This window comes from Salvelinus fontinalis, chromosome 14, assembly GCF_029448725.1.
Source record: "Salvelinus fontinalis isolate EN_2023a chromosome 14, ASM2944872v1, whole genome shotgun sequence".
Taxonomy (NCBI): Eukaryota; Metazoa; Chordata; class Actinopteri; order Salmoniformes; family Salmonidae; genus Salvelinus; species Salvelinus fontinalis.
The window spans coordinates 32968515-33112693 of NC_074678.1; the positions used below are offsets into that span (position 1 = coordinate 32968515).

The window sequence follows — 144179 nt, forward strand, 5'->3', positions numbered from 1 at the left end:
CTTTATCTTGGCCAGGTCACAGTTGTAATTGAGAACTTGTTCTCAACTGGCCTACCTGTTTTTTTTAAAGGCCTGATTGGTGGAGTGCTGCAGAGATGGTTGTCCTTCTGGAAGGTTCTCCCATCTCCACAGAAGAACTCTAGAACTCTGTCATAGTGACCATCGGCTTCTTGGTCACCTCCCTGACCAAGGCCCTTCTCCCCCGATTGCTCAGTTTGGCCAGGCGGCCAGCTCTGTGCCTGTCTTGGGGGTTCCAAACTTCTTACATTTAATAATGATGGAGACCTTCAATGCTGCAGAAATGTTTTGGTACCCTTTCCCGGATCTGTGCCTCTACACAATCCTGTCTCTGAGCTCTACGGACAATTCCTTCGACCTCATGGCTTTGTTTTTGCTCTGACATACACTCCCAATTGTGGGACCTTATATAGACAGGTATGTGCCTTATCAAACCATGTCCAATCAATTGCATTTACCACAGGTGGACTCCAATCAAATTGTAGAAACATCTCAAGGATGATCATTGGAAACAGGATGCACCTGAGCTCAACTTCGAGTCTCATAGCAAAGGGTCTGAATACTTATGTATTTGGGTGATTCTGCAACTTTGGGCACTTTGGCCATGCAATAGTTTAGACTTTTTTTTATTGAAACACCATTTTACCAGTATTATAATTGTCTTTGATTTGTCTAGACATAATATCTGATCATGGCTGCGATCATACTATTCAGGAATTTATATATTTTTGTCATTTTTCTCAGACAGCCATACACAAATGTCATTTACATCACGTCATTAAACATACATTTTTGTTGAAAATTAAATATCATACAATTAATTTATAACACATTTCTTATACATTTGTACATGAACTTGCATTGAATATTATTTTTATGCCTTTTAAGGTTTTCCTAATATTAATAATTTAACACAACGCCTCTTTATATAAACTTGCCTTTGTGACAGCTGAAAACATTTATTTATCATGAGAAAATAAGATATTTCCACCCAACTTTTCTTTGAGATTATGATAACAACCATATGATTTCCCTATCTAAAACAAATCAATCTGTAACGATCGACTTGTGGTGAATGAGCGGACCAAGGCGCAGCGGGTGATGAATACATAATGATTTATTATAACAAGACGAAACACGATGAACACTTGAATAAACTCAACAACAACAACAAAACGACGTAGACAGACCTGAACATGTGAACTTACATAAACACGAAGAACGCACGAACAGGAACAGACTACATACACGAACGAAAACGAAACAGTCCCTTGTGGTGCGACATACGCAGACACGAAAGACAATCACCCACAAACAAACAATGTGAACAGCCTAGCCTTTATATGGTTCTCAATCAGAGGAAACGTCAAACACCTGTCCCTGATTGAGAACCATATAAGGCTAATACAAATGAACCTAAACATAGAAACACATAACATAGACTACCCACCCAGCTCACGTCCTGACCAACTGAACAAAGTAAAACAAAGGCAAAACAGGTCAGGAACGTGACACAAGCAATGTAAATTATACATAATATAATATTTTACCCCAAAAAATATGGGTGTGGTGGAAACAAAATCTATGTAAAAGAAAAGTTTATTTTATTGCAAACATTTTGAACAACAACCTCTGTTAAACATTTAATTAATTTAAGACAAAGTAAGATTCCAAAAGTAGCCGATGGGCAGAGCTCAAGAAAGTAGGCCAGTGTTTTTGAGAGATGAGCCCAGATGGGTTAATCTGCATAGAAGCAAAGTTTAACTGTACCATTTGTGGTATACCCAACACAGGTGTGGAGGGTCACCTGCTTATGAGAATCACCAAAGTGAACTGCCTGGATTTCACTGGTGTATTTACACAGGTAGTTCTCTCAGGGGCGCAACTTTGGTTTTAGAAGTGGTGATCTCCTCTTTCAGCAGATTCTCTTTTAATTCTCTGTTTGTAGTATTGGTGTCGAATGTTGTACACGTGTTTCCCCAACTTATCTTTCAATCCTTTGGAGAATACTCCAGTAGAATATGCAGTTTTACTGTCAAATGTACAGTGAACTTCTCCATGTTTCCCTCTTTGTTTTTCCTTCTCTCTCTCTTCAGCTTTGTTTTTCCACTCAAACCACCATGTCTGCACACCAGCATCAAAGGTAGATGTTTGAAGCTCTTTTGCTTGGCAAAGGGAGCACTCTGTCTACATACAATCTTTCTTCCGGTTCTCACAGCACAAAGACTCAACTAGGTTCTCATTGATGCTGCAGCTGATCACTTTGTGATGCTGTAGTTTGTCCGACCATGAACTGGAGGTTGGTGTGGGTTTTGCAGAGCCAAGTGTTCCTATCCTGGACTGTTGGATGGAAAACATAAAAGGACGTCTTTTGCAGAATTCACAGTAAGAAATTAAAATTTCTGAATATTCCCTCTTAAACTTCTGGTAAAGGTTCTGAATTGTGCCAATCAAGAAGTGCTTCTGCTTTTTATTCTTGTTCCTCGTTAGTGTGTCTTTTTCCCTGTTGTTGCTCTGCAGTTGTCATCACGTTCATAGAATCTAGTCATTTTCTCTTCTGTGGCTGTGATAATTATGTTTCCTGGAGTATTGAAGACTTAATGGCCTGTTTTCATTTGCCCTCATTGCTTTTGCTGAAAATCCAAATTCTCTGTTTGCGACTTTGACCAGGCCATACTTTCTCAGGATGTTGCATCTGAGCATTTTTGAAGCCACTTGTTTGTCCTTTGCACTGCGCATTTTTTAAATAATTTTGCTTTAACTCTGCAATGATGGCATTTTGAAACAATAAAATCCTTCTCAGGTTCTTCGGAGTTCCGTTCATTTTCTGTTTTGTCTTTGTCTTTGGGGAATCTTATCCCTCCATTTTCTTCATCAGTTGATCATACATTTTTTTGTATTTCTCAATTTTCCGTTAAGCTTTATCAAGTTTGACATTTGTCATGCAAAGATCTCTGTATGCTTTTGAGCGACCTCTTCCAACCTTTTTCCTTCCAGCAAGTATTCGACTTCTCATTCCTGTTGCCGACGATGAGGAAGGGGTATCAGGGTGTGCATCAGGGGCAGGTAAGTTAGGGGCAGGTATGATGGCCTCATGTTCTGGCTGCAGGTCATCTGGTGGCTGAGGTGATGTGTTGCCTGATAGGTAGGTCTCCATTGCAACAGTTTTCTTTAAAGTCTGTTTTCTATTCCGTTGGTTGCATTTCCATTGCCATCTCTTGTTTCTTTGTTCTCGCTTTGTAAGCTCAGAGATAGATTTCACTTCTCCCTTCTCTTTTTTCTTCCAGTATCTCTCCCTGTCTATCAAAAAGAAGGATGACCAAGGCACTCTTCATATAATTAATTAAAATGCCTTTGTTTGTATAGCATGTTCAATGGAAACAAAGTTTTTAAAATCCGACACGTTTCGGCTGCATGGCCTTTGTCAGGGAGTACAAAGAAATTATAATACAATGTCCTCTTTTGAACAGCTTTTTCCAGTTAGCTCTAATTTGAAGAGGGAGTGGTGACAAAATTGATTGGACAACACCTAGTAAGCAATACTATACACATTAGAATGTGAAATACTTTAGATATGTTATCAAAAAATTCAACTCCAAGCAAGAAGCATCAGAACGCCTTGAAAGGTAGTTCTAACCTTAAATATGACTGGGCAAAGTGCCAAGAATAGGAAAGCAATCTATTCCACAGTACACTAGAACACAGCACACGTGGACAACAACAGTCTTAACATAGCTGAGGGCAGCAATAGAGCAAAATGTCCACTAGATGACAGCAAATGGACCTATCACGACCCTACAGGAAAGGTGAGAAATCCATATTTTAATTTAAACCAGGGTACTTAGTGGCCTGTAGTATGTAAATCCATATCTTCATTTAAACCAGGGTATTTAGTGGCCTGTAGTTTGTAAATCCATATCTTCATTTAAACCAGGGTATTTAGTGGCCTGTAGTTTGTAAATCCAAAAACTTTCCCTTTGGTTTAGCTGTTTAAGACGGTCCCCTTTTCTAATAGAGGCCGGAACATGATCAATACCCATAGCTTGTAGGGAGGCAGGGTTGCCATGGTGTAAGAACTTGTGGTGCTTCATTGTTCTTCATTGCCTACCCGTATGGAGTACTTGTGTTCCGCTAAGCGGTCTTGCGGCGACTCTTTGTCCGTCCAATGTAGAACACCTTGAACTGTGGACATTCCAATCTGTAGATGACATGAGTGGTTTTGCAGTTAATGAAATGCTTGACATGATACTCCATTTTAGAAGCTTTGTCAACATTTTTTTTTCTGTGCAATATTTCTGCAATGGTTGCACTGGTTGCATTTAAAAGAGCCCTTGGGTTTGTGGACTAGCCAAGTTTTTTGAGAGTCACCAGGAAGATAGCTGTGGACTAATTTGTCATTTATTGTAGGACATCTCTTAAAACTTATGACTGGTGGCTCTAGGAAGACTTGGCGTGGTAGAGTATCACTTTGGACGATTCCCCAATTATTTGTAATGATTATTTTAATGTTCTTTGCTTCAGTGCCGTATTTTGTAACAAAGTACACTCTCTCTGATGTATCACGAGGCACTCCCCTTCGCAACAAGTTCTCTCTGTCAAGTAATCCAGCCCTTATACCTGCATCTTTCAGGACCTGAGCGCTGTAGCCCCGATTCAAGAAGCGATTCTCCAATTCAGCAGATTTGACACTGTAGTCTGTTTCCTGATCGCAAATTCTGCGGTCTCTTTGGAATTGGCCATATGGAATGTTCTCTTTTAGCCTTTTGAGGTAAAAGCTGTCTTTTTGCAGATGTTCCTGGTATCATATAGGATCATTTTTTATTTTGTTTCTATGTCTGTGAGCTCTGTGCTGTTTTATGTGGCATCTTCTAAGAACAAAGAAAAATACCACTTAAGTTTTCAAATTGTGCACAGCTTGGAGCATTTTCTAGATTAAAGGAATTTAAAGCATGATTAAATAAGACTAAAGTAATTAAAATTAATAATATAATGGATTTTTGTGATTTCCAACAAGTTCTGTCATTTCCTCCACAATTAAGTTTGTGATGGAAATGACTGTGATGGAAATGATGCTTCTACTGTTTTTGGAGAAAAATGACAGACTGCTTAGCATGCTTTGGCTAGTATTACAGCTAGCATATAGTTTACACTAAACACATAAAATATGTATATTTTTTATAATTCTACTCCAAATTAAAGAATTTATAGCCTGTTTGGAAATGACTGACAATAAAATTGGAAAATTGGAAATCTGGGATTTCCCTCTATTAAACAGTAGCCATGTATTTGTGACTGTAACGGGTGACGCTCTCCTCATCCTCGGATGAGGTGAGGAGAGAGGGATCTGAAGACCAAAACGCAGGCTTTGGGAAATAAGCCATCTTTATTAAACAACGATAAAGATGGCAACACGAAACGAAACAAACACTTGCACAACTACAAAATAACAAAACGACGTTGAACGAAACCTGAACATAAACTTACATAACTAAACATAAACTTACGTACAGGAAACGGACGACATCGAAACGAAACGAAACAAACAAACGCTACAGTCCCATGTGGTACGAAAGTACATACAGACATAGGAGACAATCACCCACAAACAAACAGTGAGAATGCCCTACCTAAATATGACTCTTGATTAGAGGAAAACGCAAACCACCTGCCTCTAATCAAGAGCCATACCAGGCAAACCAAAACCAACATAGAAACAGAAAACATAGAATGCCCACCCAACCTCACGTCCTGACCAACTAACACACATAACAACTAACATAAATAGGTCAGGAACGTGACAGTACCCCCCCCAAAAGGTGCGAACTCCGGACGCACCAGCACAAAGTCTAGGGGAGGGTCTGGGTGGGCATCTAACCACGGTGGTGGCTCAGGCTCCGGGCGCGGTTCCCACCCCACCATAATCCATCCTAACTTCCTCCCTCCAAGAATGTCCACCCTCTTTTTTCCCCCACACAATTCTCTTAATAATATATCTAATAAGGATAACACCGGGACAGAGAGATAAATCAAGATAGAGGGATAGATAAGAATATAGAAGTAGATGAAGATAGAGAGGGAGATCAGGATAGAGGGGCAACTCCGGACTGAAAGGCAGCTCCGGACAGAGAGACAGCTCTGGACTGATGGGCAGTTCTGGGTATTTAGCCTTTTCAGGCTGAAGGGCAGCTCATGGCTGACTGACGAATCTCGATGCTCATGGCTGGCTGACGGCTCTCGACGCTCATGGCAGGCTGACGGCTCTCGACGCTCATGGCAGGCTGACGGCTCTCGACGCTCATGACAGGCTGACGGCTCTCGACGCTCATGGCAGGCTGACGGCTCTCGACGCTCATGGCAAGCTGACGGCTCTCGACGCTCATGGCGCTCTGACGGCTCTGGCTGCTCATGGCTCTCTGACGGCTCTGGCTGCTCATGGCTCTCTGACGGCTCTGGCTGCTCATGGCTCTCTGACGGCTCTGGCTGCTCATGGCTCTCTGACGGCTCTGGCTGCTCATGGCTCTCTGACGGCTCTGGCTGCTCATGGCTCGCTGGCGGCTCTGGCTGCTCATGGCTCGCTGGCGGCTCTGGCAGATCCTGTCTGGTTGGCGGCTCTGGCAGATCCTGTCTGGTTGGCGGCTCTGGCAGATCCTGTCTGGTTGGCGGCTCTGGCAGATCCTGTCTGGTTGGCGGCTCTGGCAGATCCTGTCTGGTTGGCGGCTCTGGCAGATCCTGTCTGGTTGGCGGCTCTAGCGGCTCCTGTCTGGCTGACGGCTCTAGCGGCTCCTGTCTGGCTGACGGCTCTGTAGGCTCATGGCAGACGGGCGGCTTTGCAGGCTCATGGCAGACGGGCGGCTTTGCAGGCTCCTGGCAGACGGATGGCTCAGACGGCGCTGGGGAGACGGATGGCTCAGATGGCGCTGGGGAGACGGATGGCTCAGATGGCGCTGGGGAGACGGATGGCTCAGATGGCGCTGGGGAGACGGATGGCTCAGATGGCGCTGGGGAGACGGATGGCTCAGATGGCGCTGGGGAGACGGATGGCTCAGATGGCGCTGGGGAGACGGATGGCTCTGGCCGGATATGGCGCACTGTAGACCTGGTGCGTGGTGCCAGAACTGGAGGCACCGTGCTAATGACAAGCACCTTCCTACTAGTGCGGGGAGCAGGGACAGGGCACACTGTATTCTCAAAGCCTACTCTACCCCTGATGCGTGGTACCGGCACTGGTGACGCCGGGCTGAGGACAAGCACATCAGGATTAGTAGGGGGAGAATATACAGTGTGTACAGGGCTCTGGAGACGCACTGGTAGCTTAGTGCGTGGGGCCGGAACTGGAGGCACCGGGCTAGATACACGCACTACAGGGAGAGTGCGTGGAGGAGGAACAGGGCTCAGGATACGCACTGGTAGCCTAGTGCGTAGTGTATACACTGTAGGTACTAGGCTGGGGCGGGGAGGTGGTGCCGGAAATACCGGACCGTGGAGGCGTACTGGCACTCTTGAGCATTGAGCTTGCCCAACCTTACCTGGTTGAATGCTCCCGGTTGCCCGACCAGTGCGGGGAGGTGGAATAACCCGCACCGGCCTATGTAGGCGAACCGGGGAAACCATGCGTAAGGCAGGTGCCATGTATGCCGGCCCGAGGAGACGCACTGGAGACCAGACGCGTTGAGCCGGCCTCATGACACCTGGCTCAATACCCAATCTAGCCCTCCCAGTGCGGGGAGGTGGAATAACCCGCACTGGGCTATGCACTCGTACAGGAGACACCGTGCGCTCTACTGCGTAACACGGCGCCTGCCCGTACTCCCGCTCTCCACGGTAAGCCTGGGAAGTGGGCGCAGGTCTCCTACCTGCCCTTGGCCCACTATCTCCTAGCCCCCCCCCAAGAAATTTTTGGGAATTACTTACGGGCTTTTTCGGCTTCCGTGCCAGACGCGTTCCCTCATAGCTCCGGTTCCTCTCCCAGATAGCCTCTGCTCTCCTCAATGCCTCCACCTGTTCCCATGGGAGGCGATCCCTCCCAGCCAGGATCTCCTCCCAAGTGTAGCAACCCTTTCCATCCAAAACGTCTTCCCATGTCCATTGCTCCTTTCTCTCCTGTCCCTTACTCCGTTTCGTTTTCCCTTGCCGCTTGGTCTTAGCGTGTTGGTGGGTGATTCTGTAACGGGTGACGCTCTCCTCATCCTCGGATGAGGTGAGGAGAGAGGGATCTGAAGACCAAAACGCAGGCTTTGGGAAATAAGCCATCTTTAATACAAATACGACGTCGACTAAACAAAACAAAACACTTTCAAAACTTACAAAATAACAAAACGACGTTGAACGAAACCTGAACATAAACTTACATAACTAAACATAAACTTACGTACAGGAAACGGACGACATCGAAACGAAACAAACAAACGCTACAGTCCCATGTGGTACGAAAGTACATACAGACATAGGAGACAATCACCCACAAACAAACAGTGAGAATGCCCTACCTAAATATGACTCTTGATTAGAGGAAAACGCAAACCACCTGCCTCTAATCAAGAGCCATACCAGGCAAACCAAAACCAACATAGAAACAGAAAACATAGAATGCCCACCCAACCTCACGTCCTGACCAACTAACACACATAACAACTAACATAAATAGGTCAGGAACGTGACAGTGACAATGTAAAACAAACTAAAACAACTAAGAATAGCCTAATTGACAAATAACTTGCTGTCCATAGATCTCCACTGACACATTAATATTTTAGCCATATATAGAGTTGAAGTCGGAGGTTTCCATACACTTAGGTTGGAGTCATTAAAACTTGTTTTTCAACCACTCCACAAATTTCTTGTTAACAAACTATAGTTTTGGCAAGTCGGTTAGGACATCTACTTTGTGCATGACACAAGTAATTTTTCCAACAATTGTTTACAGACAGATCATTTCCCTTATAATTCATTGTATCACAATTCCAGTGGGTCAAAAGTTTACATACACTAAATTGACTGTGCCTTTAAACAGCTTGGAAAATTCCAGAAAATTATGTCATGGCTTTAGAAGCTTCTGATAGGCTAATTGACATAATTTGAGTCAATTCGAGGTGTACCTGTGGATGTATTTCAAGGCCTACCTTCAAACGCAGTGCCTCTTTGCTTGACATCATCGGAAAATCAAAAGAAATCAGCCAAGACCTCAGAAAAAGAATTGTAGACCCCCACGTGTCAGGTTCATCCTTGGGGGCAATTTCCAAACGCCTGAAGGTACCACGTTCATCTGTACAAACAATAGTACGCATGTATAAACACCATGGGACCACGCAGCCATCATACCGCTCAGGAAGGAGACGCGTTCTGTCTCCTAGAGATGAACGTACTTTGGTGCGAAAAGTGCAAATCAATACCAGAACAACAGCAAAGGACCTTGTGAAGATGCGGGAGGAAACAAAAGTATCTATATCCACAGTAAAACGAGTCCTATATCGACATAACCTGAATGGCCGCTCAGCATGGAAAAAGCTACTGCTCCAAAACCGGCATAGAAAGACAGACTACGGTTTGCAACTGCACATGGGGACAAAGATTGTACTTTTTGGAGAAATGTCCTCTGGTCTGATGAAACACAAATAGAACTGTTTGGCCATAATGACCATCGTTATTTGGAGTTTGGAGGAAAAAGGGGGATGCTTGCAAGCCGAAGAACACCATCCCAACCATGAAGCACGGGGGTGGCAGCATCATGTTGTGGGGGTTCTTTGCTGCAGGAGGTACTGGTGCACTTCACAAAATAGATGGCATCCTGAGGAAGGATAATTATGTGGATATATTGAAGCAACATCTCAAGACATCAGTCAGGAAGTTAAAGCTTGGTCGCAAATGGGTCTTCCAAATGGACAATGACCCCAAGCATACTTCCAAAGTTGTGGGAAAATGGCTTAAGGACAACAAAGTCAAGGTATTGGAGTGGCCATCACAAAGCCCTGACCTCAATCCGAAAGAAAATTTGTGGGCAGAACTGAAAAAGCGTGTGCGAGCAAGGAAGCCTACAAACCTGACTCAGTTACACCAGCTCTGTCAGGAGGAATGGGCCAAAATTCACCCAACCTATTGTGGGAAGCTTGTGGAAGGCTACCCAAGATGTTTGACCCAAGTTAAACAATTTAAAGGCAGTGCTACCAAATACTAATTGAGTGTATGTAAACTTCTGACCCACTGGGAATGTGATGAAGGAAATAAAAGCTGAAATAAGTAATTCTCTCTACTATTATTCTGACATTTCACATTCTTAAAATAAAGTGGTGATCCTAACTGACCTAAGACAGGGATTTTTTTTACCAGGATTAAATGTCAGGAATTGTGAAAAACTGAGTTTAAATGTATTTGGCTAAGGTGTATGTAAACTTCCGACTTCAACTGTATACATGTCTAGTTAGATACCTTGCTTTGAAGTAACCTACCTTATCCATTTCATCCCTGATTTATTGAATGAGGGAATATATATATATTTTTGACTATTTGGTTGTAATGTTGAAAAAGCCTGCACACCCAGGAGCTAACAGTGCAGTTCTATGTGGCGGGCTAAGTGCCTTGATCAAGGGCAAAACGGCAGGAGGTGTTAGGTCTACATGGGATCAGACACAGCAGCTTTCCAGTGCCAATATTGCTTACTTTTTCATGTAGGCTATAGTAATAGTCATGAAAATGTGGTTAAATGTCATGGAGAGTAACAGTGAATAATCAGAGGTCTCTATAGTTTTATGTGAATTTCGGTGAACATAGTCTAATGGACCGACTTCGAAAAAGACAGCTCCTGTACTTCTTCCATCCCAAGTCAAGCACTGCCATGCAGTGATGTAGCTAGTCAAGATGCTCTCAATGGTGCTGCTAGTCAATATGCTCTCAATGGTGCAGCTGTTGAATGACTTTTGGGATAAAGAGACAAAGAGAGATGAGGTAGCACTTTATTCTTCATACAATAAATGTATGAAAGAGTTAAAAAGTTATAGATGAAAATGAGTGAACATGTATTTGTTTGTTTTGAGTGGGAAGTGATAAAATGTCTGAAAGACATTATGGGAGAATGCATGTAGTGGTAGTGGGAGCTGTGACGTTGAGAGGGCTCGTACAAATGGGCATGCAAAGCAGACATACAGATTGTACTAACAGAGTCCCTCGAAGATGTCGGTCTGCAATTTTCACACAGCCTAGATGGATTTTAGGGTTATTGTGTCAACTTGTTGTTCGATCTTGCACCTTTGCCATTGAAGAACTGGAAAAAGTTGCCCCCTTGTGGGGTGATATGGCCATTAACATTATCTGCCTGCAGCAGGATTGCTGAAACACAAATGCCTTTTTCTTTAAGTCAAACAGGAAGAAGGAAGAAGTTTTGCTGATTTGCAGATTTGCTTTCTACAATAATAGGTTTCACACTAGAGTTGTTGTTAAGTGGATGAGGAAGAAGACAGAGTGAATAATCATTTCCATGACAACCAATCAGAAAATATCAATCAGTTCAGAATCCGAGTTTCACAGTTAGGAGTGAAATATGTTCCAATAGAGATGACATCTGACGGCTTGGTTTTGTGGAGATTTAATTAATTCCCAAACGCCAACTCCCAGACTGTGACTATACAAACAGACTGTGTTTAAATCACAGGTTGACAGATCACACCATAGTCTGCCAGAAGATAAAGCTTCATGTGATGACTGGAGGTCTGGATGAAACCTCATGGTTGAAAACCACTGTGTGCTGCATGGGCCATAGTATAGTGGAGCACATTTTGTTTTGTCTCATTGATCCATAACCTTTAATCCATTAACCCATACAGAAAACAGAACGTGCAGAACTGGGACCCAAATGATGTCATCTTTTTTTCCCAACACAACATTCTCCTGTTTGGGAACTAGTTTAATAATTATAGCATACATTAAATAACTAATTACATGATTTACAGCTGCTTGAAGCCCCTTCAGATTAGACACAGGGTCTTGAGAACTCTGCATGGTTACAGTAACAGTTCAGTGAGGATGTTGGGATGGTGGCTGTCTAGATAGTCAGAATGGTGCCGGCGCGCTCAACACCCTGCTGCGGTGGACAACTCAGGTCTTCTGAAAAACACGTTGTCTGAGGGGAAGTGAAAGAGAAATGATGAGTGTTGGCCAACACAGTCAGGGCTGACTAATGGAACTGGATAAAGGAGTAGCTAATACCAATCAGTTATAGTCTCAATCTACAGTATAAGGTGTAGGTCTAAGGTTAGGTTGTTGCAGTCATAATCAGGGTCTGATATGTCACACAAAGGGTCATTACACTACCGGATACACACTCTGATTTACCTGGGGAATATGAGTGAGGGTCAGCTCGTCGTGGTCAGCTGAGAGCTTGATTTGGCCGTCAAGTGGTTGCCATGATGACTCATAGACGTAAATCTGGAGGGCAAAGTCAGGGGGCTCAGGAGAGTGGACCACCATCGGTCTGGCTACAGTACACAGCAGGGCCTGGAACATAGTGAGTGATGATCAACTGTGTTCACAGACAGACAGACAGACAGACAGACAGACAGACAGACAGACAGACAGACAGACAGACAGACACACACACACACACACACACACACACACACACATACACACATACACACATACACACACACACACACTACTCACTGTAAAGTCCGAGTCTGACACTGGTGTGCCTCCTTTTTTGGAGTGGCTCTTCTTGTCCTTGCAGCGTTTGTTCTGGAACCACACCCTGATGACCCGCTTGTTTAGGCCAGTCAGCTGACTCAGCTGGAGCTTGACCGCTGCGTCGGGCCGGGGGGTCTGGGAGTAGCAGGTGCACAAGTCTTTCAGCTGGGTGTCACTGAGGACGGTACGCACTCGCACCCGCACCCCTTTACTCCTACCCCTGTCCAACCACCTTCTCTCCCAAACTCCTCCTCTTCTCCCTGACCCTGACATAGGTGAGAATGATTCAACTTAACTTAAGAAACATTAAACTTACCGATTACAGGGAAAGATGAGACAGACCTTTGAGACAGTTTCATAATTATCATTAACTCTAAAGGAAAAAGATTCTCAATATTTTATTATGCATATAAACTTCACAGACCTTTTCTTTTCTTTAGTGTGTCTGCTTTTTGGATCTGTTGCTCTGGCATCGTGTGCTCTGCCTGGCAGCATGGTCCTCCTGGTCCCAGGGTGAAGCAATCCCCAGGCATGAGTAATGCACCACAGAGCGAGCAGTGCAGACAGTCAGGGTGATAGTTCTGTCTTCCTGCCCTTACAACCAGGTCAGAGGACAGTACTGCCTCCCCGCAGCCTCCACACTTCTCTGCAAATAGTCTAACACACACACACACACAAATCAATAACAAAGACATTCAGATGGTTAAAAATTACAAAACTAAAGATTGGAAGCTGTTCACAAACATACACCATCAACAAACACATTCAAAGAGTTAAAAAATACAAACATAATATACACACTAAGTTGACCTTAAAATGTTCATCTTTATCGTTACAACTTCTCTACTGTCCCACCAAAGCTGCTGACTCACCGTGCATAGTCTGTCCTACACAAGGTCCTCCCGTCCCTCAGGAAGCAGCTGACACTCTCTCCCAGGGGACAGTGGCACTCGTCACAGTACAGACACCCTGTGTGCCACTGCTGGTTTGACCCAACCCGTAGCACCACAGGGTCTCTGATGGACTCTCCACAGCCAGCGCAGGGCCATACCGCCCCCTGTGGACATGACTCCTCATTGCACCCTGGCCCCACTGGAATTACAGGGAATACTGTACTGAAAATGACCTTTCCATGACATCAACATAAACATTGTGAAGTTTTAGTCTTTCTTACAGCATGTTCATGATAAGAGACTTATATTTTTTTTCGTAATCAAGAAGAAGTCAACGAGGGAACATTAAACTTTCAATCTTTACATTTCTCAGCAAACACGTTCTCATCTCACTGGTGTGTTTAGGTTACAGGTTTTATCTAGTAACATTATTTGTATCATAACGAATGAGGAAAATACTGCGTCTGATGTATTCAAAACCAACTATAGCAATCAAAACTTTAACCTCAACCATAAGACAATGATTATAATAAAACATAATTATGTGTACATGATACAATATAAACCTGTCACTTATTATTATTATGTAAATTACAACACGTTTATCAAACTCACATTTGCTTGTATTGATGTGGTGCTCCAAGGTTTCCCCCGGTAACATCAGGGTGTATTCTGACAAGACATCAACTGTCCCCAGTGAGTGGAATTCTGTCTGAGCTGGACTCAGTAGGCTTTCTCCTGACATTGGTCCGTCACAAAGCATGGCTCTGCACAAGTGTCTTGGAGCAACGCTCAACCTTCTCAATTTTATAGAGATGTGCAACGCCCCCACAACCACCACATGTTGGCAAACACACACAGACACACACACACACATACCTACTCTTCAAAGCAATCTATTAAATTAACTCTCAACAAACACTCCTCCTCCCTATTAGTAAAACAATGCAACAGTTCCCTTCCCTTGGGTTATTAAAATCAGACCTAATTTGCGCTGGGCTCTGAGTAGAGGAGGCTGGTGGGCACAGATGGGCTGAGATGGGGGAGGGAAGGATGGGGGCATCCATACCAGAGATAACATTGACACCAGTGCCAGCCTGTGCGCTGATGAAAATTCATGGTCTTTATTTTTTCCCCTATTAATTAACTTTCATTTGATCGTTATGATTTTGCCACCTGGATTTGCACCTTAACTAAAATATATACTTTTCTTTTTCAATATAAGTGTTGATTTTTTTTGCTCTCATTTTTTTTACTCTCATCAGGGGCAGGAGTTTTCCAGGGGTGTTTTCTGGCCATTTGACCTGTCTGGGTAAATCCCTACAGGAACGTATATATCCTGTAAACTTCTGTGTCCTACCAAAACTTGCACCATTCAGTGCTGCAGTAGTTACACTGTCACACAGTCCTTCAGATGGGACTCCGCTCTCAGAGTTAATACAATAGGCCCCCTTTGCTGTTGCACCTCTGCTGTGCTACTGCTGGCATGGTCTCTATTGTTAGGGCAGTGCTTTGTCCTTGGATCCTCCCTCTCGTAATGAATCTGTCCCCATAGGTCAGGACCACTAAACTTGTTGCTGGTGTCTGTGGGCAATTTCCCTCCCAATTTGAGTCAACACATACACACGTAACACACCCCCAACAGTTGTGCATCTGCACCAAAAAACGAAATTGATCCCAACAGCTTGTCTCGCTCTCACTCTCTCTCACACACACACACACACACACACACACACACACACACACACACACACACACACACACACACACACACACACACACACACACACACACACACACACACACACACACACACACACACACACACACACACACACACACACACACACAAAGCAAAGCAAAGCAAAGGAAGCCTCTCCATGTCCCACTCTGTAACGCCTCTTAAAGTTATTTTACCAGGAACAATTAAAACCATCCAGGGCGTGTGTAAGGGAGGAGCTGCCTCTTGATGAATACTCTACATACTGTACTGATCAAGCCCTGGGACACGCCCACTAATTTACACAGCCAGGCTGCCACCAGCGTCATCCCTAACCTGGTCCTCCCCTTCCCCACACTCTGGCTAATGGAAACACGGAGCAGCGGAATGAAGTGGCCAGCTCTTTTAATTTGCCGGCCGTATAAAATAACAGAATTAGGTATGTATATTAATCAAGTCAGAAGACATTTGGCCGTGTCTCTGTTCCTCCTCCTTCATCTCCTCCTGTGTCCTGCTCATTACTAATGAAAGTCATCTACAGGGGCAATGAGACTGAGTGGAAGGGAGGGAAGAGGGACCACATATACTTGTTGTGATTTACTCACGTTTGTATACATGGCAATTTGGCAGAGCTGTGTAATCTGTAGGTGTCCTGTACAGAACAAAGAAATGAATGAGAAACATGCAAATCTCTCACTCCTTCTGATGAATTAACCCTTTCTGTTGTTGGCTGGATTAATTGGACCTTGTGTGTGTGTGTGTGTGTGCGTGCGTGCATGCGTGCGTGTGTGCGTACGTGCGTGCGTGTGTGTGTCCGTCCGTCCTATGGGCAGTATAGTATCAGCAGCCCTATATTGCCCTAAAAAGGCAAAACACAGTAACTACGAATGTGGTGAAAAATGTTTGATCTGTTGTAATGGCCAGGTATATTATCTGATGAATTTGGTATTTCGTTTCCTGACACAAGAACAAGCCAGTTGATCAGAATATATCATGGAGTATCATGGGTCCGGTACCATTCGGTTTATATATGTTACCCCTTGGCACCATCATCAGAAAGCACAGCATTATTTTAACTGTTCACGAAGACCATACACACATTTACATTTCTGTGTCACCGGAGGATTTTAGCTCTACGGATAAATTATAAGATTGTATTAGGGATTTAAATACTTGGATGGCTCACAACTTCCTCCAGCTAAATCAAGACAAGACAGAGGTACTTATTGTTGGAGTCAAAGCACAGAGAAAGAATCTAGCCACACATTTTGATTCACGGGCAATAAAGATAAAACACCAGGTAAAAAACCTAGGTGCTATTTTAGATTTTGAACTCAATTTCAAATCACACATTAGGAATGTAACCAAAATATATTTTTACCACCTGAGGAACATTGCGAAGGTGCAGGCGTTTCTCTCTCAGGCTGATACAGAGAGACTCATCCATGCTTTTATAACAAGCAGGCTTGACTACTGTAATACTCTCGTGTCTGGTCTACCCAAGAAAGCCATTGGTCAACTGCAAAGCATGCAGAATGCTGCAGCACAGGTACTGACCAAGACCGAACAGAGAAACACATTACACTGGTTTTAAGGTCTCTGTACTGGCTGCCTGTGAGTTTTAGAATACATTTTAAGATTTGTTTTTAAATCAATCCACGATTGTGCACCCCAATACGTGGCAGACATGTTTTTAAGTTATGTACCCAGTAGGTCCCTCAGGTCCTCTGGCACTGGCCTTTTAACTATCCCAAAGCCAAGAGGCATGGAGAGACAGCCTTTAGTTACTATGCCACCAGCCTCTGTAATAGCCTGTGTCACGTTCCTGACCTTTTGTTCCTTTTTTCTTTTATTTATTTAGTTGGTCAGGGCGTGAGTTGGGGTGGGTTGTCTTTGTGTGTTTTGTCTATGTCTATGTCTATGTGTAGTGTTTGTGTCAGTACTAGTTGTCTTTATAGCTTCACGGTCGTCAGTTTGTTATTTTGTTAGTTTGTGTATAGTTGTTCATTTTGTGTTTTTTTTCTCTCTTCTAAATAAAAAGATGTATTTTGCACACGCTGCGCCTTGGTCCTCTCTCTCACCCTTAGACGATCGTGACAGAATTACCCACCAGAATCGGATCAAGCGGCGTGTCAAGCGGCAACAGGAGCAACCCACACAGGATTTATGGCAAAGGGATCAGGATCTGGGCTACACTACGTGGGAGGAGATCGACAGGTGGGCGATAGACCCAGGGCGAGTGCCGGAGCCCGCCTGGGATTCTCTGTCACAGTGCGAGGAGGGATACCGGCGAATGGAGGCAGCACGAAACGCGGTAGGAAGCCTGTGAGTCAGCCCAAAAAATGTATTGGGGGGGCCTTAAACGGAGTGTGGCGAAGTCAGGTAGGAGACCTGCGCCTACTCCCTGTACTTACCGTGGAGAGCGAGAGTACGGGCAGACCAGCTCCATGTATCGGCAGGGCTAGATTGAGCGTTGAGCCGGATGTCATGAAGCCGGCCCAACGCATCTGGCCACCAGTGCATCTCCTCGGGCCGGCTTACATGGCACCAGCCTTACGCATGGTGTCCCCGGTTCGCCTACATAGCCCGGTGCGGGTTATTCCACCTCCCCGCACTGGTCAGGCGAAGGGGAGCATACAACCAGGTAAGGTTGGGCAGGCTCAGTGCTCAAGGGAGCCAGTACGCCTGCACGATCCGGTATTTCTGGCGCCACCTCCCCGCCTCAGCCCAGTACCACCAGTGCCTACACCACGCGCCAGGCTTCCAGTGTGTCTCCAGAGCCCTGTTCCTCCTCCACGCACTAGCCCTATGGTGCGTGTCTCCAGCCCTTTACCACCAGTGCCCACACCACGCACCAAGCCTCCTGTGTGTCCCCAGAGTCCTGTGCGTCCTGTTGCTGCTCCCCGCACTAGCCCTGAGATGCGTGTCCCCAGTCCGGTACCACCAGTGCCGCCACCACGCACTAGGCCAAATGTGCGTCTCCAGGGTCCAGTATGCACTGTTCCTTCTCCCCGTACTCGCCCTGATGTGTGTGCCCTCAGCCCGGTACCACCAGTGCCGGTACCACGCACCAGGCCTATAGTACGCCTTGAGAGTCCAGTGTGCCCTGTTGTTGTTCCCCGCACTAGCCTGATGGTGCGTGTCCGTAGCCCGGTACCTCCAGTTCCGGCACCACGCACCAGGCCTACAGTGCGTCTCAGCCGGCCAGAGTCTGCCGTATGCCAAGCGGCGTCTGAACCGTCCGTCTGCCAAGCGCCGCATGAACTGCCCGTCTGTACTGAGCCCTCAAAGCCGCCCGTCTGCCATGAGCCTGCAAAGCCGCCCGTCCGCCAGACAGGAGCCGCCAGAGCCTTCCGCCAGACAGGAGCCGCCAGAGCCTTCCGCCAGACAGGAGCCGCCAGAGCCTTCCGCCAGACAGGAGCCGCCAGAGCCTTCCGCCAGACAGGAGCAGCCAAAGCCTTCCGCCAGACAGGATCAGCCAGAGCCTTCCGTCAGACAGGATCAGCCAGAGCCTTCCGCCAGACAGCATCAGCCAGAGCCTTCCGCCAGACAGGATCAGCCAGAGCCTTCCGCCAGACAGGATCAGCCAGAGCCTTCCGCCAGACAGGATCAGCCAGAGCCTTCCGCCAGACAGGATCAGCCAGAGCCTTCCGCCAGACAGGATCAGCCAGAGCCTTCCGCCAGCCATGAGCAGCCAGATCCGTCAGCCAGCCATGAGCAGCCAGATCCGTCAGCCAGCCATGAGCAGCCAGATCCGTCAGCCAGCCATGAGCAGCCAGATCCGTCAGCCAGCCATGAGCAGCCAGATCCGTCAGCCAGCCATGAGCAGCCAGATCCGTCAGCCAGCCATGAGCTGCCGTCCCTCAGTCCGGAGCTGCCGTCCCTCAGTCCGGAGCTGCCGTCCCTCAGTCCGGAACTGCCGCCCCTCAGTCCGGTGCTACCGCCCCTCAGTCCGGAGCTGCTGCCCCTCAGTCCGGAGCTGCTGCCCCTCAGTCCGGTGCTGCCCCTCAGTCCGGTGCTGCCCCTCAGTCCGGTGCTGCGCCTCAGTCCGGTGCTGCCCCTCAGTCCGGTGCTGCCCCTCAGTCCGGTGCTGCCCCTCAGTCCGGTGCTGCCCCTTAGTCCGGTGCTGCCCCTTAGTCCGGTGCTGCCCCTTAGTCCGGTGCTGCCCCTTAATCCAGTGGGGTTAATTTGGAGGGTGGACATTTGGAGGAGGCTACGAAAGCGGGTAGTGACTATGGTGGGGTGGGGACCACGACCAGCGCCAGAGCCGCCACCGTGGACAGACGCCCACCCAGACCCTCCCCTAGACTTTATGCTGGTGCGCCCGGAGTTCGCACCTTAAGGGGGGGTTATGTTACGTTCCTGACCTTTTGTTCCTTTTTTCTTTTATTTATTTAGTTGGTCAGGGCGTGAGTTGGGGTGGGTTGTCTTTGTGTGTTTTGTCTATGTCTATGTGTAGTGTTTGTGTCAGTACTAGTTGTCTTTATAGCTTCACGGTCGTCAGTTTGTTATTTTGTGTATAGTTGTTCATTTTGTGTTTTTTTTCTCTCTTCTAAATAAAAAGATGGATTTTGCACACGCTGCGCCTTGGTCCTCTCTCTCACCCTTAGACGCTCATGTTTAGCTTTGCTTTTCCTTAGGGTGCTTTTTATTGTTATTCTTTTGTTTTTTTATCCTCTTATGTTTGATGAGTAGTAAATGTTTAATTTTATTGTTTTTTCCTGTGAAGCGCATTGTGTTGTATTCCATATCTGAAATGTGTTGAATAAATAAAGCTTGATTTGTTGAAAAATTTCTGTCTGTCTAGACAGATAAATACTTTGAAGTCCGATTTTGCAATAATAAAAAAAACAGTAGTCACTGCGTTTTGCCTTTGTTAACCATTTTAACCTGTCATGTCAGCACTTGTCACAGTGACAAAGGACAGCATGTGGCACTCCACCATATACACACACACACACACACACACACACACACACACACACACACACACACACACACACACACACACACACACACACACACACACACACACACACACACACACACACACACACACACACACACACACACACACACACACACACGCACACACACACACACACACACAAATACAGATTCATCACAGCCCCACACAGCACACTTACATAGAGGACATCAGGGTACCTTATACCAGAGGCATTCAAAGAATGACAATCTGTGGCTGTCACAGAGTGCAAGACAATTTACTAAGTTATGATTGAAATGATAGAGTTATTACAGTACATGAAGAAAAACCTTGTCTTCTCCTTATCAACTGAATTCCTATCATACCTGCTGGAATTTTGACCACACAAGGAAATTGAAGGAAAACAAAGAGGAGACAAATCGAGAATACATGCTCATGGTCACCTTTATATCTCTTTGAAATCCCTTCCTTTCTCCCCCATTGCTCTTTGTTTCGTTTTGCCCCTTTACAGAGCATGTACAACACACTGGCTACCTCAGCATATTTATCTTCACGTTGCCTCTCTATTTTGGCATGTAGCAAAGGCTTTGCCTGGTAATTTTTGACTTGCTGATTCCCGACTGGCCATAGTAAGTTGACACTTTGTGATAGGCTCTTCCTCCTTCCATGTATTATTGTTTGAAGTAGTCTACTTTCAGCCTTGTTATCCAGTTACTGTTGGTTCATCTTATTTAGTTGACTATGTCATTCTATATACACCACAATGCAGTTCTCACTTTCTCAGTTTGTGTAGTGTCACCATTTAGGACTTATAAAAGGGTCATATTGCTATGTCTTACATTCACATACATGTATTTGTCTTTCTCTATCTCATGGAAGCACTGGGCAAGCCCTCATATTCCCTCTTATACCTTTATCAGTTCTGACCATTTCTTCCCCCTCCCTTCATACAGTATCCATCTCCCATCCAATGAGATCAAGGCAGTGACTATGTAACATTGGGTCACACACACTCTAGGAAACATTAATGTGGGAGTCAAACAAAGTTTTATTTTGTCTATTGTCTTTTTCTGCTATCTAGAGTGGCCATGATGTTCCTTATAGCTTGTCTGCCAAAGTAGGGTACAGCCTACTGGAGCCTACTCACATGGGTAGACCATAATTCTTTACTAAACTAGATGACTGTCAATTCATTATTGGGAAAATATAGCCCATGATAATCAGATTGGCTACATTGGCTATTCAGGGTCATAGGTGAACAAACATGTGATATCAATTTCAAAGGACTACTTTACAAAATTCTGAACTGCGATCATTGTGCTTTGTTCCTTATTTTCAGCAAGAGGGATGTCAAGTTTATGAACGCTTGTAACAATACCAGACGTCTGTGTGAATAGTACACGGGGTATTGTCTCATTTCTTGATTTTTTTCATGTAGTTTACTGTCATCGCGGTTGCTGAAACGTTGCAGCAATAAAATAGGGCTGCTGTTGCTGAGGCTCAGCGGCTGGCTGTACATAGGCTAGACTAGAGCCATAGCGCTACAACATCCGGGCATTCCTCAGCCTGCGCAGAAACGGAATGGCGGAGGTAAGTGAGCAAAAAGGCTTGGGGAGGAACATGAGGACTAATGATTTTGAAACAGCTCCGCATTTGAGAGCCTCTGTCATCCTAGACGGCATATATCGATGTTGGCAATCGTATCAACGGGTTACGCAGTGTTGTGAGTTAGCTAGCCATGGGTTGATAACTAACGAAGTAAAATGGGGGTATTTTGTCCGTCTCGCCTCTCCGCGTTCTTCGCGTTAAAAAGCCATTCCCAATTTGCCAGATCGTGCGCTATAGAAAACAATGGGAGACCGGCTAGATGGTGGTGCTGAAGAAGTGGTCCAGGTGTGCTCCGTTATAGAAAGGCATTTTGACTACAAACTTTGAGAGAAGTCCGACTTATTTCAGATACTCTCTTGGTGTCTTTTCGGGTGAAAACGCAACCTCTAGAACTATTTCCTCTCTCGGGTCATTCGTGTGTCAGAGGAAGGAACGTTCAGCACCAAGTTACAGGAAAGCGCCCTGGCCCTGGTCAACGCGTCCTAAAGTGGAGTGGACCTAGCTTTACAAAGTGGCCATAAACGTCGGGCTACCAGGCTGTCACTAATGTATTGTTTGTGAAAGTGTCCGACCAAGAGTTTTAAGTAGACCACTGCTCTATTTGCTTAAGGTCAAAAGTAACTCTTGAAAGTTGTTGTAGCCCTGAACTAGCTCACCTGATTGACCAAGTCAAAGCCTTGATGATTAGTTGACAAGTTGAATCAGGTGTGCTAGCTCTGGAATAGATCAAATACGTGGTGGAATGGCTGGGGGTCCCCCCAGGAGATGTTTGAGAACCACTGTCATAGGTCAACTCGTCCTATCTTCATGGATTGTCTTTTTGGCCAAACAGTCACATTTTTGTAATACCATTAGTTTCCACTGTTGGATAAACTTTGACCGTTCTTTAATTCATGAGTGGCTGTAAGGCAAGTAGAAAGACTGGTAACACTTTACTTAATATGACAGTTGGGCCTATGCATTATTGGTTCGAGCCCTGAATGCTGATTGGCTGACAACCATGGTATATCAGACCATATACCACATGTATGACCAAGCATGTATTTTTACTGCTCTAATTACGTTGGTAACCAGTTTATAATAGCATTAAGGCACCTCTGGGGTATTTGGTATATGGCCAATATACCACAGCTAAGGGCTGTGTCCAGGCACTCCGTGATGCTTTGTGCATAAGAACAGCCCTTAGCCGCGGTATATTGGCCATATACCCCCAACCCCCCCCCCCCGTGCCTTATTGCTTAATTATAAACTGGGTTGTTAGAGCCCTGAATGCTGATTTGGCTATACCACGGGTATTACAACATTTCTTTTTACTGCTCTAATTACATTGTTAACCAGTTTATAATAGCAAGTCACGTCAGGGGTTTGTGGTATATGGTCAAACTCTGCGTTGTGTTGTGCATAAGAACAGCCCTTAGCCGTGGTATATAGACAATATACCGGGCCTTATTGCTTTATTATAGCTCTATAATGCATTTGAGGACTTGTCGTAAGCAAGTATGACAGGTCTTATGTCTTATTATCATCTCATAATGATCCTGACTAAATAAAAGTAATTTTGAATTGACAATTTGCTACATTAAGACATACCATTATAATCAGACATGAAAAAGACTTATATATGCTTCAACAAGTAAGAAAGCATAATATCTGTGGGCATTATACCTGTACTGCTGCTCCTCAGTCTGTGGGTGTGTCCAGCTGTCCACTGTAGAACAAGTTATCAGCTCTCAATTTCAGTTGAAAAAGTGCAGTTCAGAAGAAGCCAAGGCTCAGCTGATCTATAATGGGATGAACAGGCACCTCTTGATCCTCCACCATGGTAACTGTGTGTGTGTGTGTGTGTGTGTGTGTGTGTGTGTGTGTGTGTGTGTGTGTGTGTGTGTTAGCTGGTTCGATGGGCTCTGGAGATCACAGACGCAGCCTAGTGGAGATCCTGAGGCAGGGCTATGAGGGGCCGGAGGAGGAGTCCAGGGCCCTAGTGGAACTGGAGAAGAGTCTAGCGGCCGCCCAATGAGGATGGCTGCACGCCCCCACACTGTGAGTACGGCTCCTCTGGCTTAAGGGGCTTCATTTATCAACCGTGTATAAAATTCTTACTACTGTAAATTCTGGCGTACGTGTAGATTCTAGGATTTGCATGCACAACAAACTGTCGCATGCAACATATATGCATGTTTTCATTGGTAAATCAGAGACATACTATATTTACAAACCCGCCTGGAAAACAATCTCCATTGACCTTTTATGGTAACAAAAGCACCCTCATTTGCTGTATGATTTGGAGATGTTAGAATTGGGCCATGATAAAAGAAAGCGCAATGGCAGATGTTATTACATTTCTGTAGAGATGTGGGCAAAATGTTTTAATCTTTTGCAGTGATTTTTTTCAAACTAAAAACGCATGCCGCCTATAGTGAGTGCCAAACACTGGCCACGCATTCTGCAAGACTGATTGTCCTTTCAAACACTGGCCACGCATTCTGCAAGACTGATTGTCCTTTCAAACACTGGCCACGCATTCTGCAAGACTGATTGTCCTTTCAAACACTGGCCACGCATTCTGCAAGACTGATTGTCCTTTCAAACACTGGCCACGTATTCTGCAAGACTGATTGTCCTTTCAAACACTGGCCACGCATTCTGCAAGACTGATTGTCCTTTCAAACACTGGCCACGCATTCTGCAAGACTGATTGTCCTTTCAAACACTGGCCACGCATTCTGCAAGACTGATTGTCCTTTCAAACACTGGCCACGCATTCTGCAAGACTGATTGTCCTTTCAAACACTGGCCACGCATTCTGCAAGACTGAATGTCCTTTCAAACACTGGCCACGCATTCTGCAAGACTGATTGTCCTTTCAAACACTGGCCACGCATTCTGCAAGACTGATTGTCCTTTCAAACACTGGCCACGCATTCTGCAAGACTGAATGTCCTTTCAAACACTGGCCACGCATTCTGCAAGACTGATTGTCCTTTCAAACACTGGCCACGCATTCTGCAAGACTGATTGTCCTGTCAAACACTGGCCACGCATTCTGCAAGACTGATTGTCCTTTCAAACACTGGCCACGCATTCTGCAAGACTGATTGTCCTGTCAAAGACTGGCCACGCATTCTGCAAGACTGATTGTCCTTTCAAACACTGGCCACGCATTCTGCAAGACTGATTGTCCTTTCAAACACTGGCCACGCATTCTGCAAGACTGATTGTCCTTTCAAACACTGGCCACGCATTCTGCAAGATTGATTGTCCTCTCAAACAATTAAAAAGTAAATGCTATAGCCCACACTTCTATGCAAAATACGAATTGTTCAATATTTTGTTTGTCAGTAGATGATTTTGTTTCCTTGGTGTAGGCTCAGAGATTAAATGGGCTATGTTGTGCTTCTATCTCACAACAATGCTGTAGCCTACACATACTTTCAAATATTTTAAATAGGCTACCAGTCTATTTACTTTTGAGCATGCTTGGCTATAGTATTGAATGAACGATTGATAAATGGTAGCCTAATATTTGTTGTTTAGCGGGAATAAACCAGTCATGTCAGAAAAGGAGAGACATGTCCTGCAATATGATTATGATTTAGGTTATTTTATTTTTATTATATAGGCCTATATGACCAACCGGCTTGATTCGGTCTTAAGTAGCAACATTTGAAATTGTGTTTTTTTTACATTGGTTAAAAGTAAATACTCAGAGCTAGAGAATTGTATATCATACACTACAGTTGAGGAACAATGGGAAAGTAATTCTGCTTTGAAAGTTGATAAACTTGTAACCCCACTTTTGAGAAAATGGCATTTGAATATTTTGGTACACCTACTGGAGGGCCCTGCTTTGTCTACACCCATTCAGCATTGTTCACACCCTCTTAAGCCTTAGCCCCACCCATCTCTTTAAGGATTCCCATGCGAGGCCATATGCTAAACAGAGTGAGTACGACGGTAGTGTACTAAACAACCAAAGATTTCAAGACTAAAGGCTGGTTTATACTACTTCTATCGACATGTCTGTAAACAGTTGTCGCAGGGACATCATGAACATTCTATTGTCGTCCGACATCAAACTTGTCGTTATGAAAAAGTATAACATGAAAAAGTATAAACACAAAAATGACAGGCTGCATGACATCAGCAGCCCGTTTGTCCAAAATAGCATAACTGGTGTACGTTAACACCAATAAACCCATCCGTTTAAAAATGAATTTAGTAAATGTCAATCTAGCAAACCAGGCAACTAAAAGCAACTTTCTAAACATTGTTTTGGTTTGTTTCTAGTTTGTTAGCTAGCTAGTTAAAGTAAAGTTAGCTGGCTAGAGCCAGTTCAAATAATGACCATACCATATGGCTGACGACGTCTTAAATTTAGACAATTTGTATTCATTATTACAGAAAAATAAACTCACAACAATATCAATATTTACAAGTTAATGGCGAGCTAATTACAGAAAATAGCTTATGGTTACAAAATTAAAGCAGGGCATTCTACCGGAGAATTTTAGAACTTGGACACTCTCTCGTTGGCCTAACGTTATAGCCTAATTTGACTTTGGTGCAGGTCATGTTGTTCTTCACTTTACTGTCTCTGGTAAACACACAGTGTCAAATAAAATCAAAGTTTATTTGTCCCATGCACAGAATACAGAAGGTGTAAACGGTACAGTGAAATGGTCACTTGCATAGTGGAGTCTTTTGTTAAGACATGTAGCTAGCTAGCTAAACAATTATCCATAATCCCAATTCATAACGTTACTACCCTGCATGAATCTGCAGGTAGCTAAAACTAACCAACTAGGTTCAATGTTAGCTAGCTAGCTAACATTAGGCTATAACTAGCAATGCAAATCGCTCTGACTGTGATAACGTGCGTCTCGTGAGAGGTGTAGGAGTCAGGCGCAGGAGAGCAGGGATGAAGCGTGTTTAATCATATAGTCCACCAATACAAAAATGGCACAGATGAAAATCCCAAAACTACACTCACGATACTCAGCAACTCGTGCAAACGCACGGAGGAACAAACACAGTTCCGACACTTTACATAAACGTGCGTAAATCGTGAACACAACAAACATCAAATACAATCGAGCGCAATACACACAAGTCTAATCCCGCACGAACTAAGGCAGGCAACAGGTATCCTATATACACACAGAAATAAATGCAATTGAAACCAGGTGTGAAAAGAATCACAGACAAAACAAACAGAAAAGGAAAAAGGGATCGGTGGCGGCTAATAAACCGGCACCGCCGAGCGCCGCCCGAACAGGGAGAGGAGCTACCTTCGGTAGAAGTTGTGACACTGACATCCAAATAATATTACTACACAGATCATACACGTAACGTTAGCTAGCTAGCTAACAGTGCGCTTTACCTAACAATGAAAACAACTTTCTGACAAATTAGAAATGCAGAATATCTTAAAATGTAGCTAGCTAGACTCTCTTACCTGTATACATGGTTCAACGATTTTCCCTCTCTGTCACGGATGCCATGGTTGCCCTTAGTTTGAAGATGTAATCCGGAGACAGGTGTTTTATACAACAGTGTGTTCTCGTTTCAACTCCCTCTGCATATTTGCAATGAAACGACAGAATTTTCTCCATCTCCTTAGCTATCATACTCTGCTTCCACCGGACATTCCACTGATTTCAAAACTCGGTCCTCCTGAAAATTAGCAACACTTTTGCAGTTCTTCGTGATAAAAAAAAAAAGGAGAATTATAAAGGATTACCTACACATGCTGAGCAGCTCGTGTTATAGACAGACGCATGCTACATGACAGACCAATCCGAACTCATCTCTCGGCATGTCCAGCCCAGCCATTACCTCAGTCAATCATGGCTAGCGGGAAGGTTCCTGTATTTTTCCGTGGCTAAACCAACTAGGTTCAAAAGCCTGACCACACTGCACCCCTCCAGACCAGTAGGGAATAACATTATTCTATGTAATAGATGATCAATTATTCCATAATTCAAAATTATATCGCCCAATCCCACATTGACCCAGAGCGATCACTCTCTCTCTCTCTGGCCCCTTTTCTCTCTGTGTAGGGCAGTGAGATGCCCCTGGAGGAGCTGCTGGCGCTGTATGGCTACGAGGTGTCTGACCCCCTCCTACAGCAGGACAGGGAGCCCAATGAGCTGTCAGCCAGTCTGCCTGACATGACACTGGACAAGGTGAGACCTGGGTATACCTAGACATAGCTGAGACAGATAACTGAAAACACAGCCAGAAAAAGCATCAGATCAAGGGTGCTGAGTCCCTCGAATTCCACAGTCCAGACAGTTTTTGTTTCTTCTTAGTACTTCATTGATTAATTTGTTAGTAATTGGTTATTGGTGCACCTACCTGGTTTTCCAGGCAGAAATCAATCAATAGTTAAAAGGCAAGGTGGAAAACAGGCATAGAGTAAGCTGTAATTGTCGTGGAGCTGTGTACTCCTGCATTCAAAAGCATTGCATGATACATGTTTTGGCATTGACATGATGTCTATTGATTCTTTCATGGATAATTGTTACTTGGTCCGTAAAGAAATTAGTTAAGACTGCCTCTTGATGGCCTGTCTTGTCTATAAACACTCAGAAAACATGACAATTACAGAATCACTTTCATATATCATAAATGCCATTTACTTTACTGTGTGTGATGCTGAGAGAAGGTAGTGGACTGTTCCATTGAGACAGTAATTGACTGTTCCATTCTTCCAGGACCAGATAGCTAAGGATCTGTTCTCAGGAGAAGATGAAGAGGAGTCATCAGCTGATGACCTCACTCCCTCTGTCACCTCCCATGCCTCCGACCTCCTCCGCCGCCACCTAAGAGGTACAACCAATGATGTCTTATACAGTATCATACTATATAATGGGTATGACACACTTCCTCCCTTCTCAGCACAGCTACCACTTTCCATGAACAGACCTCCAACCACCCAGCCCACCACTCAGGAGAATCCCCTTCCTGTCATATCACATCAATATATTTTTTTTAAAAGACTGATTTGTTGTACCGGGAAGGTGTTATTGGGTAGTATTATGAGAATGCTACAAATTGGCAGTGGTGTAAAGTATTCAAGTAAAAATACTTTAAAGTACTACTTAAGGTTTTTGGGGTATCTGTACGTTACTTTACTATTTATATTTTTGACTACTTTTACTTCACTACATTCCTAAAGAAAATAATGTACTTTTTTCCCTGACACCCAAAAGTACTTGTTACATTTTGAATGATTAGCAGGCGAGGAAAATGGTTCAATTCACACATTTATCAAGAGAACATCCCTGGTCATCCCTACTGCCTCTGATCTGGCTGACTCACTAAACACACATGCTTTGTTTGTAAATTATGTTGGTGTGCCCCTAGCTATCAGCAAATTAAAAACACCAGAAAATGGTGCTGCCTGGTTTGCTTAATATAAGGAATTTGAAGTGATTTATACTTTTACTTTTGATACTTAAGTATGTTTAAAACCAAATACTTTTAGACTTTTACTCAAGTAGTATTTCACTGAGTGACTCACTTTTACTTGAATAATTTTCTAATAAGGTGTATTTACTTTTACTCAAGTATGACATTTGTGTACTTTTTCCACCACTGTATAGTGGTGTAACAAATGATCCCATTTTTGTTCTCCAGCCCATTCCCTGGCAAGTGGAGACAAAGGCACCTTAGTCAGCACCTCAGAAGAAGATTCAGACAATGATGACGACACCTCTATTCCCTCCAACGATGGACGCAAGGTGAGACACTGGGGACTACTTAACAGCGCTCAAATCCCCTACAATTACTCTTTAGGTAAATATAAAAACCTGTTGTCTGTGTGACTGAAACTGTGGTTGTTCTTTTACCAGGACATCATGGTGGGCTCAATGTACCAAGCCAAAATCCCTACTCTCAGCCTATACTCAGACCAGGAGAGAGGTAACCCCAAATTTCCCCTTTCAGAATCAGTGCATATTTTGGATTAGTGTGTTGACACTTTTTGATTCGCCTCCGTCTCACAAACATCCTTATACCTGTGTCTCTCCATCTCCTGCTCCCAGTCTATGAGAATGAGGACCAGCTCCTGTGGACCCCAGACATGCTGTCAGGCCAGGCTGTAGAGGAGTTCTTACTGAGTGCCCAGAGATGGGGAGGCCAGGAGGGCACTAAAGACACCCTTATCACTGGGGACATAATCAAAGACAATGATCAGGTACTGTAGCGAGTTGGGGACTAAAGCAGGAACAGAGTGGGACTTAGTGGGGCTAGAGCTATACTGAACAAAAATATGAACGCAACATGCAAGAATTTCTATGATTTTACTGAGTTACAGTTCATAAGGAAGTCAGTCAATTTAAATAAATTCATTAGGCCCTAATCTATGGATTTCACATGACTGGGCAGGGGCGTTGACGCAATCAGAATAATATTTTCCCTGCAAAAAGCCTTTATTACAGACAGAATACTCCTAAGTTTCATCAGCTGTCCGGTTGGCTGGTCTCGAATGATCCCGCAGGTGAAAAAGCCGGATGTGGAGGTTCTGGGCTGGTGTGGTTACATGTGGTTTGCGGTTGTGAGGCAGGTTGGACACACTGACAAATTCTCTAAAACAACATTGAAGGTGGCTTATGGTAGAGAAATTAACATAAAATTATCTGGCAACAGCTCTGGTGGACATACCTGCAGTCAGCATGCCAATTGCACGCTCCCTCAAAACTTTAAACATCTGTGGCTTTGTGTTGTGTGACAAAACTGCTCATTTTAGAGTGTTTTTTTTATTGTCCCCAGGACAAGGTGCACCTGTGTAATGATCATGCTGTTTAATCAGCTTCTTGATAATCCATCCACCTGACAGGTGTGGCATATCTTGGCAAAGGAGAAATGCTCACTTAACAGGGATGTAAACAAATTTGTGCGCAACATTTTGGAGAAATAAGCTTTTTGCTGTATGAAACATTTCTGTGAACTTTTATTTTAGCTCATGAAACATGGGACCAACACTTTACATGTTGCGTTTATATTTTTGTCCAGTATACGTTTGTTGGCTAATTAGCTTTGTTTGAATGTTGAGTTTATATTTTTGTCCAGTATACGTTTGTTGGCCAATTAGCTTTGTTTGAATGTTGAGTGACTTCTACACAGTTCACATTGTGGTCGAGGTCACAGATTTCAGTCACAACTGTTTCCCCTTTTTTTCTCTTTCCCTCAGGTTCTGTATGAGCTGGTGAAATGCAGCTTCAATGCAGAGGAGGCACTGAGAAGACTGCGCTTTAATGTGAAAGTATTCAGCGGTAAGACCTTTCACTACACATTTACTACTGCTGTCTAGTATGTATTGGCATCTTCTTGCGATACCTTACTAGTAACAACAACTCTATGAACTAATATCAATAATAACTCACTAGTGGAAGCGATTGATTAATTCAACTCAATACATTGTTGGGGTGGTGGTGGTTGGTCCTCAAAAACAAAATTGTATTGAGTTGAATTAAGATCCTTCAACTCAATAACCACCCCTGTAAATCAAAAATGTGTTGTTAATGCTCTCCAGCTGTTTAGTCTCTGGATGCTACTAGTATTTTCAATTTCAGAGCATTTTAAAAATATGTCCCAAATTTCTTGTGGGATCATGGAACTTCTTTGGTATCTTTGGAACTTCCTCTGCTTTCCCTTGGAAATGCAATTATTTGATAGACCTAACATGAGCCCATGTTAGCAACAACTTGAAAACACACTCATTCTATATAATGGCCTAGGTCAAATATTTAGGCTAAATCTCGGGGCTCATTTTCACAAAGAGTCTTATTCGTATCAGCAGTCCTACCCTGAAACCCTTTTTGAATATGGGCCATGGTGTAAGGGCTGTCGTTCTCCTCTTCCTCAGATGAGGAGAGGAGAGAAGGATCAGTGGACCAATACGCAGCATTAGGGAAATAAGCCATCTCTTTATTTGTAACGACGATGGCAACACGAAAAACAAAACACTTTCAAAATTACAAAACAAGAAAACGACGTAGACGAAAAACCTGAACATGAACTTACATAACTAACGTAAAACTCACGGACAGGAACAGACTACATCAAAACGAAACGAACAGCCAAACAGTCCCGTATGGTACATACATTCGACGACACAGGAGACAATCACCCACAAACAAACAGTGAGAACACCCTACCTAAATATGACTCTTAATTAGAGGAAAACGCAAAACACCTGCCTCTAAGAGCCATACCAGGCAACCCAAAACCAACATAGAAACAGAAAACATAGACTGCCCACCCAAAACACACGCCCTGACCATAAACACATACAAAAACAACATAAAACAGGTCAGGACCGTTACAGAACCCCCCCCCTCAAGGTGCGAACGCCGGGCGCACCAGCACAAAGTCCAGGGGAGGGTCTGGGTGGGCAGTTGACCACGGTGGTGGCTCAGGCTCTGGACGCTGTCCCCACACCACCATAGTCACTCCCCGCTTCTGTCTTCCCCTCCCAATGACCACCCTAAAACTAACATCCCCTAAATGAACGGCCAGCACCGGGAGAAGGGGCAGCACCGGGACAAGGGGCAGCACCGGGACAAGGGGCAGCACTGGGATAAGGGGCAGCACCGGGACAAGGGGCAGCACCAGGATAAGGACCAGCACCGGGATAAGGGGCAGCACCGGGATAAGGGGCAGCACCGGGACAAGGGGCAGCACCGGGACAAGGGGCAGCACCGGGACAAGGGGCAGCACCGGGACAGGGGGCAGCACCGGGACAAGGGGCAGCACCGGGACAAGGGGCAGCACCGGGACAAGGGGCAGCACCGGGACAAGGGGCAGCACCGGGATAAGGGGCAGGTCCCGGCTGATATACTCAGGCAGATCCTGACTGAACGGCTCTTGACGCTCATGGCTGGCTGACGGCTCTCGACGCTCATGGCTGGCTGACGGCTCTCGACGCTCATGGCTGGCTGACGGCTCTCGACGCTCATGGCAGGCTGACGGCTCTCGACGCTCATGGCAGGCTGACGGCTCTCGACGCTCATGGCAGGCTGACGGCTCTCGACGCTCATGGCAGGCTGACGGCTCTCGACGCTCATGGCAGGCTGACGGCTCTCGACGCTCATGGCAGGCTGACGGCTCTCGACGCTCATGGCAGGCTGACGGCTCTCGCTGCTCATGGCTCGCTGGCGGCTCTGGCAGATCCTGTCTGGTTGGCGGCTCTGGCAGATCCTGTCTGGTTGGCGGCTCTGGCAGATCCTGTCTGGTTGGCGGCTCTGGCAGATCCTGTCTGGTTGGCGGCTCTGGCAGATCCTGTCTGGTTGGCGGCTCTGGCAGATCCTGTCTGGCGGGCGGCTCTAGCGGCTCCTGTCTGGCGTGCGGCTCTAGCGGCTCCTGTCTGGCAGACGGCTCTGTAGGCTCATGGCAGACGGGCGGCTTAGCAGGCTCATGGCAGACGGGCGGCTTTGCAGGCTCATTGCAGACGGATGGCTCAGACGGCGCTGGGGAGACGGATGGCTCAGATGGCGCTGGGGAGACGGATGGCTCAGATGGCGCTGGGGAGACGGATGGCTCAGATGGCGCTGGTGAGACGGATGGCTCTGGCCGGATACGGCGCACTGTAGACCTGGTGCGTGGTGCCGGAACTGGAGGCACCGGGCTAAGGATAAGCACCTTCCTACTAGTGCGGGGAGCAAGGACAGGGCACACTGTACTCTCAAAGCCCACTCTATAACTGATGCGAGGTACCGGCACTGGTGACACCGGGCTGAGGACAAGCACATCAGGATTAGTAGGGGGAGAAGATACAGTGTGTACAGGGCTCTGGAGACGCACAGGAGGCTTAGTGCGTGGTGCCGGAACTGGAGGCACCGGGCTAGATACACGCACTACAGGGAGAGTGCGTGGAGGAGGAACAGGGCTCAGGAGACGCACTGGTAGCCTAGTGCGTAGTGTAGGCACTGTAGGTACTAGGCTGGGGCGGGGAGGTGGCGCCGGAAATACCGGACCGTGGAGGCGTACTGGCACTCTTGAGCATTGAGCCTGCCCAACCTTACCTGGTTGAATGCTCTCGGTCACCCGACCAGTGCGGGGAGGTGGAATAACCCGCACCGGCCTATGTAGGCGAACCGGGGAAACCATGCGTAAGGCAGGTGCCATGTATGCCGGCCCGAGGAGACACACTGGAGACCAGACGCGTTGAGCCGGCCTCATGACACCTGGCTCAATACCCAATCTAGCCCTACCAGTGCGGGGAGGTGGAATAACCCGCACTGGCCTATGCACTCGTACAGGAGACACCGTGCGCTCTACTGCGTAACACGGCGCCTGCCCGTACTCCCGCTCTCCACGGTAAGCCTGGGAAGTGGGCGCAGGTCTCCTACCTGCCCTTGGCCCACTACCTCTTAGCCACCCCCCAGGAAATTTTTGGGTGTTACTTACGGGCTTTTTGGGCTTCCGTGCCAGACGCGTTCCCTCATAACTCCGGTTCCTCTCTCCGGTAGCCTCTGCTCTCCTCAGTGCCTCCAGCTGTTCCCATGGGAGGCGATCCCTACCAGCCAGGATCTCCTCCCATGTGTAGCAACCCTTTCCGTCCAATATATCGTCCCATGTCCATTGCTCCTTCTTTTCCTGTCCCTTACTCCGTTGAGTTTTCCCTTGCCGCTTGGTCCTAGCGTGGTGGGTGATTCTGTAAGGGCTGTCGTTCTCCTCTTCCTCAGATGAGGAGAGGAGAGAAGGATCAGTGGACCAATACGCAGCATTAGGGAAATAAGCCATCTCTTTATTTGTAACGACGATGGCAACACGAAAAACAAAACACTTTCAAAATTACAAAACAAGAAAACGACGTAGACGAAAAACCTGAACATGAACTTACATAACTAACGTAAAACTCACGGACAGGAACAGACTACATCAAAACGAAACGAACAGCCAAACAGTCCCGTATGGTACATACATTCGACGACACAGGAGACAATCACTCACAAACAAACAGTGAGAACACCCTACCTAAATATGACTCTTAATTAGAGGAAAACGCAAAACACCTGCCTCTAATTAAGAGCCATACCAGGCAACCCAAAACCAACATAGAAACAGAAAACATAGACTGCCCACCCAAAACACACGCCCTGACCATAAACACATACAAAAACAACATAAAACAGGTCAGGACCGTTACACATGGTCTGTCATCTTGACTAAGGCTATAAAATGTTTTTGATCCTGCATTTCCGTTGTGCACATCCAAGCTTGGAGTTTAGGTGAAAATGTAGCTAATTGTGCGCGCTCCAGTGTAGGCTGACAAATTATTTCAGTAACAACAACTCTCAACAACTCTCTAAATAAAACCTCGTCTCTGTCTGACCACCTCTATAGGGAGATTGTTTTGCGGTATTATAATATAGATAATGGAAATCATTGCATTCAAACTTTGTGGCGCTTATGGGGAGAATGGATTTACAGTTATCATCTTGACATGGTGAGTTACTGTAATATGGCTGTAATATGAGTTACAAATAATTCAAGTCTCCTTTTAGGGTATATTCCCACCTAACTGCTGTTGTCTTCTGTGTAGAGGAGCTGTGTGCCTGGAGCGAGGAGGAGTGTCGAAACTTTGAACATGGCTATCGAGTTCATGGGAAGAACTTCCACCTCATTCAGGCCAATAAGGTGAGCAGAACAGAAACTTCCATCGTCAGGTTTGGGGAGAACCTGATTTGCTACAAAGCTGAAATTCTCTGTTTTTCAGTCATGACATTGACTGGTATCATACATTACCCCTTAAATGCAAATGTTGACAGCTGCTTCGTCATAACCTGAGGCGTACCTGTACAAACCTGCTTGTCTGCATTGATCAGACAGGAAACTCACTGATTTCCATACTGCAGCAAACAGTAAACTACACTGTGTTTACATGTCAGGTACGCACACGGTCGGTGGGGGAGTGTGTGGAGTATTACTACATGTGGAAGAAGTCGGACCGCCATGAGTACTTTACCCAGCAGACCACCAAGCTGGGTCGCAAGAAGTACAGTCTGCAGTCAGGGAACATGTAAGTAGCACTGCAGATATGAGACGGTCTCTCAATGACCCTTTCTCAGGGATGCAAACTAGTCACCTTTCAGCAGAATTCACCGTTTTGAATCCAAAATAGGTGACCTACGTGATTCGTGTAGATCTGATGAGGAAAGTTTGAGCGATGGGTGTGGGGGGCTTTGGATGACTACTGGCTGTGTGCGAACGGGAGATGCACGTTTGGAGCAGTACTGGCTGTATCCAAGGCTCAGCCAATCGTTCACATAACAACAGAATGCAGGATACGACTGAAGAGAGAACAAATGACCAATGTGCTAGTTACAGCGTCAGCGCGCGCTCTGGAAAGAGGCGTGGAAGGCAGTTTGACTGTTAATCCCCTGAACTATAACGAAGAGGTAGGTGAGAAGCCTGACCACGGAGACGGGGGTGAGAAGGTGATGAAGCGTACTTCATGAGCTGTAACCGAAAACTGTCATTTGGAAAGTTTGAGGTGAGGGAGAAAGTGTGGTGGAACAAGTATTGTTAGCATTGTTAAGTATCTTGCTAGCTGGATCGAATTATCCGTTATAGCTTTCCAGAGAAATGTTGAGCAACATCAGCCAACATCAACTGAACTGATCAAATAATTGAGTTTATGGTGTGAAAATTAGCAGGCTAAAAAAAGTCAGACAGCTAACATCAGATGAGCTAACGTTAGTAACCTAACAAATTCGCTCGCTATAGTATTAACTGGTAACGTTAACGTTATACGAATCATTGCCGTTCCTCAAGTTATAACTCATTAGTTACTTACTGGACCCTGGCAATCTGTGTGAAATGTTAACGTTAACTAACTTGGCTAACGAACTAACTACTATCTGTGAACTAATGTTTTCCCACTACAGTAAGTTATGTGGTTCATTTTCAGAATGAGAGAATTAGGTGAAAATGAGGCGTTGCTTGTTGAACAGTTAAGTGGAGCTGGGCCTGGCTTAAACTGGGTGCCACTATAGAGGTAAACTGGATGCCACACACTTTCCCTCTTTCTCACTTTTTCAATAGAGTGGATAAAAAGGGGTATGCCAGGTGTACTCTCTGCCTGAGAAAAGATCAATTATGCCAACAAAGGGTATCATGCTCTGCTGGCACATTGTAATTGGCAGTAATTGTACAATGTAATAATATGCAGTGTAGCCTAAAGATGATTGCTTTTGTTGTGTTGAACTTGACAGTAACACTTACTCAGTGAACATTATTTTTGCACACATGTAGCCTTGTGCACTTGATCGATGTCTACTATAGTGACCACTAGAATAGAGCAAAAATAGAATGCCTATTTGTTTCATTCTATTTCTACTTAAGATGTTTTTTTCCCAAGTGCAATATGTATGTGTGTGGTCACAAGTGTTCTATTATAAAGGCTGTCATGGCTAACAGCAATAGTGTATTGGTTTTTTCCTCAAGACTTGACTGTCATTTGCAGTAAAGTCTAGGCAACACATCATTGGAATGCTTCCTTTACATTTTTTAGCTGTGTGTTAGGTTCACATTAACCACTTTTTATTTTACACACAGAGACTGATCATGTAGATCATATTCTTTGTTTAATTAGTTAAAACCTGCATTTCCCCCTGGCAGGGATTTTTTGCATGTTTCAGTGCAAAAAAGAAAAAGTGTCACCTTTTTGGGCCCTCACTAGTTTGTATCCCTGCTTTCTAGACTTGACACTCAAGCTGCATTTAAATGTCGGCTAAATTAGGACATGCCCCCATCATGTTGTTGTTGTTGTGATCTGCTCCTTGGCCTGACATTGTTCTCAGAATATATTATTTAAATATGGTGTAGGAAAAGGAAATGTGGACACAGTGTGGACACAGTAGACATATCTTTACCATGATGGGAATGTGACAGGATCATCTTTATCAGAACAGGAAAGCTGCATGTAAACAACAGGTGTAGAGACAAGTAAACAATATAACCTCCCAATTGTCTTTGTTTTCAGACCAGAGATTTGTATTATGTTTAGCTGATATCATGCTGGGAGTTTGAAACTCAAAACGGAAATGAATGTTCTTCTTGGACAAGTTCATGTGCAGTTGGGACTGTTTACACAAGTTTCCTACTGTGTTGTCTTCCAGGGAGGATGGTGAGCAGGATGGAGAGCAGGATGGAGAGGTTGGGGAGATGGAGGGGTGCTCCCAGATTGAGCCCCACTCACCCCCACCAGTCATGGACCTGGACAAGCAAGGTAACTCCTGGTCCCTAGCTGTAGTCCCAGCCCCAGTACGATACCTCAGCTCTGGCCCTGATTCCTGCCCCAGATAATTTTACTGAGACCGACAGACCACAAACACTACAGCTTGTTTGAAGGACTGCGGTCAGAAGAGTTAGCTAGAACCATAAGTGATAGTTGTATGCCCTCTCCTCTGAAGTCGCAGGAATCCACTAGAGGTTGACCGATTATGATTTTTCAACGCCGATACCGATATCGGTTATTGGAGGACCAAAAAAAGCCATTACCGATTAATCGGCCGATTTGTAAATCAAATAATTTGTAATAATGACAACAATACTGAATGAACACTTATTTTAACTTAATATAATACATCAATAAAATCAATTTAGCCTCAAATAAATAATGAAACATGTTCAATTTGGTTTAAATAATGCAAAAACAAAGTATTGGAGGAGAAAGTAAAAGTGCAATATGTGCCATGTAAAAAAGCTAACGTTTAAGTTCCTTGCTCAGAACATGAGAACATATGAAAGCTGGTGGTTCCTTTTAACATGAGGCTTCAATATTCCCAGGTAAGAAGTTTTAGGTTGTAGTTATTGTAGGACTATTTCTCTCTATACCATTTGTATTTCATATACCTTTGACTATTGGATGTTCTTATAGGCACTTTAGTATTGCCAGCGTAACAGTATAGCTTCCGTCCCTCTCCTCGCCCCTACCTGGGATCGAACCAGGAACACATCGACAACAGCCACCCTCGAAGCATCGTTACCCATCGCTCCACAAAAGCCGTGGCCCTTGCAGGGGGAACAACTACTCCAAGTCTCAGAGCGAGTGACGTCACCGATTGAAAAGCTATTAGCGCGCACCCCGCTAACTAGCTAGCCATTTCACATCAGTTACACCAGCCTAATCTCGGGAGTTGATAGGCTTGAAGTCATAAACAGCTCAATGCTTGAAGCATTGCGAAGAGCTGCTGGCAAAACGCACGAAAGTGCTGTTTGAATTCATGCGTACGAGCCTGCTGCTGCCTACCAGTCAGACTGCTCTATCACATATCAAATCATAGACTTAATTATAACATAATAACACACAGAAATACGAGCCTTTGGTCATTAATATGTTGGATCCGGAAACTATCATTTCGAAAACAAAACGTTTATTCTTTCAGTGAAATGCGGAACCATTCCGTATTTTATCTAACGGGTGGTATCCCTAAGTCTAAATATTGCTGTTACATTGTACAACCGTCAATGTTATGTCATAATTATGTACAATTCTGGCAAATTAATTACGGTCTTTGTTAGGAATAAATGGACTTCACACAGTTCGCAACGAGCCAGGCGGCCCAAACTGCTGCATATACCCTGACTGCTTGCACGGAACGCAAGAGAAGTGACACAATTTCCCTAAATATAAGAAATTCATGTTAGCAGGCAATATTAACAAAATATGCAGGTTTAAAATATATACTTGTGTATAGATTTTAAGAAAGGCGTTGATGTTTATGGTTAGGTACATTGGTGCAACGACAGTGCTTTTTTTTGCGAATGAGCTTGTTAAATCATCACCCGTTTGGCGAAGTAGGCTGTGATTCAATGAGAAATTAACAGGCACTGCATTGATTATATGCAACGCAGGACAAGCTAGTTAAACTAGTAATATCATCAACCATGTGTAGTTAACTAGTGATTATGTTAAGATTGATTGTTTTTTACAAGATAAGTTTAATGCTAGCTAGCAACTTACCTTGGCTTCTTGCTGCCCTCGAGTAACAGGTAGTCAGCCTGCCACGCAGGCTCCTCGTGGAGTGCAATGTAAGGCAGGTGGTTAGAGCTTTGGACTAGTAACTGTAAGGTTGCAAAAACGAATCCCCGAGCTGACAAGGTAAAAATCTGTCGTTCTGCCCCTGAACAAAGGCAGTTAACCCACCGTTCCTATGTCGTCATTGAAAATAAGAATGTGTTCTTAACTGACTTGCCTAGTTAAATGAAGGTGTAACGGCTTTCCTCCTCCTCTTCATCCGAAGAGGAGGAGCAGGGATTTAACCAAAATGCAGCGTGGTTATATGACATGATTTTTAATAAACAAAACAGAAAACACGACGAACACTTGAATAATTACAAAACAATAAATGACGTAGACAGACCTGGACGACAAACTTACATGAAACACGAAGAACGCATGAACAGGAAAACTGACTACATAAAACGAACGAACAAACAAAACCGAAAACAGTCCCGTGTGGCGTAACAGACACTGACACAGGAGACAACCACCCACAACAATCAATGTGAAAACACCTACCTTAATATGGCTCTCAATCAGAGGAAATGAAAACCACCTGCCTCTAATTGAGAGCCATATCAGGTCACCCTTAACCAACATAGAAACACAAAACATAGACTGCCCACCCAAACTCACGTCCTGACCAACTAACACATACAAAACTAACAGAAAACAGGTCAGGAATGTGACAGAAGGTGTATAAAAAAAATAAAAAAACGGCCAAATCGGTGTCCAAAAATACCGATATCCGATTGTTATGAAAACTTGAAATCGGCCCTAATTAATCGGCCATTCCGATTAATCGGTCGACCTCTAGAATCCACCCACTTGCTGTACCATTTCAAAGATATGTCATGCCAAATCACCCCATATCCACCTGTCTTTGTCTTATTACTTGTCTTATTATTTATTTTCTTGATTACATTATTTGTCTGTTTGATGGGTTGTGTTTATTAACATATGATTTAAAGCATTTTTATGTATTGTTTTATGTGTCTGTTTTCCCATTGCTTTGTGTGTGTTTGTCTGTGGTGTTTCTACCTGTGTGTTGACATGGCGGTGCAGAGGAGGAGGGCCGACCTCGTCGCAGACGAACGCCCCGCTTTCTCTTAAAGCCCTGAGCTCACTACACACAGGCCACTCTAATCAGGCAGGGCCACCAGGTAAAGATTCTAACCAGACAGGGCCACCAGGTAAAGATCCTAACCAGACAGGGCCACCAGGTAAAGATCCTAACCAGACAGGGCCACCAGGTAAAGATCCTAACCAGACAGGGCCACCAGGTAAATATTCTAACCAGGCAGGGCCACCAGGTAAAGATTCTAACCAGACAGGGCCACCAGGTAAAGACTCTAACCAGACAGGGCCACCAGGTAAATATTCTAACCAGGCAGGGCCACCAGGTAAATATTCTAACCAGGCAGGGCCACCAGGTAAAGATTCTAACCAGACAGGGCCACCAGGTAAAGACTCTAACCAGACAGGGCCACCAGGTAAAGACTCTAAACAGGCAGGGCCACCAGGTAAAGACTCTAACCAGGCAGGGCCACCAGGTAAAGACTCTAAACAGGCAAGGCCACCAGGTAAAGACTCTAACCAGGCAGGGCCACCAGGTAAAGATTCTAACCAGACAGGGCCACCAGGTAAAGACTCTAACCAGACAGGGCCACCAGGTAAAGACTCTAACCAGACAGGGCCACCAGGTAAAGACTCTAAACAGGCAGGGCCACCAGGTAAAGACTCTAACCAGGCAGGGCCACCAGGTAAAGACTCTAACCAGGCAGGGCCACCAGGTAAAGATTCTAACCAGACAGGGCCACCAGGTAAAGACTCTAACCAGACAGGGCCACCAGGTAAAGACTCTAACCAGACAGGGCCACCAGGTAAAGACTCTAAACAGGCAGGGCCACCAGGTAAAGACTCTAACCAGGCAGGGCCACCAGGTAAAGACTCTAAACAGGCAGGGCCACCAGGTAAAGACTCTAACCAGGCAGGGCCACCAGGTAAAGATTCTAACCAGACAGGGCCACCAGGTAAAGACTCTAACCAGACAGGGCCACCAGGTAAAGACTCTAACCAGACAGGGCCACCAGGTAAAGACTCTAAACAGGCAGGGCCACCAGGTAAAGACTCTAACCAGGCAGGGCCACCAGGTAAAGATTCTAACCAGGCAGGGCCACCAGGTAAAGATTCTAACCAGACAGGGCCACCAGGTAAAGACTCTAACCAGACAGGGCCACCAGGTAAAGACTCTAACCAGGTAGGGCCACCAGGTAAAGACTCTAACCAGGCAGGGCCACCAGGTAAAGACTCTAAACAGGCAGGGCCACCAGGTAAAGACTCTAAACAGGCAGGGCCACCAGGTAAAGACTCTAACCAGACAGGGCCACCAGGTAAAGACTCTAAACAGGCAGGGCCACCAGGTAAAGACTCTAAACAGGCAGGGCCACCAGGGAAATACTCTAAACAGGCAGGGCCACCAGGTAAAGACTCTAACCAGGCAGGGCCACCAGGTAAAGACTCTAAACAGGCAAGGCCACCAGGTAAAGACTCTAACCAGGCAGGGCCACCAGGTAAAGATTCTAACCAGACAGGGCCACCAGGTAAAGACTCTAACCAGACAGGGCCACCAGGTAAAGACTCTAACCAGACAGGGCCACCAGGTAAAGACTCTAAACAGGCAGGGCCACCAGGTAAAGACTCTAACCAGGCAGGGCCACCAGGTAAAGATTCTAACCAGACAGGGCCACCAGGTAAAGACTCTAACCAGACAGGGCCACCAGGTAAAGACTCTAACCAGGCAGGGCCACCAGGTAAAGACTCTAACCAGGCAGGGCCACCAGGTAAAGACTCTAAACAGGCAGGGCCACCAGGTAAAGACTCTAACCAGGCAGGGCCACCAGGTAAAGACTCTAACCAGACAGGGCCACCAGGTAAAGACTCTAAACAGGCAGGGCCACCAGGTAAAGACTCTAACCAGGCAGGGCCACCAGGGAAAGACTCTAACCAGGCAGGGCCACCAGGTAAAGACTCTAACTAGACAGGGCCACCAGGTAAAGACTCTAACCAGACAGGGCCACCAGGTAAAGATTCTAACCAGACAGGGCCACCAGGTAAAGATCCTAACCAGACAGGGCCACCAGGTAAAGATCCTAACCAGACAGGGCCACCAGGTAAAGATCCTAACCAGACAGGGCCACCAGGTAAAGATCCTAACCAGACAGGGCCACCAGGTAAAGATCCTAACCAGACAGGGCCACCAGGTAAAGATTCTAACCAGGCAGGGCCACCAGGTAAAGATTCTAACCAGACAGGGCCACCAGGTAAAGATTCTAACCAGACAGGGCCACCAGGTAAATATTCTAACCAGGCAGGGCCACCAGGTAAAGATTCTAACCAGACAGGGCCACCAGGTAAAGACTCTAACCAGACAGGGCCACCAGGTAAAGACTCTAAACAGGCAGGGCCACCAGGTAAAGACTCTAACCAGGCAGGGCCACCAGGTAAAGACTCTAAACAGGCAGGGCCACCAGGTAAAGACTCTAACCAGGCAGGGCCACCAGGGAAATACTCTAACCAGGCAGGGCCACCAGGTAAAGACTCTAACTAGACAGGGCCACCAGGTAAAGACTCTAACCAGACAGGGCCACCAGGTAAAGATTCTAACCAGACAGGGCCACCAGGTAAAGACTCTAACCAGACAGGGCCACCAGGTAAAGACAGACAGAGAGAGGGATAGAGGGGATGGGGTGAGGGAGGTCTGGGGACAAGCTTCACTAACCCTACCTAGCTAATACTAACCCCACTGGAGTGCTTGATATGAGGTCAGGTTTTCATGAGGTCAAGTTTCATGTGGTCAGAACTAGAGGGTCTTTTCCAAAATACTTTTGAGGGCATTATGATTCTCAGGCCAGGAAGTTGAAAGTATGAAATATAAACTACTAAACCATAATCAAATCTCAGGGCTCATGAAAATTATTTTATTGGAGGCTTAGCATTTTAGAAATGTTGTATTGGCTTCCTCTCAATACTTTCTGAATTGTAACCTAAAATGATTGATGAGTATTTTATTAACATTCTTTTTAAAATTATGTTCTAATTATCTTACCATGTTTACCAGCTTTGTTAAATTGTACTTTGTCTGAAACTAAGATTTTGTGTGGAGCTGATTGTAACATTAAGGAGAAAAAAGGAAACCACTGTCCAATGTCAAGGCCAGTGATGACTCGGTCAGTTACCATTGAGGTAGTTCTTGTTCAAGTCCTTCTTTGTAATTCTTCTCTCCTTGTCTAGATGCTGAATTGCGGATGGAGGTTTTGGAGCTGTGTGGTGCTCCTTGTCCCAGCCCAAGTCCACAGAGGGAGCAGCTGTTCAGCCACTTATCTCCACTCCCCTCTCTGAAGGACCTGCAGCAGGAGCCTTCTCTGAACTGTCCTAGCCCGGTCCGCTGTCCCACCTCTCCCCCTGCCCAGCTCCACCCCTCCCCCCGGCCCAGCGGCAGCCCCACATCCTCCCCAGCAGAGCCTCATCTCCTGGGTTCTGGCTTCTACCAGCTGCAGCTGGGGCCCTTCCTTCCAGACGGCCTGTCCATGGGGCCAGAGGGTGGGGCCTCTCAGAGGCTGCAGGTGGACTTCTCCCTGCCCTCCGTCCCCCAGCCCACACCCTTGTCTGCCATTGCCCCATCCTCCTCCGTCACTTCTGACTTTGGGGCCATCAGCAGTTACCTGTGTCCCTCGGCCCTGTGCCCCCCTCCCGTCCAGCACTCCCGCTCTCTCACCCAGTGAGGGGAGAAAGAAGGGTGTCTTTACCCTGGAGAACATTCCAATAATGCCTGGGTCGTTTGTACTTCTGAGTACTGCCAGTTGAAGCTAACTTGGACCAGAGCTCACCCATGTGATGGTGTGAAGCTCCCCAGGAGAGAAACTGTATTTTTGCGCAGGAGATAGGCCTACCTGTATCAGAGTGTTTACTAGGGGACTCCCATTGCTCACAAGCACAATGGCTTACCTACCTGTCTATTCTGGAAGAGCAGGAGTTCTACAGAGACGTTCCCAGTTCTTAGACAATTCTTAGATATAATGTTGGGACTGGAAAAGCTGGTGGGCTCATTGATGGCTCCAAGGCCAAAACAGTTAGCCTGATGTTTGTTGCAGTGGCCTCGTTCAGAGCAGAACTAGAGACTGTGATTTAACCTCCCTCACTGATTTCCCATTGTTTACTGGGAACAGTGAGCAGCAGACAGGCATGACCTGGAATCCTTGATGCTGTATTATAGCAGATGTCCACAAGAGATGTTCTCCCTCTCTATCAGTTCTGATAAGGCTGTTTTTAGAAGCAGGGTTCAGTCTGCACTTGTATGACTTATCACCACTCTGACTGTGGATCTCTTAGGTAGGATCTGCCTCCCTGGTTCACTGTGAGAGATTCCACATCTACAACTGAAACTGAAGGTTTTGTATACAGTACGTTTAAGAGGAAAGATCTGTATAGGAATACCATGAAACTATGCTTTTGAGATTGTCACAATGTTTTTATTTTGTTGTTATTTGTTCCCAGTTGTTCATGTATTCATTGGCAGGTTTGCAATAAGGAACCTGAGTTTGTGATGGGAGTCCTTGTGTTCTCTCTTTCCAGTTTATGTTTGTCTTGTACAGTACCAAACTCCCACAATTGCCTGACAACCACGGTAGGCACATTAGCCTGTGTTTTGCGCATTATTGTACATGCTACTGTAGGTAAGTCACTGAATACACAGGTACTGTAGCCTCTGGCTTCTTCCCTGTATCTCAACTCCAGTTTTTGTGTGATTTAAGGTTTGAATATTGCCCTGAACCACCCATCCGACCTTGTGGATAACAGTCATTGAAAAAGCCCAACGGCATTGAAGGACATCGACCCAAAAGGGGTGTGTTCAGAAGGGTGAAACATTATGAACGTTGCAGATGGAGAATGTGATATACAGAGCTAACACGCTTGCTTATTCCGTACCGTTGCACCCTCCTGAACAGACGCCATTTTTCACAGGTACTGTATTCTGCCACTAGAGGACCTTGGCTGTCGCTTAGTCCGAAGAGAGCCTGCCTGCCTGCTTTGTTCCCCCTGCTCAGGGGGAGAGAATCTGTCCCCTGTGCTCTCTGTCCCGACGGCAGGAAAACTCAATTTATTTATTCCCCATTTTCTATTTTTATAGGTGGGGTTTTCCCTCTACTCCCTGCTCTGACCTGAGCTGTTCTAGATCTATTTGTTTTTGTTCAACCGTTTACAGGAGGTTCTGGACGTTGACTATCGGGACAGGAAGGGGAGTAGAAACACTGCCTTTTGTTTATTCTTTTTTAGCATTTATATCATACTGCTTCTGTTTATATTGGTTTGTAATTATAATTATTATATTTTGTTTAAAAAAAAAGTACAAACAAAATATATTAAACATTTTGACAATTAATGAAAGTCATTGCACGCATACACACACCAGTACTTGAATCTTAGTCTTGTGTGCAAATCTGTTGAAAAATACTTTAGTACTTCAATTAAATTTCCAACAACATTGTATCCACATGAATCTCTTGTGGACAGACTATGTATCTGACCAAATTATGCAAGAGTTTAATTCTGGGCTAACCAAGATTGTACCAAAATGTTTTTACATATCCTGTGATTGGGTGGTGCCAGTATAGTAGCTGAATAACCCACACTGTGGAGATCTGTAGTGATTAAGAAACTTGGTTAACCCGAAACTCACACTGAATAACCCAGTAGCTGAATAACACATACCCAAACAAATCTCCACAGTACTCATGTACTGGCCTTACACTATACCTACAATATAACCAGGCTTCAAATTCAACTGGATATTCTGTACATTTCTGCATTACATTATTTTGAATCAGGGTCTGGTTTATTTGAACTGATGCAACAGAGAGCAAGAAATTACAGGCTTACTTCCTCAAAGGTAAACTCATTCATTATTTTTAATTCCTTGGAAAGTGACTGACAGGTGAACACTAGCAAGAAGCGATAACCATTCATTAGGAAATGTGGGAGGGATATGGCATCCACTAATTCCCATACATTGTTTTTCTAATGTGAGCTGTGATCTGTGATCCACAATTTGATAAACAAGATAGTGAGCTTGGTATGTGTAGCCTATTGGCCCACTGTATGAGAGGCTACTACAGGATATTGTCATAGCTGGGGGTGGGTGGGGGGGCAGCGAACAGGATGAGTTAGTAAGGTTCTTGGGACTGTCACACATCTCTACACACAGCTCTGTGTCGTGTGACTCCGAGTACACCATGCGTGGTAGCGGACCCCTTTCTAATGAGGCGTGTTGAGATTTTGTTTACACAGGCAAGACAAGCTTCTTATAACCCATATCTCACGCCAATGAGAGGGTTCAGATAGGCAGACTCGGGGTGCTGGAGGTATAGGGATTCACCTTAACTCAGGCTGGACGACAGGAGTGGCACTAGTGGCTCTTCTTGTAGGGCTTCATATTTGTACTGCTTCAGTTGAGAATTTGTCTTACTTTTCAGAGTAATGGGTCTACAGGCATTGGAATATGAAACAAGTCTTGCTTCTCTTAAAAAGACTAGCTATTTAAGAGCCCTTGATGGACTAGGTGTTGTGAAATTGGCATGCTGCTACCTCGACAGGGTTTCTTTCTTATCAGAGTGTAGGCTAGACCCTCAATAACCTAAAGTAGGCTAGGTTACAGCAGTCTGTTTCATGGACTCATGGACAGAGCCATGGATACAAGGATTGACCATTAAATACAAATGATAGTTTTAACCATGTTTTGAGGCAATACAAACAAACACGTTTATATTTTGGGCTCTGATGAAGCATCTGGTATATATATTCAAGAATCAATGGGTATATATATTAATGTACTGTAGCAACTGCAGATTTCCCCTTTAAATGAATTCAGGACCTTAATTCAGAGCTTGGTTGTGGAGGAATGCAATTGTTTTGGATTGTTTTATTTTCATTGTGTTTTTTAAAATAATTTTGTAATGTATTGCTTTTTTGTGTTTTATGTTTCCACATGTTGTTTCTTGATTTTGTGTTGTCTTTCAGGATATACAGTGAGGGGGAAAGTATTTGATCCCCTGTTGATTTTGTACGTTTGCACACTGACAAAGAAATGATCGGTCTATAATTTTAATGGTAGGTTTATTTGAACAGTGAGACACAGAATAACAAAAAAGAAAATCAAGTGTTATAAATTGATTTGCATTTTAATGAAGGAAATAACTATTTGACCCCTCTGCAAAACATGACTTAGTACTTGGTGGCAAAACCCTTGTTGGCAATCACAGAGGTCAGACGTTTCTTGTAGTTGGCCACCAGGTTTGCACACATCTCAGGAGGGATTTTGTCCCACTCCTCTTTGCAGATCTTCTCCAAGTCATTACGGTTTCGAGGCTGACGTTTTGCAACTCGAACCTTCAGCTCCCTCCACAGATTTTCTATGGGATTAAGGTCTGGAGACTGGCTTGGCCACTCCAGGACCTTAATGTGCTTCTTCTTGAGCCACTCCTTTGTTGCCTTGGTCGTGTGTTTTGGGTCATTGTCATGCTGGAATACCCATCCACGACCCATTTTCAATACCCTGGCTGAGGGAAGGAGGTTCTCACCCAAGATTTGACGGTACATGGCCCCGTCCATCGTCCCTTTGATGCGGTAAAGTTGTCCTGAACCCTTAGCAGAAAAACACCCCCAAAGCATGTTTCCACCTCCATGTTTGACGGTGGGGATGGTGTTCTTGGGGTCATATGCAGCATTCCTCCTCCTCCAAACACGGCGAGTTGAGTTGATGCCAAAGAGCTCCATTTTGGTCTCATCTGACCACAACACTTTCACCCAGTTGTCCTCTGAATCTTTCAGATGTTCATTGGCAAACTTCAGATGGGCATGTATATGTGCATTCTTGAGCAATGGGACCTTGTGGGCGCTGCAGGATTTCAGTCCTTCAAGGCGTAGTGTGTTACCAATTGTTTTCTTGGTGACTATGGTCACAGCTGCCTTGAGATCATTGACAAGATCCTTCCGCGTAGTTCTGGGCTGATTCCTCACCGTTCTCATGATCATTGCAACTCCACGAGGTGAGATCTTGCATGTAGTCCCAGGCTGAGGGAGATTGACAGTTCTTTTGTTTTTCTTCCATTTGCGAATAATCGCACCAACTGTTGTCAGCTGCTTGGCAATGGTCTTGTAGCCCATTCCAGCCTTGTGTAGGTCTACAATCTTGTCCCTGACATCCTTGGAGAGCTCTTTGGTCTTGGCCATGGTGGAGAGTTTGGAATCTGATTGACTGATTGCTTCTGTGGACAGGTGTCTTTTATACAGGTAACAAACTGAGATTAGGAGCACTCCCTTTAAGAGTGTGCTCCTAATCTCAGCTCGTTACCTGTATAAAAGACACCTGGGAGCCAGAAATCTTTCTGATTGAGAGGGGGTCAAATACTTATTTCCCCTCATTAAAATGCAAATCAATTTATAACATTTTTGACATGCGTTTTTCTGGATTTTGTTGTTGTTATTCTGTCTCTCACTGTTCAAATAAACCTACCATTAAAATTATAGACTGATCATTTCTTTGTAAGTGGGCAAACGTACAAAATCAGCAGGGGATCAAATACTTTTCTCCCTCACTGTAGGTCTCATTTGATGGCGCTGATAGACATGGCCGCTCTGTTTCTGGCTCCTAAGCAACTTTGTTACAAGCATTACGCTACACCCACAATAACATTGTTAATTTTGTGTATGCCGACTAATAAAATTTTATTTGGAAAAGAGATTAGTTAATCTCAACATGACTTCCTGGATATATAAATGATATAGACTAAATAGATAATTACATTAATAAGGAATGCACAGTAACATCTGGGAGTATATCAGAAAGGGCTATAATGTTGGTATTTCTTGAGAGCTCTCTAAAAGGAGAGCTGTGGTTTGTTCAGGCCAATGACAAGCAATAACATATATAGAATGTGCTCTTCCCATTTGTGATTTAATAGTGAAACATTATTTCTACACACCTTTAATCATCTATATCCTCTCTTTTCCGTCTGGTCCATGCAGAGTTCTCCCTCAGCCCTAGCAAGCCTCAGTGTGTCTTCATGGCCTGGGCCAATGTGACCTGCTACTGGACACCTGGACAGGGCACTCCCCCAGACACACACTGCACACTGCAGGTCAATATGTAAGATGCCATCACATACTACAACATCTACTGCACAAGTAACTGCTTGTGATTATATTAGGCCCCTCCCAAGTGGCACAGCGGTCTAAAGCGCTGCATCTCAGTGGTAGAGGTGTCACTACAGATCTTGGTTTGATTCCAGGCTGTATCACAACCGGCCGTGATTGGGAGTCCCATAGGGCGGCGCATAATTGGCCCAGCATTGTCCAGGTTTAGGGTTTGGCTGGGGAAGGCCGTCATTGTATATAATAATTTGTTCTTAACTGACTTCCCTAGTTAAATAAAGGTTAAATAAAAAAATAGACAGCATTAGTTAGAAATAAAGGCCAGTAAATCCTTCAACATGTATTTCCCCAACCAAGAGGGAAACAAAGGCAGACTGACATGTTCCAGCACTGGTGCCACCACAGAATGATTCATTCTAAACTCAGCAAAAAAAGAAGCGTCCCATTTTCAGGACCCTGTCTTTCAAGAATAATTCGTAAGAATCCAAATGACTTCACAGATCTTCATTGAAAAGGGTTTAAACACTGTTTCCCATGCTTGTTCAATGAACCATAAACAATTAATGAACATGCACCTGTGGAACGGTCGTTAAAACACTAACAGTTTACAGACGGTAGGCAATTAAGGTCACAGTTATGAAAACGTAGGACACTAAAGAGGCCTTTCTACTGACTCTGAAAAACACCAAAAGAAAGATGCCCAGGGTCCTTGCTCAACTGTATGAACGTGCCTTAGGCATGCTGCAAGGAGGCATGAGGACTGCAGATGTGGCCAGGGCAATAAATTGCAATGTCCGTATTGTGAGACGCCTAAGACAGTGCTACAGGACGGACAGCTGATCATCCTCGCAGTGGCAGACCACGTGTAACAACACCTGCACAGGATCGGTACATCCGAACATCACACCTGCGGGACAGGTACAGGATGGCAACAACTGCCCAAGTTACACCAGGAACGCATAATCTCTCCATCACTGCTCAGACGGTCCACAATAGGCTGAGAGAGGCTGGACTGAGGGCTCGTAGGCCTGTTGTAAGGCAGGTCCTCACCAGACATCACCGGCAACACCGTCGCCTATGGGCACAAACCCACCGTTGCTGGACCAGACAGGACTGGCAAAAAGTGCTCTTTACTGATGAGTCGCGGTTTTGTCTCACCAGGGGTGATGGTCAGATTCGCGTTTATCGTCGAAGGAATGAGCATGACACAGGCCTGTACTCTGGATGCCTGATCGAGATGGAGGGTCCGTCATGTTCTGGGGCGGTGTGTCACAGCATCATCGGACTGAGCTTGTTGTCATTGCAGGCCATCTCAACGCACAGCGTACCACATGAGGGAGGAGAAGACATTTCTTTTTTTGCTTATTACTATGGGAGCCAGAGGAGGCTGGTGGAAGGAGCTATGAGGACAGGCTCATTAATTGCTGGAATGGAATAAATGGACCGGAGTCAAATGTGGTTTCCATATGTTTGATACCACTCCATTTATTCCATTCCAGCCGTTACAATAGACGCAGGTAATACACAGTGTCAAATACAATAGACTATACACACGTTTAACACAAATCTTACTGTAACGGCTGTCAATGTCGTTCTCCTCCTCAGACGAGGAGGAGCATGGATCGGACCAAGATGCGGAGTAGGAGGTATTCATGATTTTAATGGCAAACCAACAAACACTACAAATTAACAAAACAACAAACGTGACTAACCTGCAACAGTCCTGTGTGGCCCAAACGCTAACACAGGAAACAAACACCCACAAAACACCAGTGAAACCCTGGCTGCCTTAGTATGACTCTCAATCAGAGACAAACGATACACACCTGTCTCTAATTGAGAATCATACCAGGCCGAACACAAAACCCCACATAGAAATAGAAAACATAGACTGCCCACCCAACACTCACGCCCTGACCATAAAGACATATAAAACAAGAGAAAACAGGTCAGGAACGTGACACTTACTTTACATCTTTAGGTCTCTCTCTCCCCTCATTGAAGCTGCCCACCCCAGTTCTCCCAAGCTCCAGTCTGTCAGCGGTGAAAGGCAGACCCAGATGCCTGAAGCTGCAGTGGACTACAAATTCCAGCTTCCCGGTGTCCAAGAACCGTATCTCCTCTGGTGCTCTGGTCTACTAGCTGCTGTACAGCACAAAGGAGCAGGTGTGTGGCCCACTGTGATCTCCAATCTGTCAGTTACTGTAGGACTATATAATGTATACAGTGTGATGTGTATAATATGTACAGTGCCTTAGGAAAATATTAATACACCTTGACATATTCCACATTTTGTTGTGTTAGACTCATTTCAAAAGGGATTAAAAGTGAAAACCTGTTTTTGGAATTGTTTGCAAATGTATTGAAAATTAAATACAGAAATATCTCATTTATGTAAGTATTCACACCCCTGATTCAATACATGTTAGAATCACCTTTGGCCTCGATTACATCTGTGAGTCTTTCTAGGTAAGTCTCTAAGAGCTTTGCACACCTGGATTGTACAATATTTGCACATTATTCTTTTTAAAATTCTTGAAGCTCTGTCAAGTTGGTTGTTGATCATTGCTGTTCAGGCGCCGTTGGGCAGACGGGCAGTTCAGGCGCCGTTGGGCAGACGGGCAGTTCAGGCGCCGCTGGGCAGACGGGCAGTTCAGGCGCCGCTGGGCAGATGGCAGACTCTGGCCGGCTGAGGCGCACTGTAGGCCTGGTGCGTGGTGCCGGAACTGGAGGTACCGGGCTAAAGACACGCACCTTCAGGCTAGTGCGGGGAACAACAGGGCACACTGGACTCTCAAGGCGTACTATAGGCCTGGTGCGTGGTACCGGCACTGGTGGTACCGGGCTGAGGGCACGCACATCAGGGCGAGTACGGGGAGAAGGAACAGTGCGTACAGGGCTCTGGAGACGCACAGGAGGCTTGATGCGTGGTGCCGGAACTGGTGGTAATGGGCTGGAGACACGCACCACAGGGAGAGTGCGTGGAGGAGGAACAGGGCTCTGGAGACGCACTGGAAGCCTGGTGCGTGGTGTAGGCACTGGTGGTACTGGGCTGGAGCGGGGAGGTGGTGCCGGAAATACCGGACCGTGCAGGTGTACTGGCTCCCTTGAGCACTGAGCCTGCCCAACCTTACCTGGTTGTATGCTCCCCGTCGCCCGACCAGTGCGGGGAGGTGGAATAACCCGCACCGGGCTATGTAGGCGAACCGGGGACACCATGCGTAAGGCTGGTGCCATGTAAGCCGGCCCGAGGAGACGCACTGGTGGCCAGATGCGTTGGGCCGGCTTCATGACATCCGGCTCAACGCGTGGAGCTGGAATGTACCGAACCGGGCTATGCACACGTACAGGAGACACCATGCGCTCTCCTGCTCAACACGGTGTCTGCCCGTACTCTCGCTCTCCACGGTAAGTACAGGGAGTATGCGCAGGTCTCCTACCTGACTTCGCCACACTCCCTTTTAGCCCCCCCCCCCCCCCCCCCCCCCCCCGCCAATAAATTTTTGGGTTGTACTCGCGGGCTTCCAGCCTTGCTTCCGTGCTGCCTCCTCTCTGCTTTCGCTGCCTCCAGCTCAGCTTTGGGGCGGCGATATTCTCCTGGTTGAGCCCAAGGTCCCTTACCATCCAATTCGTCCTCCCATGTCCAGAAATCCTGTGTAGGTGGGTCCTGTTGCTGTTTCACACGCCGCTTGGTCCAATTCTGGTGGGTAATTCTGTCTCGATCGTCTATGGGTGAGAGAGAGGACCAAGGCGCAGCGTGTGCAAAATACATTCTCTTTTATTTAGAGAAAGGAAAAACACGAAACGAACACTGAATACAAACTAAACAAAACAACCGTGAAGCTAAATGATGTAAGTGCAATGACAAGCAACAAACGTTCAACATAGACAATTCCCCACAAAACCCCAATGCCTATGACTGCCTTAAATATGGCTCTCAATCAGAGACAATGAACCACAGCTGCCTCTAATTGAGAACCAATCTAGGCAGCCATAGACATAACTAGACAACTAACCTAGACACTGCCCCATACACATACAACACCCCTAGACACTACAAAAACATATACATTCCCCATGTCACACCCTGACCTAACTAAAAAACATAAAGAAAACAAAGAATACTAAGGCCAGGGCGTGACACAATAGGTGTGGCATTGGAAAACCTCCCTGGTCTTTGTGGTTGAATCTGTTCTAAATTCACTGCTCCACTGAGGGGCCTGTGGGGGGTACAGAGGTGAGGTAGTCGTTCAAAAATCATGTTAAACACTATTATTGCACACAGAGTGAATCCATGTAGCTTGTTAAGCAATCTTTACTCCTGTACTTATTTAGGCTTGCCATAACAAAGGAGTTGAATACTTATTGACTGAAGAAGTTTCAGCTTTTAATTTTTTATTCATTTGTAAAGATTTCTAAAAACATAATTCCACTTTGACACGGGGTATTGTGTGTAGGCCAGTGACACAAAATCTAAGTGTAATCCATTTAAAATTCAGGCTGTAAAACAACAAAATGTGGAAAAAGTCAAGGAGTGTGAATACTTTCTAAAGGCACCGTATGTCTACAGCAGGTGTTGGCATTAAGTTTTTGTCCGTTTTTTCCTCCATACAGTGCATTCGGAAAGTATTCAGACCCCTTGACTTTTCCACATTTTGTTACGTTACAGCCTTATTCTAAAATTAATTCAATAGTTTTTTCCCCTCAATCTACATACCATACCCCATAATGAAAAAGCAAAAACTGTTTTTTAGAATATATATATATTTTCTTTTTACGTAAGTTTTCAGACACTTTACTCAGTACTTTGTTAAAGCACCTTATGCAGCGATTACAGCCTCGAGTCTTCTTGGGTTCGGAACTACAAGCTTGGCACAACTGTATTTGGGGGGGAGGGGGTTCTCCCATTATTCTCTGCATATCCTTTCAAGCTCTGCCAGGTTGGATGGGGAGCCTCGATGCACAGCTATTTTCAGGTCTCTCCAGAGATGTTCAAGTCCGGGCTCTGGCTGGGACACTCAAGGACATTGAGACTTGTCCCGAAGCCACTCATATGTTGTTTTGGTTGTGTGCTTAGGGTTGTTGTCCTGTTGGAAGGTAAACCTTCGCCCCAGTCTGAGGTCCTGAGCACTCTGGAGCAGGTTTTCATCAAGGATCTCTCTGTACTTTGCTCCGTTCATCTTTCCCTCAACTCTGATTAGTCTCCCAGTCTCTGACGCTGAAAAACATCCCCACAACTTGATGCTGCCACAACCATGCTTCACCATAGGGATGGTGGCAGGTTTCCTCCAGATTTGACGCTTGGCATTCAGGCCAAAGTGTTCAATCTTGGTTTCATCAAACCAGAGAATCTTGTTTCTCATGGTCTGAGAGTCCTTTAGGTGCCTTTTGGCAAACTCCAAGTAGGCTGTCATGTGCCTTTTACTAAGGAGTGGCTTCTGTCTGGCCACTCTACCCTAAAGCCTTGATTGGTGGAGTGCTGCAGAGATGGTTGTCCATCTGGAAGCTTCTCCCATCTCCACAGAGGAACTCCGGAGCTCTGTCAGAGTGACCATCGGGTTCTTGGTCACCTCCCTGACCAAGGCCCTTCTCCCCAGATTGTTCAGTTTGGCCGGGAGTACCGTTCAGCCTGTAGGTGGGGCAGACATGAGATGAGTGACTTTGCTGTGGAAGGTGAGGTGGCACTATGCTAGAGCTAGTCACTCTGCTCAATCAGGTCCATTTCATTTTAAAGTGTCTACATGCGTATTCTATAAACATTCAGTTTGAGTTGTCTTTGTGTGTCTTGCAGTCCCCGCCAAAGAGTCAGGTGAAATGCTCAGTCCTGTGGTTTAACATGTCCTGCTGTACTGAGGGTTTCCAGAATGCACTGCACACAGGTGACTGCAATGCCCTGAGTGTGTCCAACACTTCCTGTCACCTGACCCTACCCCCACAGGTACAGACTCTGACTATATTTGACCATTGATGTCAATACCTTTGCAACATATTAAGATGGTAGCGTTGTGCAGATCTTGATATGAAGTTGAACAAATGCCCAGAAACTTGCATAGTTTTAGTTGTATTGTGTCCAATGTGTATGCAATGTAAAATGGTACATATGTCTTACTGATGGTATGATCTCCCAGCACCCAAGGCCCTATTTGGTGATGTGATCAGGAAAAACTCTGGGCCCTACCTTTTACAGTATGTGTTGTATGTACAAAGACTTGACAGACAAGTATGTGCTGTTGCATGGAATGGCATTCTAAACATGGGTGGGAGTATTGTTGTTGTCAGAGGGCGTGTGGCCGGAGCTGTGCTACAGCTAGACTGTGAGGCCTGAGTATGTGCTGTTGCATGGAATGGCATTCTAAACATGGGTGGGAGTATTGTTGTTGTCAGAGGGCGTGTGGCCGGAGCTGTGCTACAGCTAGACTGTGAGGCCTGAGTATGGTGCAGTGACTGGGTAGGAGCTGTCAGTACAAGCCTACACCAGGCAAGGAGGTAAAATACACACACACAACACAGACCTAATGTATGTCCTAGGCTTTAGCTCAGCTCATTCATTGATTTGTCAGTAGTTGTCACCATAATGAATACATTTTTATGTGGATGTATTGTATTCCTTTATACTCACCCTCTTACACTGACTCTTCAGCCCGCTCTGCTGGCCCAAAGGCAGTGGTGCAGAACCTGAGCAGAAGTTATCCTGCAGTGGGAGTCTGTTCCTCTGGAGCAGAGGCATGGCTTCAGCTGCAACTACAGCCTCTACGTCCAGATTGAAGAGGATATCCTGAGGTTGTAGTTACACCAGGAGAACGGCTGTGGTACCAGTTGAGTGGTTTGTCTGGACTGTACAGGATCAACATGGAAGGAGTCCTGTTGGTCCAACAGCTGTAGGTGAGGACTAAGACAGGCAGAGATGTTGGAACTATTCTATTGACTTACCTCCATTGGAGTAGACAGCTGTTCATCCATATGTGTGTGTTTATGTGCACTTGTTTATGTGTTTGTGGATGTTAATCCATATGTGTGCCTGTATGTTGTGTGTGTTTGTTCCAATCCAGAGGGCATCGATTCAGTGGACACCATCCTGCTATGTTCCATTCCTGATGTGCTCACTGTCCTGATGCTGCTGACCTGCCTACATTGGAGACAGAGGTGAGAGAGCCATAGAGAAAGCAGCCTAGATGGCCTGCAGTGCAACTCTCCCCTTGTCTTATCAGCCTCCTGCATTCTACCAGACCCACATGTTTCCTTGGCTGATTAGCAGCAGACTGCAGACTGGCCTCCACTTAGTCTGAGAGTCTGATAACAGTGTCTGTTCTCTGCAGGATAAAGCAGAATCTCTGACCTTAAGTCCCTGACCCCGCACATAGTAGCCTGTCAACCTGGAACTCCGAGACTAAATACACCACAGTCTTTTTCACTGAGGGGGTGGGTACTTTTGAATGCCAGATAGCAAAATGGGACTGTGCACTACAAAATGGAAAAACACAGATCCACTACACATATCTGTAGACAAATGCTCTCATTGAAGATCTCTGGAAGTCAAAAGAAACTACACAGAGTAGGACTCATTTGTGAAAGTATTCTTTTCATTGATTACTCTGTATTGCACTTTAATGCTATTGTTAGTATAGCCAATATTACATGTTTAAAGTTATTATTATAATTTCAAATACAGCCCCATTGTCCCCACTCACCCAGTAGGGGGCAGAAACCTATTGATTTTGAATGCACAATGAACAAAAATATAAACGCAACATGTAAAAAGTGTTGGTCCCATGTTTCATGATCTGAAATTCTTTTATTAAAAATTCCATATGCAAAAGCTTATTCCTTACAATTATTTTGCACATCGGTGTTAGTGTGTGTCTCCTTTGCCAAGATAATTAATTCACCTGACAGGTGTTGCATATCAAGAAGGGGGGGGGGGTGGTGAGGAGTATTTCTGTCTGTGTAATAAATCAAATCAAACTTTATTTGTCACATGCGCCGAATACAACAGGTGTAGGTAGACCTTACAGTGAAATGCTTACTTACAAGCCCTTAATCAACAATGCAGTTAAGAAAAATACCCCCCCAAAAATGTCATAAAAGTAACAAATAATTAAAGAGCAGCAGTAAAATAAGGCCCTATTGTGGGGAAAAACTCATTCTCATTGGCTGGGCCTGGCTCCCCAGTGGGTGGGCCTATGCCCACCCATGGCTGCACCCCTGCCCAGTCATATGAAATCCATAGATTAGGTCCTAATGAATTTATTTCAATTTACATTTCCTTATATGAACTGAAACTCAGTAAAATCTTTGAAATTGTTGCATGTCAGTATAAGTGATAGTACCATTTCTTAGGATGTCTGATCCCTGGCTGCAATGTTTTGAATTTGTATTTACTGTTCCTTGCTATTCTATCAGATTTCCTCCATTTGTTTCTGTTATAACACACGGAGGTTTCCATTGTGTCTTACTGTGCTTTCTGGCAAAGTCAAAGTGCAAGGCCACATGAAAAGTACTTCAAAATATATTAATCATATGTTCTATATATAAACTTTTACAAATATATGCTGAAATATCATCTTATCTACTGATGCATGTCTAACTCCTGGTATTTAGCTACTCCTGTGTTATAAGCGAGGCTAGAAGGGTGTCATGCCAGGCTAGAACATAAGTCTACCCCCAGTCTAGTCCTAATGAAGAAACAGAAATCCTTAAGTTATCCCAGCTCATTGGAGTCCTGCTGTTGCTTGGTAATGTTAATTATACAGTCCCAGCAGGATTTGTAAAAGTAATTTTGCTTTTGTAAAACTGTAAGTTTGTCTTGTTTCGCAGAGTATTAATGTTTCCACATACTGAGCCCATTACTCAGTGTGGGTCCACCCCGCTTTGATTAATGCCCACAACTAATGTCACATTTAGACCCAATTCCGTTTTTACTACCCAGCGTCAACCGGCCAACTCCAGTCATGTGTGAATCAGCATCCCTGTGGCTTTTTTGTTGTTGGAGGATAGCATGTTAAATACTGTACAGCCTACTGAATTAAGGATCAGGCACTGTATGGAAATCTATGCACATGTTATTCAAGTAAACAATATTGACCCAGGACAGTGAAACTATGCATGGGGTGTAGAGCTGGGACGATTAAATGAAAATGATCCACCCCTGACCATACCGATCACTTATCGCAGGCATTTTGATGATATCGTTATTTACGTTAAGTAGCCTATATTAGAGAAATGTTAAGTTTGAAATGAAATAAGTTTGTTAATATGGATGATGGCACAATTGATGGATACAACCATCAACCTAGTAGGAGTAGTTTACAGGATCATAAATAAATAAAACTGTGGTGCACATTGTTATAAACTTATCGTCCTATTTATTGTTATTGCATCAATTCAGGCAATTTATCGTAATATCCATATCGCCCAGCTCTAATGGCGTGCCTGCTGAGGTCGATAGATTTTGGTTATGTCGTGATTGAATATAAGATATTGTTATTGCCATGCTTGGAGTGATAAATTATTACTTGCCTTGAATGCCCTCAAGGCAATAACATATAACAACTCTAATTAAGATATAAAACATTATTTATCACACGTGTCAACATGAATGTAGTACCATGGGTTTCCTCCAAATTCCCAGTAAGTTTACACTGATCTATGGAAATGCTCTTAAATATCCCCAAAGTTGTATGGCTCATTTATCAATCAATACACAGTACAGTGAAGTACATCCGCCTCCACACAAATCAGTTGCTGTCCACTGTAGGCTACTCAAACTAACTACTTTACCACCAGCAAGACAGACTTCTGCTCAGCTTTCTTTTAGTATTGCTGTCAGTGTCAATTCTTACATTCAAATTTGGAGCAGATAATGTAGGCCTACTATTCGACGTCAGATTGTGGGAGTAAAAAATGTCAAGGAAGTGGGAAGGAGGGATCTGTGGCGTGGAGGGTTGTAACGTTATTGGTTTGTAGGACGGCTCAACTACTGTAAAACGAAGGTTTATTTTTCAAGCCTGTCATTACAACAAAAATATGAGGGTAAGAATTTAACACTGTCGCCGATTGAGATGACTAGAGTCTAAGTTTGGAAGGCATTTTTCGCACTTCAAAATTGCACACATAGGTGTCAACATCTGTGGGCAGGTAGGAAAGTAGCTTAAAAACCGGAAGAACTCGCAATACAGGTTGGCTGCATACGTTTTACCCAGCGGACTCAATGGCAACACTCGTAAACTAAATTTCCAAACACGTGTCCTATCAACTGGCAGCCTCTATCAATAGAATAAAATGATGGATTTGAGAAAAAAGAAGATGTATGTCTTGGTGGACGTGATGTGCGTGGCAGTAGGTAAGTAGCCTACAGTAGCGACGGTGCATCAATTTCACACTGCGCTTGAACATCGAAACGATTCTATAGTCTACACAAGCCAGACCTATGTATGTGCCTCAATAGCATATTGATTTGAGTTTTGGACTGATGAAGTACCAATTGATGTAAAATAGAAAGGTTATCCACCCAGCTAACAACAAACGTAAACACAACTTTAGAACACTTTCCTTTAAGAGTCTCAAGTTATTACCTAACGTTTTCATAGGAACATACCAGTTATGTGCAAGAAATGTTTCAAAAATACCATTCCATTAATGTCAATTATACAACGGGTGGGTCTAATCCTTATAGGCTACTCTTACCCTACTGTAACGAAAGCTGGTTCAACAGTAATATGTCCGGTGTCTTTCTTATCCTGGCCATTCTTTAGCCAAGTAGCCTATCCATAAAAGGTTTATAAAAATATCTACTCGTGAGGCTTTTGCGTGACATAGGCCTACCTGCAGTGCATATTTGTATTTATTAAGGATCCACATTATCCAAGGCTGTAGCTACTCTTCCTTGGGTCCAGCAACATTAAGGCAGGTATATACAATTTAAAATATTACATGACATTACATTTCATAACACTTTTCACAACACATTAAGTGTGTTCCCTCAGGTCACTCTACTATCACATATCTACAATACAAAATCCATGTGTACGTGTCGAGTGCGTGCTAGTAGTTTAAACAGACACCTTGGTGCATTCAGCATGTCAACACTTCTTACAAAAACAAGTAGTGATGAAGTCAATCTGTCCTCCACTTTGAGTCATGAGAGATTTACATGCATATTATTTATGTTAGCACTCCGTGTACATTTTAAGGGTAAGCTGTGCTGCCTGTTCTGAGCCAATTGTAGTTTCCCAAGGTCTCTGTGGCACCTGACTACACAACTGAATAGTAGTTCAGGTGTGACAACTAGAAGCCTGTAGGACCTGCCTTGTTGATAGTGTTGTTAAAAAGGCAGAGGAGCGCTTTATTATGGACAGACTTCTCCCTATCTTAGCTACTCTTGTATACACATGTTTTGACCATGACAGTTTAGAATCCAGGGTTACTCCCAAGTAGTTTTAGTCACCTCAACTTGCTCAATTTCCACATTATTTCTTACAAGATTTTGTTGAGGTTTAGTGAATGATTTGTCCCAAATACAGCCTGAAGGAGGAGAGATTACTAGAAACGAACTTGGTTGACTGTTTTAACTGGATTAATTGTCGGAGTAGAGGACCTTGTGCATTTCAGGTAAAATAACAACCCAATGTTTATATCCCAGGACAAATTAGCTAGCTAGCTAAATTGCTATAAATGTTTAATGCTTTTTGACCTGTACCCTAATTAATGTAATTGGTTCAGAGTTTGTTTTGATATTTAAACTTGCGTGTCCTGGTTGCGTCTGGTGTGGGTGGACAAAATCAACATGCGCACGCACGTGTGCGTCTGGTCAGTATGTAAGAAATACTGACTTGTGCCTTGTAATTCCGTTACCAAAAACCCACATATCTTTAAGATAATTTAAAATTTCTCTCCCTCATGAGGGAGGATAGTGAAAGTTCACAGAACAGGTAAAGAAGGTACACCTATCAATTAGTGTCAATTTTGTTGAGTTATTAAAACTCAATACACGGGACCTCCCGAGTGGCACAACGGTCTAAGGCACTGCATCGCAGTGGGAGTTGGGAGTTGCAGCGATGAGACAAGATCGAAATTGGAGAGAAAAAGTGGATAAAATACAAAAACTCAATATCGCAACATTGGCAAATCTGGGGTGTTTAGATAATAAGCTATATTAAATCAAATCCAGATAGTTATTTATTTTAGCAGGTGACCAAAATCATAGATTTGATAAGATTGACAGACGTAGTAATACAAATGGCAAATTTAGAGATCCTCCAAAGATGCTAATGCAGCTGCAATACACTGACAAGTATTCCCTTTTTGGTGGGAGGGAAGGGTAAGGAGGAGGTTTATATTGTCACGTTCCTGACCTGTTTTCTGTTGTTTTGTATGTGTTTAGTTGGTCAGGACGTGAGCTGGGTGGGAATTCTATGTTGTGTGTCTAGTTTGTCTGTTTCTATGTCAGCCTAGTGTGGGTTCTCAATCAGAGACAGATGGTAGTCGTTGTCTCTGATTGAGACTCATATATAGGAGACTTGTTTTGTGTTGGGATTTTGTGGGTGTTTGTTTCCTGTCTCTGTGTTTGTTCTGCACCAGATAGGACTGTCTCGGTTTTCACGGTTTGTTATTTTGTTTGTAGTGTTCACTTGTTATTATATTAAACATGTTGAGCACTGGCTACGCTGCATTTTGGTCCTCTTTCGCCCCAGGAAGAAAGCCGTTACATATATGAGTTGCAATCTGGGAGGGCTCTTGGGAAATGTTTTTTTTCTTTTTACATATTCTATGCGGATTATTGATTACTCATCTAAACTCAGCAAAAAAAGAAACGTCCCTTTTTCAGGACCCTGTCTTTCAACGATAATTCGGAAAAATCCAAATAACTTCAGATCTTCATTGAAAAGAGTTTAAACACTGTTTCCCATGCTTGTTCAATGAACCATAAATAATTAATGAACATGCACCTGTGGAACAGTCATTAAGACACTATCAGTTTACAGATGGAAGGCAATTAAGGTCATAGTTATGAAAACTTAGGACACTAAAAAGGCCTTTCTACTGACTCTGAAAAACACCAAAAGAAGGATGACCAGGGTCCCTGCTCATCTGCGTGAATGTGCCTTAGGCATGCTGCAAGGAGGCATGAGGACTGCAAATATGGCCAGGGCAATAAATTGCAATGTCCGTATTGTGAGACAGGGAGACAAGACGGACAGCTGATCGTCCTCGCAGTGGCAGACCACGTGTAACAACACCTGCACAGGATCGGTACATCCGAACATCACACCTGCGGGACAGGTACAGGATGGCAACAACAACTGCCCGAGTTACACCAGGAACACACAATCTCTCCATCAGTGCTCAGACTGTCCACAATAGGCTGAGAGAGGCTGGATTGAGGGCTTGTAGGCCTGTTGTAAGGCAGGTCCTCACCAGACATCACCGGCAACAACGTCGCCTATGGGCACAAACCCACCGTCGCTGGACCAGACAGGACTGGCAAAAAGTGCTCTTCTCTGACGAGTCACGTTTTTTTCTCACCAGGGGTGATGGTCGGATTCGCGTTTATTGTCGAAGGAATGAGCGTTACACCGAGGCCTGTACTCTGGATGCCTGATCGATTTGGAGGTGGAGGGTCCATCATGGTCTGGGGCGGTGTGTCACAGCATCATCGAACTGCGCTTGTTGTCATTGCAGGCAATCTCAACGCTGTGCGTTACAGGGAAGACATCCTCATCCCTCATGTGGTACCCTTCCTGCAGGCTCATCCTGACATGACCCTCCAGCATGACAATGCCACCAGCCATACTGCTCGTTCTGTGCGTGATTTCCTGCAAGACAAGAATGTCAGTGTTCTGCCATGGCCAGTGAAGAGCCCGGATCTCAATCCCATTGAGTACGTCTGAGACCTTTTGGATCGGAGGGTGAGGGCTAGGGCCATTCCCCCCAGAAATGTCCAGGAACTTGCAGGTGCCTTGGTGAAAGAGTGGGGTAACATCTCACAGCAAGAACTGGCAAATCTGGTGCAGTCCATGAGGAGGAGATGCACTGCAGTACTTAATGCAGCTGGTGGCCACACCATATACTGACTGTTACTTTTGATTTATACCCCCCTTTGTTCAGGGACACGTTATTCCATTTCTGTTGGTCACATGTCTGTGGAACTTGTTCAGTTTACGTCTCAGTTGTTGAATCTTGTAATGTTCATACAAATATTTACACATGTTAGGTTTGCTGAAAATAAACGCAGTTGACAGTGAGAAATGTTTCTTTACTTTTAAAGGGGATTGTACTCACTAACTTTGCAACAAAGTATTTTCCAAATGTAATTGTTAAGCTATCTATGCTTTCCTGGAATAAATAAAATAAATAAAAAGCATACTAGTTGTTTTGATATTTTAAATAGGAAAGGAGTAGATATTGCCATGCTCCAGGAAACTCGTATAAGGAAGGATTATATTAGCAAAATCAAAAACAACAACTTCCAAGGTGGCTGCCTTTTCTTCTGCTAATAATTAAACAAAAGGGGTAATTATTGTGTTTCAGCGTAATCTCAAGTTTCATATATTAGACCAAGGCAATGATCAAGATAGAAGGATTGCCTATGTGAAATGCATTTTTTCTGGCAAAGAAAAGCTTTTATTTCTGCATATGCCCCCAATACTCACGATTATTTGTTTTGTTTCTTTATCCAAAATATTTACAGGAATATCTGATTTCCATGTGGTCTTGGATGGTAACTTGAATACTAGACTCAATCTGACAATGGATAAATCTAACAAATCGGGTACCGCACCACCATCCACCATAGCGTTCTGAAAAATGGTATTTGATTTTGCACTAGCAGATATATGTAGAGTGCATAATCCACAGATGAAAGAATATTTCATATACAGTAGAAGAATATATTTTTACTCTGCTAGGCACCGATCATTTAAGGATCGATTACATATTACTTTATCACAGTTAGTGTATCTGTGCTGAACAAAAATATAAACTCAACAATTTCAGCGATTTTACTGAGTTACAGTTCATATAGGGAAATCAGTCAATTGAAATAAATAAATTAGGCCCTAATCTATTACTTTCATATGACTGGGCAGGGGCACAGCATAGGCCCACCCAGTTGGGAGCCATGCCCACCCACTGGGGAGCAAGGCCCAGCCAATCAGAATGAGTTTTTCACCACAAATGTATTTATTTTTTTCCCCACGAGTGAGTTTTACATATCTCTAACATTCACCCCAGCATGAGTTATTTTTTTTATACACGTGATATCAGAATGCAATCACTGTTCCAAAATGTGATTGTTATGAAACAGGACAGTTAACCTGCGTTGCCCTCAAACCAAGGCACGCTGCCTGCTAATTATCTATAGGCTATGTTTTAACTTGTCAGTTTCAAATAATTTTTCTAAAATGTTTTTTATTTTCTAACTAAAGTTTGAATTGAGGTGTGTTCCTCTTCATTAATTCACATTTCACTCTTGCGGACAATTTATGTTTGAGGCTTTTCTGAGCCGGACAAACTTCTCACTTCAACGAGAGCCCCATCACTTCCCAAGTGTTTCCCCAGATCAAATAAGAAGACATTTGCGCATCTCTAGTCAGAACAGGCCTTGCACTAACTTTTTCCCCCAGGCACATTTTCTGGCTGGCGCCCACATTACCTTTTGTTGTTTTCCTTACAAATAATAACTTTGGACATGTGTGCTTTCCTGTCAAAGTAAGTGCATTTTTTTCTGTTAATTGTGTTTATACTGTAACATACCGTATGCATGTATGGAGCATCGTGCATTTACTGTTTTATTCACATGTTTTCAAGTACTGGTGACAACTCATGCATTCCAATTCTTGCATAGATTGTAATGGACACATGATATCTAAAATACTTTTTTCAGGGTTATGCTGATTATGGTGAGCTAATGCTTAGCTATTTGGCAGCTATGTGTGGTGCTATGTTTGTTGACGTCATACAATGCATTCTGGTTGTCACGTAACTGTCAGACAAAAACTTTTATTAAAAAAACAAGGTGAAGGGATAGTTCACTCGACATCGTGCAGCCTAACAATGTATTAAGAATCAAAACATATAGCCCAACGTTTATCACAACTAAACGTACATTTAATAACACTAAATTAAGCATATAGGAATACCTATTTCTTTAACTGCTCAACACAGAATAGCCGCATGTGCGCACTCCCTCAAATTGATTGGAGAAAATATCCTTTTTATTTTATTCAGCTTTATTCAATTGTGTTCTTTATACTATAAAATAATGGTACGGAATTATAAGCAAATCTAAGCAAATCTGCTAAATGAACTAGTGTAGCCCACAGCCATTTGGCATAGCCAGATCAGGACCTAACATAAGGACAATTAGGAGTATGCTATTCTGGTCTTCTGAAGAATACTACATTTTCTTCATACCATGCTTATTTAGACCTGTCTAAAATAAATAATATCATTTTATAGGTCACATACACATGGTTAGCAGATGTTATTGCGAGTGCAGTGAAATGCTTGTGCTTCTAGTTCCGACAATGCAGCAATATTTAACAATTCCACAACTACCTAATACACACATCTGTGTAAGGAATGGAATAAGAATATATACATAAATATATGGATGAGTGGCATAGGCAAGATGAAATAGATGGTATAAAATATAGTATATACATATGAGATGAGTAATGCAAGATATGTAAACATTATTAAAGTGACTAGTGATCCATTTATTAAAGTGGCCAATGATTTCAAGTCTGTATGTTGGCAGCAGTCTCTCTGTGTTAGTGATGGCTGTTTAACAGTCTGATGCCCTTGAGATAGAAGCTGTTGTTCAGTCTCTCTGTACCAGCTTTGATGCACCTGTACTGACCTCGCCTTCTGGATGGTAGCGGGGTGAACAGGCAGTGGCTCGGGTGGTTGTTGTCCTTGATGATCTTTTTGGCATTCCTGTGACATCGGGTGCTGTAGGTGTCCTGGATGGCAGGTAATTTGCCCTGGTGATGCGCTGTGTGGACCGCACCTCCCTCTGGAGAGCCTTGTGGTTATGGGTGGTGCCGTACAAGGCGGTGATACAGCCCGACAGGATGCTCTCAATTGTGCATCTGTAAAAATTGGTGAGGATTTTAAGTGACAAGCCACATTTCTTCAGCCTCCTGAGGTTGAAGAGACGCTATTGCGCCTTCATCACACTGTGTGGGTGGATCATTTCAGATTGTACGTAACAGGCAGTTTACTTTGGGCACATCATTCAAGCAAATTTCCGAATACTGCCCCGTCACTAAAAAGTTAATCATGATACATACATACACACCCTTCTTCCCAGAGAGATGTTTATTCCTGTCCACACAAAGTACAAATAATTCAGGTGGCTGTACCGACTCCGACAGCATATCCCGAGAGAGGCATTTTTCTGTGAAACAGTATGTTACAATCCCTGATGTCTCTCTGGAAAGCAACCCTTGCCCTAATTTCGTCTACCTTGTTATCTAGAGACTGAACATTAGCGAGTAATATGCTCAGAAGCGGTGGGTGGTGTGCACGCCTCCGAAGTCTGACCAGAATATTTATTGTAATGGTGTTGGCTATATTACATGGATTTAATAGACCTTTAAAAAATTCAGATGTTCCAAAGGTCTGCATCAGTGGCTTGTAGGAAGCCAGGAGATGCTAAATGTGTTTATGTTCATCATTCGGTCAATTACCATTAGACCGACCAGTTATTTGCTTGAGAATCATCTGCTGGCAAAATTTTGTGACCGTCACAGCAACAGTTTATATTTTTGTTCAGAAGGTGGAAATTGTACATGCATGCAAACGTGTGCAAATTGTCTACAACCAATACTCCAAATCGTGCCACAAGGTGGAGATTTAATCTCACACTCTTAAAAAATGTGGATTTCTGTAATAAATTCAGGTATGATTTACATTACTTTATCCTTAACAAAGAGCTTGTGAATGATGATAGATTCCTGTGGGTTGCCAAAATGGGTTCATTGGTTAAATGCAGTGGTTCGTGCTTTCAGTTAAAATAACATTTGCTTCTGGTTTGAACAAGTAAAAAATTTAAAAGACCTAGAGTCCACTTTATCCTTACTAACTCGATAGTCAAAATGAATGTCTCGCCTAGACTAAATTTCTTTGTTTGCATGATTCCTTTGTCCACGCCATTATGGTACTGGGAAAAGATTCACAGTTCAGTCTTGAATTTTATATGGAGAGGGGAACGTCCCAGAATTGAAATTACTAAGAACCAGCAACCCAAAGGTTTTGGGGGTCTAGATGGAAGATGTACTATTCTCTGCCTTAATTTCCTCTAAGTTTTGCCGTACTCAGTTTGGACCAATCATTGCCCACTCAATACAGACCTAGCAACAAATCGAAAAACTGGGTAATTGGGAAGTGCAATGGCATACCCAAACAATAATATTTAGAAATTACTCCCTACCTTTTGGAAAGGAAACCTATCATTTTTAAACAATGTTCTGAACAACGAATTCATAAACTTTCAGACAAAAGGAATGGTGGTTTGTTATCCTTTCATGACCTAAAAAAACATGTATAATTTACCTGGTTCATTAGTTTTTACATTTATTTGCTGTTAAGAACCGCTATGTGCACTTATGGAGTCAACCACTCCCATTCCATCCACTTTTTAGGTAGCTAGAACACAAGTGGAGGTTTTGTATCCAATCTATATTAAAAAAAACTACTAGAAGCCCTACCTAAACCAATGTGAAGTTTTTTACATTTTATTTCACCTTTATTTAACTTCTCTGGGATATGTGGGACGCTAACGTCCCACTTGGCCAAAAGCCAGTAAAAATGCAGAGCGCCAAATTCAAATAAATTACTATAAAAATCAAACTTTCATTAAATCACACATGAAAGATACCAAATTAAAGCTACACTTGTTGTGAATCCAGCCAACATATCAGAATTCAAATGGGCTTTTTGGCGAAAGCAAACGATGCTATTATCTGAGTTAGCACCATAGTAAATAGAGAGAAGCATATTTCAACCCTGCAGGCGTGACACAAAACACAGAAATAAAAATATAATTCATGCCTTTGACGAGCTTCTGAAAATACTTATTTTCCACCATCATTTGCAAATAAATTCATTAAAAATCCTACAATGTGATTTTCTCGAATTATTTTCCCATTTTGTCTGTCATAGTTGAAGTGTACCTATGATGGAAATTACAGGCCTCTCTCATCTCCCCATAAGTGGGAGAGCCTCTCTCATCTCCCCATAAGTGGGAGAACTTGCACAATTGGTGGCTGACTAAATACTTTTTTGCCCCACTGTAAATGGTACAATCTTTCTATAAATCTTACAGGTAGAATAAACCTCTTCAGAATGGCATGGCTTTTATACTTACTCTCGGTAATATCAATTACCCCACCAAAGATATTCTTTAAATAAGTATACTCAGTAATACGTTTTAATATGGGCAATGCATTCATAGAATAAAAAGGACATTTTCGTAAATCTGAGGGTGGTTTTAATCTTCCAGATTTGTATCAACTTGCTACCCTGGGCTTTTACTTGTGACATATAGTTAGTTAAAAGCACTAAAAAGAGTAACAATTGGGTACATGTTGAAGATGCACATGCTCATCCCCAAAATCTTTTTACGTGTCTATTTTCAAACAATGAATCTAAGAACATTAAATGAAATGCATTCTAGAAGAACCAATATCACTCCCTAAAAACTGCAACCTTATGGAACAATCCTTGGATCGCTTTTCAGAATTCACCGATAAATTGGTCCACAAGAAAAACTAAAGGCATAGAAACCGTAAAAATTGTCAAAGACAAGACTCCAGTCACCCAAGTCATAGACTGTTCTCTCTGCTACCGCATGTTCATGTACCGCTGTTCTCTCTGGTACCGGAGCACCAAGTCTAGGACCAAAAGGCTCCTTAACAGCTTCTACCCCCAAGCCATAAGACTGCTGAACAATTAATCAAATGGCCACCCGGACTATTTACATTGACTCCCCCCCTTTGTTTTTACACTGCTGCTACACGCTGTTTATTATCTATACATAGTCACTTTACCAACTGACCTCGACTAATCTGTATCCCCGCACATTCCCCGCACATAACCTCGTTATTGTGCTGGAATTTTCTTGTAACTTAAAAAAAAAAACGTTAGTTTAATTAGTAAATATTTTCTTAACTCTGTCTTGAACTGCATTGTTGGTTAAGGGCTGTTTTCAGCGCATGTGACATATGATTTGATAATAGAAAACACTTTTTACATTTTGGATTAACCAATGTATATATTTTCAAATACATGCAACTTGAAAGTTTTATCACAAAATGTAATTGAAATCTTTTGGACATCAGAGCAATCTTGAGGGAATCTTATTTGAGTCAGAAAATTATATTAATATGATAGGTAGGCTCTCTCCAAGTTTTTATTTTATAGCTTATCAAACTCTTAAAAAAAAATATACTAACTGATATTGGCACAAGAGGGAGGGAATGTTGGAACGTAACTAACGAAATTAGTTAATGAAAATGTACGCTTAATCCATTATAAATTAATGTATAGAATTTATTATACAAGAGACAAAATTCACATTATACAGCACAACAGCAGAGTCATGTCTAAAGTGTAAAACTAACAATGACTAAATAATCCATGCCTTCTGGGAATGTTATAAAGTCCGAACATTGGCTGTCAGAAGTATTACAATGTAAATGTGCTGTTAATCCGTCTGTCTGCATATTTCAAGACATGGCATATGAGTGAGTTTACCTGATGGTTTGGATGATATTTTTCTCGTCAACTTTAAAAAAGCATATACTTAACTGGAAGTCAACCAATCCTCCATTGTTAATGCAATGAGAAGGTCAAATGCTTTATTATTGTGGGTGATATTATCAAAAAATGTAAAGTGTGTGGGCGACGGAGAGAAACAAAATGGTGCAGTTTGAGGCAATGTGGCGTAAAGTGATGTGGGCGCTGGAGATCGGGGTGTGGGTCTGGGCAGGTGTAATGTGGTTGATGTTTGTATGATGATGTTTGCATGTATATGTTTTAAATATTGTTTTATAAAATATTAAATAAAATCCCCCCCAAAAAAATATTTGGTAACAAAATTACAAGAACAATTGTAACGGAATTACTGCAAAAGAATGGCTACAATTGCAAATCATAATACTTCACAGTTGGGTCACCTTATACTGTCCTCCCTTCCACTGGCATACTGTTATATTCAGCTCATAACTGTTTTCTTTCTGTTGTCTGGTGGTGAAACCAAGAGTTAAAACAGTCTGCCTGGACAACCCCTCACTCTCTTAATGTCACCTCTCCCAGCTCTTACTGACACCTACCTCCTGTCTTTCCATTTACTGTAACCAGCATCCTCACCCACTGAGCACCCACCGACACTGGACGTCCATGGATGTAAACCTTTTTTCAACATTTGGTTAGTCCACCCTGGCCTTGATGTTAATGTCCACCGACTGGACCAAATCTGGACCAAATCTGAACCTATCATAGATGTGAAACATACAAGTTTGGATAGCACATTACAGTACAGCTGTATTGTACTGGACTGTGCTCTACTGTACTGTGCTGTCCAAACTTCTGAATCCACTTCACTTACTGTAGTCCAATAACCAAAAGAGATTGTTTCAAACTCAAGGTGCCATTTCATAGCTGACACCACATTCTTTCTGCAGACATCTTTGGATCTTAATTCGTAGCAGATATGAACATTTTTTGAAAATGTGGTCGCATATAAACCTCAGGGAGATTTGACTGTAATTACATTACCAAAGTTTGCATCTGCACAGTTCTTCTACAAAATAAATGTTTTAAAGATTTTCTGTGGAAATTGTTCAAAGTAACCCAACCCACATCAATGGTTTGTTAAACTTTTGAAATCAATGGTTTTTATTTGGCATGTATTTGAAAGTGAAAAAACTGAGTCTCAGCGTAATTCCGTTATCCTGGAATTGCCCCTAGGCTATAGCTTGCTTATTATGAACGTATCTCACACATACCATACAATTTACGGGAGCCTAGTATTTTTTATTTGTCGAGTACGGACAATATTTTCCTACGCTGCCACTCCCTCTCCTTGATAGACTGCTGTGCAGTGAGTGCTCCGCCACTGCAGACATTGGCTAGTTCTTGTTTCAGCAACTCTCGCTTCTATATGGCAGCATAACTACGAACATTATCACAAATAGTAGGCAGTCTAAAGCAATAGTTTGAAACGACTTAAGGAATAATAGAGCCATCTGGCTACTTTTCAGGCAGGGGAGTGTAAACAGCATAAAACCCAACAGGCCACACATCTAAAATACATGCAGAAAATATATAATACATAAAAAAACACTAAAATAAGTATTGAACCATTGTCAGGCAATAAAACACACACAAATCTATACATGACACGCATCTAAAATACATGCAAGAAATATTCAAAGGCACACCAAATAAATTGTAAAGCATTCCAGGAAATAGGTTTTTGGAGCAGATTATAACGAGCATGTTCTGAGATCAGGCCTATCCCATCTACATACCTGCTAGTGATAACACAGCTAGCGAAAAACAAGCAAGTCATCAGATATTGAATGCAAAACCAATAACCAAAACCAGTATTCGGACGCACTCTTTTGGATTTCGAAGATAATTATTTGCCCCCGTGTATACAAGCCAGCTCTGTTGAATTCTTCACATCAGGCTTGAAAGTCCTTGTAGGATGTAATCATTTTACTTTTTCCACTGTTATTGAATTTTACAGCGGTAAAAATACAACATTCTAATCTTGGAATTTTGTGACCGCAGCATTTAGGTCTGTATCTTTTGCATATTCAGACCCAACGCAAATAAACTCCATTGCTAGAATGTTAAAGATTTCACACCCCAGGTAGCTGGGATTATATTGTCGTGATCCCTTAACATGTGACGCGCTTGATGTTTGACAGGAGTCAAACATCAAGTGTCATACACCCACACACCATGGCTGTTATCGTTGTTATTGGTTTTGCATCGTTCGTAGATAATTATCATTCCCATGATGGGACTTTTCCTTCTGCACTGACTGGGTTTGAACTTCCTGAAACTCTGTAAAATCATGCAATGGTTGTTTATGGAAATATGGTATGCATCCCTATTTTCCTCAATATTTGGTTTGCCCAAAATCTCTCAAACAATGTGCCTCTTTTCCACATTCAATGCCGTTTCAATGATATTTTATTTTTATTTATTTTTTGGGGGGGTTTTCAAGGATATTGAAGCAGCTTGACAGGTCAGCTGCTTCAATACTGAATTACTTCAATACGAACTCTGGCTGGGCATTAAAAGTGCAGGTTGTGACAGTGAATCAATTATAGTGAAAATGTTCCAGTTATTTGAGGTGAACCTAAATAAATATATAGATTGTTGGATTTTGACAATGACAACAATCATCCACTCTGACTTCCTCATTATTATTTAGCACATTGCCCATGTCATCCAGGCCCGCTCAGTCCCTTTGCGTGATTGTGGTTGGGGGGCTATGATAACTGTAAACTGATAACTGCACTTACCATTGGCAGACTATGATTTCGTGATGGTCTGGCCTTTGGCGGCATATTCCTGCCTTGTTTTTTGTGCAGTGTGGTCAAAGGTAGATGCCTAAAATCAGTTCAATATTTGCTTAAACCACATCAGGAGACTACTTTTAAGGTCTGGGAACATTTTTATAAATGTATATTTTGGGGCGTAGTTGCCCTTTAATTCCAGTGTGCACCTAGCAAGAGGATGTTGTTTAGTAGTGTTTTGTAGTGCACATGTGATGGTAGAGTTTGCTAAACAAATACCCACTAGATTGAAGCAAATAATCATGATATCATTCTGTCAGTAAGCATAGGCTACTTTGTAGTTAACATTTAATTGAGAAGGTTTTTTGGGAAAGCCTTTCCATCTACCAGAATACTTTTCATTAGCATCATCGCTAACGGCTACGCAAAGTGGTAGACGGGCTCACCACACAGACAGGGAATTCTCATTGGCTCTTCAGAAAGTTGCAGGAAATACGAACCGCTGATGCATTCTTACGATAAACTTGGCCAAAATGTATTCATTGTGAATACATGTTTTTTATATTGTTGAATTCCATTTTAATGCCTGGATTGTGTGATTACGTCCACGTTCTCCGCATCGCAGATTTTATAGGGCCCCAGAGAGGAGGGCGCAGAATGGCTAATACTGTTTGGGACCTGCTCCAGAGCAGCATCCCCAGGCTTTCAGGATATCAATCAATCAAGTTTATTTTATATAGCCCTTCGTACATCAGCTAATATCTCGAAGTGCTGTACAGAAACCCAGCCTAAAATCCCAAACAGCAAGCAATGCAGGTGTAGAAGCACGATCCATCCCACCATGGGATTTTTCCAGGAGTGAGAACATCAGACCGACTGCTACATAGAGTCTCGCTGGCTCACCAATCCTCCTAAAGCCCACCGTGTCACAAGCATGGCTTAAAATCTCTAGGTCAAATTTAGATGACCCACCTCACCCCATTCACCCCACAAGAAAGGAAAAGTAAGTAAAATCCATGCTCCTGATCCTAACAAAATAGTTTTTAGGCATGGAACACACCAGTTATGGTGTGGCCGTAGTTCCACCACAAAAATGTCTTAATGCATTCCACTGCCCAATTCCATAGCAATACTATGATGACAATATTTTTGCTGGCTTTCCCGTAGGACATAAATTGTTAGAGTTAAGAATAAACTGAATCACTACAATGTCGTGGGGAAGTTGATATAAAGGGAGTGTGCAGTGGTGTGGTCTGTAGTTTAATTATTAGAAGGTTACTGTGAAGTGTGAATGAATGGTAACAAGCCAGAACCGCAAAGAGGTGCTATCCATTCCCCAGGGTTAGCTCTCTGCATGGTCTCTCTGCAGGTGTGCTCTCAGACCAGGACTCAGGCTGTGTTCTCTACAGCTGGCCCTGGGGTTAAAAAGACCCTACTGCTAATGCCTAGGGGTTAGGTTGAGTTACCATGACAACACAGTTCAATTAAAAGTAGAGTGGGAAAATTGGAACTCAAATCAAGTCACAAATCATTATATTTCCAGTTCTCCATGTCAGCACTTGCTAATTGGTCAATGTAGTGGGGTAGGGGTACTTACATTTTTGGAATACTCTGGAACCTTCAGTGTTCAATTTCGGCCAATGACGAGTGTTTTAAGATTATGAAACAAAAATTAACCAAAAAGGTTTTCAATTAATCATTTTTTAATAAATGATTAATTGGCTATTATTACATTTAAATTACATTACACTAAGCTAGATGTAATCACAGAGCAATAAAGCGGGTAATTGCTTATCATGCCCAGTGCCTAGCCCAGGTCAAACTATCAACAGCTGATGTGTTCTTAAAGGCCCAGTGCAGTCAAACATGTGATTTCCTGTGTTTTATATGTATCCACACTGAGGTTGGAATAATGCTGTTAAATAATGATAATGCCCTGTTAGTGTAAGCGCTGTTTGAAAAGGCCGCTTGAAATTTCAGCCTGTTTAGACCAGAAAGAAAGAGTTCCAAACCTCTCTGCCAATAACAGCTAGATTTCAGTTTTCCCCTCCATACTCAGACCACTCCCAGACAGTTCTGTCAAAATTTGTGTTTGAGAAATTGCTCTTTGCTGAGAAGGATTTGTCTTTGTTTTCAATTAAAATTCTCAACAAAAAATCACAGAAAGGTAATTTGTTACCAAAACATTTTTTGATATTGAGATAAAAACAGCTGCATTGGACCTTTTAAGGTAGGTGAGGTGTGTGATTAGTAATGACAAAGAGGCAGGTTCAAAGTCACTAGTTGGAGGCCTCACAAGCCCCCTGCTTTACAACCAGGGAACACCCATGCCAGGATTTCACTGTGGGATTAGATGTTCCTAAAACAAGACGCTATGCTTCAGAGAGATTTCTTTCTCTGTCTATGTCTTAGATGGCCTCAGCGGCTAGTAAGTCATCTATAGTTACCTGTTTTGGGCGATACTCAAATATCTGCCCTAGTTTAAGCTTGAGTTTGACATTTAATATAGGCTCCTCACTCCCACCACTCTCACCCTCTCCCTCTTTCTCTCCCTCTCTTCTGTCTGTGTAAACCTACACTCAGCACAAATTCAGACCCAACGCAAATAAACTCCATTGCTAGAATGTTAAAGATTTCACACCCCAGGTAGCTGGGATTATATTGTCGTGATCCCTTAACATGTGACGCGCTTGATGTTTGACAGGAGTCAAACATCAAGTGTCATACACCCACACACCATGGCTGTTATCGTTGTTATTGGTTTTGCATCGTTCGTAGATAATTATCATTCCCATGATGGGACTTTTCCTTCTGCACTGACTGGGTTTGAACTTCCTGAAACTCTGTAAAATCATGCAATGGTTGTTTATGGAAATATGGTATGCATCCCTATTTTCCTCAATATTTGGTTTGCCCAAAATCTCTCAAACAATGTGCCTCTTTTCCACATTCAATGCCGTTTCAATGATATTTTATTTTTATTTATTTTTTGGGGGGGTTTTCAAGGATATTGAAGCAGCTTGACAGGTCAGCTGCTTCAATACTGAATTACTTCAATACGAACTCTGGCTGGGCATTAAAAGTGCAGGTTGTGACAGTGAATCAATTATAGTGAAAATGTTCCAGTTATTTGAGGTGAACCTAAATAAATATATAGATTGTTGGATTTTGACAATGACAACAATCATCCACTCTGACTTCCTCATTATTATTTAGCACATTGCCCATGTCATCCAGGCCCGCTCAGTCCCTTTGCGTGATTGTGGTTGGGGGGCTATGATAACTGTAAACTGATAACTGCACTTACCATTGGCAGACTATGATTTCGTGATGGTCTGGCCTTTGGCGGCATATTCCTGCCTTGTTTTTTGTGCAGTGTGGTCAAAGGTAGATGCCTAAAATCAGTTCAATATTTGCTTAAACCACATCAGGAGACTACTTTTAAGGTCTGGGAACATTTTTATAAATGTATATTTTGGGGCGTAGTTGCCCTTTAATTCCAGTGTGCACCTAGCAAGAGGATGTTGTTTAGTAGTGTTTTGTAGTGCACATGTGATGGTAGAGTTTGCTAAACAAATACCCACTAGATTGAAGCAAATAATCATGATATCATTCTGTCAGTAAGCATAGGCTACTTTGTAGTTAACATTTAATTGAGAAGGTTTTTTGGGAAAGCCTTTCCATCTACCAGAATACTTTTCATTAGCATCATCGCTAACGGCTACGCAAAGTGGTAGACGGGCTCACCACACAGACAGGGAATTCTCATTGGCTCTTCAGAAAGTTGCAGGAAATACGAACCGCTGATGCATTCTTACGATAAACTTGGCCAAAATGTATTCATTGTGAATACATGTTTTTTATATTGTTGAATTCCATTTTAATGCCTGGATTGTGTGATTACGTCCACGTTCTCCGCATCGCAGATTTTATAGGGCCCCAGAGAGGAGGGCGCAGAATGGCTAATACTGTTTGGGACCTGCTCCAGAGCAGCATCCCCAGGCTTTCAGGATATCAATCAATCAAGTTTATTTTATATAGCCCTTCGTACATCAGCTAATATCTCGAAGTGCTGTACAGAAACCCAGCCTAAAATCCCAAACAGCAAGCAATGCAGGTGTAGAAGCACGATCCATCCCACCATGGGATTTTTCCAGGAGTGAGAACATCAGACCGACTGCTACATAGAGTCTCGCTGGCTCACCAATCCTCCTAAAGCCCACCGTGTCACAAGCATGGCTTAAAATCTCTAGGTCAAATTTAGATGACCCACCTCACCCCATTCACCCCACAAGAAAGGAAAAGTAAGTAAAATCCATGCTCCTGATCCTAACAAAATAGTTTTTAGGCATGGAACACACCAGTTATGGTGTGGCCGTAGTTCCACCACAAAAATGTCTTAATGCATTCCACTGCCCAATTCCATAGCAATACTATGATGACAATATTTTTGCTGGCTTTCCCGTAGGACATAAATTGTTAGAGTTAAGAATAAACTGAATCACTACAATGTCGTGGGGAAGTTGATATAAAGGGAGTGTGCAGTGGTGTGGTCTGTAGTTTAATTATTAGAAGGTTACTGTGAAGTGTGAATGAATGGTAACAAGCCAGAACCGCAAAGAGGTGCTATCCATTCCCCAGGGTTAGCTCTCTGCATGGTCTCTCTGCAGGTGTGCTCTCAGACCAGGACTCAGGCTGTGTTCTCTACAGCTGGCCCTGGGGTTAAAAAGACCCTACTGCTAATGCCTAGGGGTTAGGTTGAGTTACCATGACAACACAGTTCAATTAAAAGTAGAGTGGGAAAATTGGAACTCAAATCAAGTCACAAATCATTATATTTCCAGTTCTCCATGTCAGCACTTGCTAATTGGTCAATGTAGTGGGGTAGGGGTACTTACATTTTTGGAATACTCTGGAACCTTCAGTGTTCAATTTCGGCCAATGACGAGTGTTTTAAGATTATGAAACAAAAATTAACCAAAAAGGTTTTCAATTAATCATTTTTTAATAAATGATTAATTGGCTATTATTACATTTAAATTACATTACACTAAGCTAGATGTAATCACAGAGCAATAAAGCGGGTAATTGCTTATCATGCCCAGTGCCTAGCCCAGGTCAAACTATCAACAGCTGATGTGTTCTTAAAGGCCCAGTGCAGTCAAACATGTGATTTCCTGTGTTTTATATGTATCCACACTGAGGTTGGAATAATGCTGTTAAATAATGATAATGCCCTGTTAGTGTAAGCGCTGTTTGAAAAGGCCGCTTGAAATTTCAGCCTGTTTAGACCAGAAAGAAAGAGTTCCAAACCTCTCTGCCAATAACAGCTAGATTTCAGTTTTCCCCTCCATACTCAGACCACTCCCAGACAGTTCTGTCAAAATTTGTGTTTGAGAAATTGCTCTTTGCTGAGAAGGATTTGTCTTTGTTTTCAATTAAAATTCTCAACAAAAAATCACAAAGGTAATTTGTTACCAAAACATTTTTTGATATTGAGATAAAAACAGCTGCATTGGACCTTTTAAGGTAGGTGAGGTGTGTGATTAGTAATGACAAAGAGGCAGGTTCAAAGTCACTAGTTGGAGGCCTCACAAGCCCCCTGCTTTACAACCAGGGAACACCCATGCCAGGATTTCACTGTGGGATTAGATGTTCCTAAAACAAGACGCTATGCTTCAGAGAGATTTCTTTCTCTGTCTATGTCTTAGATGGCCTCAGCGGCTAGTAAGTCATCTATAGTTACCTGTTTTGGGCGATACTCAAATATCTGCCCTAGTTTAAGCTTGAGTTTGACATTTAATATAGGCTCCTCACTCCCACCACTCTCACCCTCTCCCTCTTTCTCTCCCTCTCTTCTGTCTGTGTAAACCTACACTCAGCACAAATAGACAGTGGGTGTTGGGTTATTGCACAGAGGAAGGGCTGGGTTTAACTTCTCCCTGTCTGAAGTTTTCATAGGTAGCACTACAAAGAGACCAGCAGAATAGCAGAATAGCATGGTCTACATTTATAGCTGTACTCTATGCACTCCGTTTCAGGCCATATGAATCGCTGTGTGCTGTTTCTAATGAATAAAGTGTATTCCGAGCAACGTATGATGACTAAATGGCCTCCCCAGCAAGGCAGAGGTTACACTCACCACACACACTCTTCAGAGGGTGATGCTTTTCTTCTGCTGTGATTTTTATTCCCCTGTTGTACACTAATCAAACACAGACACAGCTGAGAGGACAGAGGATATGAGTGAGTGTATGACTCAGAGTTGTGTTAGGTCTCCACATCCATACTACTGGACCCCCAGGGGCTTGGCACGGTTACTGAGGAGAAACGAGGAGGAATCATCCGGTTTACCATGGGACTTGGGGAGATTTGCCATGTTTTTTTTTCTCTCATACTCAAAGACACAGCATTGTTAAGCATAGTATCCTTGGCAGTACCAAGGAAGTGAGTGCAGGACAGCAAAGGAAATGCTGTGCTATCAGTGAATGACTCAGTGTGCCTTCTCCTTTGATGAATGCCACAAGGGGAACTTTATGGCATTTCATCATAGTGCCATCTGTAAGGAAGCTTTTCTCTTCGTGTTAAATAAGATTTGACTCAATAAAATGTTCCCATGTTCTTTGACCTGACTGCCCTGACGTTTCAAGTGTTTGAAAGAGGCTTGTGAAGGAAACTATGTAGCTTGTCTCTGGGGATTCAGGATTCTCATCCAGTTGGGTTGTGAAAAGGTATTGTCATGAGTTCTCAAACTGTTTCCACACAATGAGAAATGCACAGATGACAGCACAGGAAATGGTTATCCCAAGGCAGTAATGTTATGGGAACTGAAGACATTTCAATAAAGAGTAGAAGAGGTGGACAAACACCCTTAGATGGGTTTGTGTGGTGAAGTATTGGAACATAGATTTCACAACATATGACCATATAAACAGCATCTACATTTAAGGTATTTCATGTTTTTTTATACCATGAGCCTACTATACTAATATATCTAGCTCCCAGATGTATAATCAAAATATGTGTGGCCTGGTCTATTTGTTTGATCTAACTAAACTCAGACTATTCCCCAGACCAGATTTACCTACCCTCCATCCGCACTACTTGGTGCTCAGAATGCGTAAATGATGAGGAGAGCGAGAGAGAAACAGTGGGATCAGAATGCAAAGGGTAGCAGGATTTAGTGTGACTGACAGGGGAAGTTTGGCATTCCTCGTGTGAATTAGGTTTTACGCCCAGCACATACCTTCCACATTAGTCAGTCTAGCCAAGGTCGACTGTGGTGCTGGGAGAAGGACTCTGGTCCACACACTAAACAGTGGGTGAAAGAGAGAGAAAATAGACAGAGAAATAGAGTATTGGCATGAAGAGGAAAGAGAATAGAGATGCACTGGAGGAAGGAGAAAGAGAGTAGAGGCACTGAATGAGAGACAGAGAAGAGTCGCTGGAGAAAGAGTCACAAGATGACCCTCGCAGTGTGGAAAGACAGACCATCCAATCCCAATAAAGCAGAGAGTGTTCTAGCACATGGCCCAGCTGTGACCCTGTTGGAAAGCATTCTCTCCAGTCTGAACCAGTCAGGTCAAAAATAATCGGCACAAAGGACAGTGAAATCCCAGACTGGATGTTTTAATCATTTTGGCCGGCTGTCCATAAAGCAGTGCAAGTTCCACAGAGTAAAAGGCAGGGACAGACCTGGTCTATAGTGCAGTGTCAGTGAAGTATCAGGTGGAGAATGCTTTTCTAATTAAATCAGTGGTCCAGATGAGTTGGGCAGTACAATGATTCAGGTGTTTGAGTCCAGGCTCTGACCCCTCCATTTAGTTCACTCAGTGGCATGAATTTACATTTAAATTCCAATGCAAGATTTGAAAAAGAGCCATGTATTTTCAATGAAGACTCTTCGGTTCTTTTGCTGGAAATTGTATTCCCTTCCTGAATTGAAAGGGCATTGACCCCAATCCTGTCCTCCACTGTGCAGAGAGAGAGAGGATGTGACGAATTTCAGTGGCTCTTAGCTTCCAGTAAGATTGTGGCCAAAATCATCCCATGTAATCAGCTGTCTAAAAAAAGCCTGGCTCCATTCAGACCTCTATATTTACAGAGTGAGAGTGTGGGAGGACACTTGGATTGAAGGAATGACCGAGAGTGAATGAGATGGAGAGACTAAATAAGAGAATGAGGGGCACAAAGGAGGAGAGAAATTAGTGGTGTGATGGAATAGAATTCCTTTTCTGTTGCTCAGCTCAGAGAGGCCAGGTAGCTTAAGCCCTCTCTATTGCTTATGCATATCCAATGGCATTGAGCAGGTGCTGGATAGCTTTAACTTAAGCTTTTGTTCCATGTGTTTGTGTCTAAACCCTCACTTGTCTTCAAGAGTAATTTGCCTTCCCTCTCTCTTGTATTTCTGTTCCCCAAGACTCCATTTTAAGAAGCATTGAAGATGATTGTGAAGGTAGAGGAGAAAAAGGAGCATTAGCTTCTCAAAGTCTGACTAAAAGCTATTCAAATGGGATTCCTTCATCTGAAGCAAGAAATGTGAACTCCTGCTTCCTGTGACTTCAAAAGGCCTAAGTATGGGCTCAAATAGGAGATCTTTCACAGGCAGCATTCCCAGCAGGGCCTCATTTCCTCCAACTGTAGAGTCAGGTGTTTTCATGGTCCTCATGGAGCGAATACACTCTCCTTCAAACCTGCTTTCCTCTATTATTCTACCTTTTCCCGTGAGGACTTTCATTTGGTCGGTTAAAAGACAACGTTTCCTTCTTTCCTCCTGTAAAGATGCCGTTCTTGAGCACTGTCAGTTTGGGCGGTGAAATGTTCTTGTGGTATCCTGGAGACCTATTTTTGTCTGTTTTTGCCTGTCAGTGTGGCTGTGTTTTGTTTTTGTCTGTCTGTGTGCATGTTTTGGGGCTCAGAGGCTTGGAAGTCTCATATCCTCTGTAGAGGTTTGTTAGACATCCCTACTTCACAACACCAGACTAGATATTCATATTGAATTTTAGATTTGTCTCATCTGTTAAAAGTGATATCTGCAGTATAAATGCAGGGTTATGAGTACAGAATATAAAGATGTACACAACCTAAGAAGCCTAGACGGGGTCGTTTTAAGCCAGCTGCACTGCCTACCTCGTACACCATGGCAAAGCATTCAGAGATTTATACCCAGCCTACTCTAATGGCAGCGTGAAGGAAATTATGGTTGCCTCTATATCGAATGAAGTGCTAGATCCAAACTTGAGATAGACTATATGCAACTTTCATGCATTGATATTAATGGAAGAGTTTTGTACAAATATTTGAGTTATGTTTACTTGTTTCAGATTCAACCCTGCCTCTCTCCCCTCCTATGTGTTATTGTGCTCTGCCCTGAAACTTGTTACTTTTTCTATTTTAAAATTACATTCCCTCCATCTTTGACATTCCCTCCATCTATCAGCTTATAGGAACCAGTATTTCAACTTACATTTTCTTTCATAATTTGCATCACATTTTTATCTTACTTAGCCACTACTAATGGTCCTGACCGACTACTCTGTAAGATTGTCTTAAAAGGATTGGAATTGCAGCACGGATTTTGTTACACAGCATCAAGCACAAACAAACCATTCTAACATGACTTCCACCATGCTGGAGGTCCAGACCAGTGTTCAGGCTCACAGTACTTGCTGTATGTATTCTAAGTTTCCTCATATGGGCTATGCAAACCAGATACATGCATAAATAAGCCTTGAGTTTTCCAGCATTTCTATTCTGTTTTCGATTGCCTGCGAAAGGTGGACATTCCTACTAAATAGGATTTTGTATTTAATGGCTGTGTGTGTGGAGACAGATTTCATGTCATTCTGTCTAAAACATTTCCCACTGTACAGTAATGACAGCCTTGCACACAGTAGCCCTCAACTTTGTTTTTATTAGACATTTATGGCCATGTATATTCCCGGTAAATATTGTTTTACTGAATATATTTGAGAATTTGCCAGCTGGTGTCAATCCAAAGCAAGTTACATTATGAAAGATCAAGAGTATGTTGTAGTTCAAAGTGACTTTTATGATGAACTCAGAAGTGAAATGGTGACGATAGTTAGTGTCCTCCAGAGAGCTCATCAGCCTATCCTGATTAAGTTACACTCAGCTCAGATGTTTGGAACAAAACAATGGCAAAATATTCCTCCAGAAACCAAACACATGTTATCGTGGACACTGGATCTGGGGAGATGGAGGAATAGTCACAATAGCTAAGAAACACTAACCTCTTGTCCTTCACTCTTTCTGGGATTCGCTTCCAGCACTGTGTGGACTTGGAGGAGGAAAAGGAAGCTGGAGACATTTGTTCCTTGACATTCTGGTGTGATTCTGTCTGACTTTGCCCATGCCCGCTGGAGGCAGGATTTGGGGCCAATGAATTGCCATTCAAAAGCCTCATCACACTTGTCCCACAATGTCCCTGCATCCCCTCAGGATGTTATGGATGGCCACATTGTCTTATGGCACCACCAGACAGGATGAAGGTGCTGAGGGCCTGGGGGCATTGAGACTTATTCTGTGGTTCTATTCCCTCAAGGCCTTCTTCCACTGTGTAAACACTGCCACAACAGCCCTGTACTGGTGGGAAACATGGAGTGGCTGGCAGGTGGGCTACAGCTGCTGGTGTTGACACACACGCTAATGGTTGGTGCTAGTTGGGAACAAAGCATTGCCACTTGGTTCCTATATGGAATATCAGCCAGTTAAGTGGCACCTGTTTGGTGGTGACACCGTCTGTGGTGCTCATAATGGTGGGTGCTAGCATTTACATGTAATAAACATAAATTCCTCTTGAACTAATATCAGAAGGCTAGCAACGCAACGGACCCTTTTTGTAGATAAACTATTCTCACCCTTTGACTTTTTCCACATTTTGTTGTTACAAAGGGGAATTAATTATGTTAGTATTGTGGAGTAACTACAATGTTGTTGTTGATCCATCCTCAGTTTTCTCCTATCACAGCCATTAAACTCTGTAACTGTTTTAAAGTCCCCATTGACTTCATGGTGAAATCCCTGAGCGGTTTCCTTCCTCTACTGCAACTGAGTTAGGAAGGACGCCTGTATCTTTGTGGTGACTGGTTATATTGATATACCATCCAAAGTGTAATTATTAACTGTACCATGCTCAAAGGGAGATTCACTATCTGCTTTTTTTACCCATCTACCAATAGGTGCCCTTTGCGAGGCATTGGAAACCCTCCCTTTGTGGTCGAATCTGTGCTTGAAATGTACTGCTCGACTGAGGGACCTTACAGATAATTGTTTGTGTGTGGGGTACAGAGATGGGTTAGTCATTTAAAAATGATTTTAAACACTATTATTGCACACAGAGGGAGTCCATGCAACTATTATGTGACTTGATAAGTATATTATTACTCCTGAACTTTAGGCTTGCCATAACAAAAGGGTTGAGTACTTGAATACCTGCACACTGACTCGGTACTGGTGCCCCTGTATATAGCCTCGTTATTGTTATTCTTATTGTGTTACTTTTTATTATTACTTTTTATTTTAGCCTACTTGGTAAATATTTTCTTCTTCTTCTTGAACTGACCTGTTGGTTAAGGGCTTGTAAGTAAGCATTTCATGGTAAAGTCTACACTTGTTGTATTCGTCGCATGTGGCAAATAAAGTTTGATTTGAATGCTTATTGACTCGAGACATTTCAGCTTTTCAATTTTATTCATTTGTAAACATTTTTTAAAACAATTCTACCTTGACATTATGGTGTATTGTGTGTAGATCAGTAACACAATCTCAATTTAATCAATTCTCAGGCTGTACCACAACAAAATGTGGAAAAAATCTCTGAAGGGACTGTAGCTTTTATGAATCTCATCTTTTATCTCTAGTTGAGATTTCTCTCTCCAATGTCTGTCTCATTGTGCGTTTTGTCGTGTCTGAAACCTATTAGCAAGGTTAGACGGTATGACACAGTGTACACTGATACGTCTTTATCCTGTAGCCATTTGTTCATTCTCTGAGGAACACAAAGGCTCTAGTATTCACTGTTTGTCCTTGGCATTCTCCACACATCCAATGGCTCTCTTTGTTTAGAGGAGGAGGGTGTCAGTTAGTTAGTAGGCACATTTTCCGCATAGCCATGCAAATGTAACCAAACATTGCCGTTCCTCATCTCATGTGAGGTAGAAATCATGTCAACCAGACCACAAATTACATAGATATAGGTAGATAGATATACCTTGTTCTTCTCTAAGCTTATTCCTTGTCCTAGTGAATGTGTCCTCACCACCTTAAATGTAGTTTGTCCAGAACATTCCCTGCGGTGCAAATGTGTTGACTTCTTGGCGGCAAACCAATCTATGATTGCCAGCCTGCCAGGGACAAATGAAAAGGACTGCAATGCTTAGACTGGAGTTGTACACCCATAAGCTAGACAGATGTCTTCAGAGAGCAGAGAAACCCTGCCGGTTTAGAGCCTCAGCTTTACTAGCACTGTCTAAAATCCAACATTATTATTTTCATCAGTTAGCTTCTCAGTGTGGCATTGTTCTCCTGGCTCTATCTGTTACTCTGCCTGGAAACTGTCCTGGAAACTGTCCTGGAAACTGTCCTGGAAACTGTCCTGGAACTATGTCATTAACAGATGTGCTTCAGAAGGGAGGAGGGGTGGGAGTGAATGAGAAATGTATACTTTTGAAACTACATTTTTCAGTGTATGTAGTATTTTTCTTTCATTTAGTATGCAGACTCATGGCATTTCTATACGCTCAAGGCTGTCTGCCATGCTTGGTAGGGGAGCTGACTGGAGGGTTTTAGGGTGGGGAGTTCCACTCTTTGTTCCACTCCTGGTTTTACACAAAAGAGCTCCAGGCTTGTAGAAAAAATACATTCCTAACAGTTGTGCCAATGAGGTCTTTTTCACATATCTGTTTTAATTTGCAGACTAGGAAGAGCATTATTCATTAAGTTTATCAACAGGAACTGCAGTAACGAACGTGTAATGCCTTCCTCATGGTGTGTTTGTGGCTTTGCATCACACATCAGACATGTCCAGAGTGTGTGCGGTTTTGGAGACGTTTCCGAACGTCTCAAGGCTATTTTCCATCCACTCAGTAACCTTGAGCGGATATTTGTTTGTGCACACCACCACATCAGTCAGTTTTCTAAGGAGGTGCACTGGGGAGGGAGGTGTGTGTACATCTGAGTCTACTGTTTGTTTTTTAATCCCTTACTGTGTGGATGTACTATGACATTTCACAACCTACGTCAATGTGTGCTGAGCTCTGCTTTGGTATGCAGTGCCTTTCTGGGCTATGAATGTAGTATATTTTCAGGACAGCATTGTTCCACTGAAAAAGGTCTTCAGGAAAGGAGGACAAAATCTACTCAGAAAACCTTGAAGAAACATTTAACCTCCCAGATTGAATAGTGATGTAATGTCTGGGTTTCTGGAAATTGAAAATATCTGTTATTTCACAGATGGAATGCTCCCATAAAATCTTTGTATGTTAGCTTGGATCAACAGCATTATCATCAATCAGTCCCGGTGTACTTTATCACCCTTTATTATAGGAATAATCAATGTTGGTAGTTGAAGTGAATTAATGAAAGAAGAAAATAAGAAAATAAAATTCACATCCTGCTGGTTCAGGTGCTGGAAGGAAAAAAGTTTATGAAAGGATGTCATCAATGGGAGCATATCAGTGTTGCGAACAGTTATAAAATTCTCTGTTGAAGTGAATTAACGAGTTGTCTGTCGTTTTTCTCTTCTCATAGCTGCTCTGCCCTTCCTCATCATGACTGTTGTGTTCCGGCCCTACCTGAGGGGTGTGTACTGTGACGATGAGGACATCATGTACCCCCTCAAACCTGACACCATCACCCACGGCTTGCTGGCTGCAGTCACCATCTCCTGCACTGTCATCATTGTGAGTCCCTCCCTATACTTTCCTTGCTGACACCTAGGTGAGCTAAATAACATCTGACTACACTGATTCCCAGACCAGTCTCACAAACAGCCGTTTCTATAAGCAGCCAGTGGACCAGATATTAGCTGTCATATTGGAGTGTTGGATGTAATTTAAGCCTCTTTCTCTCTTCCAATAGATATCATCAGGAGAGGCCTACCTCGTCTACAGTAAGAGGATCCACTCTAACTCTGAGTTCAACGGGTACGTGGCGGCACTCTACAAGGTGCTGGGTACCTTCCTGTTCGGGGCAGCTGTCAGCCAATCACTGACGGACCTGGCCAAGTTCTCCATCGGACGCCCTCGGCCCAACTTCATGGCCGTCTGCAACCCCAAGGTCTGCAAAGGCTACATGCTGGAGATCAACTGCACCGGCATTCCTCGGGACGTCACTGAGTCCAGGTAGTTACTGAGGTAGAGGGTGTCAGGGAAATATTGTTGATGTGTACATTGCTCAATGCCAGTGGTTAGTGCTGTACTGGAACCAATGCCTGCATGAGCTGCAGGACTAGAACCAGGGTTGGTGACCACTGCTTTATGCTATGGTGGAAACACACAGAATACATCCACTGTAGCCTTCACACAGCCATGACAAAAAAAGGTTTTAACAGCATATTTGTTTTCGCTCTATTTTCCAGGCTGTCCTTCTACTCCGGCCACTCCTCCTTTGGGATGTACTGTATGCTGTTTCTAGCAGTGAGTAAACTACATACACACTCTCATATTCAGCAGTCTCAAAGGGAGTCAATTGATGCAATGTCTCTCCATTTGAAACAGGATTAATGTGGAAAATATGAAATGCAGAATAGGACAGGATAGACAGAGAGGGATTGTGCACATATAAGGGCAAGTCAGAAGTTCAGCTGAGGAATTTGGACACAAAGGCTAATGCCCTGCTGGATTGGACTGTTATTGACTGGAGATGAAGGCCCGTGTTCTAGTAATCCAGTTCAAGTGTGCTGGGCCTTGTCTATGGACAGACAGAGCAGGCAGGCGCCTCGAGCAGACGGCCGTCCCTCAATGCCAATCAAAGCAATTAGTAATTCATTCCCTCTGCTTTGTTTGGTCATGTTACAGGCCCTTTGATGTTCCCTAGTATACGTGATTCATATCTCCATGTCCCTACAAGTGTCCTACAGTGTTGAATGCTGAGATGGAGTGTATGTGTGGTAGGGGGGCATGCATGGATGCCAACTAACACACCTACTGCGGCAGTAGCCTGGTAGCAGCCCAGAGAAATGAGCGCGCCAGATAGACATTCTGGCAGCAACTCTCCTCTTCTGTGAAAAGGGTTTTCAGTCCGTAGGCATAAATTAGATCAACATTCAACACCTTTTCACGCTTTATGCGGTTTTAAGCATACCATATCTGTTTTTGCTCGGGAGTTGATTTAGTATGAAAAGGCAAACTCTTTAAAGATGCATTCTTGCCCTTTTTTTGTCTACATGTACTGATGTATTCTTGCCTTTTTTTTGTCTACATGTACTGATGATGTGATGGTTAGCATTGTGAAATAGCTAAACAACATGCTTTCATATTACATAGCCAATTGAAGAATGGACTTGCACACTGTTTACATGAAAGAAACATTTACTAACAAATGCTGTGTTTGAGAAATTCATTGAGGCATGATGGTAGGCTTAGTGTAACTGGGGCTAGTTTATAGTCAAATAACTTTGCCTTATTTGGTAAGATGGTTCACTACTACACAAAAACCACAAATGACCTCAATCAGCAGTAAAGGCAAATTGTCTACAAAAACAGCTCTCCTTATGAGAGAACTAAAACCTCTTTCTCTCTAGTTGTATGTCCAGGCGAGGCTGAGGGCTAAGTGGGCAAGACTTCTCAGACCCACAATCCAGTTCTTCCTTGTGGCCTTTGCGGTGTACGTGGGCTACACACGCGTGTCTGATTACAGGCACCACTGGAGCGACGTTCTGGTGGGCTTCCTCCAAGGCGCTCTCATTGCCATCCTCAACGTGAGTGTTGCCTGCTGGCTTTTTATTGTTCCGACTTCCCCGTTTTGATTGAACCTCTTTCAGCAACGCCTTTTGAAAGTCTTGGAGACGTGGGGGATACATATTGAAAAGCGAAGCCTCGATTCGTATTTCAGACTTCTGTATGCAATTAGGGACCCTCTCAGACCCAATGTTTTATGATGTCTCTGGCCTGGTTAGAGAGCTGGAGGGATTATGCAGCGAACTGTGTGTTCCTGTCAGATGTGGAGCGGCTGCATGGTGCCCTCCACAACCAGACATATACAATCATACTTTCTAGCCCTGCCCTTGGTCCTCTCACTTTGTCTGACGCACACTATGCCCCTCTTCTCCTTACAGGTACGCCACGTATCAGACTTCTTCAAGCAGCGTCCTCCCCGCTGCTCCAGCCAAGAGACGGCTGAGAGCGAGGAACTGGAGCGCAAACCCAGCCTGCAGATGGCAGATGCAGAGCACAACAACCGTTACAGCTACCCAGGGCCTGTGTGAGAGGGGCCAACCTAGGGGCCCCCAGACTATGTCAACCACTCTCACCACAAACTCCCACAAACCACTGGGCTGAGTGAAGGGGCTGCACACAATACCAGAACCCTCTATGGCCTGAGTGCACCAGCCCCCTTCCGAAGACATGACTCCCTCTCCCCACGAATGGGAGAGGACTGTTTTTTTAATCATTAATATTTCTCATGGTTGATGTTCACAAACATTTTTTGGTATGTTTTTAAAAAAACGTTATTTTCCACAATAGATTAGGAGAGAGTAGCAAACATTCACATTAGAAAGAAAGAGACCGTTCTCTGAGGAGATTAGTGCACCTTAGTCGGAGGAGTAATATGAACTTTAGTGGAAGTTTGGGATTGATATGTTGAATGTTTCACCTATGTGACATGGAGTGCAGAGAGTTAGAAATGTTGTTGATTGTGTAAGCTTTCCTTGGATGTTCCAGAGTCATATACCACTAGATCACAAACAATCACTGCAAACATTTGGCATAGAGATTTTAGAATTTGGAAATGAAAAATTCAGCTTTTAGCTATGCCATTCTGGCTTCTCTATTTTTTATATATAAATGTTTTAACAGTAACATTGCTCCTTTGGTATGAATTGAAGGTATTTGGAAGGGCCTTCTAATTTAGTTTCTATTATAAACTGGGTGGTTTGAGCCATGAATTCTGTTTGGCTGAAAGATGTTATGTATCAGACCATATACCACTGGTATGACAAAACATTTATTTGTACTGCTCTAATTATGTTGGTAACCAGATTATAATAGCAATAAGGCAACTCGGGGGTTTGTGGTATATGGCCAATATATCACGGCTAAGGCTGTATCCAGGCACGCTACGTTGCATAGTGCATCAGAACAGCCCTTAGTCGTGGAATATTGGCCCTTTACCACATCCCCTCATGCTTATTGATTAATTATAGATTACTTTATTCTCAAGGTTGGAAATGTCTATTATACCAGCGCTGTTCAGCTATTTTGCAATCACGATCACCCCTGTTAGCCCCTATGAGCCACAAATACTGTATCTTCTAATATTGTGACATTTTTCATACTGCATGGAGAATGTGTGTAAATATGTATGTAAGTGTTTTTTTTTTCTCACCTGTACATGTTCTGTGGCCCATATCAAACCAGTGCCTTCCTGGACTAGTGCCCTTTAAGATTGCCACAAATGGATCAGATTCCAAGTTCACAACACAAACCAGATGCCTTAACATGAGCCTTTAAGGGTTGTAATGATTTATCTTACCATTCGAGTCGTTTGTTGCAAGCTGTTAATACTGTTCTGTGCGAAGTTCAAAGATTGGACTGGACTGATTGAGCTAATTTGTGAAGAACTGCTCCTGTAGACTGACTGTCCGGCCTGGCCCTGCTTGGCACAGGAGGACTGACGACATATCAGTCATCTGGTAGTGACTGTGAGGCTCAGATAGCTGACTCTGAGAAGTGACCTGTGACTGTGGAATGGCAAGGGCCTCCTGCGGAGACCTGGTCCCTACTGACTTCCAGACTTTTAAAGACTGCTTTGAATTCCAGAAATGAGAACCACCTGGAGCAGCTTCAGTGAAGTCTTGTTGTTGTGTAATGTCTCAGCTGTATATTACTGAATCCCCAGACCAAATTTACCCATGAAACAATAGTATGAAAATGTAATGGTGTTTGAGTCACCTCCAGGTTTCCATCATAAAAGGCCCTCGGTTAGCCTTGTTATGTGTGGTGTGTGTTTCATATGTAATCAAACTATTTCCATTCGGATTGGTGCCTTCAAATAGGTCCTGGTTGGCCATTCTCTGTATGTTAAACATGATGCTGTTCTGTACATTCATCTAGCCATAGCTGTTTATGTATACACAAAAGGATTCTAAATAAATACCAAATATACATGATGTTTCAATGTCATATTTTCATATTAACTAAACAGCTGTGTCAAATTTTGACCTGTCAGGAAGGTCTCTGGGTAGCTTTCATCAAGGTTTAATCTTAGATTTATGCATAATCTTGACACATTATTTGTCATGCATTCCATTCCACATTAAATAAGTTTGTATTCCAATGAACTCATTCAGTCATTAGGTAATCAAATAATTAGATGCCATGCTGGTTTCACTCTTGCGACACATATTTCACAAGTATGGGATTGGTGGTGGGGCTTGTGAGTTGTCACATTGTTTCTGAGTGATTTAGATCGTGATGAGGATGGTATAAAATCAGCGTGCCATCTTGTCTGGACATGCTCCGGCTAGCTTGTTGAGTAATCATGATTCCCTGCTCTTCTCTTGATTATTTCAATCCCTCTGCACTGGCATACGAGGTGGCAGGTCTCACTCAGAAATTAAGTTTTGGTTTAATTCACAAATGCACATAGTAACTCGTTTTCACTCGGCTTTCACAGGACACCTTAGGACGCTTCAACTGACATGTCCGGAGCATTTTGACATAGCAGTAGCAATATGAGGTTATCCATTTGATTTGTGCCTGAGAGCCCACAGCTTTGCATAGGATGCTATCTATGCATGGCGTGAATATAGCTCAACTGGGCATATCCATGAGTTACGTGTTTCTAACTTGGAGACATCCTGTCGTGTGGCTGATGCATAGCCCCAGCTCTGTCCTGCTTTACAAGTTCAGTACAAAACCCCCTTGACTTATCCCTGGCTTTTCAGCAAGACTAATTGAAAACAAGTGCCAGAGATTGGGAGAGGTTGAGCAAGACTCCCCTTCCCCCTCATAGAGAAGGTCCGTAGAATGGGACGTCTCAACCAAAATGAACACACACATTGAGCGTCTGCTAAATGACTTAAATGTAAATGTAAATGTATATTGACATGAGCATCAGACCCCAGGGACATTTTTGCAAGTCTTATTGACAGGTCAAGTGAACACCACTGTCACCCCTCATTTAAAACAATATTGGTCACTTATTTTGAAAGTCCTACTCATGTATATACAGTAACTTGTTTTGTGTTTCCAAGCACTGAGTGAGAGGCTACCGACTGGTAGCTGAAGTGCTACAATATTTTAACCCCTTATTTCAGCATTGTAATAAGAACATTCACAGATCTGACTGGAGGTAACCGCTTGACAAATATGACTGTGCTAACCTTGCAGGTGTGCTTGTCTTATAAAAAATATCAATACGAATCCAAAATACAGGCATCATAATTGTCATACATGACTAATAACACAGCAATTCACACAATGCCTTAAAACCCATCTGAGCTCCAAAGGCATAAATGGTCCAGGAGTTGAGATTCTGTGAATGGCTCAGGGCATGGTGAAAAGTGTTTCCTCAAATGAGCGATTAGAATAGGGGTTCTCAAACTTTTTTGTCACACGACCCCATTTTGATATCTTATAATATTCGTGACCCCAACAATGTAAAATAAATTATGTAATTAACAGCCAATGTTTACTTTTTTATTTGGGGCTATGGCAGTGAATTGAAAAACATTCTAACAGTATTTCTGATTGTCTTCTCAACTCACCATCACATACTTTTAATATGGGGATTTGACAGTCAATTGTAAATTAGTCTGACATAATGTATCTTATCTCACCACCACTAATGAGATGGGTGTGCTTGATGCACGTCACGTTGGAGGTTCTCAAAGTCAGGGGGTGTGGTTGACAGTGCACATCTCATCTCTGCTGACATATCCAACCTGGATTGATACTTGGTTTTAATGCAGACGAGAGCACTGAATCAGGCTTCACACAGATATGAGCAGGCGAAGGGTACCATGAGATTAATGGTGATCTCAAGACAACTGGGAAATTCAAAGTCAAATCATGACGTCAGTGATCTTCAGGTTGGAAAGTCGGAGCTCCAAAAAGAGGCCAGAGTTCTGAGTTGGAATTCCGAGTTGGATGACCGATTCTTTCCAGTCGGAGCTCGTTTTTTCACAAGTTCCCAGTTGTCTTGAAGTCGCAAGTCGGAAATTTACGAGTTCCCAGTTCCCAGTTCCCAGTTGTTCTGAAAGCGGCATTAATGCTCAGAGGGAGACGGCAGGGTATTCCCTTTGAGTCAGGAACCGAAACTCCTCCGTAGTGACCCATGAATGCATTTTGTCACATGACAGCTCGTAAATAGCATCCCACGACATGTATAGCAAACAAAGTCAATACATGTGCATCTCGGCCCTCACAGCTTATGCCAATTGGGAGAGCATAAAGGCGGCCCGATGCTTTCTAACCGAAACAGTTCAGAACAGTTTGTGCATACATTATGACAACATTTTGTGACGTTTTTGTTAGTTTTGGTGTTTGGCTATGGCTTTGTTGACTGTTCAGGCACACACATTTTTTTCTTTAGGCCAGCTGAACTTCAGCGATTCCGTGATTGGTCAACTGTAAGGGTGACTCAAGTTTTTTCTTCTTGTCGTTTTTGCTCGACATGGTGAACGACAACTTCGAGCATCGATGGACCGATGAGGTACATAAGTACCTTCACCACTACAATTCTAGCCATGCATTATATAACAACCAGCATGTAAATGCCAATTCTTGGAGGGAGATATCGGAGACACTGGGGTCCGACCCAACCACTTCTTCGAAAAAGTGGGGTAGGGTTCACAACAAGTTTGTCAAGGCAAGGAAAAGAAACAAGGGGTACAGTGGAGATGCCGGTGGAAAGGCTACTCCAGAAATATTGCTGCTGGTTTGTTTGGTACGTGATGCATGGAAAACATAAGGACTTGGCTTTGTGGTATCTGGCAGGACAGCTGGTGGGGGTAAATCGAGGGTCTTCTGCAGCAGTTTGGACCTAAAAGACTCTCATGAAACACTCCACCATAGCTTTCTCGGCCGTATGCCCCTACATCCCCCATTGTGAACCTGTAGCGGGCATCTTCTTTCTCTGTATTTCGACTATTATATGTGTTGCTAGGTACATCAAATCTAGTAGATCCAGGGCAATTCTCACAACTTACATTTTTTCGCCAGCCAAGTGTCTCTCTGTGTATACTTTTATTTTTCCTCCCGAGTCTTCCTACTTCCGTGTTTGACCATAGATGGCTATTAGCAGCTCATCGCCCTCGACTATCCGGGGGTATATTTCCGCTTTCTTTTTTTTTTCTTTTTTTAAGGCATGCAGATGCCTTAAGCTGGGGTGTATTTGAGTCGTTTAGCCAGTTTCCTCTTGGTTGCTAGCAATAGCATAAAATCTTTGTTTAACAGTGTTATTTGACAAAGGTATTGATGTGAGTTTCTGTGCCTCTGCCTCCCCACACATTGTTTTCACCATATAATTTGCGGCCGGTAATATCAAAGTCTCTGCAATAGTGTGCGGTTTCATATCGTAGCGGGTCTAGACATTCACCGTGGGAATGATTCAAGTGTAACGGTCAAGTGCGGCCTTTTCCCATGATCTGAAGGGTGCTTTCTGGTTGAATTTTATCTTTTAGATTTTAATAATTTAGATTTAGATTTTTAAGGTTAACCACATGATTTTGAGATACCAAGACGATATTAAAATATATATATTTTTTTGTATATACAGTACCACACCTACTCAATCCAGGGTTTTTATTTATTTGTACTATTTTCTACATTGTAGAATAATAGTGAAGACATCTGTAACGGCAGCCTTCCTCCTCTTCGTCTGAAGAGGAGGTGTAGCAGGGATCGGACCAAGACGCAGCGTAGTTGGTGCTCAACATATTTAATAATACGAACTGTGAACACTACAACAAAACAAAAATAACAAAATGTGGCAAACCAATACAGTCCTAGCTGGTGCAGAGAAAACACAGAGACAGGAAACAACCACCCACAAACCCCAACACAAAACAAGCCACCTATATATGATTCCCAATCAGAGACAACACAAAACACCTGCCTCTGATTGAGAACCATATTAGGCCAAACATAGAAACAGACAAACTAGACACACAACATAGAATGCCCACCCAGCTCACGTCCTGACCAACACTAAAACAAGCAAAACACACAAGAACTATGGTCAGAACGTGATAAATTCAAAACTATGAAATAGCACATATGGAATCGTGTAGTAACCAAAAAAGTGTTAAACAAATCAAAATATATTTTATATTTGAGATTCTTCAAAGTACCCTTTGCCTTGATGACAGCTATACACACTCTTGTCATTCTCTTAACCAACTTCATGAGGTAATCACCTGGAATGCATTTCAATTAACAGGTGAACCTTGTTAAAAGTTCATTTGTGGAATTTCTTTCCTTCTTAATGTGTTTGAGCCAATCAATTGTGTTGTGACAAGGTAGGGTTGGCATACAGAAGATATCCCTATTTGGTAAAAGACCAAGTCAATATTATGGCAGGCACAGCTCAAATAAGCAAAGAGAAACAACAGTCCATCATTATTTTAAGACAGGAAGGTCAGTCAATCTGGATAATTTCAAGAATTTTTAACGTTTCTTCAAGTGCAGTTGCAAAAACCATCAAGCGCCATGATAATGATAAACGCTATGATAAACTGGCTCTCATGAGTATTGCCACAGGAAACGAAGACCCAGAGTTACCTCTGCTGCAGAGGATAAGTACATCTCAACATCGACTGTTCAGAGGAGACTGCGTGAATCAGGCCTTCATGGTCGAATTTCTGCAAAGAAACCACTACTAAAGGACACCAATTATAAGAAGAGACTTGCTTGGGCCAAGAAACACTAGCAATGGACATTAGACCCGTGGAAATCTGTCCTTTGGTCTGATGAGTCCAAATTTTAGGTTTTTGGTTTCAACCGCCGTGTATTTTTATGAGACGCAGAGTAGGTGAACGGATGACCTCTGCGTGTGTGGTTCCTACCATGAAGCATGGAGGAGGAGGTGTGATGGTGTGGGGGTGCATGGCTAGTGACACTGTCTGTGATTTATTTAGAATTCAAGGCACATTTAACCAGCATGGCTACCACAGCATTCTGCAGTGATACGCCATCCCATCTGGTTTGCTCTTAGTGGGACTATCATTAGTTTTTCAACAGGACAATGACCCAAAATACACCTCCAGGCTGTGTAAGGGCTATATAACCAAGAAGGAGAGTGATGGAGTGCTGCATCAGATGACCTGGCCTCCACAATCACCTGACCTCAACTCAATTGAGATGGTTTGGGATGAGTTGGACCGTAGAGTAAAGGAAAAGCAGCCAACAAGTGCTCCGCATATGTGAGAACTCCTTCATGACTGTTGGAAAAGCATTCCAGGTGAGACCTCAAGCTGGTTGAGAGAATGCCAAGAGTGTGCAAAGTCATCAAGTTAAAGGGTGGCTACTTTGAAGAATCTAAAATCTAAAATATGTTTTTATTTGTTTAACACTTTTTGGGTTACTACATGATTCCAAATGTGTTATTTCATAGTGTTGATGTCTTCACTATTATTCTACAATGTAGAAAATAGTAAAAATAAAGACAAACCCTTGAATGAGTAGGTGTGTCCAAACATTTGACTGGTACTGTGTATACTGTATATAATTTTTTTTCAGGATTTAGTCAATTCTCCCACAACCCCATTTTCATATGAACCCTGGTTTGGGAACCACTGGGTTAGAGAAACCTCAGCTGTGGAAGCAGTGAAGAAATCTGAGAGAGAGAATCAGCTCTAGCTGCAGTGTTTGCGACTGTGGCTGCATCCTGCAGAACACCTAATTCTGGTCAGACTCACTCACACTGTGACGACCATGTGGTCTCAAGCTGGAATGCATGGGCAAACACTGGAGCTTGTTAAAGTGCAGCCTCATATTGTCTCTTTTCGCCTTGGCCTACATTGTTATTTTGCGGCTTCATTGGGCTGTGTCTCTGTTTATGTCCATCCGTGCAGTTCATGGTTCCAGTGCTTAGGACCAGGAAAACTGCTTTTTGAGAAAGTCATTGTGTGCTTCTCACACTGTCTACAGACACTCAGTAACTACTAGCTGCTGTCAGTCTGAAACAGGACTGTGTTGATCAAATGGCCCAGGTCAAAGGGTATCTTGGTAGGACCATTAGGCCAGTGCCCTTTCAAACATTTCACAGATAGTAGTCTGACTTACTGATAGGAGTTATAGTAATCGGACTACTTACTGATTTTGCTTTCTTCCCTCCTGATACACACGAAATAATAGAAAGTCATTACAGCAGATTTGCGATTATTTTACTGAAAGAGATAAATTAGCTCTGCAAAGAGTGTAATTAACACTCAGTGGTGTCGTTAATTACCAGAGTTAAGTGTGATTGTGTCATTTTGACTTTGAGTAAAACACTACGCCCATCACTGGTTGTTCCAGTTTAGATGGTTTAGGTAGTCTCTTTTATTAATCTTACTACCCCTGGCAGTCATTCTGAATGCAGGTTGCGGGTGAATAAAAATGACAATTGTTGGATATCCCCACTCTGGCTGGATTCCGATAGGAATTAAACATCACTGCAAAACAGGCGTTTCAGGCCACTGTATTAGGGTAACAATAAAACATTTCAGTGTTTACCATGATCATAGTCAATTTAACCCCGATCAGAGTAAATGTATTTACTATTAGGCTATGAGTCAGAATACATTTGTAATGACACTGGTATGAGTAAACATTATTCTAAACCAGGGGTCTTCAACCTTTTTTTGCACAGGAACCCTCTCCCGGGCAAACCTGCGACCCAGGGACTCCATCATATATTAACAAATGATCTTATTATCAGGTGAATGATAATGGCAAGGAGACATAATCAATATTTTGAAATGAATAGATTTGGTAGATAGTTTTTCATCATTTTGACCTTCCAACATAATTGGAAGAGGTGTAAACTCTAATATGGCCTATTAGCTAGAAAGGTAACTCCAAACACATTTTCACTGAGAACAAATCATCATCGAGTCCAGCTGTGGCCGCGAGTCCCATAGGGCGACGCACATTGGCCCAGCACCGTCCGGGTTGGGGGAGAGATAACCAGCAAGGTTTCCTTGTCTCATCGTGCTCTAGCAACTCCTTGTGGCGGGTCGGGCACCTACAAGCTGGCTGAGGTCGACAGTCGAGTGAGGGCTTCCTCCGGCGCAATGGCACGGGAAACACTCTTTTCACATCGCCACTTTGATACAAGGTGATTTTCATAGCAGGTTCCCACATGAAAAAATACTATTTTATACTATGGTATAAATATGATAGTATTCACTTTAGTGTTTTTGTGGACATTACTGTAGTATTCACTGTAGTGTTTTTGCGGAAAGACTACAGTGAATACTGTAGTATGTACTGTAGTATTTATAGTTAACTATAAAGTAAATAATGTAGTTAAAGAATCAAAACTGGATGGTTTTCAGAGATAGATGGGAGGGGTTGAGGGTAGCTGAAGGATGGGACTAAAAACAACAAAAGATATCTATTGTAAAATATACTGTGTCTGTAAAAATTTATATATTTACAAGTGTTGTTGTCCATTAGTTTACTCCATTTTGGGAAGGGGTGGTAGGGTTAGGGAAAATAATAAAGGAAAATATATCTATATATATTTTATAGGTCCGGTCACACACATTTCCTAGGTGGCAAAGGTTCGGATTGATATTGTCTTTATTGGGCCCTCCCACCACCTCGCGACCCATGCGACCCCAAACTGTTCACATTCCACTTGTTGGTGGAAAGAACATTTTGCAGTTTTTAAGCAAAATTCCTACAATTTTACACATTTTGCCATGTGGCGGCGAGAACATTTTGCAGTTTTAAAGTTAATTTCCTCAAATTCTACATATTTTGACGTCTTATGTGTGTTTATATGATACCTGACAGAGTCAACAAAATCAATGTGGGCCCCTTGGGATCGAGGCCCCCATGGGCACATAATCCGGCCATGATAGCTACAAGATTTAGATAGCTGGTTAGCCTAACTTACATACCTGCAATATACTATAGTATTTACCTTAGCGTTTTTGTAAACATTACTGTAGTATTTACTATAGTGTTTTTGTTTTATTATCTTTGACATAGAAGTGGAGGCTTCTCCTTCAGGATACCGTCTGGAGAAAAACTAAAGAACACATTTTCTGTAACCTATAGGTAAGACTGGGTCTGAACATATAGTTCAGCACTTCTGCTCTTTCCTATAACCTGTAGGGAACACAATATATAGTCTATACTTGGCATGTAGGGTTTCTCACATATGGGTGGCACAAATTGCGATATGGGGAGGGGAATGGGCAGAGTAAATACAGTAGTATTTACTATGGTTAAAAAAAAAATGCAGACTTGTCACACCCTGAACATAGTAAGCTGTTTTTTCTCTGTGTTGGTTGGGGCGTGATGGTGACTTGGGTGGGTTATCTAGGTGAATTTGTATGTCTACGGACCAGATATGGTTCCCAATCAGAGGCAGCTGTTTATCGTTGTCTCTGATTGGTGATCGTATTTAGGCAGCCATTTCCCTTTGTGTTTGTGGGATCTTGACTATGTTTAGGTGCCTGTCAGCACTATTTTGTATAGCTTCATGTTTCGTTTGTTCCTTTTTTTGGTTTGTTCGGTGTTCATTCATTAAAGAGAATGTACGCATACTACGCTGCACCTTGGTCTCTCTCATACGACGTTTGTGACAGGACTGTAGTGTTTGTGCGGACATTACTGTAGTATTCACTAGTGGTTTTTGTGTGGATAATACTGTAGTATTTACGATAGCACTCTACAGTATACTACAACATCTATAGTAAGTACTACACATTATCAAGGGATACTACAGTGTGTGATATAGTATTCTAGTATAATTCTAATTATATAGCAAGAACTGTAGTATTTTTTCATGTGTGTAAGGAGAGCATTTGAGCTAACCCTTACCCTAAACCTTTTTCTAACCTTAACCTCAGTCTCCTAACCTGCTATGTTAATTCTCCTAACCTGCTGCAATAAGTTCTAACTTGCTATGAAAAAGTAACTTCAGTTTTGAAGTGGTGTGAGAAGAGTTAAGCAAAGTGTGATAAGAAGCAGCACAGCTTGACATGTTTTGGAGGACGCGTGTCCCGATCTTCGACTCTCCCATTAACACGACTCAGGATATGACCCAGATGCAGACACAGAAGACGGGAGGTTCAATATACAGGGTAGTTTATTAAAACCACAGGAGGCAGGCAAAGGACAGGTCGAGGACAGGCAGAGGCTTGTAACCAGGTCCGAGTCTGATAGGTACAGGGGGGCAGGTAGGCTCAGGGTCAGGACAGGCAGAAGTTCGTAAACGAGGTCAGAGTCTGATAGGTACAGGATGGCAGGTAGGCTCAGGGTCAGGACAGGCAGAAGTTCGTAAACGAGGTCAGAGTCTGATAGGTACAGGATGGCAGGCAGGCTCGGGGTTAGGGCAGGCAGAAGTTCGTAAACGAGGTCAGAGTCTGAAAGGTACAGGATGGCAGGTAGGCTCGGGGTCAGGACAGGCAGAAGTTCGTAAACGAGGTCAGAGTCTGAAAGGTACAAGATGGCAGGCAGGCTCGGGGTCAGGACAGGCAGAAGTTAGTAAACGAGGTCAGAGTCTGATAGGTACAAGATGGCAGGCAGGCTCGGGGTCAGGACAGGCAGAGTAGGTTGGAAGCACTAGTAAGGGACTAGAGAGAACAGGAGTATGGGAAAAAACACGCTGGTAGGCTTGACGAGATAAGACGAACTAGCAACAGACAAACCGAAAACACAGGTATAAACGCACAGGAGATAATGGGGAAAATGGGCGACACCTGGAGGGGGGTGGATACAAGCACAAGACAGGTGAAACAGATCAGGGTGTGACACCCATGCCCGTTGGGAGTTGCTGTGATGAGACAAGGGCATAACTACGGATTGGATACCACGGAATTGGGAGAAAAAGTGGTCAAATTGGGGAAAAATAAATACATACAAATAATTAATGTACCACCAACTGTAGATGTGTTAAATCCTTTCTTCTCTCAAGCTGGATCCAATAGAGGCATTTTTAGCTTGTCTCCACATTCTACCAATTAAAATGTCTCCACAAAATGAGCTGCCACTGCTTGAGTCACTGTTGTTTTCCACCTACTATTATAGGCAACTCTCTGTCTCACTGCTGGCTCTCAATAAGACATCACCCTCATGTGGCCTTGTCCCCATAGCAGCCTTTCACTGTTATGTTATGTTCTGTGTTCATTGGTAATGGATGGCAATACTTAAACTCCTCTTGAAATGGTATTCTAATCCAATAAAATTGTATTACTCTTATGAAAAAAGATTGCAGTTAGAGTGCAGTATAACTGCAGTACACACTGTAGTTAGTGTGTACATTACATTTAAGTCATTTAGCAGACACTCTTATCCAGAGCGACTTACAAGTACATCTATTCATATATTTTTTTTTTTGTACTGGCCCCCCGTGGGAATCGAACCCACAAACCTGGCGTTGCAAGCGCCTTGCTCTACCAACTGAGCCACACGGGGCCCTAGTAGTATAAGTCCAGTATGCTGCAAATACTGCATCAAAAATAACCCCGGTCTTTACTGCAGTAATTTTGCAGTGTAAGTCCAGTTACAGTGCAGTATAACTACAGTTCAACTGCAGTATACTGCAGTTATTCTGCAAATTACTGCATCCAGAATATCACAAAACTGCAATCTTTTTTTAAGGGTGTTCTCTCCAACCATTTGACCAAGTTTAGGTCCATCATCCAATTATTACAGGCTCAGAGCAGTCAAAAATGTGATTTTCCTATGCTTTATATACACTGCTCAAAAAAATAAAGGGAACACTTAAACAACACAATGTAACTCCAAGTCAATCACACTTCTGTGAAATCAAACTGTCCACTTAGGAAGCAACACTGATTGACAATAAATTGCACATGCTGTTGTGCAAATGGAATAGACAAAAGGTGGAAATTATAGGCAATTAGCAAGACACCCCCCAAAACAGGAGTGATTCTGCAGGTGGGGACCACAGACCACTTCTCAGTTCTGACCAAACCAAAATAGAGACATAAAACGCTCTCTACGGTCAGGGCGTGACAACACTAAACCAGCGTGGTAGTCGTACATTTTAATTTATTAAATGAACACTGAAAAAACAACAAATACAAAACGAAACGTAACGTAACGTCTAGTAGGACTAAACAGCACATTACCAAAACAAGATCCCACAAACTACAGGTGGAAAAAGGCTGCCTAAGTATGATCCCCAATCAGAGACAACGATAGACAGCTGCCTCTGATTGGGAACCATACCCGGCCAACAAAGAAATAGAAAACATAGATTGCCCACCCTAGTCACACCCTGACCTAACCAAATAGAGAATAAAAAGATTTCTAAGGTCAGAGTGTGACAGTACCCCTCCCCAAAGGTGCGGACTCCGGTCGCAAACCTGAACCTATAGGGGAGGGTCCGGGTGGGCATCTACCCTCTGTGGCGGCTCCGGTGCGGGACGCAGACCCCACTCCGCTCATGGCTCCGCCAACTTCGGTGGCGCCTCTGGTGCGGGGATCGTCGCCGGAAGCTCCGGACCGTGAATCATCGGAGGAATTGAACCGTGGATCATCGCCGGAGACTCCGGACCGTAGATCGTCGTCGAGGACTCCGGACCGTATTTCGTCGCAAGGGACTCCGGACCGTAGATCGCCGTAGAAGGCTCCGGACTCGGAACCCCCGCTGGAGGCTCTGGACCGGGAACCGTCGCTGGAGGCTCTGGACCGCAGACCGTCGCTGGAGGCTCTGGACCGTAGACCGTCGCTGGAGGCTCTGGACTGCCGACCGTTGCTGGATGCTCTGGATTGCCGACCGTCGCTAGAGGCTCTGGACTGCAGACCGTCGCTGGAGGCTACGGGCCATGGATCGTCACTGGAGGCTCCGGGCCATGGATCATCACTGGAGGCTCCGGGCCATGGATCATCACTGGAGGCTTCGGGCCATGGATCATCACTGGAGGCTTCGGCAATGGATCATCACTGGAGGCTCCGGGCCATGGATCATCACTGGAGGCTTCGGGCCATGGATCCTCACTGGAGGCTTCGGGCCATGGATCATCACTGGAGGCTTCGGGCCATGGACCATGACTGGAGGCTTCATGCCATGGATCATCACTGGAGGCTTTGTGCGTGGAGCAGGCACAGGACGTACCAGGCTGGAGACACGCACTGGAGGCCGGGTGCATGGAGCTGGCACAGGATATACTGGACCGTGGAGGCACACTGAAGGTCTGGAGCGTAGAGCTGGCACAACGCATCCTGGACAAAGGACCACCTTCGCATGGCACGTGCGGGGAGCTGGCACAGGACGCACTGGGCTGTGGATGCGCACTGGAGACACAGTGCGTATCACCGCAAAACATGGTACCTGCTCGGTCACACGCTCCCCACGGTGAGTACGGGGAGTTGGCTCTGGCAAAAAAGAAATTGGGGCTGCCTCTCGGGCTTCCGTTGTGGTCGGGAACCCCGGTGTTGTCGTTGTTCCTCCCTCGCTGCCTCCGTCTACTCCCATGGAAGGCGATCCCTTCTGGCCTGGATCTCCTCGCACATCCAGGATCCCTTACCGTCCAAGATATCCTCCCATGTCCAGGATGTCTGCTCCTCCTGGCCACGCTGCTTGGTCTGTTTGTGGTGGGATCTTCTGTTACGCTCGTCGATGGAAGGATTGGACCAAGGTGCAGCGGGGTAGGCGTACATTTTAATTTATTAAATGAACACCCGAAAAAACAACAAATACGAAACGTAACGTCTAGTAGGGCTAAACAGCACAGTACCAAAACAAGATCCCACAAACTACAGGTGGAAAAAGGCTACCTAAGTATGATCCCCAATCAGAGACAACGATAGACTGATTGGGAACCATACCCGGCCAACAAAGAAATAGAAAACATAGATTGCCCACCCTAGTCACACCCTGACCTAACCAAATAGAGAATAAAAGGGATCTCTAAGGATAGGGCGTGACAGCCATACTCAACAGGCAGTCCGGATCTGGACCCAGAACGAGGTCAATACGGACCACGGGTCCAGACTTAATAAAAAAAATATATATAATAATTCAGGCTTTCTGTCACACCCTGATCTGTTTCACCTGTCTTTGTGCTTGTCTCCACCCCTCTCCAGTTGTCGACCATCTTCCTCATTATCCCCAGTGTATTTATATGTGTGTTCTCTGTTTGTCAGTTGCCAGTTCGTTGTGTTTCGTCAAGCCTACCAGCATTTATCCCATGCGCCTGTCTTGCTCTAGTTCCTGTTTTTCCCGGTTTTGACCATCCTGCCTGCCCTGACCCTGAGCATGCCTGCCATTTTGTACCTTGTCACACCACTCTGGATTACTGACCTCTGCCTGCCCTTGACTTGTCGTTTGCCTGGCCCCCCCCCCCCCCCTGTTTTTGTAATAAACTTTTGTTACTTTGAAACTGTCTGCATCTGGGTCTTCTCCTGGGCCTTGACACGTTCAATTTAATGTGGTTGAGGGTTGTAATAGTAGAACGCTCAAGGTGCAATTTTGAAATTCGGTAGTGCATGGGCAGTTTTCCTCTTGTTATGTCATTCACTGACAGATTAGAGAGATGTTTATAACCTGTCAGAAATGTCCAGTTGATGAGCCCATGTTCAAATACAATACAATTTTACACATGGTTAGCAGATGTTATTGCGAGTGTAGAAAAATGCTTGTGCTTCTATTTCCGACAGTGCAACAATATCTAACAAGTAATATCTAACAATTCCACAACAGATACCTAATACACACAGATCTAAGCATCTTAGCATAGGCTAAGATGCAATAGATAGTATAGAATACAGTATATACATTTGAGATGACTAATGCAAGATAATGTAAACATTATTAAAGTGACTAGTGTTCCATTTATTAAAGTGGCCAATGATTTCAAGTCTGCATGTAGGCAGCAGCCTCTCTGTGTAGTGATGGCTGTTTAACAGTCTGATGGCATTGAGATAGAAGCTGTTTTTCAGTCTCTCGGCCCAAACATTGATGCACCTGTACTGACCTCGTCCTTCTGGATGGTAACGGGGTGAACTGGCTCGGGTGGTTGTTGTCCTTGATGATCTTTTTGGCCTTCCTATGACATCGGGTGCTGTAGGTGTCCTGGAGGGCAGGTAGTTTGCCCCCGGTGATGCGTTGTGCGGATCGCACCACCTTCTGGAGAGCCCTGCGGTTGTGGGCGGAGCAGTTTCCATATCAGGCGGTGATACAGCCCGACAGGATGCTCTCAATTGTGGATCTCTAAAGGTTTGGGAGGGTTTTAGGTGACAAGCAAAATTTCTTCAGCCTCCTGAGGTTGAAGAGGTGCTGTTGCACCTTCTTCAGCACACTGTCTGCGTGGGTGGACCATTTCAGTTTGTCAGGGATGTGTACGCTGAGGAACTTAAAACTTTCCACCTTCTCCACTGCTGTCCCGTCGATGTGGATAGGGGGGTGCTCCCTCTGCTGTTTCCTGAAGTCCACTATCATCTCCTTTGTTTTGTTGATGTTGAGTGAGAGGTTATTTTCCTGACACCACACTCTGAGAGCCCTCACCTCCTCCCTGTAGGCTGTCTCGTTGTTGTTGATAATCAAGCTACCACTATTGTGTCATCTGCAAACTTGATGCTTGAGTTGGAGGCTTAATGGCCACGCAGATATGGGTGAACAGGGAGTACAGGAGGGTGTTGGGAACAACCATCTCAGACACACAGAGGTAAGCAGACGTTCAGCACCTGAGCCCTGAGAGCCCGTGAGAGCCAAGTGTGACAGACATCCAGGGATACAGCAGCGAGCCCTGTTTCGATATGGGATTATGTAATTTCACAGGGAAGGATACACAGGTTACAGCATGGGATAACACCTAATTTGTTGAGCCCACATGGTGATGAGCAGATGTGTTTATATATAGAATAATGTACACAAACATCACATGAATGATATACTGATGATATACATTATGGGAATAATACATGTTTAATATCTCATCCTGTGGGGACATGATGTATGTCTCTGCCAAATGGGTGAAAAGGAGCACGTACCCAACTAGATTTTATAATGTATATGTAACGGCATTCAAGAGAAGAAGATGAGGACCAAAGTGCAGCGTGGTGCATGTTCATATTTAATTTAATAGCAACCGAACACTAAATACGAAAATGACAAAAAGAATAACCGAAACAGTTCTGTCTGGCAAGATACGAAACAAAAAACAAGTACCCACAAACACTGGTTGGAACAGGATACCTAAGTATGGCTCCCAATCAGAGACAACGATAGACAGCTGCCTCTGATTGGGAACCACACCAGGCCAAACACATAGAAACACAACAACATAGAAAAAAGAACATAGACTGCCCACCCTAGTCACACCCTGGCCTAACCAAAATAGAGAATAAAAAGCCTCTCTATAGCCAGGGCGTGACAGTAGATGTGTTTATCTTTAATTTAGTCACACTATATTTAGATTGCCTTTATGAAGAATTGTCTTTTGGGGCAGGAGAGGTGAGATGAATGACATGCGGGTACATTCTGTAACGGCAGCCTTCCCTCTCTTTACTAGCAGTGGGGGTGTAGCAGGGATCAGACCAACAAGCAGCGTAGCCAGTGCTCAACATGTTTAATTAAACAAATAAACAGTGAACACTACAAATACAAAATAACAAAATGTGGCAAACCGATACAGTCCTAGCTGGTGCATAGAAAACACAAAGACATGAAACAACCACCCACAAAATCCCAACACAAAACAAGCCACCTATATATGATTCTCAATCAGGGACAACGATTGACAGCTGCCTCTGATTGAGAACCATATTAGGCCGAACACAGAAACAGACAAACTAGACACACAACATAGAATGCCCACCCAGCTCACGTCCTGACCAACACTAAAACAAGCAAAACACATAAGAACTATGGTCAGGACGTGACACATTCATTGAACGCAATCATTTAAATACACAAACTCAGCACTTAGTCAATATTCAGTTTGGTAGTGATCTGTCTAAAAATATCTGAACTTTAACAACTTGCATAAAATCGAAAGTCCACGGTATGACTTGTTTCTATAACATATTGCTTAACACATAATAGTCAATCCCAGTGGGTTGTGGTGCAATATATCACATTGCCCTGAATTTAACAGGATATGCCCCTGCACAGAATCACAAACCCCACAACTCAGTAGCCAAAAGCATGGTTGATTTTACTAGCTACTTCCATTCATATTTGGCTAATTCCATGTAGCAAAGGCCTGGATCACATCTACTGGGTTTCTATTGGGCTGGTGCAGTGGGCCTGTTCCAGTTTCAGTCAGAGTGAGTGATGGACCACATGAGGAACCAGGAGGCCTGGGTCTACTGCACTCTGCACAGCCACCTGGGCTCCCCTGGAAAATACAAGGTCCCTTCCTGTGACTGAAATCTGGAGGGGAGAGAGGAAAACAAGCAGCAACAAAAAAAGGAAAATCTGAGTGTGTTGGCTGCAGAGTGGAGGGCAATTCAGTTCCCATGCTCTGGCAACCCAGGGGAAAAGAAGAACGGCTTGGAGAGAGGATGAAAGGCACATAGAGAGAGACAATACATTTGGGAAACAAAACACAAAGGAAAATGGAAGTTAAAGTGGTAGAAATGGAAGAATAGAAAAAGGTAGAGGATGGATTAGTGGAAGAGTAGAGTAACCTAATACAGTTATTGTTTTTCCTCGTTAAAGTGATGATGAATGGAGCCATAGAGGATAGTTATCATAGGTTTCCATGTGGCTGTCCTGAGGCAGACATTGTGGCTAGTGTTCCGGAGAGACCGGGAAGACAATAACAGTAGTATATATCAATAACAGTAGTATATATTCAACATGAGACACTACAAACTCACCAAGAAGAGATATCTGAGAGAGCAAAGTAGTTTGCAGTTTAAATTAAGCATGACCAGTTCCCAGGATAGAGAAAATATTGTACACTAAAATATTGTACACATCTAGGCCCGCTGAGTGTGGACAAAAGGCTTGATACACGATGCTCTCTCAATAGAGAGACAAATACTGTACTTCGTAGATAAAGATGAGTTAGAAAACGATGGCATTTAGGTGAAAATGATCTTCATCAGTCAGAGAAAGATATTAGTTCAACATCATAACACTGACTTTATCATCACCCGATCTGACCTCATCCATTCCCCAGCCGAGCCATGATTACCCATGATTATTTTCATTCATCTGTTTTTGTTACCATTCATTCTGCGTATTAAGGATGTGAAATATTGCTGACTAAAGAGATTCACTAGGACTAATATTTGGGCCCCTTTGGGTCCACAGAACTGGGTTTGTCCAGTCAGAAGAGACACCCCTGACCTACAAGATCTTCATGGGTCCAGAGAGGGGTTAGATATCAAGATGAGGGACAGGAAGACTCAGCTCATTTATGCGTGTCTCTGTGGGTTTATTGGTTTTAGAAGACAACAGAAAACAGTGAGTGAAAGGACATTACCATATTTCTACATAGTTGTTCTTTATTGTCCAGCTCTTGTGCCAAGTTGGATTCACACTGAATGGATACGCTGTGGAAGAGACAACTGGGTGAGAACTACTAGGTAGCAGCCAGCAGAACCCCCTAATTGGGCTCAGGATGCCAGTATCAAGATGTAATAGTTTAGTTAATGATTTTTCTGAATTGCACGAATGCAAGAAAAATGTAACAAATAAAACAAATGTATGTGAATACATTAGATCACTCTCTAATTAATAATGTTTATATGCAAGAACGGATATAATCATAGTTTTCTTCCAACAAACCTCCCTGTGTGGCGATGACTGTACATGGAAAATATTAAATAAAATGTTATTCGTCACATGCTTTGTAAACAAAAGGTGTAGACTAACAGTGAAATGCTTACTTACGGCCCTTCCCAACAAAACGGAGAGAAAGAAAATAGAGAAATAACAGAAAAGTAAAACACGTAATAATAAATAACAATAAGTAAAGATAACGAGGCTATTTTCACGGGGGACCAGTACCGAGTTCATGTGCATGGGTACGAGGTAATTGAGGTCTTACTCACATCGGCTACAGAGAGTGTGATCATACAGTCGTCTATAACAGCTGATGCTCTTACGCATGGTTCGGTGTTGTTTGCCTCTAAGCGAGCATAGAAGGCATTTAGCTCATCTGGTAGGCTCGCATCACTGGGAAGCTCGCAGCTGGGTTTCCTTTACAAAAAATGGCGCCGATAGATAGGGCAGCTGTGCTTCTAGCCTCTAGGTAACTTTGCAGTATTTCGTTTTTTTATGTTATTTCTTACATTATTAGCCCAGAAAAATGTTTGTTTTGTTACATACAGCCGGATATCAGAGCAGTGGTAACTCACCAGGATTACCAGCATTATGACCAGGAATACAACTTTCCCAAATCAGATCCTTTGTTCGTACCCCCCAGGGCAATTGAACTGATTCCAGAGGCTGATCCAAAACATATTCGAATGGACTTCTAGTCTGACTCAGGAGGCGCACACACCACCCACCACTTCCGAGTATATTACTCGCTAATGTTCAGTCTCTGGATAATAATGTTGATGAGCTCAAGGCGAGGATTTCCTTCCAGAGAGACATCAGGGATTGTAACATGCTCTGTTTCACGGAAACATTGCTCTCTCGGGATATACTGTCTGAGTCCATACAGCCAGTGGGGTTCTCAGTTCATTGCGCAGACAGGAATAAATATCTATCTGGGATGAAGAAGGATGGGGGTGTATGTTTCATGATTAACTACTCATGGTGTGATTGTGATAACATACAGGAACTCAAGTCATTTTGTCACCCGACCTAGAATACCTCACAATCAAATGCCGACCGTATTACCTTCCAAGAGAATTTCTTTAGTTATAGTCACAGCCGTGTATATTCCCCCTCAAGCCGATACCACGATGGCCCTCAAAGAACTTCACTGGACTTTATGCCAACTGGAAATCACATATCCTGAGGCCGCATTTATTGTAGCTGGGGATTTTAACAATAACAATTTGAGGAAAACGCTACCGAAGTTCTATCAACATATTGACTGTGGTACTCGTGCTGCTAAAACACTCAACCACTGCTACTCCAACTTCCGGGATGCCTACAAGTCCCCTCCCCCGCCCTCCCTTTGGCAAATCTGACCACGACTCCATTTTTCTCCTCCCTTCCTATAGGCAGAAACTCAAACAGGAAGTACCTGTGCTAAGGACTATTCAAGGCTGGTCTGACCAATCGGAATCCACATTTCAAGACTGTTTTGATCACGGGGACTGGGATATGATCCAGGTAGCCTCAGAGAATAATATTGATGTATACGCTGATTTGGTGAGTGAGTTTATAAGGAAGTGTATAGGAGATGTTGTACCCACTGTGACTATTAAAACGTACCCTAACCGGAAAACGTAGATAGATGGTGGCATTCCCGTAAAACTGAAAGTGCGAACCACTGCAATTAACCATGGAAATGTGACTACCGAATACAAACAGTGTAGTTATTCCCTCCGTAAGGCAATCAAACAGGCAATACGTCAGTATAGAGACAAAGTGGATTCGCAATTCAACGGCTCAGACACAAGACGTATGTGCCAGGGTCTACAGACAATCACGGACTACAATGGGAAAACCAGCCACGTTGCAGACACCAACGTCTTGCTTCCGGACAAGCTAAACACCTTCTTCGCCTGCTTTGAGGATAACACAGTGCCACCGATGCGGCCCACTACCAAGGACTGTGGGCTTTCAATCTCCGTGGCCGACGTGAGTAAGACATTTAATCGTGTTAACCCTCGCAAGGCTAACGGCCCAGACAGCATCCCTAGCCGTATCCTCACAGCATGCGCAGACCAGCTGGCCGCAGTGTTTACGGACATGTTCAATCTCTCCCTATCTCAGCTCTCCCCACATGCTTCAAGATGTCCACCATTGTTCCTGTACCCAAGAAAGCAAAGGTAACTGAACTAAATGACTATCGCCCCGCAGCACTCACTTCTGTCATCATGAAGTGCTTTGAGAGGCTAGTCAAGGATCATATGAGGGGCCCCAGTGTTGACACCCTAGACCCACTTCAATTTGCTTACCACCCCAATTGATCCACAGACGATGCAATTGCCATCACATTGCACACTGCACACTGCCCTATCCCATCTGGACAAGAGGAATACCTATGTAAGAATACTGTTCATCGACTATAGCTCAGCATTCAACGCCATAGTATCCTCCAAGCTCATCATTTAGCTCAAGGCCCTGGGTCTCAACCCCGCCTTGTGCAACTGGGTCCTGGACTTTCTGACGGGCCGCCCCCAGGTGATGAAGGTAGGAAACAACACCTCCACTTAGCTGATCCTCAACACTGGGGCCCCACAAGGGTGCGTGCTCACAGCACCCGATGTCACAGGAAGGCCAAAAAGATCATCAAGGACAACAACCACCCGAGCCAGTGCATGTTCACCCTGCTATCATCCAGAAGGCGAGGTCAGTATAGGTGCATCAAAGCTGGGACTGAAAGAATGAAAACAGCTTCTATCTCAATGCCATCAGACTGTTAAACAGCCATCACTAGCATAATAGAGCCTACTGCCCTATATACATAGACTTGAAATCACTGGCCACTTTAACATTGGAACACAACTCACTTTAATAATGTTTACATATTTTATATTACTCATCTCATATGTATATACTGTATTCTATCCTATTCTACTGTATCTTAGTCTATGCCGCTTTGACATATCTTGTCCAAATATTTATATATTCTTAATTCCATTCCTTTACTTTAGATGTGTGTGTAGTGTGTGTATTGTTGTGAAATTGTTAGATATTACTTGTTAGATATTATTGCACTACTGAAGCTAGAAATACAAGCATTTCGCTACACCCGCAATAACATCTGCTTAACACATGCATGTGACCAATAAAATTTTATTTTATTTGATCTATGATGGTTTGCAAGCCCTGCCACATCCAATGAGCGTCAAAGCCGGTGTAGTAGGATTCGATCTTAGTCCTGTATTGATGCTTTGTCTGTTTCATAGTTCGTCAGAGGGCGTATTGTGATTTTTATAAGCGTCCAGGATAGTGTCCCGCTCCTTGAAAGCGGTAGCTCTAGCCTTTAGCTCAGTGTGGATGTTGCCTGTAAATTCATGGCTTCTGGTTGGGATATGTATACACGATCACTGTCTGGACGAGGTCATCGATGCACTTAATAATGAAGCCGGTGACTGATGTGGTAAACTCCTCAATGACATCGGATGAGTCCCGAAACATTTTCCAGTCTGAGCTAGCAAAACAGTCCTGTAGGTTAGCATCCGCTTCATGTACCACTGTTACTTCCTGTGTTAGTTTTTGCTTGTAAGCCGAAATCAGGAGGATAGATTTATGATCCAATTTGCCAAATGGAGGTATGAGGGAGAGCTTTGTACGCATCTCTGTGTGTGGAGTAAAGGTGATCCAGAGGTTTTTCACCTCTTTTGCACCGGTAACATGCTGGTAGAAATGAGGTCAAATGGATTTCAGGTTTCCTGCATTAAAACCCCTAGGAGCGCTGTCTCTGGTTGAGAATTGTTTTGTTCACTTATGGCCTTATACAGCTTGTTGAGTTTGGTCTTAGTACAGGCATCGGTTTGTGGTGGTAAATAGACAGCTACGAAAAATATAGATGAAATCTCTCTTGACAAATAGTATGGTCAACACAGCTTATTGTGAGGTATTCTAACTCAGGCGAGCAGAACCTCGAGACTTCCTTAATATTAGAGATTGCGCACCAGCTGTTGTTAACAAAGAGACACAGACCACCCCCCTTGAGCTTACCGGACGCTGCCATTCTGTCCTGCCGATGCATAGCAAAATCAGCTAGTTGTATATTATCCATGTCTTTCTTCAGCCAAGTTTCCGAGAAACATAGGATTTTACAGTACTTCAGGTCCTGTGGATAGGACAGTCTCGAATGGAGCTTGTCCAGTTCGTTCTCCAGTGATTGTATATTCGCAAATAGAACAGAGGGTGGAAGCGGTTTATTTCCTCGCCACCGTAGTTTCATCAGGGTGCCTGCACGTCGGCCTCTATATCGCCGTCTCTTTCTCTTCCGAGCGTCGGGGATTAGGCCTCCGACTTGTTGAGATAGAAATCTTCATCCAAATTGAGTTTAGTGATCACTGTTCCGATGTCCAGAGGCTATTTTCAGTCATAGGAAACGATGGTGAAAACAACATGTATAAAAAAAGCTGCGATCAGTGCAAAAAAACTGAAAATAACATAATTGCTCAGGATCCCGTAAAACGGACGCAATACATTCCAGCGTCATTCTAAGGTTAGGGTTGAGGGTTAGGGTTGACCCAGGATGGGGGAAGGAAGCTAGGGTTAGGGTTGACCCAGGATGGGGGAATGAAGCTAGGGTTAGGGCTAAGGGAAGGGTTACTGCTGTGAGCACATTATTTATTTATCTCTCACATTCACTGCTGTGTGTATGATGACCATGAACAAAGCCCTGTGCCTAATGAAGACTATCCTTTATCAGCTGTAATATACTGTCTCCTTGTGGGAAACCTTTATAACTGCAGTATTAATCATATTATAATGAATGGGTATTTTGCTTTTTGCATGGATTTGAAAACTTGTGCTGCTGTACTTAATTTGCTTTTATACTTTGGTTCTAAACATCACAAATAATACTTTACAGATATAAAACAAGCAATCGAATAATTCAGTGTTTTGTATTCCATACACCAAACTGATATCTACTAACTGGACAGTATTATAAACAATGGTTTAGCCTACTAATAATATTTCACTTCAGATAGAAATTCACATTTCCATTTTCAATAAAATAAGGTTCTACCGAGATTTGAACTCGGATCGCTGGATTCAAAGTCCAGAGTGCTAACCATTACACCATAGAACCTTGCTGCGCATGTCTATCGAAATGAAGAAATTTAAACATGATCGATGACAGTATTGATTAAATGTGAATATGATATAGATGTAAAATTCTATTTCTGATGATTATATTTGCTTATCCCATAGTCAGACCCAGCCAACCAATATTTACCGGTGTCTAGTAGCCGACAAATCATTTAATCACCATTTGAATGCAATTGCAATGCCACAAATGAACAGGAGGCGGCAACCTGTGCTCATCATCAAAAACAGACTTCCTTTCAAAGAAAGCCCATGTGGTGTCCAAGGTGAAAACAGAATGATTTGGGAGCTATGACAAATGGTAATGCAATGAAATGTTATATCTTAAAATGTGTTTTAATCTACTTGTTACTGTAGCTAGTAGACAAAATAAATATTAAATGTAGCCTATGTGCATAAATAAAGAGATACTGTATGTCAATGGCCATTTCAATTGGTTTGACAAATATAAGCCTAAAACCATCATGTATGGGAATGGCCATGAACAGGTTTTTCTAGGTGTATGAAAGGAACAGGTCCCACTCTAAGCCTACTACCGTGTGTAATGAATGACAGAGCAGGGGGAAGCTGATGTCATTTGCAAGTCAATGTTATCCTCCTCCTGCAGAGTGTTTTAGAATGCAATATGAATTGCTCATGCCAAGGTACTGTTTCGCACTGGACTGTATTAAGCTACAATGTGAAAAAATACACTGTTATCTTGTTCATACAGAGAACAAAAGAAACTGAGAATATTGCCATCAAAGAGAGCAATACAGTATGCCAGATATTGACAATGACCACTTCAAAGATCTTAATAGGCCAACATGTTCATAGTCATATTACATAAATATTGTGTTGTTAAGCTAAGGGAATCATATTTTTATGGTGACACATGGTTTATTCCAAATAGAAAATGTGTAGGTTGTTTTTGGTTGAGCAATGTCTTCTGTTTGTGTTCGCATCAACAAAAAACAATGAGCAAGTATATAAAAAAAGTCAACATTCTATCACTCTTACATACCATTAGACTTTATGTAACTAAGTCATTGATGTGGATGTGGTTTACTGTTTCAATTGGTAGTGTAGCATGGACATACAGTACAGCATCATACTGCATCAGGAATGTGAGGGACTGTTGAGTGGGGATTGCAACATGAAAGGAGAGCAGTGGAATTCCTAAGATCCCAGATACACATGGGTGTTAATGTGCCCGAGTCTGTGTCAGGTGTGTGTGTGTTTTGTGATTTTGTGTGTGTTTTGTGATTTGTGTTAATGAGTGCATGAATGTGTGTCTCTGTATGTGTGTCAGCATGAACATATGTGTGTGTGTGTGTGTGTGTGTGTGTGTGTGTGTGTGTGTGTGTGTGTGTGTGTGTGTGTGTGTGTGTGTGTGTGTGTGTGTGTGTGTGTGTGTGTGTGTGTGTGTGTGTGTGTGGGTGTGTGTGCGTGTGCGTGTGTGTGTGTGTGTGTAGCTACTGATGTGGGTAATTACCCCTTCTTTCCCCCCAGAGGTCAGGAGGAGAGAGAGGAGGGGGGATGGGAGGGATGGAGTGGGGGGTGGAGGGAATGGCGGGAGGGGGGCAGGTTCCCAGGGGAGGAGAGACCGATAAATCACTGTGCTGTCTCTGTGCTGACACCAGGCTTGTCTGCTGGGGGGAGGCTCACAACAACACTGTGGCCTTGTCTCTCTGTCACTCACCCCCATGCTGGGCAGGAGCCATCCCCATGCTGCCTTAATATAGGAGAGGGAGGGGTGGCGGGCATTGGGTACCCAGCACCCATTGCTTCAATATGATATCTCATTTTATAATTTTTATTTTTGAGATTAATTTGAGAGAGATATACTAAAACAGCCTAGTTCGATGTTGAAAACGTGATATGAGCTTTTACATTTAACCTGTATTTAACTGTGAGCTACAGATGCAGTCAAATATATTGGCACCTTTGCATAATTCACCATTTCTTCTAAAATAAGTTAAAATTGAAAAAACTGTTGGTGTTTACAACTGTATTTGTTTTATTTACGACTGCACAGGACAAACAACAATTCAATCAAAACACTTCAAAGTAAAAAATCGCCTGGACTAAATTATAAATCATTTGAAATAATTTGGTTGGAGGCAATGATTCCCGTTTACTGTGTAATTTATCTAAACTGTGGCAAATTGCATGTGCCTACAGGGTAAAATGGCCATGCATCCATTTGAAAATAAAAAACAGCACATTCTGCTCCATTGCAGTCCATTGTAAAGTGCAAGGGTGCCAATATATTTCACAGCATCTGTAGGTCATTTTATATGTGTTTTTGCAGACAAAAAACTGGTTGTTGCATCTTCACAATTCCTCATATACAACCACTCCCTCTTGGTGTTCTTTTGGCTGCTGATATTTGCCTATAGGTAGTAGTAGTTTGCTTTTATTGCTGAGTACAAGCCCTGCCAAATGCAGTTTTACAAGGATGCTGCAGGCAGTTTCTTTTGCTTGAAGACAGGTGTGTGTGTGTGTGTGTGTGTGTGTGTGTGTGTGTGTGTGTGTGTGTGTGTGTGTGTGTGTGTGTGTGTGTGTGTGTGTGTGTGTGTGTGTGTGTGTGTGTGTGTGTGTGTGTGTGTGTGTTTAATATAAAAACAGTGCTGTTGAGTTGATTGTATAGCCTCGTATCTTTTCAACAGGACATTTTCCTAAAAACAAAAGAGCTTCTTCCATAACGATGGTGTGGTGACAGGACTGAGGACATGTGAAAGGAGGAGTGTGCTTTAGTGACCAGAGTGCACTGAGACCTGCAGGCCTCAATCAGACCCCAGTCAGTATCATCCCTCCCTGGGCTGACCTGCCAATAGCAATAATGTATGTCCTTCAGTTATCACATTCCATCATCTATTATTATGCCTCCCCCAGAACAAAACAACTACCTATACACGCTGTTGCCCGTCCTACCCACTCACCTCCTACATGAAGCATCTCCAAGCAGCAGCCTGCAATACATTGCATTCCTTATGACTTTTTTTCTAATAAATGTGATCCTAGACCCTGGGAGGGAGACCAACAAGCCGCATTAAAATTCATGGGGGAAAAAATTGCAATAAAATATCTATCTCCCACCCTCCCTCTCTTTCTCTCCCTTTTTCACTCTCTTTTTTTCTACCAGCCTTGCACACTCTCTTTCATTCAATCTCTAACTCTCCCACTGGCTCGTCTTTCTTAGCATCCCCCCTGCTGTCCTTCATCCCTAATTCTCTCTCTATTTCTCTCTCTCTCTCTCTCTCTCTCTCTTTCTCTATTTTCCACCTCTGGCAGGTTGTGATTTCCACTGTCAGAAAATTGCTTTTTCAATATCTGTCTCTCTAATTATGAGGCCTGCTAAAGGGGTCCTGCCACCAGAATACCAATAAATGTCTCTAGGATTTTTCCTCTTTTAAAGAATAGTTTTGAAGGAACAAACAATGCACAGTGAAATCTTATAATGTAATTTCTTAGGCCTATGAAAGCTTATCAGTATACAGGCTATAGGTCTCCTGCTGTAGCCATTTACTAAACCCTAAACCTCAACTAAATCTTGTAATAAATCATGTGGAAATTGAGCAAGTTGAGGTGATTAAAACTGCTTGGAGTAATCCTGGATTGTAAACTGTCATGGTCAAAACATGTTGATACAACAGTAGCTAAAATGGGGAGAAGTCTGTCCATAATAAAGCGCTACTCTGCCTTTTTAACAACATTTTCAACAAGTTAGGTCCTACAGGGTCTAGTTTTGTCGCACCTGGACTTTTGTTCAGTCGTGTGGTCAGGTGCCACAAAGAGCGACCTCGGAAAATTACAATTGGCTCAGAACAGGGCAGCACGGCTGGCCCTTAAATGTACACGGAGTACTAACATTAATAATATGCATGTAAATCTCTTATGGCTCAAAGTGGAGGAGAGATTGACTTCATCACTACTTGTTTTTGTAAGAAGTGTTGACATGCTGAATGCACTGAGGTGTCTGTTTTTAAACTACTAGCACACAGCTCGGACGCCTATGCATAACCCACAAGACATGCCACCAAAGGTCTCTTCACAATCCCCAAGACAAGAACAGACTATGGGAGGCACACAGTACTACATAAAGCCATGGCTATGTGGAATTCTATTCCACATCAGGTAACTGATGCAAGTAGAATCATATTTCAAAAACAGATAAAAATACACAGGAACTGTGAAGAGACACACACACAGGCACAGACACACATATGCATGATAAGACACACACTCTACACACACGCACATACATTTTGTATTGTAGATATGTGATAGCAGAGTAGTGGCCTGAGGCAACACACTTAATGTGTTGTGAAAAGTGTTATGAAATGTAATGTCATGTAATATTTTGAATTGTATATAACTGCCTTAATGTTGCTGTACCCCAGGAAGAGTAGCTGCTGCCTTTACATACATTTGTTTGTGAGGTGGAATGCTCTTTACTTATGTTCATTGTTTATTTGAGATGTCCAAAAATGAACATGACCTAGATCTTGAGTATAATATTCTCATAGGGGCTGCCAACCTTTTTTTTCAATTCAGCATGAATACAATTATAGATATATTATGCAACATTAAAGATTTGTGCAACGACAGACGATTTGTGGGAGAGGAAATAAGGTATTTGAATACTGTAGGTCTACCCAACAACTCTGCTTTATTCATCACTATCACTTCTAATACTCTAAAGGGTTAAATTGTCCTCTCAGCCGTTTCTGTGTACTTGATTGACGTTTGGAGCACTATGATGGCAGAATCCTCCAATCAACAAACGATCAATGTACCCACGTGGGTATTCTCAATACTCATTGGTTACTTGCATCAGTGTTGATTGTAGATGTGTCGAGCCCCACGTGGAGATTTTATTCAATCGTTGAACAATTCCATTGCACACCCTCTTTCTATTGAACATTTTACAGGTACTGTATATAAAATAATAGCATTGTTAATATAGGTGTCTCAAATTACCCAAAAATACAATAAAAAAAGGGGGGTTCAATTATATGGCTACACGAATTAACAGATTTGAGTAGCACATGTACAATCACGATGAGAAAATTAACAAGGATGTTTATTTTACTAATATCATTAGACTATTTATACAAAAGCACTGGTCAGAAATGGTTTAGCTCTAAAAAACAGTTTTGGCCTTAAAATGTTAAGGATTAATCTGTCATTAGACTCGGTAGACTTATTTGTTCATAAATAAGGAAAGAAAGGATAGACCTTGGATCCAGTCCTAGGCTGGCTTGATCAACAGGAATAGAAATATTCTCCCTTATCATTCTGTCTCAACAAATGTTTCTCTCTCAAGAAAACAACTCATAGCTATGTTATGTCCCATTGACGATCAGGCGAGGATCAGAAAAGGAGGGAGTGAGAGGAAAGCAAAGCGAAAGGAGTAGGCTAGTATAGAGCAACCAACGAGACAAAAGAGACTGCATTGAATGTGGTGGTTTCCGTCTCGGAAGCCACATAATATAGCCACATTTTCTCTTTATTCTAGACGGTGAGAATACACCGGGGAGGGGACCATTTACTTGAAGAGAAGGTGAAATTCTACTCTTTCGAAGTGCGTAGTCACGAGGACTCTAAACATCTAGTCGTGGACTGGGTGCATCTTTACTACATCGAGTGTTCTTTTTCTGTGGGTTGGAGATCGACCAGAACAAAGGGAGTCTTGAGCAAGGAGTGAGTGAGTGAGCGAGCCGAGCCCCATTAGTCATCACCGCCTCTGAAACCAGGCCAAATGCGTCTCTGAAAGCGACAATATACAGTTTTCTCAATTTCTGTCCGAATATTTTTGCCAATAAGAGGAAGAAGATTAAAAAAACATCAATCGGCGCCCAAAATGTTTCCTCAAAATCGACCCCCGGTAAGTAGGCTAATATTAACATGTAACATTCGGTAATTGCTCTCTTCCAGCTATTCTATAAAGCCACAGCGATCCAGAAATTCTCATTAAACTCTTATTTGTCTATTGAAGAGAGTTTATTTGAAAACAGTGAAACAACTTGAGTAAGAATGCATACAGAGGTGCCATAAACTTACTACATGAGGGATTGTTACATTGTGTCTCTTTGTCATTGTATCCATGCTATTTGTATCCGGAATTCCTTTGTGGTCATGTTTGTCAAAAAGTAACACATGCTGCAGTATTGTAAACCCTTAGTCAATCTACGTTTAACATTTGAACGATGGGGGGTGTAAACTGAATCCGACATAGGTCAAATATGGGTCTGTTATTATCCACACTAAGCAGAGGGGATTTATTCTGTCAGAATTTGGCAATTCTCAAAACAAGCATTTTTGTGAACCTCCTTGTGTGCAAATTTTGGTCTCCTGTTCTTGGTATTAACTTTCAATTGTCAAATTAGACCATTCTACCTCAAGTTATCCCAAAAGCTATACTGTACTGGTCTAGGGTTGTTTGTCCTTTCCATACTCAGCAGTCTATTTGAGGGGTGAGTCAGCTATAGGCAAGGGCTTGGGTTATTGACACTTACTAAATGACCTACCCCAGTAAAGTGTCACTTATTGTTTTCAAGGATGAGTTTTTCTCTCTTGCATTCATCTCATTGCTGATGTATTTGCTTTTGATTGTTTGATTTGAACACAAGTATCTGGCAGTCTATAAATGAGGCCTGGACACCCATTATTAGGAACTGCAATCTGAATTGACTTTGAATTGTTAACTAAATATTTGTGTTATAAACTCAGCCCATGTCACATTATGTGTAAAAAATAGTGTTTTGGATGTACCAGTTCTGTGGAATCAATACAACATTTCAACAGGCAGGAGGGCAAAAACACTGTACATGCCATTCATATAAAGTAGCCTATCAAAAAAGCTCCTATTTTAAAACCGAGTAACCCTTGTCCCTCCCTCATGCCATCATATACCCCACCCTGAGGGAGAGTGCTTTCACATTCATGTCCTCCTAGGGATGGAGATTAAGCTGCAAAGTATGACGCCATGGTCAATGGTCAGAGGCAGAGGTTGATGAGGCACCATTGTCCTTAGAACACATGTAGGCTATGGCTAGGACCCAACATTATATGGGGAAGTTCTGACCTTTTCCCTTAACGCCATTTATAATCAATGAAACCTTGTACATTTGATAGTAGTTGAAGTGGGTTCAAATTAATTCTACAAGTAATTTTGATTGGAACTCTTTTCCGCTGCCTCCTGAAAGGAAAGTCTACCTCTCCAGATTCTGTTTTCTCTCCATGCCCATAGTACCCTAACAGAACAGATCTACACAGACCTTGTGTTCCCCCAGCCCAGCCAGCGGTGCAGCTGACTTGACTAGAAGGAGAGAACTCAACAGAACGTGGGGCTGTGGTTCCAATCCCTCTCATCCACCAACTCCGTAGTCCACAATACATCCCTCGGGAAGCTAGCTACCAACCACAGCTCAAATGTATGGTTATGCATCCTGGAGGGGGAGAGAAAGCACGGGTTCGGTTTCAGTTCAACCACAACAGACTTGAAACACTGTGAAAGCTTGTCGCTCCAAAGTCATTGGCTTCTGTTAAGGCCTGTTTTGGAAGTCCCAGGGAAACTATATAGTCATTTTATGGATGATTGTTTCTCGAGTTCCTTGTTATGTGGAACGCATGGTAGTGGGTGTATTTCGCTACACCCGCAATAACATCTGCTAAATATGTGTATGTGACCAGTACAATGTGATTTGATGACGTGACAGAATATATAGCCTGAAATGTGCATTCGGTCTAGTCGTTTTTTTAAAAATCTCAAAACCGTGTTTTGTCTGAGGGAAGCCATGCATGAAGTTCAATTGATCTTTAGGTAAACACCTGAGATGCAGAAGCCTGAAACCTTCCTCATTTGGTTACATAGCAGTGAGCCATTGATTTGATAACCTTTGCTGTGGTAGGCAGACTGCTTAGTGTAGTCTGACATTGGTGACCAGCTCCACCTTGCAGTTCCTGGAAATCAGCATAATGTGGACTAGTAGTAGAGTTATCAGCACTGCTGTCCTCAATGCTTAGCATCCAGTTCCCTTTAGGTCAGATCACTTAATGAAACACAGCTAGGTCAATGCTCCACTACACAGGTCAGGCTGTAGAGTGTAGATGATCTACCATCACACCTAATGATTAAGAGACCTGTCACTCAGTCACAGGAGAGGAAATCTGGCCTCCTGAGGGTTTGAAATCTGAAAAACCCATCAGCACCTCCACCAGCTTCGAAGCTCCCTAATAGTGCTTCGGGGCATTTCCATGTAAAAGGACCCATGAGCACCAACTTGTGAAGTTCATAGGAGCACATACAGTTGGTGTCAAATGAAAGCTGAGTATATTGTTGGGAAAGTATATATATACCCTTTTCAACCATTTTCCATCCCAAAGAATGTTATGAGCATTGCTTTGATTTCTGCTCAAATAGATGGAAAAGGGGTCTTAGAAAAAACACATGGGGCCGACGAGAAAAAGTCTTAAGGTGTTAGAAATACATTAAAACACAATGTTGTAGTGAAGACCAATAACAACTAATATCAACAATTTTATATTTAGTTTTGCACAAATTATTTGCCTTCTGTAAGTTAAGAAATATTGCCTGGTGTAAAGTCATTCTGTTACCAAAAAAACGTGGGTATTTATTCTACCAAAAGGGAACATGTAGTATGTAAAGAAAGAAAATAAGTGAGACTCCATCCCCAACCTTCCTCCCCATTTCCCCAACCCAACCCATCCATTATGTCTCCATCCATTCCCCCAACCCAACCCATCCATTATGTCTCCATCCATTCCCCCAACCCCACCCATCCATTATGTCTCCATCCATTCCCCCAACCCCACCCATCCAACACGTCTCCATCCATTCCCCCAACCCCACCCATCCAACACGTCTCCATCCATTCCCCCAACCCCACCCATCCAACACGTCTCCATCCATTCCCCCAACCCCACCCATCCAACACGTCTCCATCCATTCCCCCAACCCCACCCATCCAACACGTCTCCATCCATTCCCCCAACCCCACCCATCCAACACGTCTCCATCCATTCCCCCAACCCCACCCATCCAACACGTCTCCATCCATTCCCCCAACCCCACCCATCCAACACGTCTCCATCCATTCCCCCAACCCCACCCATCCAACACGTCTCCATCCATTCCCCCAACCCCACCCATCCAACACGTCTCCATCCATTCCCCCAACCCCACCCATCCAACACGTCTCCATCCATTCCCCCAACCCCACCCATCCAACACGTCTCCATCCATTCCCCCAACCCCACCCATCCAACACGTCTCCATCCATTCCCCCAACCCAACCCATCCAACACGTCTCCATCCATTCCCCCAACCCAACCCATCCAACACGTCTCCATCCATTCCCCCAACCCCACCCATCCAACACGTCTCCATCCATTCCCCCAACCCCACCCATCCATTATGTCTCCATCCATTCCCCCAACCCAACCCATCCAACACGTCTCCATCCATTCCCCCAACCCAACCCATCCAACACGTCTCCATCCATTCCCCCAACCCCACCCATCCAACACGTCTCCATCCATTCCCCCAACCCCACCCATCCAACACGTCTCCATCCATTCCCCCAACCCCACCCATCCAACACGTCTCCATCCATTCCCCCAACCCCACCCATCCAACACGTCTCCATCCATTCCCCCAACCCCACCCATCCAACACGTCTCCATCCATTCCCCCAACCCCACCCATCCAACACGTCTCCATCCATTCCCCCAACCCCACCCATCCAACACGTCTCCATCCATTCCCCCAACCCCACCCATCCAACACGTCTCCATCCATTCCCCCAACCCCACCCATCCAACACGTCTCCATCCATTCCCCCAACCCCACCCATCCAACACGTCTCCATCCATTCCCCCAACCCCACCCATCCAACACGTCTCCATCCATTCCCCCAACCCCACCCATCCAACACGTCTCCATCCATTCCCCCAACCCCACCCATCCAACACGTCTCCATCCATTCCCCCAACCCCACCCATCCAACACGTCTCCATCCATTCCCCCAACCCCACCCATCCAACACGTCTCCATCCATTCCCCCAACCCCACCCATCCAACATGTCTCCATCCAACCCACCCCCCCAACCCAACCCATCCAACATGTCTCCATCCAACCCACCCCCCCAACCCAACCCATCCAACATGTCTCCATCCAACCCACCCCCCCAACCAGGAAAACCATGTTTTTCACCCCTTCTTACCCTCCCTAGCAACTAGGGTTGCTTGTCTGCCAAACCTGCCCCTGTACTGTACTGAACTTTACTCTATTGTACTGAACTCTACTCTATTGTGCTTTACTGGGCTGTACTGTGAGTCCAGGCTTGTGAAACAAGTCTATGATCTGTAAAAATTTGGTCTTGTTTGGGGTTGGAGCCCATTACAATAATAACCAGTGTCAAATAATACCCAAACATGCAAAGGAGGATATTACATATTTCTACCTTTTGTGTACCTATTCAGGATGCATCACCATGACTTTCAGAATGATGCAATTCTGTGTAGTACACATCAGGGACCAATGATGTCATTCTGTTACCATCATTCTGTTACCAGGTGTTAGTTAATTTCACTTACTGTAGTTCAATTTTTTTTTACTCAGTGTCCCATCGTAGCTGACAAATTTGAATGAGTTTCAGGAAAACTTGATCACATAAAACTAATGGAGATTTTACCAACATTCTTTTACCAAACTTAACATCGACACTGTTCTTTAAGTAAATGTGTTTTATTAAAGGCTCATTGCAGCCATTTGTTATAACAATATCAAATCATTTCTGGGTAACAAATAAGTACCTATCTGGTAATAGTTTTGATACAAATGGTCAAAAATAAACCGTTTTTTCTTTTTTTTTTTTTTTTGAACCGGGAATTTTGCTAGGACTGTCTGGGAGTGGTCTGAGTGGGGAGGGGAAAACTAGCTGTTATTGCCAGATAGGTTTGGAACTCTTTGTTATTGGTCAATTGACCATTTATAAACTGGGTCGTTCAAGCCCTGAATGCTGATTGGCTGACAGCTGTGGTATATCAGACCGTATACCACAATATGACAAAACCATTTATTTTTACTGCTCTAATTATGTTGGTAACCAGTTTATAATAGCAATAAGGCACCTGGGGGGATGTGATATATGGCCAATATACCACGGCTAAGGGCTGTGTCCAGGCACTCCGCGTTGCGTCGTGTTTAAAAACAGCCCTTAGCCATGGTATATTGGCCATATACCACATCTCCTTGGGTCTTATTGCTTAAATGTACCACCTGGTGATGTCACCAGGCAAGCCGAAACTCCCGCCCATACAAACCTGCTGTGTAGATTCTATTTCCAAACAGCAACTATCAGAAAATAAATTCACACTTTACAGTGTTGGTTTCATCAGCTGTTGTAAAATATTTAACAAAACACAGGAAAACAGAATTTTGACTGCACTGGGCCTTTTGTTTGGAAAATTTATTTGGAAATATTTAAAAGTAGTCATTGTGTGTTGTTGTATGGTTTGTTTAACTTTGCAATCTATGGTTTTACAAGTGAAATATTGGAGTCATTCTGTTATTGTGGAATTGCACTTCATAATCAGTCTTTATGTACATGTATCCCCCCTCATCCTCTGAGGTCCAGTATATATGCCAGCAGGCTCCTGGAGTTCTGTTGGCCCAGTCAGCAGATCCTCCTGCTCTCCCATCAGGCCCTGATTGATCTAGGACTCCCACTGGGCTGATTCTGGAAGGATCCGCTTCAGCAGGGCTGGGGAGGGAAGGGAAGGGCTGAGAGGAAAGGGCTGTGGAAAGCAGGGATGCAGGGAGAAGGACAGAGGGAGGGATGCCTTGCCCCCACAGACCCAGCGTGAGTGCGGCACTTCCTGTAACCCAGCTTGCTTTAGCTCTTTATTTCCAGTGTTGTCCTTGAGAGGAGCTCAGCTATCGATTAGACGGCCGCCTGCCTGCCAGTCACATCCAACGATTATCCTGCACGATAGAGAGAGAGCAATGAAAAGGTTTCTGGGCTAGGTTTACACCAGTTCTGGAAGTGTGAAGTTTAAGTCTGGGCCATGGAAGGAACAAACAGGCTGTGGGTGGGCTACCTAATGAAGGAAGGCACCTACAGCAATTTACACAGCTGACAACCAAACTGTTCTGCAGCGCTAATGAACTATGACAGCAGGGAAATTTGAATAACGAGATTTCAGGAGGTGAGAGAGGGGGGGGGGGAGAAGAAGAAAGATGTGTGGCGCTAATGAAACGGGTGCCTAGCAGCCCTCTCCTAACTAAGAGAAGAAGTGATAGAGATTACTGGGGCATTTCTCTCACTTACTCACTCACGTCCACAGCAAAGCAGAGATGCTGGAGGTTGGGGTCAATTGTGAGTGTGCGCGCTTATGTGTCACTGCCAGTGAGGTGCTTTAAAATGCAAATAACTGGTTTGTTGTTGACAATCATATTTGAATAATTTGATATGAGGCTTGAACTTGAAACGCTTTCTGCGAGGACAATAAATTGCCATGTTTCACGGTTGTTATGTTTAGTCCCTAGGGGATGCTTGAGTGGTGGGGGGTGGAGGGCGGTGGGGGGCTGCTTCCCTGCTATGCTTCTCAGCTGGGGGACTGGGTTAGGTTAGGTCTTTCATGCCTTCCTTCCCACTACTGTGTCCCCAGAGACGGACAGACAGACAGGCAGGCAGTGGCCCAGCAGAATGGGAGCATGGTGGGTGTTTACTCGTAATGATCTGCTCTGTGGGAAAGCACAGTGTAATTAGCAGGCTGGTTCATTGGCTAGACTGGTTTACAGTTCCTCTGCTGTAGGAGAGTGGGTGGAAGACTGCTGTGCTTAATATAGGACAGACAGGAAGGCTTGCTTCTTTACTTCAGTCACCGTATGTGGAAACATAAGGTAGAATACTTATAATATAGTCAAGCTACTACCTGGCTACCTATGAGGCCAAGGTAATACTCCTAATTAATTACCCAAAATGGTCATTCTTTCAGCCACATTGTGTGTTTATTACCACATTTACATCCACAGTTTTTATGCACGTAAAGTCATACCGTATCACGCCGGCTGTGATGGAAACAGTACAACTGTGATGGAAACAGTACAAAACAGTACAATCAGTACAATTTTACAAATGCCGACCGACAATTTGTTAGTTCGAAATGGTGGGATCTTTTTGTGTCGAACGAATTATGCGCTGGAAATGCCTTATAAATAAATATTGACATAATAACAGTGGTGGAAAAAGTACCCAATTGTCATACTTGAGTAAAAGTAAAGATACCTTAATTGAAAATGACTCAAGTGAAAATCACTCAGTAAAATACTACTTGAGTAAAAGTCCAAGTATTTTGTTTTAAATATACGTAAGTATCAAATGTAAATGTAATTGCTAAAATATACTTAAGTATCAAAAGTAAAAGTACAAATGTCAAATTCCTTATATTAAGCAATCCAGACGGCACCATCATTATAATTTTTTTTTTACTGATAGCCAGGGGCAAATCCAAACTAAGCATGTTTGTTTAATGAGTCCGCCAGATCAGAGGCTGTAGGGATGACCAGTGTGGTTCTCTTGATAAGTGTGTAAATTGGACCATTTTCCTATCTTGCTAAGCATTCAAAATGTAACGAGTACTTTTGGGTGTCAGGGAAAACTGTATGGAGTAAAAAATACACTACATTCCTAAAGAGAATAATGTATCAGATTTGAAGTACCATGGCATCATACTTGATTCCAACCTCCTTTTAAAAAGCAGATGAAAAAGGTAACTCAAATAACCAAATTCAACCTAGTTAATTTCCAATTATTAACAAAATTGTTTGACTACAGAGGTAGCAAAACTGTAGCAATACTCCCCCACTTAACATACTGCTTGACTAGTTGGGCCCAAGTTTGCTGTACAACTTAAAACCCATTCAGTCTGTGTACAAACAGGCTTTCAAAGTGCTTGATAGGAAGCCCAATAGCCATCATCACTGTTACATCCTCAGAAAGATCTTGAATATACTGACGCATGTCTTGTATTCAAGATCCTAAAAGGCCTAGCTCCCCTCCACTTAGTACTTTTGTTAAACTGAAAACCCATGGCAGCAGTTCCACAAGGTCTGCCATGAGAGGTGACTGACTAAAGGTGCTTTTCTATAAGGGAACTATAGAATCTGCTCTCTCTGTAAGAGCTTCCCATGTCTGGAACGCACTGCCATCACACACACACACAACTGCATCACCTATCACACCTTAACAAAAAACACAAAGACATGGCTAAAGGCCAATCAGACTTGTGAACATAATCCTTAGCTGTGTATTGCCGCTTTCCACGTCTGTTGTCTGTAGCTTGTGAGGTGTGGAAACACTTTGTTGCTTTTATGTATTTTGTTTTGTTGCTTTTTGTGCTATTGCTCTATCTACATGCTACGTATTGCTTGTCCTATGTTGTTCTGTCTGCGTGCTACGTATTGCTTGTCCTATGTTGCTCTGCATGTGCTCACTGCTCATTGGGACTGAGGTTGAAAATTAGCCAGCTGGCTAAAACCGGCACTTTTACTGAAACGTTGATTAATGTGCACTGTCCCTGTAAAAATAAACTAAAATCAACTCAAGTAAAAGTTTTCAAAAATATATAAATACCCCCCAAAAAACGACTTAAGTAGTACTTTAAAGTATTTTTACTTAAGTACTTTACAACACTGCATAATAACCATTATATCAAAGAAGAACTTGGAGTCATGCGAGGACATGTGTGGTCCTCCCATTACGACTCGGGAAACAATGCAGTTTATTTGGCTACATATGAAATAAGTTCTGAACTTCACAAGGTGGTGAAAGTGCAAAGTGATGTGCTTGATGCTCCTTTCCAATAAATATTGAGGGTTTTATTCTGATGACACGATGGTCGATGCTTGGCTGGCGTTTGAAAAATTAAAATAATCTTGCTCTTTTGTCCAAAATAATCTCATCATGTAGGCTATACCTGCACTGTATCTGTGAGCTGTTGGCTAGAGCGCACGTGCCAATAACAGAGTGGGCATATTTGCAATATAACTTTTTTTTTTGTGACAAACCCATCTGTACAGTTAAATGCAATTTGACTTTATTCGGAACATGCTAATTTAACCGTAAAAGTAATTGTTTTATGTGCACTACCTCATCACGCACAGACTTCTATGCACAACAAGTCAATTTGATGAAAATACATCTCTGGTGGGATAATGTGCATATTTTATTTGTGCGGAATTAAGAATATTCGCATAAATCTGTCGCCAGTTGGTTGGAAACCTGTCTTATGTCAGACAGAAATCATGTGATATTTAGGAAAATAATGAGCGATCTGGCCTTTAAATTAGGGATGCACGATATATCGGTGAACATATCGGTATCGGGAGATATTAGCTAAAAATGGCAACATCGGTATCAGCACGATGTCTAGTTTAATGCCGATGTGCAAAATTGATGTCAAAGCTGACGTGCATACCTAAATAATGTAATGACTCCACGTAAAATTTTGCGCTATACGTGCAACACAACATTCCTAAACTAGCTCACAATGTCTGCTGTGTGGATCAAGCAGTCAAGCAGTCATTTGAAAGAGTAACAATTTCAGCGAGACAACTCAAAGGCCAAATCCATTAAAGCCAAGATAATGGAATTCATTACCCTTGACAATCAACCGTTCTCTGTCGTGGGGGATGTTGGCTTTCGCCGAATGGTCGAGCACCAGTACACACTATGAAGTGCTCTATTTTTCAGATGTTGCACTACCGGAGATACACAGTAATAGCGTCACTGCTATTAGCTTCATGACATGCATACTATGGAACGCCATTTGGGTCTTTGCGTGTCAAAGATACAATAGCACTGTCCAAGCTGTACAAAGAAGTCTGCAAACACCAGCCACGAACGATGTATTTACAATACTGCGTTGGTAATAAGGCATCATTTGTTCGACCGCAACTTCTGGGGTAGCTAGCTTTAGCTTGGTACCTAGCTAGCACCAATACTACCAGCTTGAAAACAATGACCAGTAAAAACTGCCGTCATTTTCATTATTCTTAGCAATGATTTGTGAATCCTTGTGAGTAAGTATTAGCTAGGTAGCCACTTGTTGTTCGCCTATTGAAATTGAACTTCAGTTCATGAAAATAAATAGCTAGCCAGCTACTTAACCCTGTTGCCCTAAGCTAACATTATAAGGACAGGGTTATTTGTTGTGATGCTAGCCACAATAAGGATTAGGGACAATAGTGACATTTGCGGGTTGCCTTCAAAATAAAAGTGTAATTGACAGTGATGCAAATGAAAACAAATAATAGAATTCTGCCATACTTTTGTTTTGAAGGCTAACTGCAAAGTCCACTATTGTGGCTAATCGTTATTGTGGCTAGCTTCACATAGATGGGTCTGACCATTAATCAAATAAGAACTGTCTTATAAATTAGGGTTATTTTAGGTGATGACACATAGCTATATAGTTAGCTAACTATAGCTACTGAACCATTGTCGTTTTGCTATGTTTTTAGGGAAGAACATTGTTTGCATCCATGAGCTAGCTAGCTTTTTTTTATGACCAGCACTGTAGGTGCGCGAGACAACTTTACCAGCATCATAAAACATGCGTATCGACGAATCGTTGTGACACATGAAATACGAGTGATAGAGTAATCAATGCGTAATAACTACGCAAAAAAAATTATGAACATGTTAAATTATTGTGTGATTTGCAATCATAATCAGGTCCTGATTGGTCAACAAGATTATTTGACTCGTCAAATAGTGTTAAATAGTTTTTTTTTTACACGCAAATACTCAAATGGCGTTCCATAGAAATCCTGGTTGAGAATGAAACGACTGAAAAAATGAACAATGAAAAAGCACAGCAAGTAAGTGAAAGAAATGGGTTTTGATGATGGTAATGGGGACATGCGTAAATGCCAGCAAAATTTTGGTCAGTGTGATGTTTGTGTAACCTTTTATTTAACTAGGCAAGTCAGTTAAGAACAAATTCTTATTTACAATGACGGCCTACCCTTGCCAAACCTGGACGACGCTGGGCCAATTGTGCGCTGCCCAATGGGACTCCCAATCACGGCCGGATGTGGTACAGCCTGGATTCGAACCAGGGACTGTAGTGACGCCTCTTGCACTGAGATGCAGTGTCTTAGACCGCTGCGTCCGTGTGTGTGTTAACTATTTAACTTTACCTGAATGCTTAAAAGGCCGCTAAGATTCTGTTCTAAAATTTGGAGTCATTGCAAATCAATTTGTGCCACTTGTGTTGCCTACCTGGAGCTTGCAAATGGATTTAATAAATAGCCTGTAACCTCTGTTGTAGCCTTGTTATTGCACAATTATTAATGGGTATGTTTAGTTAATGAAACTGGAAGTTATCGATTGTGATCATGGTCACAGTTCTATCATATTGCAGATCAGCTGTTAGAATGCATTAGGTTGACAGTAACAGTCAGTCAGATTAGGCTACAGGTAAAAATAACTACTGGCTGTTGACAAGCATGGGCCAATTCAGTTCATATCCATATTATTCATATTTGATTCAGTGATTGAAATTACGACCTCAATCTCGGTAGCCTATTCCAGCAGGCTATTGGGCAACAGAAGCACTGCTTACCGTGAAAATCGCATCGCTATTCATGTTGAATGTCAATTAGAACTAAGCAAGCTGCTGAATCGTTCATCTTACATCTTGCCTAGGCTACTGTGTGTAGGTTAAGGGGCTATAGGCTACCTGCATCTAGCTTACCAAACCATGGCAAAGTTGAATTACAATCATACATTTTCTTTTGTGACAATCAAATTTGTTTATTAGTCACATTTAGCTCGCAATAATAATAATTTTGATGGAAAACCAAATTTCGCATCTTAGGTCGTTAAAGTCGAGGTTCCTTAATTCGGTCGATAATGTTACAGAAAAAGGGTTTATTGGTTAATTGTGGCAACTCCTCTCTTGCTGCAATTTTTTTGGGGGGGGGAGGGCTAGTTTTCAGGCCTTGTGGGCGAGTTTGAGTAGTCAACCCTGCATGCAGGGAATGCCACACTTAGTTCCATAGCGTGTGTGTGTGTGTGTACCTCTGCGCATGTGTGTGCCTGCATGGCATTTTTTATTTCTCTGTGCATGTCTCCCTCACTATGTGTACATGTGTGTGTTAGCACGTATGCCTTTTTTAATAGCAGCCAGACTCTCTATATGAAGCATCGGTAGTTTGCAGCAGGCTGTGTTTGCTGCCCTGCCAGCCTAGCTCCAGTCCAGCGCAGTCCTTCCTGGCTGGGAATCATGTCAACCCGGATGGCCCTGTTGGGCTTCCTCCTGCCTATTTAAAGGCCCATTGTACACAATTTAGGCCTGATTTAGAGCCATTACGGTCCCGAGATGCCTCCACCTCCCTTCTCTTCCATTTGACTTCTTCACTCCTCAGTTCCACCACTCTACCTTTCCCAGCCTGGGCCTGATTTAATTACTACATTATTGATTGATTGATCTAATTTATTTAAGTATCATACACCTACCATTGCCCAGCCCACATGGGTTTACAAGACACTACTGAACAAATTAACATTTAGCAAATTCTGACCATACAATTGACTTAGTCCTTGCTGAGCTCGACCAGGGCAGATTACTAGGGGACTCAGGGGAAGGAGATGGCTGATCAGATGGCAGCCTGACTCTGCCTATGGCCTCTTTACAGGGATGGTGCCCTTTAGCCTCTGGATCTGAACTGTACTGCTCTTCCTGGCAGGATGGAAAGCACATGGCTGTTTTTGAGCTCGGCACATTCCCTGCCTTCCTATAAGGACAAACGGGATCAGTTGGAGTAATCAGAGGGATTGTATTGTACTGGAGAATAAATGTAGAGTTGAAGAGATCTCTGTTTGCCTGCCTGCCTGGCTGGATTGGTGATTGAGTAATCCCATGGTGGCCAGGTCTACAGTGTGACCTCTGACATCACACACTAAACCAGAGCAACTGACCAGCAAGGTAGAGGGGTCAGTCATCTGACTGACCGCTAATGAAGGGTCAGCTCTGCTCCGCAGCGCTGCACTCTTTCATGTTGTTGTTTCCATGAGGGGCCACAGGGGTCTGCTGCGTGCCTGCATGTATCTACTCTGACGTTGGCCTGAATCATAACAGGCCCTGTGCTTAGGAGCCCGAATGGCTGATGTTAGCAGAAGCCAAGGCAGAAGTTTCCTGTCTTAATACATTTCCCCCATCGCTGAACGTAACTACACTCAGCCTCGATCCCACACTCCCCATTTCTGTCTGAGGGTGGCTCTATGCACCTGTTCTTTGGAGCACATACACACTGAGGTGAAAAGCAAAAAAAAAGGGAGAGTGGAAGATGGAGAGATAGAGAGGGAGAGAAGGGCAGTATTCTCCCTCCCTCTCCTCCTTCCACAAAATGGCCTTGGTGCTCTTGTTCCTGAGGCTCCTTTCTCTGGCCTGTGAAGAGTAATTGGGGGGGGGTGTGCGTTTGCGAAAGTGAACGAGAGACTGCGTGTGTGTGTGTCCCTGCCTGTGCTCTGAAAGGCAGGATCTGGCCAGCAGATTGAGTTGGATTGCAGGCAGGCAGGGGAGAGGAGCTCGTTAGAGGCTGAACAATGAGCAACCCCTTTCCTGAACCTCAGTGGACCAGCTCTGTTTTGTTCTCCCCACCAGGCTTAGCACTGCTCCCCCCCCCCCCCCCCCCCCCCCACAGACCTGGCCTCTCTCTGTCACTCTCGCACGCACGTACATGTACACTTATACAGTGGGGTCAGAAATTATTGACACAATTGTTAAAGATGAGCAAAAATTACTCATAAGTCAAATACTGAGCTTTATTGTATGCACAGAAAATGGGGAAACTATTTATACTAATACAATTGCTCAGAGAGAGATTATGTTTAACAAGTAATGTCTTTTTTTTCTCAACGGTACAGGTCTAACATTTTAACACCTGTTTTCAATACCTCACCTTGTGAGGATAATCAAATGGCCACCGGACTATTACATTGACCCCCCTCCATTTGTTTTGTACACTGCTGCTACTCGCTGTTTATTATCTATGCATAGTCACTTCAACCCTACCTACATGTACCCCCGCACACTGAATCCATACCAGTACCCCCTGTATATATATATATATATATATAGCCTCGTTATTGTTACTTTATTTTTTAAATGTTATTTGGTAAATATTTTCTTAACTCTTCTTGAACTGCACTGTTGCTTAAGTACTTGTAAGTAAGCATTTCACGGTAAGGTCTACACTTGTTTTATTTGGCGCATGTGACAAATAAAGTTTGATTTGATAATGGCACTGAGCCTTTTTCTAAAATGTTTTATGAGATTGGAGAACACATTGGGAGAGATCTTAGACCATTCCTCTATACATTCTAGATACTTGATATTCTTTGTCTGCGCTTATGGACTGCCCTCCTCAATTCAAACCACAGGTTTTAAATGGGGTTCAAGTCCAGAGACTGCATGTTTATTTTTGTGGTCAATTAACCATGTATTTGTGAATTTTGATGTTGGCTTGATGACATTAAAATGGAACACTTTGGCCACGCACACCGGTGGTGAGTTTTGTGTCGAAAGAAGGTGCATATGCAGGAAATAAACCAATACCTACTGTAAAATATTGTAGGGGATCTTTGATGTTATGGGGCTATTTTGCTTCCACTGTTTCTGGGGCCCTTGTTAAGGTCAACGGCATGAACTTTGCCCAGTACCAGGATGTTTTAGCCAAGTGGCAACAAGTAGATCTTCCAGCAAGACAATTAGCCCAAGTACACACTTGAACCCCACTAAAACATGTGGTTTCAATTGAAGGGGACAGTCCATAAGCGCTGACGAAGAATGTCAAACATCTGGAAAGATTCTGTATGGAGGAATGTTATCCAATCTCATAAAACATTTTAGAAAAAGGTTCAGTGATGTTATCCTCACAAGGTGAGGTATTGAAAACGGAGGTGTCAATAATTTTGACCCCTACCTTTGTTTGAGAGAAAAAATCTTACTTACTAAACAATCTTTCTCTGAGCAATTTGTAATAGCATAACATAATATAATTTTATATTCACCTTTATCAAAGGTGTCAATTTCGGACCCCACTGTGTGCATGTACACTGAGTGTACAAAACATTAGGAACACCTCTTCCATGACAGACTGACCAGGTGAAAGCTATGCTCTCTTTTAGATGTAACTTGTTAAATCCACTTCAATCAGTGTAGATGAAGGGGAGGAGGCAGGTTAAAGAAGGATTTTTAAGCCTCGAGACAATTGAGACATGGATTGTTTGTGGGCCAATCTGAGGGTAAATGGGCAAAACAAAGGATTTGTGCCTTTATGTGAGGAATTGTAGTAGGTGCCAGGCGCATCGATTTGAGTGTCAAGAACTGCAACGCTGCTGGGTTGTTCACACTCAAGTTTCCCATGTGTATCAAGAATAGTCCACCACCTAAAGGACATCCAGCCAACTTGACACAACTGTGGGAAGCATTAGAGTCTGAGGCTGTTCTGAGGGCAAAAGGGGGTGCAACTCAATATTTGGAAGATGTTCATGTACACTACCCTTCAAAAGTTTTGGGTCACTTAGAAATGTCCATTTAAAATACAATCAAATTGATCAGAAATGCAGTGTAGACATTGTTAATGTTGTAAATGACTATTGTAGCTGGATTAAAAAAATGTTTTTTGGAATATCTACATAGGCGTACAAAGGCCCATTATCAGCAACCATCACTCCTGTGTTCCAATGGTACGTTGTTAGCTAATCCAAGTTTATCATTTTAAAAGGCTAATTGATCATTTGAAAACCCTTTTGCAATTATGTTAGCACAGTTGAAAACTGTTGTCCTGATTTAAAGAAGCAATAAAACTGGCCTTCTTTAGACTCGCTGAGTATCTGGAGCTCAAAATGGCCAGAAACAAATAACTTTCTTCTGAAACTTGTCAGTCTATTCTTGTTCTGAGAAATTAAGGCTATTCCATGCGAGAAACTGAAGATCTCGTACAACCATGTGCACTACTCCCTTCACAGAACAGCACAAACTGGCCCTAACCAGAATAGAAAGAGGAGTGGAAGGCAGCTTCATGAAATAGTACCCGCAAAACACCAGTCTCAACGTCAACAGTGAAGAGGCGACTCCGGGATGCTGGCCTTCTAGGCAGAGTTGCAAAGAAAAATCCATATCTCAGACTGGCAAATAAAAAGAAAGGATTAAGATGGGCAAAAGAACACAGACACTGGACAGAGGAACTCTGCCTAGAAGGCCAGCATCCCGGAGTCGCCTCTTCACTGTTGACATTGAGACTGGTGTTTTGCGGGTACTATTTAATGAAGCTGCCAGTTGAGGACTTGTGAGGTGTCTGTTTCTCAAACTAGACACTCTAATGTACTTGTCCTCTTGCTCAGTTGTGCACCGGGGCCTCCCTCCTTTCTATTCTGGTTAGAGCCAGTTCGCTCTGTTCTGTGAAGTTTATGTAGACATGGACACACTTAGTGTCTCATGCTAACATGCATACCTGTATGCTTTTAGTGGTGCTGTACAGGTCCACACTGCAATCACATGCAGGACCCAGTGCTGAATACATTCAGCATGTCCTCTCTCTCGACCTCTCCCTTCCCCAGTTATCCTTCTCCACCAGGGAATCCAGCAGAATGAACAAGCCTTGTACTTAATTTGACTGTCTAATGCTTCTGCATAGGGCCCACGAGTGGAGCTAACCCACTCAAATGTTTCCTATACACACAAACACACACACATTGCCTCTCCACTGTCCTCATCTGTAGCTTTAGCATCAGGGCAGTGGGGTGGGCCTCCATTGACAGAGAACCAGAGAGACAGACAGACAGCCGCTAGCCCAGCGGTCAGGCCCTTTGTCTGGCTGTCCTGCAGCATTACCCCTTAGGCCCTGCTAACTAATTGCTCAAAGTCCCGCAGAGAGGGACCAGAGAGGAGGGCCAGGCTGTTGTGGGTACCACCCATGTGCTCTGATGGGGTGTCCCCTATTCTCCCACTGTCTTTTCCTTCCTTTCTTCCAACCCAGACTTAAACAAGTGTCTTAATTTGGTCAAGAGCCCCTTGTTCCCCTCTCCCTCCTGGTGTCCCTCATATCTGGCCCTGACACTTTTTTTTTGTTGTCACATCACAATGGTTCTTGACTCCCCTGGTTTCCGTACAGTCTCGCCCTCATCTTCCCTCCCCTCTCTGTGTGCACACACCCGCCATACACACATACCACACACGCCTCTGTGTCTTTCAGCTCTGTCCTTCAGCTTCAGCTCACTCATCATGGCTCTCCAACTCCCTCCCACTGTTCCCCATACAATCACATCTCTCATAGGACCCCCCCCCCCCCCCCCACACACACACACACACACACAATTATTGTTTGGCACTCATCTGGTATTTGATTCATACATGAAGGATGTTGACCTAACTTGGAATGTAAACATGCAGTGATAAAATGGGTATGCGTATACCATTTCTGAGAATCTGAGAACATTGCCAAATCACTGCAAAATATATTAAGTATATAGTGGGTGTTGTCTGAAACATTTTCACACTTTTTACAATTATATGCTCACAGTGCTTATTCTTTTTCTGCACAGGCACCTCTCCAGCCACCCCCTGGGTCCTCGGCGTCGGCAGCTGCAGCTTCGGGAACCCCCCAGGCCCTGAAGCTCACATACCCAGAGACCCTGGACCGCATCAAGGAGGAGTTCCAGTTCCTCCAGACCCAGTACCACAGGTACATAACCTCCCCTAGTAACCAAAAACACTGCAGCCTTTTCTCTCTCTCTCTGTCTGTCTGTGTGCTAGCTTACAGCTTATGTAGCTTACAGGGGCCACCAGTGGTTGGAGAACCGCTTAACATCTTATTAGGCTTCCATGACAAGAAGCGAAAGTGGGTTGGTTATATACTAGATCTGTTCTAGAACGCCCACAGACCTCAACCTCAGCTTTTTCTAAGGGGGAGGAAGAAGGAGATGTGAGAGAGACAGCAAAGTACATTGGAGAAAGGGGGCCAGGGAAAGGAAACAGAAGGAACCACAACAATGGATGGAGGCTCATAGGCTTTCTTCATCCTTTAGTTTGTAGATGAAATGGGACATGAGTCTTTCTACGTGTTTATGGGTTTCAATGCTTTGCAAGTTTTCTTGGCGTAGTTTGCTGGGCGTTGGGGGGGGCTGGTGCTCTGTTGTTGGGGGAAGGAGTTTCAGAAGACTGAGACTTCACAACAATACAAAAATGTGTGTCTATCAGTGTGTGTTTGTGTGTGTCTTCCTGTATGTCTCTGTATCTGTGTGTTTGATGTGTGCTCTGATGTTGAGGAATGTAGCCAGAGAAGGCCTGAATAGCTTTGACTGTGGGACTTTAGCTGGCTGTTGCGTCTCAGCCTGACTCCCAGCCAGCTCTGCTCTACCTCCCTCTGTTCTCTTGGCATACCTTCACACAGTCCCCCACTTTGATTCGACCAGCCAGAATTGGCTATTCTACCCCCTCCCCCAGCTAACTCCTATTGTATGGCCCCCTTTCCTCCTCCCCACCAAGCCTCCAGCTCAAAGGCTCGCCATACAAACAGCAGGCCAGCGTTTAAATGGGCCTGGCTGATTCCAGACATACCTCTGGATCGCACTACGAGCGTCACCGCTGGCACTCAGCAGCCGGCCCAATCACAGTATCACACCACAGTCCAACAACCGTCTCCGAGCCAGAACACTGGCCTGGTCAGGCAGCAGCCCTGTTTCTCGTAGCACCGCTCTCCCTGCACCTGTCATAAAACATCTGAAGCATTAATAACGCAAAATATTATTTGGCAACAACCACGCTTGCTTGATTAACACTGAATCCATTATCTTCCAACTAATATATTGCATTCTGTGGCAGATTCTAGATTCTACTATAGCGTTCTATGGCAGCGAGCCACATGCAAATGGTTATGCAAAGCATGTTTAGGTAAGACACCAGTCTATTGGGTTAGGGGTGACCTGCTTAGCCTCCCTCAGCAGACACAGGCAAGCTGCAGGTCTCTCCCCACAGAGGATCTCATCAACACACTCTCCTCTATATTACAGTCCTATTACTAACAGACTAATCAGACTTACTCTGGGTAAAACACATGGTGTGCACACAGACACACACGCACACAGAGACAGGCAAGCTAAACGCAGTCTGACACACAGATCTGGGCTAGAAATAGCAGGGCTTCGGTTAGTATTTTGGACCTATTGATCGTGGCTGGAGCCTGATTGCTGTTGCTAAAATGGATTAGGAGGCAGGAAAGAGACGGAGGTAAAGGGATTAGGAATGATGAGCTGTGTGTGTGTTTGCATGTCTCTCTCTGTCTTTGTGATTATGTGTGTGTCTGCGCGTGTATCTCTTTCTGTGTGTGTGTGATACTAGATATGTGGACCTTTAATAGAAGAGGAATATATTAATTAAACAGCTAGATGGGTGGGTCACCTATTGTACAGCTGTCACATTACTACATGAAGTATACTTGTTTGTGCCTGCCAAGTTAGTTGTGGGTGGGTGGATGCACTGTGTGTGTTCTGCAGCTGCTCTTTAAACAACCTCTAATCAGCAGACTGGAGGGAGACAGTGAGAAGCTGCTGAAATATGAAGCTCTTATTACAGTAGGTCTCTCTCTACACACACACACACACACACACACACACACACACACACACACACACACACACACACACTGGTCATTGTGACTGGGGAGTGTGTGACACAGAAACAGTTTCCATATGAACAGCAGCATTGGCCCACATGTAGCCTAGTAAGTGTGTTGTTTTGTATTGAGGTCTGGAGTGAAGGAGAGGCTCTCAGAATGTTAACATGCTGCCACTCAGGGAACACTCAAGAGCACACGCTCCTCTCTACTGCTCTGCAAGTATTGCACTGTTTGATACCAGGACTGTGCTCAAAACAACAATGTGTTTGTGTAACCGACTGTGTTGAGCAGATGGAACATTGGGTTTATGTCAGTGGCGGTCGGTGCTGATTAAGATTAGGGAGGACAATTTTTTTTTGTTATGAGCATTTTTTTCTATCACAACATATTGGATGAGTGTCGTTCATATTCCATTCACCCAGTTCAATGTAACATTGATAGGTTTAGACTACTAAATTATACGAGAATTTGCCATTTACCCATCATGAAGTTGCTACAACCTAGCCCACAAATTAACATTTATAATGTAGGCGCACAAGTTGAGACAAATTGGAGTAATCAAGGTGACAGACAGTGATGCATTCAATACCACCTTGCACACTCTTGCCTGCATCTAGCTGATCTGATTTTCCCAAAGCATCTTAAGGCTAAGGTCATCTTAGAACCATAGGATCCTAACGATGAACTTAACATTGGTAAACTGGGCCCTGGGGTGATTTTGTCCAAACAGTTCTGTTTTGAAACTAAAAATAGTTTCTATTGGACATATTCCGGTAGGTCCCCCCGTTTCGTTCAGTTTCCTTCAGTTTAAGAAACGTTTAGCAACAATCGGCAAAATGAATACACCCCTGATCACCCGCACACACAGTACACTTTCATAGCAGCCACATATAGCATCATCACTTTGCTCATTGTATAATTCCTTCTCGCATCTATGCGCTCTCCCCCTCTCACCTTTTCCCTTCGCTTGTGGACTTCAGTTCACGACACAGTTGTCTGTGACCAGGCGCAAAATCCTCTCAAAAGCCAAACCTGCATACCATTACTGCTGACCGTTACACCGCCTACATCATTGTCACCATATTAACATTATACCGGTAGTCAACAAACTAGAACTAACGTGTTAGTAAACATCCGATCCATGTGTATCATCACAGCAAGCAGTTTAGCAGTTAAAATTCTGTAGTTTTAAGAAATGACCTGGTTTTCCCTAAAACTCCCACAATCAGAAGGGAATAAACAGGAAATCGGGACTCCTACAACCAGGATTTCTGGGAAACCCATTATTTTATTGAAAGTTCCTGGAATTTTGCAACCCTAGTGACTGAGCATGTGTTGGTGGGGTGGTTACTGGTTGGTGCTTAAATTAGCTTTAATGCGGGTGTGGGTCTGTGGGCATGTAGTCATAAAAGGACTGAGTCTTTACAGTAAACTAGCCGTGTGTGTGTACGTACACACACACGCAACCTTTACTGTAAACTCACACATGCTGGTTAGTACAGAGAACAAGGAGGGGTCTGTTTGGGGTTACCATGCTATTGTGTGTCTAAATTGCAGCTTTGGGCCTCTTCTCACTACAAGAGATTGCCCAGAGATTCTGAGGAAAATAGCCTTGTGTAGACCTTTTATTGTAATGTAAACTTGAGAACTTGTCTCGACCGCTACCTGCAGAGGTCATGCACCACACTCCTGACAATTGCCCCCCTGCAAGCAGGGCAGTGTAAACAGAATTGAACTAAGTTAGTATGTGAGGAGGATGCAGATATTTTTTTTAGATTGCTACCTAGCGCTGTATAATATGAATGACACTGTATGATAACGTTACTGTACTTTTATATTTGTTTTAGAGCGGTAAATATTATTTTTTTACAATGCTAAAGTTAGCTACTTGATGAAGCAAATGTCGTTGGCCAACGTTATTTAGCTAGCAGCTGTGCCACTTTGGCTGTGTTACTGTCTTGCAGCTAAATGAATGAGTGCATGGACAAGAAAACAAATGTCTGTTACCTGCTTGTGAATTGTTGCATTATTCAAGAGTGTATTATGGTTTTGTTGCATTAATCAAGAGTAATATGGTAGATGCATGAAAAATTGCTCACATAAGCTAGCTAGTTTGCATATTTATGGCTAACTAACTGTGATATTTACGGGTACATCAGAACTGTGAACCCTCTCTCGGCATGGACATTATATTGCAAATGTAAATTGAAAAGTTTAAGTCCATATCATGTCAATTACATTTTGTCCCGATGCCCCTCTTCCAACTTTCGTCAATCTGAATAAGCTCTTGTTTAGTGCGTGTTCGCTCACACCGAGATGATGAAAGTCTAGTGGTTCGCTGGTGTGTCATTTGTGTGTGAGCGCAGAGACGGCGGAACAATTTTGACAGAGCGTGCGAAAAATAAAAAGTTTAAGCATCATTTTAGATATTTTTTCTGTTTATAATTTCCGACATTTGGTAGGCTATTTGTTAGTCAACGTGTCTATAATTAGATAGGCCTACATCCAGCTTCTCTTCTGTCTAGAACAGGGGTCCTCAAACGTTTTCACTCAGGGCCCCCTTCCAGCATTGGGACCCCCCCCCCCCCCCCACCCCCTCTTAAATCCTGCAATTCTACACATTTTACTAATGTCTTGTGTGTTCATGTGATATTTTAGTGACTCAAACGTTACAACAAAATCAATGCGCTAAAAAACCTAGCTAAAAAAACGTTAGCTGACACGTGCTAGTTGATTAGGCCATTTCTGAGCTATAAATAGCTCTCTAATGTATGCAATGACTGACATGAGGAGAGGAACCGATGATGCACTACCCAATTTCGAAACTGCACCATGTGCATTCTACTAGAGTAAACAACTTTCCACTTTCAGGAGTGGACTGCAATGGGGAAAGACTACCTGGGCTCGTCCAATAAGAAACGCTCATTTTCATTCTCCATTGCAAGACGTTTTGACACGTGCCATTGCATGGCCTAATTAACACCATGCAGGTGTGGGTAGAGGGTTGTGAGAAGAAGAGGTAGCGCAGATGTAGCATCGTCATTAGTCACCTGCTACTATAGCTCTGTCACCCTGTGGAGCCAGCCACACAATGTATTCTGCAATACACTAGTGTGTGTGCTTGTGAGGGAGGGAGTGAGTGTGTGTGTGCAGTGAACATACATGCCTCTGTGTAATCGTGTGTGCGTGGGGTAATGGTGCTCTGCCGACAGAGCTGTCTGAGTGGTGGCAGGCTGCAGATTTGTAGCGCATTCCGACGATCATCTTATCTGCTGTCACGGAGAGGAGGAGAGCAGAGGGGACGCTGCTGCATAGCAGGCTCCCATCTCTCGCGCGCTCTCTCTTCCTATCGCGCTCGTTCTTGCTCGCTCGCCCGTGCTCTCACTCGTTCTCCCCCTGTCGCTCGTTCTCCCACGGTCTCTCTTTCTCTCCCTGCCATCTCAGTGACAGCTGTACAGATAACTTATACAAAGGTTTTTGACTTCTCAAACACGGCAGAAAGCTAACACTATATGATCCCTAGTGTCCTGATTTTAATTCAATCACTTATTTAGATAACTAGCAAGTTAAATTTAGGGGTCGTGTTAATGCAACATTCTGTATGTTTCACG

The 144179-nt window shown here is 43.5% G+C and overlaps 4 protein-coding genes and 1 non-coding gene across 8 annotated transcripts in view; 3 read left to right on the forward strand and 2 right to left on the reverse strand.

The window, feature by feature from the left end:
- Positions 1 to 10964: 10964 nt before the first annotated feature.
- On the reverse strand, positions 10965 to 14346 carry LOC129869282 (insulin gene enhancer protein ISL-2-like). The gene is made up of 6 exons (XM_055943639.1): positions 14199 to 14346; positions 13563 to 13782; positions 13115 to 13347; positions 12670 to 12956; positions 12340 to 12501; positions 10965 to 12127 (listed from the first exon to the last, which is right to left on the reverse strand). Exons 1-6 carry the CDS (start codon positions 14344 to 14346, stop codon positions 12050 to 12052), a joined length of 1128 nt encoding a protein of 375 aa, XP_055799614.1. The 3' UTR covers positions 10965 to 12049.
- A 7161-nt stretch (positions 14347 to 21507) lies between these two features.
- On the forward strand, positions 21508 to 49674 carry LOC129810672 (mesoderm induction early response protein 2-like). Its single transcript, XM_055861423.1, is given in 13 exon segments — positions 21508 to 21841; positions 23749 to 23868; positions 23871 to 23899; positions 27919 to 28044; positions 28576 to 28690; positions 29501 to 29604; positions 29716 to 29785; positions 29908 to 30059; positions 31056 to 31137; positions 35412 to 35506; positions 35758 to 35888; positions 37990 to 38099; positions 44169 to 49674. Coding segments are annotated over 12 exon segments (1617 nt in total). The 5' UTR covers positions 21508 to 21841; positions 23749 to 23756; the 3' UTR covers positions 44660 to 49674.
- A 10328-nt stretch (positions 49675 to 60002) lies between these two features.
- Positions 60003 to 91970, forward strand: LOC129810673 (phospholipid phosphatase 2-like). Of its 2 annotated transcripts, none has more exons than XM_055861425.1 (6): positions 60003 to 60423; positions 87392 to 87543; positions 87722 to 87984; positions 88221 to 88278; positions 89385 to 89561; positions 89919 to 91970. In XM_055861425.1, exons 1-6 carry the CDS (start codon positions 60363 to 60365, stop codon positions 90066 to 90068), a joined length of 861 nt encoding a protein of 286 aa, XP_055717400.1. In that variant the 5' UTR covers positions 60003 to 60362; the 3' UTR covers positions 90069 to 91970. The 2 variants fall into 2 exon arrangements, with proteins under 2 accessions (XP_055717400.1, XP_055717401.1); XM_055861426.1 differs by having other exon boundaries at positions 60005 to 60113.
- A 22806-nt stretch (positions 91971 to 114776) lies between these two features.
- Positions 114777 to 114848, reverse strand: trnaq-uug (transfer RNA glutamine (anticodon UUG)). Its single transcript has one exon. It is a non-coding gene; the product is annotated as a tRNA-Gln (tRNA).
- A 5232-nt stretch (positions 114849 to 120080) lies between these two features.
- The window catches only part of LOC129810674 (transducin-like enhancer protein 1), a 42081-nt gene continuing 17982 nt past the window's right edge, over positions 120081 to 144179 (forward strand). For all 3 annotated transcript variants that reach the window (XM_055861429.1, XM_055861427.1, XM_055861428.1), the window contains exons 1-2: positions 120081 to 120737; positions 138497 to 138636. In XM_055861429.1, the coding sequence (XP_055717404.1) occupies positions 120714 to 120737; positions 138497 to 138636 (164 nt within the window). In that variant the 5' untranslated portion in view covers positions 120081 to 120713. The remainder of the gene's footprint in view (positions 120738 to 138496; positions 138637 to 144179) is intronic.

Coding starts and splice junctions, on each gene's coding strand:
- LOC129810673 (XM_055861425.1), top strand. CDS start 60,363: ATGATGGATTTGAGAAAAAAGAAGATGTATGTCTTGGTGGACGTGATG. Junction 87,985..88,220: donor CGGGACGTCACTGAGTCCAG/GTAGTTACTGAG, acceptor TCTATTTTCCAG/GCTGTCCTTCTACTCCGGCC. Junction 89,562..89,918: donor CTCTCATTGCCATCCTCAAC/GTGAGTGTTGCC, acceptor TTCTCCTTACAG/GTACGCCACGTATCAGACTT.
- LOC129869282 (XM_055943639.1), bottom strand. CDS start 14,346: ATGCTTTGTGACGGACCAATGTCAGGAGAAAGCCTACTGAGTCCAGCT. Junction 13,783..14,198: donor CCACATCAATACAAGCAAAT/GTGAGTTTGATA, acceptor CTGTAATTCCAG/TGGGGCCAGGGTGCAATGAG. Junction 12,502..12,669: donor TGTCAGACTCGGACTTTACA/GTGAGTAGTGTG, acceptor ACTATGTTCCAG/GCCCTGCTGTGTACTGTAGC.